Below are 122,502 nucleotides of genomic sequence, written 5' to 3'. Positions count from 1 at the left end.
TTTTATTTTCTGCCGCATATCCAACTTCCATTTGTTCCAATTATGCAGAGACAGCTGCTATTTTCGGGTTTCTCATTCAAATTCCAATTCTTGGCTGTCTGGATTAGATTTCTTGTGTCTGACAAGCCCAAAGATGCCTCCTAGGTGCCTTTTCACTCAACTGCGGCTGCAAGGATGGGTCCCTCCCTCTCTGGTAGCATCTGAAATGAAAAGACGGCAGTACAGCCACACAACAGCACTGACAGTTTGCTGTCACTCAGCAGTGAGACACTCAAAGCATCTGTCATTCTGTTAGTCAGCACAGCAATCTATTCCTCTGGTAGTGCCCTGTTAAAATATGACTTCATTTACTGACATGTTCTACTATACAGGTATATGGTGGGGAGAGAAAACAGACACAGGCTTGGTGTAATCTGCAGGCTAAGAAGATTCCTGCCTACATGTCGACAGACTGCTGTCAGCCAGTAATGACCACTAGTCTGGATGATAAAAAAAAAGTGTGGAAGTAATAGAGCAGCCACCATTAATCCTTTAGAGGATTGTTCCTCACGACATGCTGCTGCACACAACCAAGGTCTATTTCTATAATGGGGTTGGTTTTGTATTTATAGGGTTTAACTCAGAATGTATAGTTATATCTACGATAACGATAACAATGTTCAGCCTATTTATTGCATGTCTGGGTTTTACATAATGAGAGGTTCACTTTGAAATAATGGTTAATCACTTTAGCTCAAGTTTATTTGAAGAGCACTGTCTCGTACAAAAGTAATTATTTTATCGCTGAACAGAATGATAAAAGATAACACACACACACACACACACACACACACACACACACACACACACACACACACACACAGACATAAAGACTAAATAAAAGCTAAACTAAACAGAATTGTCTGGTTTATTCAGCGTTTGTGCAAACCTGATTGTTGAAGATGATGTAGGTCGCGGTTCTTGAAAACCATGTATCACAAAATTTTGTGATTTTTACTTTTTTAGATAAACTGAAGGATTACATTTAGACTTTATAATAAGGGTATAAATCATATGCTTAACTAATGCTTAACTAATGCTTGGTTTAATGCAGAATTCCTGTTGCTCACCACTAACAAGTGATCAAGTCACTATGACTTTTTGTGATTAGTACACACTTTATAGATTATCAATTAAGGAATGTTAGTTCACAATTACTTCATAAATTAAAGCTGCAGTATGTAACTTATATAAAAAGTGTCTGTATCCGGACTGTAGTATAAATCAGGTTCTTCTGGCTCCTCCTAGTGCTCCTAAAGTAATTTGCAAGAATCCACTGTGCTTGAACCAAAACAACCAATCAGAGCAGAGAAAGATAGAGACTCATTCTCAGGTCATTATAACAATCAAACTATCATTCTTGGCTCTGATTGGTTGTTTTCGTTGATGCCCGATGGATTCTTGTATATGCCATCAGGAGCACTAGGAGGAGCCAAAGGAACCAGATTTTTTCAGTTTATCTGTCTCATGTTCTACTGTCAGGATATAGTGAACGTTTTAGCAGCTTTAACTGACTTTAAGTGTTACTTTATGGATTCTTAAGCTAAATATACCCATTAAAAATTCCCAGTGGACTAGCTAAAGAAATGCCTTGTCACAAAGCTAAAAACAAGGTTGTTTTTCTCAGCTCACAACAGGTTGAAAGGGAAGAGATACCTGGTTTTCACAGTGACAAATGTTCCTCGTTCATTATCTGTACCATTTGGATGCTAAGGAGCTAGACAAAAACAAAACTTAAAGATGACCTATTTAAATAACGTCCCAATAAGGTGGCAATTTCTAGGTGGCAACTGGTTGAAATAAGGTTGATTACATTTACATTTAAAGAAAAAAACTTCCCTGAATGTGTTTCTATTTTTGCTGCATATTTACGTTACAGACCTTGAATTCATGTCTCTTAAAAGTCTTTTTCTCAATCAGCCACCCACTTTGTGAGGTCCATAAATAACATGGCAGTGAAACACACAATCATTGCCGATTTACAGTCAATGTGGAATAATAAGTAGCTGTCACAGTTGGTGTCCATTTGCTGTCAGGCTGCGCAGCCTCTCGAGTCCGGCTGCCTTCACTCCATCCATTATATTAATGTGTTGAATACGTGTGTGAGTGATTGAATGACTAAAATACACAGAAACTGGTCTATAGCAGGGGATAATTCTCCTTTTCAGTTTGCTGCAGTGTCCTCTTTTTCTCAAACAGGAGGCCTTTTTGTCACTATCATGTAGTTTTCAATATCTGTGGAACAGTTGGGAGTAGAGGGAAGACAGACAGAGCATATGGCCTCCTTATAACCTTGTCCACTCATTCCTGTAGTGCTCCCTCGCTTGTTTTGAGTCCTGTAACAGGCTGACTGCCCATCGAGAAGCAGCAGAGCGTGTGTGCTGGGACACTGAACTTTGCCACTGCAGATACAGTTTCCTGGTTGAATTTCTTCGAGCAGAGACAGACACAGAAACAGAGAGCACGCCGCTGAACACCTTACATAACTAGGTGGAAAAGATAGATGTTAAAGCAGTGCTTTGAAAGGCAAAGACCTCATGTCTGTCAAAATGTCCTGCGAAAATGGCTTTAGTTACAGTGTGAATGCACCTGGGCACTTTCTATAGCCACCTGGACAGTAGAAATATGCAGTTTGGAGAGGATTATATTTGCTCACATCACTGTATTTGGCTGTGTCTACTGAAAGTGAAAATGAGAAGTTTCCTGAGAACACAATGTTCTTTTTTGTGGTATTAAATATGGAAGTGAGCAGATGCTGTCTTCCCTGAAGTGTCCAGTGTCGCGCTGGTGATAATCCTCGGGGCTTCTCTGTGTATGTATGTGTGTGTGTGTGTGTGTGTGTGTGTGTGTGTGTGTGTGTGTGTGTGTGTGTGTGTAGCAATGTCTTTCCCATCCTCTCATGTATATTTTTTGTGTTGTTTGCTTTTGGATTCCCCTCCGCCGTGCTTTTCATCCTTGAACAACACGTCAGTCAGGTGCTCTCTGAGGATTACAGCGAGAAAGGAAGAGAGAGAGACGTGGGGACACCAAGAAAGAGTAAAAGAGAGACAGAGAAAAGGGGAGGAAGACAGGGGGGAAAAAAAGGAGTTTTGAAAGACTCCTAACTTCCAAGCTGACTGTCATAGCTGTGCTCGCCAGAGGGGAGAGCACCTTTAAGCATACTGGATGAGTAACGATGTGGAGGGACTACAAAAGCAAAGTAATACATAATAATAAGCAGCGCTCACTCTGCTCTGCCAGCTAACCTACATGAGATTGGTGTTGAGTAAAAATTTGGACGTGCTTGAAAGGTCAGCAAAGGCCTTTTGTAAAATGGGGATTCTCCTTTAATGCTCCCCACACACTGTAATAAGATTTAGAAAGTATGGACGTAACTGTTAGATTGGGATGTCAGCCTCAACACATAGATTTCCATTGAAATGAGGAACAAAACCAGACAATGTGGTGACTAAATCAAAATGTGACAAAATGTTTTACATACTGCACGTACTGTTTTACATACCTCAGTTATATTCACACAATAATTCACTTATGTGCTGCTGAGGATATAAACCTGCTTCTCATTCACGCTGCAGCATAAATCAACAAACACAGGATGTATGTCTGCTGGTTTGGTTTGAAAAGTACAATAAAGCTATCATCATTGAACCCACTGAATCATTTTCTTCTTTAGTGCCACTCATCTTTTGACTGCAGTCCTTTTTCACTCATTAGGCCTAAAAGGCATTTTCACTGGCATCGGGGACAAAAGAAAATCTAGAAATATGACTGTGTGATGTTGTATGAGTGCAGAGCATTGCCTGCTGTTTGAACACAATGCCCTGTGGTTTGTTTTGTTGCACCGCCCAGAACTCAAACATTAGGGTGTTTGCGCCCGTATTGACAGACAGCCAGACTTTGCAATGTTATGCCAAAACCAACTGCCTGTATCCTTGCAGGGATGGACCATAATAATCCGGCTCGGTTTGTCCTTACTAACAGGGTTTCACGTGTGCACAGCAGAGCAAGAGAATCGTTCCTTTGTCATGTTTGATCCTAGAGAAGAGCATGATGGTACAATAGCTCAACTCAACTTTTGTTTAGTTCGGGTCAGAAGTCTGCGGCACAAATTATAACACATCTGTGAACACAAGTGGAAAGAGTAATGGGTCCGCTGCAAGCTTAATTTTTTTTCAGCTCCCTCCTTCTTAGGATGCAGGACAGCTCCTTTGTAGTCACTTCATTATGTAGAAATGATAATTATGCCCCAGTGGAAGCTAGCTTCACCAAAATGTATTAAGAGCCCCTCAGTCACATCCACTGATAATCATGTCGTGACTGTCATTTCAAATTTTAATTTTCTGAAAGTGTTTGAGCGAGACAGACACTGAAAAAAGAAGAAAAAAAAAAATAAGCAAACTATAATTCTCCTCAACTTTTATTTCCCCCTCAAACACTTATTTTATTCCACTTTTACTTCTTACACAACTGCCCTACAATTGAAAACGGGCTGAAATGAGTCATTTAAGTTGATGTCAGGATGTTTCTGCTTTATTTGACATCACAGTTGCATCAAATGAGAAGAGGAAGAAGCACATGGAGAACGACAATGAGATAAGACTGACCTGTGCTCATGTCTTAGTTTAGTCATAAAATAACTGTCCGAACTCGAGGGTGCATTTTACAAGAAGAAAAAAAATTTATGTTGAGGTAATGACCATTAGATTATAATTGGTCACTTGGTACTGCAGCAGCCTTTCAAGTTGGCTGCAGGCAGGATGTGCAGACGTGCTACAAGCCAAATTATCAATCCAAAGTTATTAAACTGAATTCACAGTGTTATTTATCCTACACTTGAAATTAAACTGCAGCTATGTCGAATGATTCAGTTTCCCAAAACAAAAGCAAGAAGTCTTTCCATCTTACTCATTTCCTGTTCTACTGTTGACTGTGGCGTGGGCCTGCAAGAAGTGGAAAAAAATGACCCAAAACTTAAATATTTTGTCAGTAAGATGGGTTTGTGTTTTCTTTCATGGCTCCCTAACAATGCTGGGAGCAGGAGGAAGGGATTTGGCCGAATAAATCCAGGTCAGACATAGTCCGATTACCCCCTGATCTGCCCGGAAAATTCCAACATCCAACACACTAATGGGAAGACACTCTCCTCAATTGAGGACAAAAAAAATAAAAATAAAAATACAAGAAATTTATTCTTTTAAAAAAGTAAATTGTATTATATTTGTTGTGTCTGGATACAATACAGAGACACAAAAACAATCATATGTACATGAGTGAAAATAAAAACTGTTCACAATTCACAAAAGTAAAAATGCAATGTGATAAGTACACTTAATTTAAAAAGGCCTTTAGTTAAACAAGTGGGGCTGTTGAAGAGGTTCCTGGTGATTTCTACTTAGTATGTCATGGATTTTTAAACCGAGGGAGATTTAAACTAACCCTGAGATGTGGAGGGATTGGAGAAAATGGCATCCAAAGACAATTAAAGTCAACTGTATTTGGGGACTTAGGAAGAAGGATTTACTTCAAAGCTTCCCAAAATGATGCAGTAAGAGTCAAATGGGTCTAGCAAATGAGAATATATCGAGGGAAGTCATCCAAGAAATAAAAAGGTGAATAAAAAAGGAACCACAACAGCCACCACCTCTGTCTTCATTATCACCATTAGCAGGGTTATAATTATCAAGTGCATACTGTTTTCTGAAATGTTCCTCTGGAAAAAGACTGCATTATGAGCAACATCAGTCTTCCTTTCTTTGGCAGAGCTGCTGTGGATGAAGTTAAAGTTTCAGCAATCCTATCTGGAAAAGCACAGCGCTTATTACACGGCTCAATTTCCAATTCTCTCACAGGTACGCACACAAACACAGGCACACACACACACATGCTCACACGCAGAATACAGAATGAGGCCGCGGCACAAAACAATCTCCCAGACAGGCTCAGTGATAGAAAAAACACATAGACAAAAAAGAACAGGACAGTTATTATGTGAGGTTCAAGAGGGATAGTAGTAACTATTCATATGCTCCTTTATAAGGAAGAAACACAACAACATCTTTCACTCCATTAAAGGACTTGCATCACACAAACAGAGATGGTTATCTCCATCACATTACATGAGGCTGCTGTGTGGTGAAATGGAGTGGCTGCTCGACAGAGGCAGGCTATAGGCCATTACACCACCCCAGAGCGGGGAGCTATAATTGCAGAGGGAGAGTACAATCAGGTACTGCGTTTGTCTCTGCTCTAATCTCTATACCCTGCCTGGTCCCTTTCATAGAACGAAGCTGCAGTTTTAGTCCTGCCTTTCATCTGACTGCTCATGGGGAGTCGTTTTAGTTCAGATCTGTCAGAATTCAAACCAGAGTTTAGTGTTTTTTTTTTCTTTTTTTAGATAAACCTGAGGCAACACTGATAAATCTGAAACACAGCTGACCCTGGGCTCCAACATCTATTACGACGAGTAGTTCAACTCGTGCCTGTGCTTTATTCCCCTCTGACAAAACGGCAGAGCAACCTTTTGCACCAGGTGCCACATTGTTAGTCTAGTCAAACATAGTTTGTCTGAGCAGATGAGCGTACAGCCAGTGAAACATTTGAGTCAGTGCAGAGACAATCAACAATACACAGCGCAATCAAATTATTTCATGTTTATGGTCCCCTATGACCCAAATACTTCATCTTTGTTGTGGTGGCTATAAACCAGACTGTTAAAAGCATAACTAGGTTTATAGATGCCTTACAAACAAAAGCCTGGCCTCTCTACAAAGTGGACTTCAGTGCATGATGGTGAGAGCTGTAAGATGCAGGCTAAGCAGGATTACTCAACTGCCGCGCTTCACATGGTTTCATTATTGCGGGAAAGTACAGTACAGCGCTTGTTTAGGATTGAGTGCAATACTACATAAAAAAAAAAAATTAACAAACAAAAAAGAAATATCACTTCTTTATGTCCTTGGGTATTTGGAAAAGACAGAAATTCTAATTCTTTCCTCTCCCGGTGCTCTCAAAAACCATTTTCGTCCATTAAAAGCTCCTTACAGAGATATAACTTAAGGCCTGTGCCTGGATTCATGTCTTTTTGATTAAGTAACAGAGCAAGCATAGTGCCCTTGGAAAGAAGATAAATATGTTTTTTTTTTTTTTTTTCAAGGCACAGTTGTCAAGGCTCCTACCTCTGAATATACTGATAAGAGCATGAAGTTTTACATTCATTTAAAAAATATCTGCTGGGTTTTGTTTACTCTGAAATAATAAAAAAGTCAGGCTGGGAAAGAAACAGACTTTGGACCAATTAGCCAAGATAATTTCAGTGTTACAGTAATGGCTGAAAGACACACAAACACGAAGCCACAAAATGAAAAATAAAAATGTTCATGATCGTCACCTCGAAAAAAAAAAAAAACATCCTGCAAGTTGGTACACGAGGGGTGACTGGAGGTAAAAACGCCTGATGACGAGGCCAGCAGAGGTCAGAGGTTCCCCTCGTCGAGCATCTTGTTGACCCCGTTGCAGATCCTCTGCAGGTGAGCGCGGTAAACCTCCGAGGGCCCGTAGAGAGCCGCGAGGAAGTCACAGTCGGCGAAGTGATTGAACACGTGGTTGACTCGCGAGTGGCTCTTGGCTGTCAGGTGGCGTTTGATGGCCTGGTGCAGCAGCTCACGGCAATCATTCAAAATGGCGCTCATGACGCGGCGGTCAAAGGTGAACTCAATCTGGTGGAAACTGACCGCCGTCATGGCCAGAGTGTGGACTTTCTTCCTGTGAGACGAGGAGGGAGAGAAGAGGCTGTCAGTTTCTAATTCTGACTGGAGCAACAGAGGGAAGTAAAAATAGAAACTGCTGTCTTGTGATTTTCCTCGAGAAAAGTTTCCCCCCTCCCTATATCAGTTATAGTATTGTCCTTCGCAGCGATGCATCTCCATGCTAATATAATCACCATTCTCCATACTGTGCACTTATGTCAGCTTCAAATGCCTCCAAGCTGAGTTTTACTATTTTAGTGGAAAATATATAAACTGATGTAAAAGTCAATTTACTTAATTTGCTTCCATCAGCACACAAAATGTACTTAAACTGCAGTTCTCCCCACTTGAAGCTCTCGACCAGAACCAGCTCCTTGTTGTTTGTTTCTCAAGGGTTGTCACCTTCTCATACACAATGTAACAAGATGTAAATATATGGTGGGATGTGGAAAAGCTTTTCAGTTTGACATTTTATGGAAAATACGCTCGTTTGCTCTCCTTCGGAGAATTAGATGAGATCTCTGCAGCGTTATGTATTTGTGAGTAAGTGTTGAAGTAGAAAGTGTTTGTTGTGTGTATATCACTGTGCATGTATTTAACAACCAAAACAACCAAATTGATCATTAACAGGCTGTATGCACGTACATATTTACAGCATTTGTCATGGGCTTAGAGACTGAAAAGATCGCTGCAAGTCTTTTGTGCTTTGTGTCTGGTTGACTGACTCAACCAGACTGATCAACATGGGAGCCCAAATGAAAAGAGAGCGTTTTTCTATTCTGCATCTGGTAAACCCGCTTTGTATTGTTATACCACAGAGCTTATCCTATCAATGTGTGAGTTTGAAACAAAAGGTTTACGTAGGCGATGTGATTGAGGAGCTAAAATACAATAAATTATTTCCAGGATCCTTTGTTGGTTTAATCAAATTCCAGGTGTCTCTAAAAGTAGTCTCTAAATTTCCAGGTTTTCCAGGATGCATGAGAACACTGCTATTTCCCAAAATGTTGAACTATTTATTGACTCTTGCTGCCTACCTGAAGTTCTCCACCAGGATCAGCTCCTCTGTGTTGAACTGGTTGTTTCTGTAGAGCACTCCAAGCTTCACCACCATCTTGATCAAGTTCTTGATGATCTTCTGGGACTCTTTGCGGTTACGGGTGTACTCCTTGGTGACGCGGTACAGCTCGTCAAGCACTTCGCTGCTGGTGTCGTCGATGAAGAGGTTGGCCACGCTCTTGGTGGCCATCTTGCTCATCAGCTTCTTCTGCGCCTGCAGGGCTAAGCTCTTGGTGCTGAAGGAGTCCATGGTCAAGTCTGAGTTCAAATAAGTCAGACAAAAGAGAGAAAAAAAAGGGTAAAACTGGTTATACTAAATTGCTATGCATGTGCACATACTTCCTTTCCTTTTTCAAATGATGACTGAAAGCATGATTATTTCCGAGTCTTTTACGGCAGATATGAAACTAGAAATTATCAGAGAGAAACCATAAATGGGCCAAACATAACATGCTGACAGCCTGCAATGTGTTAGGTTATTGCAAATAACATCTACACTAATACTGTTTAAACTGCAGGGCCAAGGAACTGTCCCCTTTATCAGATAATGAGCCGTGGCAGCTGTCAAATTAGTCCCAGCAACCCTCTGGCTCAGAGCCTACAAGGTAGTTAGAGAAGAATGTGTCATTATGCTTACAAGAACAAAGTCAGTTACAGCACGACCACGCAAAGCAGACAATGTAATCTGGGGGTCTCATCTGCAGAAGGCATTCGGAGATCAAGGTGTGCGTGTATGTGTGAAAGTGAGGCAGGAGGCAGACTGCGCTATCTCATTCAATGCACGCGTGTTGCTTGATTTATGTATGATGCTGTTTCTGAGTGTGTGTTTGTGTGCCAAAACAGGGTGACTCAGTGAAAGGCTGCACCCATGATGGAGGCGCATAAATAGAGGGGGTCACGGGGGGCCACCAGCTTTCACCCCCCCCACATCTCTCCTATCAAATGAGGCAGGCCCACAGCACGCCACATCATTTCAGTAGCTGTGTCTCAATGCGTTCTGCGGGTCACTTCTTCAGGTTTGTACATTCTGTCTTTGAAAAATGAAATGAATTTTCCTGTACACTCCCACTCTGACCTTCATAGGTGTGCAAGGATGAATACACGAGGGTAAACGGCAAAAAAAAAAAAGGATTTCCACAACTGCCCTCCAATAACAACACGGATGAAATGAATGAAGAGTGAAGGGGAGGGTGAAACTGTACTTAAAATTAAATTTTGATATGACATTGATTTTCAAAAATCTGTTCTTACACAATTATACAAAAATAACTTAAAAAGTAATTAATTTTCTGTTAACTCCCTAAACTTTATTTGGTGGATCTTGAAGTAGGGCTGCAACTAACTTATTTTCATTAATATTAATTATAAAGTGTTGTCTGTTATAATTTACCAGAGCCCAAAAATCTAAATTGTTTCAGATTTTCTGTAACTGTCTCAGTTGAACTTGAACCAATACTGTCTGCAGAATCCAACAGATGAAAACTATACATTAAGTCACTTTTACAACAGAGTTTAGATGCAATTTCTTCCCATTTGTTTATGTAAAATGATACTGTAAGGTCTGTGAACGCAGCATGAACCTACACACAGTATATATATACACACACACACTTAACAAAGCAAACAAACAGGAATCAGGAGAGCGAACTAAATCAATGCAGGACAAAACACCAGATTTACATGAATATGTATTATGATTTATCAGATGAGGAGAGGTACTACTGAACCTCACATTTGTATTGGTACAAACATGCGTTTTATCGCAACAGGTATCAAAATCTGTCATTGAATGCTTGATCCAATTCATGCTTCTTTTTTCGTTTTCTTTTTTAATTAAAAAAACAACTGACATCGGCTCAAACACAAGGACATTCAGTTTACTATGATGTAAAACAGAGAAAAGCAACAAATATTCACATTAGAGACTCAAATTTTTGCCTCTAAAATGTCTCAAATGGATAAATGACAAAATGGTTGCGGATTGATTTTCTGTCGATTGACTAATCGGTTAATGAACTAATCTTTTCAGCTCTACAGACAAATCTGTATTCCTCAAACACGTTTTAGTATAAAACCAGTATAGTTTAGCCACATTGTATTGCATCTTAGGAAGTTAGGAGAAACAAATAAGTAAAACACTTCATCACCTAGGGGGGAAAACTAAACATAAAACTGTCTCAACAGTCAGATCTCATTTCCTTGATACGTTCCACCGTCACTGACATGGTAAATGTACCTTAAAATGTGACTGTCACAGTGAAAACAAAATAATTATATTTGAGCAAAGTGTCCCATTCACATCACAATAGGGGTATAATCTTCATGCAATATCCCTCCACATGAAAGTAACCCAAAAGCTTAACTGAAAATCTGCATGATTGGCAAATTGCCTTTCCATGTGCTAGACGATAATAAAAATCCAAAGTGGGAGAGAGATTCTATTAGTGCAGCAGACAAAATGAGCGATGACATATTCCTGCTGGGTGACTTGTGATTTTTACTGTTGTTGGTACTAGAAGGCAGTGCGTCTTCTGCTACAGTGTATGACTTTCATTCCTCCCTCCCTCTCTCTCTCCCTCTCTCTCTCTCTCTCTCTCTCTCCCTCCCTCTGCAATGCCTCTCCAAGAATATCAATAAGACTCCTTGGAGAGAGTGTCAGCAGGATGCTTCCCAGGGAGGAGACACATGAGGAGAGCGAGAGCAAAGACAAGAGTCAGAGAGATGGAGACAGAAAGGGCGGACAGGCGGGGGGCAGTTGTGTTATACATCAATCCTGAAACATCGGGGAAATGTAGGTGTTGAATGAGAGGTCATTTATATACTGTCTCATGCTGAATCTAGTTATACTCCCTCTCTCTTTGCAGGTGCAGGAATGTTTAATCGGGCCTCGTGCTGTGCTGATCAAGGATCACTGGCAGATCCCCATCGACCACGATTGTAACTCTAAACTTGCCATGCTGCACTTGTTACAGAAAATCGTGCTCTGATGCAATGTGTGTGAAACGGATAACGGGGAGAAAGACATTAATGATCTGACTGAAAATCAACACACATAAAAAAAACAGAATGGGAGATCTTTATTTCCATTTGAGCGGCGACTGGAAACAATCACTTAGTCCTGCTGTCACCCTCTAATCACATCGGTTAGCCTCAAGAGGACAATCGCTTATCGCAAACACTTAGAGTAAGTCTTGATTTACCACCCCTCTATTCCTCCCTCCACCCTCGCTGATGGACGTTTAAGAGTTTAGAGAAGTGCGAATGGATAATGGCCACATTACGAAAAGCGACCTCTTTCTCAGATTGGAGGGTTATTTCATAGCGCTCATTAAATTCCACTCTCGTCAGGGACCAGAGCCATCATAGCTGTCAGTTGGTGTAGCCTGTCGATGAACAACAGAAAAAGAGGAGGAGGAGGAGGAGGGAGAAGAATGAGTATGGGAGGAGTGTTTGTCTTTCATACCCATGAATACAAATACTTTAACTTGGGATTGTCTGTCTGAGATTTCATTCAAAGCTGCGGAGTGACAGAACAGACCCCGGGGACTCTTACCCCGAGATGAGAAAACCAAAGGGAATATAAAAAAAAAAAAAAACAGGTGCTTGAGTGATCAAAAGGTTTTCGATCATCAAGAAATCTTTTTTTTTTTGGTGACTTTGCAGCATGAGAGCAGTTAGTGCCAAATCTAAATGGCCTGTGACGTCTGGTGCCCAGGGACAGCCTGGCCAACCCTGACACAGCGTCTAGCTGCATTTATAGAGGCAACATTTTAACCGATTTAAGGCAGAACAAGACATGATGGCAGCAAAAACTGCAGAGTGTTGTTGCAAAATGTATAAGCCACAGCATCACTGCATTCAGAAATCACACATCTGCATCTGTTCACACGTATGCATACACATTACTCATAGGTCTGGTTTGTCGAGCAGCTGAAAATGAAAAACAAAGACAGATTGCGGCAGCCAACAGCTCCTCGGCATAATTACGGCAGTTAGACAAGCTACAAAATCATCAACTCGCTTAGAACAAGCCAGCATGCTCTCACTCACAAAGACATGAAGGCAAAAGCTGAGCAAACACGACTCATGAAATGAAACCCGACCCCACACAGTGTTGGATGGATGTCTTGTGACAGTGAGGGAGCCTGGGTAATGTACCGAGGGACTCTCACACCCTCCTGCAGGTGTAAACAGCCCTGTCAGCCCGACTGAGGGGTCCAAGTAAAAAGAAGCTGTGATGACGAAGAAGCAACCCAACTGTCCCCTCTTGTCCCTGGAGGATTATTGAAGCTGGGTCAGATGAAGCTCTATAGGCCCTTTATTATCTGGGTTTAATTTGCTTTGCCTCTTTGAGTTTCAGGGCAGGTAAAGCTGTCTGCATTGGGGACACTTCAGCCAAAAGCTTTTCCCAATTCATTTGGGGAAAGGGGAATAAGTGGGATGACAACTCCTACTGGCTGTCGTTTTCATTTAGCGTTTTCACAGTTTGGCCGTGTGGAGACCTTTGAGACTGATGCAGTGAATAAGGGCTGTTAAAAATTACTTCTGCATCTTGTTGCTAAATCTCTGAGGTATTCTGTAACTTATTTGAGGGTCTAGAAGTTGACTGTATTATAATGAAAATGATCACTGATTACCAATTTTGTAGGGTTGCAACTAATGATTACTGCTGTTATCAGTTGAGACTGAAATATCTCAACAACTAATGGATGGATTGCCATGAACTTTACAGACATTAAAGCTATTAGCACGGTCAAAATTCAGCTCATCCTCAGCTGTACTTTGTGTTTAGTGCTAATTAGAAAATGCATGCTAACACACTAAACTAGGATGGTGAACATGGTAAACATTACACACATTACCTGCTAAAAATCAGCTCATTAAACATTGTCATTGTGAGCATGTTAGCATGCTGACTTTAGCATTTAGCTCAAAGGACCACATTGCTGCAGTCTCGTTATTGTGAAACACTGGAAATCCTTTAATCCTGAATCTTTTAAACAACCCAAGAAGAAAAGGGGACTTTGCTCAACTCATGTCATCATACTAAAACTACAAACTGTAGTTGAGTAGTCTTGAGTAAGACATTGCTTCATTGTAAGTAGTTATAAGAAAAAACTAAATCAGATTGCTTGTTTTGTCCAACCAACAGTCCCAAACCCAAAGGTATGCAAATTACAATGACATTTGAGAAACTGAAAACAATGAATGTTTGGCTCTTTAACTTAAGATTTATGTTGAACTTAATTCATTTTATCAGCACTATTTACTTTTATTTGTGACATCTGAAACTGGTGAATTCACTGCAGTATTTGTCACCGGTGCTGACTCACTTACCAATTCATAAAACCAAAAAAGGAGATAACTGCTGCATACTACATATTCCACATATGTTACTTGACATGAACGTTACTATGGCTTTTGGCTGCTCATATTCAGAGTGAATCCAACATGATGTGAGCATGGCATTAGTTTTCCAAAGGGGGGCATTGAGCATGATCCAGGATGCAGCCTCTGCATTGACTGTACTCACTTGTCAGTCAAACTAAAAGCTGAGGTGTGACAGGTGAGAAAGAGCCAGAAATTGGATACACCTGTAGCTTCCGCCCACTCTAACCAATGAAGAGGCCACAGCACCCAAAATATCAGCACTCTAATACCTGCTGCCAATCTAGACAGCTTGGCGGATACTGATAACAGCCGGCATAAAGAGAAAACCAACAAAGAATGTCTTTCAACAGTGCTTGGCCACCACAAGTTGCTAAAAAGGCTTTGGCAGAGATTGTAGAACTTTCCATGGCACTTCATCTAACAAGTGATTGGTTGATGGCAGCAGAAAATGTCACTACTTTCATATTCTTCAGGGATCAGTAGTCACATGGATTGGGGCACTGTGACCCTGAAGGAGACGACTCCATCAGCAGAGGAAAATCTTCACTGCTATAGGATGGAGCCGATTACTGAGGACAGCTCTGTGTTTGTGGAGATTTACTGCTCTCCAAGTTTACGTCTGAACAGACGTAAATCTTACCAGAGCCATGCACCGCACAACACAAACAGCCCTATAATCTGCCCTCGGCATAATGTGTGTCCGTAATTACCTCTGATATTTCACAGTAACCTTTTTTTCCAACCGCGTACTCAACATATTAGATTACATTCAGAAGCCCCACAGTTGAGTCCGGCCGATGACCTTTACCATATGTCCTCCCCGTGTACCCCCTCTCTCCTGCTGTCTCCTGCTGCTGTCGACTGTTCAATAAATGCAAAATACCAGGTATTACAAAAGGTTGAAACCAAACAAATACTATAAGTAGTGTGAACAGAATCCATTTAGGGCTGCAGCGAACAATTATTTTATTATTGCTTAATCTGCTGATTTCTGCTTTAATTAATGGCTTAATTATTTGGTCTACAAGATGTCAGAAAATAGTTAAAAATGTCCATCACAATCCCCCGAAGCCAAGCGGACATATTTAAATAGCTAGTTTTGTCTGACTAACAGTCCAAAACCCAAAGATATTGAGTTCAGTTCCATAGAAAACTAAGAAAACAAATATTCAATTAAGCTTTTCTTAATCAATTCAACATTTTATCCCTAAAATGTCAAAAATGTCTGCTTCCATTTCCCATTGTCAAAGGTGAAATCTACAAATGTCTTGTTTTATACGACAAGGTCAGAAACAGGCACTTTTGCTTCAAAAAACGTAAGAAACGTCCAGTACTAGTGGTGCTGTTGTATCGGGTTGCATTAAAATTCACCACTTGTGGGGGTGGACAAAAAAATATAAACACTTTCTAATACAATACAACTACCAATAACATAATAAAAACAAACACCTCTCTGACACAGTGCCAACAAAAACTCAACATGATAAGCTTCATAAAAGGTAGTATTTATGGCTGTTGGATGATGCTGCACTGTATACACACACTCTGAACATACTGTATTTGCTTTGCTGCCTTTTGGTACAACTCCCACGAGTAAAAGGTAAATAAAAAACAGCCAACGTGTGTGAAAAGGGGGGAGTCTACAAGACCACAACCCTACCTTTTCCAAAGCCAGTCTGGATAAAAAGCCTCACAACACTGCAAAGCTGCCAGAAAAACAAAATCACAAGAAAACCGCGGAGCCCCCGAGAGAAAGTTTGATAAAAAAAATCTTCTTGATCATGACCGAAAGCATTACGGATGTCATTAGAATGAATTCTTATCGGAAAATCTTGAATCAGAAAACTTCTTCCTCCACAGATTCTCTCCCAGCTGTATGATATAATCCGTCTCCACTTTGAGAAACAATAGACAAGCCTGGTTGTTATATAAGGTACATCCGTGCTTTGTGTTCAGAGAGGACAAGTAACCACTCAAATGAGCTGTACTACTGGAACCACTCCACTGTTAGGGAATCAACAGCAGGATATCAGGACAAGTGAACGCTGCAATTTCATCTTTCATCAAGTTTTGTAGTGTTTGTCTCACTCTTCTCTTGAGATATTGCATAACAGAGGAGGTGCTGACTGCTAATAGGAGAGCCGCTGCTGGGAAATGAATTGTATAGGTCAGGCGTATGTGTCTGCGTAATGGTCTCGTTGTACACACGCTCATTTAAGTTCAGCGGCACTGACACGAGAGCCATAATTGCATCCAAAACAGATGCAACAGATATATGTGAACGTATATGCGTTGGATGAAGTAGATCTTTGTTTGAGGGTTTTGTGCTGTCGCTTTTCTCATCTTCCCACACAGTCATCACTTGTGCAGATCTGCTGAGAAAGGAGGCAATCAGTGCCTTTCCCCTCAGACACCATGCCCCATCCTACCCTTTTTTTAACGGTTTTCTCAGATCTGCCAGTGCCCGCTGAAGAATTAATAATTAACACATCGGCATATAATGGTTCGGGGATTAATAATTCAGCCTGCCGATTTGGACTAAAATAGACCCGAGGCTAAGAGGAGAGCGCTACGGTGCAACAGGTTGGGGCAGAGATGTGGGACCGGGATAAAGGGTGGACTACCAGCGCATACAGTAAGAGACAGTGGCTGTGAGCTGATAGCGTCAATTTAGGAATATCAGTCAGTGTTACGAATCTATAATGAGGCTGGGAGTACAGTAGCTGCTGCGCTGCCCAAGGCCAGGCCAACACAACACTCACCGACAACATTTGTTCTGGCATTAAAATTCATAAGTGCGTAATTGTCTTATGGTTACAACTGAGCTGATCTGTGAAAAAAATAGAGATGAATAGAGCATAAAAAAGACCAGCCCACTCTCACCTAACTTCACTTTGCCACTCTGCCATGTCCAAGTTTTAATTACACATTATTTATAATATAATCAGAACCTTAACAGCGCTGCAAGTAATGCAAGACATACTCAAGGTGCTAACTGGTGCTTGAGCTATGACTGATGTCTGGGCCTATGACATTTTAATTAAGGCCACCATAAGAGCAGGACACATTATGACTAATTTTCTTCCCTCCAAGCCCAGAGAGCGTAATTTGTTAACTCAGTATGTCAATGAAGTGGCAAATACCAGTGTGCTTGGCTGTATGAACAGCAGGGATGGAGATCAGTAAAAACAGAGGGGGACCAATATGAGAGGACATGACTGTGTCTAACAGATGACTCAAGTGGGATCTCAAATGAGTCCTGTCTATTGGCATATAACACCATTCCTCACTCTCTCTGTTTCAAACAATGCCATGATATTTGCAGGTCATACAGCTCTGCTCTTTCAGACAAGGCCACTTGCTCCGAGTGTTTCGGGTTTCCAGGGAAACTGGAGGCCACCTGCGTGCTCAGCTGAACTTTGCAGCCTAGTAAAAGCAGGTCAAACACCTCTCTTGTCTTGTCTGCGAGTTACCATGGATCCTCCTCAGCAGGACTCAACAGTGTCTCTAGCATTACTGCTGCAATTTCAAGCTCTGCCCTTAATAACACTGCATGGGGAATGTCTGGCAACGTGACTGTATTGTCCTATTCTAAAACACACTCAGAGGAGGGGATGTGCACAGATACAGTTACACTGAAATATACATAGATGAGGCTCACCAGCATCTGCTTAATCCTGCTGGGCAATTATTGCACATTATCATTTCTTGTCTTGCAGAATCCCATTGTGCTGAAACAATAATAAAGTTGTTGTGCCGCACAAAGCTATGATTAATGATGAAAAGCAAATACTCATTAAAACCAGTCATGGATGAAATCTAAAATAAACAGACTTTAATTGTATTTCTATTGTACGGTATTTCAATTTTACGATATTTTTATACTGTCCAAGGCAATGGACACCAATTTTATTATCTTAAAGATTATTTTCATTATTGATTATCATCTTGTTTAACCAATTCATCTGTATATATAAAAACCAACCAGCAGTCCACAAACCCAAAGATATTCAGTTTACAATGAAGACTTTGCTCCTTTTGAAGGGGTCACGTGCCAAAAATGTTGGGAAGGACTAGTTCAGCCAGAAAATCTCCATCACAATTTCCAAGAGCCCAAAGAAACACCTTCAAATTGCCTATAGTCGAATCAATAATCCAAAACAAAGATACACAAAGTAAAATTATATTTAAACAGAGAAAAGCAGCAAATCATCACACCCAAGAGACTGAATCAGGCTTTTGCTTGAATAATTACATCAACAATTAATCAACAATCAAAATCCTTGCTGATTAATATTCTATCTCAAGCTACTACTAATAGATTAATCATCTAATCATTATCTGGGTATTTAGCCTGAATCCTCACATACATTGGCTGATGTGCTTATATATGGTATATGCTTAAATCAAGTCCAACAGTTATTGTGTGATAGTGTTTTTTGGCCCTGCCTCGGCTCAACGGTTGTCAGCTCTTGCTACCAACAACAAAGACGCAGCGGAAGCCTAGGCAACTAAAACACACTAGGTCCAAAAATGGCAACTCATTTCACCAGTGATACAGCTAATGCAAGCAGAGAGGCAACTCCAAGTCCTGATCCAAGGCCATAATTCATTTGACATGTCTGTTGAGGCTGTGCATGATAATGTGTGCTTCTACCTGCCAGAGCCCTGGCTGCACAGTGAAGCCATTCATCCACACTCAAGCCTTGTTTTGGAGAGATCTTTACAATGTAAACACAGCAATGTGTTACAAAACATATCAGTGTTTGCAAAACACATGTCTTAACCACTTTTAGTCTTGCTTTGGATACGCTGGGGATTATGCTGGAACTACAGGGAGCCTTATTAGGCGTTTAAACCAGCAGGAATGAATGCATCTTTTTCTTTCTCCCCCCTATTCTTCCACATTTCCTCAATTTCTTGTGAGATAATAAATCATGTAGGCTCTGTAAGGTTAGTCTAAATGTAAAACATGAGGTTCTTGTACAATAATGTCTCAGTTGGCCACATGATGGTCTCTGTATGGTGCTCTACAGTTTTATCTTTCACCCAGTTCCCACTAAACATGGACAATACCTATTTATAATAGAGCAATGTGTATTCTGGTAGTTTATTGTGAAATTCAGCTAACAAAGTCCTACAAAAGTCTAAAATGTTGTTAACTTTGGATGATATTGGTGCAAATTATCAAATTTTCCAGCCACACTTTTTCATTACTCGTCAAGAGCTAATAAACCTGATAAGCACTCATCTTCATCATCAACATGATGGCTTCTTTGAAAACACACATTAACTGTGGGCTATGAATGTGCCTCTGTTCCTCATTTTGTGCTCTAATAACATGCATGATAGTTTCTAAATAGCACTCTGTTCCTATTTATAGCTGAACCAACAAAACTGTCGGCTAATGAATCGGCAATCATTCAGCCAATAACTCAATAATCAGTCCCACCACTGAGATAATCACCCATTATAGTCTACAACAGCCCTGTTTAACATAATGAGCTGAAGCCATTTTCTTGCTGCTGCTAGCTTTAATAGAAAAAGTTGCCATATTTGAATCACGTCCCTAAACTGATGTGCTGGAAATGACTGACCGTTACTTCCGCTAACTCACTTTGTGTTAAAACCGCAGCCTGACAAAGAAAGACAAGTGACCGAGCTCAAACACAGTCCGTCTGTGTCCTTTGACCGTGAAAAAGAGTGAACATTTAACGGCCTGATAATAAAAACCCCCGGGAGTGACTTTACTTTTGACCACAGGCCTCTGATATCAGACCTGTGACGGTTCATTAGCAACGGCTCGACCGTTGAGGACCAACGGCTCCCAGCGACATGGACTCACCTCTCGTTCACCTCGGTGGGGACGGACGGCAGCGGTCAAGGCTCAAAACAAGGTGACAACTTAATATGAACAAAAAAACAAAAATCTCTCAAGTCTTCATCCTGGCAGCGCAGGAAAGAGGAGGGGGAGAAAAAAAAAAGTCTGTTCACAGCATGTTTTTTGTTTGTTCGCTTGTTTTGTTGGATCTCCTCCCGCTGTAAAGAAAACAACAATAAAACCTCCTCTCGCTGCTCCTTCTTGTTCTGTAGCCGTGTATCAGGCACAGATGTGTAAATTATTGAAAGAGTGTTTTCTTCTCTCGGCTGCTTGTGAGATCGGTTACAAGAGTTGGTTGTAACTCGATTCCTCCTCCTCCTCCTCCTCCTCCTCCTCTTCCTCGTAAAAAAAAAAAGTTTCAAACTTGGAGGGGGACCTGGAAATCAACAGATTGATGTTGGCTTGAGCCAATGGAGGAGCCAACAAGGGGGAGTGGACCAACCCAATCAGCCCGAAAATAAAAGACCATTCACCAGCCAGCACATTCCCTGCCCCCATTTAGGGTTTCCAGTAATTATCCATATCCAGTCCCAGTCCCAAGGCTGGAAATTTCCCAGAGGAAATGGTGTTAAGGGAACAATGAACAGGAACTGTGGGGAGCAGTTTTTCTGTCATGGACTAAATGATATACTGGCGTGTTAAAGTCACATTAAAACACTTGTTTCATCACAATTGTCAGCATTTATTTCATTTTATTAAAAAACAAAATGTCATAATTCACTTTTCATAGCTGCAAAGTATTTTAATTAGGTGTGAGAACAAAAGGGGAGAGAGGGGGGGGGATTTTGTCAGCGGATGTTTTTAGGAGGGCAGGAAGTTTTTCCACATCTGTGTAATGAGGAGACAGGAATTCCCGAGGTCAAAATATCCTTCGTGCATTGTTATCTCAACTCTGAGGTAATGTTGTATAGTATTGATATTAAAAACTATACACTGACATAAGCTTCAGGTCACACAGTGTTATTGTTACACTACCCCATAAACTATAAACTAATATCATATAAGTCAGTATTTATATGTTAACGTTACTCTTTGTCATAATAAAACGACAGGACACCTGCAGTGGTGAGACTGACCTGGAGCGTCCTCTAGTGGTTTAATGTGATTTATATGGGAAATACTCTGCATGTGCACTGAGGACTCAAATTGGTGGGGGTATGAAAGGTGCAACAAAAAGTGTGTCAAAACCAGTCTGCCTAATAGGGTGGTTTTATGTTCTTATGTAGTACTGACAGTGATAGTGTCCTTTACTCAGTTATCAGTGATGACAGCCACCCCTGCTTTCTTCACAGCCATTGGATGAAACCCAGATATAAGAAAATATTTAAAACTAGAGCCGATCAAAATGTGGGACAATGGATAAAATTGCTGTGCAAAGTGGGACACCTGCTCATCCTTGCCTGACCTTATCAAAATAGACCAAATACAGATATATGGTTTCTAGTATTTTTAAATGCATATAAGAAGTGAAGAAAAATCTTATGTATAATTACATGATTGTGTTTTTTAAATGTGTATGTACATAATTTCTATCTTCTTTCTAGAATTGGTTTCAATCCATAATGGTAATTTCTACCATATACTTGTAATATACCATGATCAGTGGATGATAGTATTACGTTTAGGGCTGCAACAAACAATTGTTGTCATTATCGATTAATCCGACGATTATTTTCTCAATTGATCGACATTGTTTACAAAATGACACAACAATTTGAAAAAAAACTCGTTACAATTTCCCAGATCGCTTGTTTTATCTGACCAACAGTTGAAATCACAAACATAATCAGTTTATTATAAGATAAGATAAAAGAAAGAAAGCAGAATTACTTTTCTTTAAAGTGATCAATATCAAGTGTTGCAGATACATTTTCTGTCGGTCAATAAAGTGATTCATTAAATAATAGTACTGGCACTCATGCCGACTGACAGGTCAGATCACATTACTGTATTTTTGTATGGGGTCTGTGTTATTAGAGGGGTTTGTGACCCAATTACATTTTGCTGTAGACCTACATTTATTAAAACAAATCGATTCATACAGTTTAAGTGAGGATTTAGCCATTTTTAGGGCAAAATAATACAGATTAATACCTTTTCAGAGAATATTTGATAACACTATAATTAACTTACCCCATAATGATCTCTAAATGCATTTCTGTAACGTCCGCCAGTGTTTTTTGGTGGTTGAACTCAATCTCCCACAATCCTCGGCAAAAGACTAACAGGAAAGTGACGTCCTTTTGCTACGTGTCAGGAAGTCCTATGGTCAACATGGCGGCGCAGCAGGGCGATGTTGATGAGCTCTTCGATGTGAAAAATGCCTATTACATCGGCAGCTATCAGCAGTGTATTAACGAGGCTCAGAAGGTGAAGGTAAGTATCTAATAGTTATCAGTTGAATGTATTAAAACCAACGGTTTCTTCTTTATCGCTGTCTAACTGCAGCCAACGGCCGTTGTGAGCAACAATGCTAAACATGTTAGCCAATATATTCTTTATAAAACACTCCTGTCTGTGTTTCTTCTTTAAAGCCGTCCTCACCAGAGAAGGAGACTGAAAGGGACATGTTTTTGTACAGAGCATACATTGCCCAGGTAAACCACCTTTTTGTCAAGTAGAAATGTTCCTGTCATGAGCTGAACTAACTAACTAACACAGTTAATTAGGCAGATTGAGATTAATAAGCTGCTCTCCCTGACCTGTTGTATGTTGTGTTACTGCAGAGGAAGTATGCTGTTGTCCTGGATGACATCAAGGGCAGCTCTCCACCCGAGCTTCAGGCTGTCAGGATGTTTGCTGAGTATCTGTCCAGCGAAAACAAAAGGTAAGATCTGATGTTTAAGTCAACATGAAGGGGACATAGGGTTGAACGATGTGGCTGAAACATACCGCTTTAACAACCATTAATATTTTTGGCTGAAGGATATTTCAGCCAGTATTAAGTTTGGACTTTATCACCTGAAAAATGATACTGGGTGTGAGGATGTCATACTGCAGATTGAATATCACAGCTGGGTTCCTATATGGGAGTTTTAATGCTTGTGTAAGAGGACACTTATTACCTTCACAGTTTTTATACTTAAGATGCTATTTGATGTGATTCAAAATATTTGAGCTGAGCTTTTTGTTGGATGGTCTTTTAACATCAAACTATTTCCATGTCACAGATTTAAAAAATATATATATTTGGTGAAGGGGAGGCAACTGGTTACATCAAAAGTGCATCTGGATTACCCTAATATTCTTCAGTATGCTCAACAAAATGCTATAGATTATATGATGTATCTTTTAAATACTGAATGTATCACCCAGCCTTTAAATACACTTGTGTGTGTGGAGATTACTAAATAGCCTTTCTATTGTCATATCTTCTACTTCAGTATGTGATTTTGATTCCTGGACTCTCGTAAGTTTAAAATCCTTAATGTATGAATCATTTATTTACTGTTCCTTTTTTTTTTTTTTTTTTTTGGCAGGGATGCTATTGTTGCCGATCTAGACAAGAAGATGGTGAAGAGTGTGGATGCTGCCAACACCACCTTCCTCCTCATGGCTGCCTCCATCTACTACCATGAGATGAACACTGATGCTGCTCTCAGGACTCTACACCAAGGAGAAAGCCTAGAGTGGTAAGATGGGATCAACTTTTACTAAAAAAGATTTTCAAGAATTTCTCATTTTATATTTCAAGGATTTAAAGTAAATACATAATTCAACCCATGTCAGTATATGGATGGAAATAATGATCAGAATAATGTATTAATAGACATTACACACTTTGGTTTTGATTCATAAATGCGTTTAGTAGATGCTCCTGTTGCACAGGTTTATAGTGGCACTATGTCATTCAAAAACCTTGCATGATTATTGAGAGAAGTATAGATTTTTCTCAAGAAACTTCTCGACTCACCACGCTATCAAATTCACCCAAGGCTAATATGTTGGCTTGTGTACGAGAGAGAGAGAGAGAGAGAGAGAGAGAGAGAGAGAGAGAGAGATTAACTAAATTTGTATTCTGTAGTCATTATATTAAAATGTTTGTTTAGCAACTACGGCTTCCACAACTTGGTTTGTAAATTGATGTTTCGGCTGTCACATCTGCTCCACAAAACACAAGACTCTGATGCGTCACTGGGTTTATAAGGTTGCTTTCCTCTTTGAATACAACAGGCCAGAAAAGGACCGTATTGACGTGAACCTTTGTTTATTTTCCAGCATGGCCATGTCCATCCAGGTGTTGCTGAGTCTGGATCGGGTTGACCTGGCAAGGTATGGAAAACAACACATAAACAGAAGATGATTTGCATTGAATTGGTAGTTCAGCTTTGTTATTTGAAGGGCTTGTGGAAAACATCCCGGTGCTTTTTGAATATGTAAATGTCATGACAGTGGACAAACCCTACTATGTTTAGGTCTGGACCTGTAAAATAAAAATAGACACAAAAGTGTATACATACTCTCTCTTTGAAATGGGACTGTGTTCTTATAATAACAGTGTGATTATATTCTTTTTTTGACAGGAAAGAGCTGAAGAAGATGCAGGAGCAGGATGAGGATGCTACTCTAACCCAACTGGCCACAGCCTGGGTTAATATTGCTGTGGTAAGGAGACCAGCATTCAATTACATCTGTGTAATATTGCTAATACACACATTGATTTGTAAATAAAAGCTCTTTAATGAATAATTTGTAAACCCTCTGTACATAATGCAGTGGGTCTGCACGTACAGTAATTAAACTAAATTCCTGTTCATTACATTATCAGCATCCGAGCTGTATTGTGATTGACTGAAGCTGCAATCAGGTTGGAAATAATTAGTGGGCAGGGTAGTATGAAGCAATTCTTGGTGCAGTATGCAGCTAACCTAACAGGTCTAAGAGGGGCCGTGTTTTATTCAAATTGCTCATATTACCCACTATAGTTCTTCCGACTCTAGCTGAGCAGTGGGTGCCGCTGAAACCATTGAAAAAAACAAAACAAAAACAATCAAACAGCTGGAGTTGTGCACTTATTATTGGATTTTCAGCATGACCACTGCTGAACACATTTAATTGCATTCTGCTTGTTGTTTCAGGGTGGAGAGAAGCTGCAGGATGCCTACTACATTTTCCAGGAGATGTCAGACAAGTACTCATCTACACTGCTGCTCCTCAACGGGCAGGCGGCCTGTTACATGGCTCAAAACAAGTGGGAGGAGGCTGAGGGAGTGCTACAGGAGGCGCTTGACAAGGTTAGATGACAATAGTGTTCTTTGTTTGTTTTTTTTCTGTCTTGTTTTTTCTCTTCATCACACCATTGAGTGACACACTCAGCACAGTTTGATGTACAGACATGCACAGTTTGTTCAGTTAAAGCTCTCAGTGCCTTGTTTCTGAGGCTGTATTAGATTCATATCCTTCATAATTAAGTCCTTAATGAATGCTTGCTGGGAAGGGGAGTTCTGCTGGAGGTTCTGTGTAATATGGATACAAGATTAAACCTCTTTATGAGATGCATTCAAAGTTATTTTTGAGTAAGCAGGAAGGGGAAAAATGGAAAACAAGAACTGGGGAGATTTTGCTGTGAGAAATGTTATTAAGACAGTATTCCTTGCTGTTTCATCAACTGATGACAAAGCCCAGTTTGAACAAGCTAATCTTAACTTTCCCTCAGTTTGATGTCACAACTTGAAAATAATGATATTCATTATGAAACTTTAGATATGGTTTACCATGGAGCCTTAAGGCCCAGCAATGTGTTCAAGTTCAAGATCTTTATTTGTGCCTGAGGGGCAATTGGTTCTACCGCAATAGCAATAAAAAAACAACACAACAACAACAACAGCAACACCGGGTGAGACACACAGATACATTATTTTAAAAAGCCACACATACATAATTACACATAGAACAAAACACAGGAGTACAAACTTACAGTATTAGTAAAAAGAAAAAAAAGGAGATGCTACTCAGCTCAGCCAATCAATAGTAATAGTTTATTTACTGTTCTATTATTGTGTTAATGTTCTTTAAAAGGCCTGTTTCATTCGACGGTATGTATAAAGTACCGACAATCAACTAATATGTGTTATAGACACACAGTAACATCCCAATTTGTCACAAAACATTTTTAACTTAGTAATGAGGCTTTTATTTCTAATAACATAAAGATATAAACTCAGAACAAATCTCCATAAAAGGTCAGATGTTTCCTGTTCAGTGGATTCTTTACTCAACAACATAATGTGCAATTTGAAAATCTTCAACTGCCCCCATTGTAACAGCAGATGGCACCACATACTCTTTTGTAGTCCACAGTTATTGTACTTTATCCACAGCAAGATAGACAGTGTGCACTGTTCATCCACAAGATTCAACAAAACATTCATTTTGCAGTCATTTTGTCTTAAGTTTTATCTATTTCAATTTTTTATACTATATAAATAATAAATATGCACTACTGTGTTTCACCTATGTGAATATTGCAGCTCTCTGAATGGATGTGATCTGTACTTAATGTTTCAAGTCTGTTTTTGTGTTTAGGTTGTAGAAGCATTGTTATGTTGACTGAAAACTGAAGTTTAACCGTTTAGGTTAACTGAAGTGAAGCTTTTCTGAGCTTCCTTTTGGTAATCCTCCCCAAACCCAGCTTAGTATTCCTGCTTCACAAGGCAGGCCATTCATTGATTACTTGACCCTTGATTTGACTTCACCCTACACAAAGTTTACTGGTTGAATTATTACAAAGTGATAGTTATCCATTGATGTTATCTTTTACTAAACAGACATACGATAATAAAGAGCATAATTTGACTTTTCTGAATGCCTGCTCATGTTTTGCCAAGACAAAAGAGGTTATTTGTTATGGTAATAAGTGGAATAAATAAAAGGAAAAGTTAAACAAAAGTTATAGTGTTATATACATGTAGAAATATACACATTTGGAGCAACACTCCTCCCTACCTGCTGTACTTTTATGTAGGAAGTTAAAGTCATACCACTGAGTAATTAATCTCAATAAATGACATAAAACATGCTAAATAGAAGATACTTTTCTCTTTCACTTTTGTGTTTCTATATCAGTTCTGATCGCTTTGTGAGAATGACCCTCTCACTCTCTTTCCATCTCTGTCTTTCGCTCATCCCCCTTCAGGACAGCAGTCACCCTGAGACGTTGATCAACCTCATAGTGCTGACGCAGCACCTTGGCAAAGCTCCTGAGGTGAGACTTTGAACCCAAAGCCGTTAACAGGGGCAACATTTTAACAACCACCAGTTTAGCAGATTCCTATAGACAAACTCATCCTCGGTTGAAGAGCGCTTGACTAGTCTTTTTTTTCTCCCAATAACATTCTGCGTTAGAGTGCAAGATGCTCCTCTCAGCAATTTTATGCGTGTTTGCTTTGATTAAACCAGGCAAAAGCATTCAGCCAAGCAATTTCTTGATTGTGTTTGACTTCTATCGTGGAAAGTGTCATCTAAGCATTTCTACTGGTTTAGTGCTGTGTGTGAGTTATACACCCTGGAACTCAGAGTTCATTAGATAAAGACTCAATTATCTGTCTTAAGTTTGATAACCTTGATAATAATGCCATAGAACTCTGACCATTAACTCAAAACAGTCACTCAAAGGTTTTCCAGCTATGATAACCACTGATTAGCACCTCTCGCTCAAGGTTGACAATTATGTAGACAATGCTTGCAAACGAGCCTAATCCTCAGGTGAGGTAGTCGAGAGTAACTTCTGAATGAACTTTGTTGTCTAAGTCCAAGTTGATGTTAAAGTTTGTGAGTCCTTGTTCTGCATGGCCTCCCTTCTATGATAAATGTTAGATTAGATATAAAAGATGAGATATGATTGTCTTTATCAGCTTTGAAGCCCCTGAGAACTTTTGTTTTCTCTGTAACATTAAATATTCATGATTAAAGTACCAACAATTGACACAGGACAGTTTGGTTATGGTTTGATTATATTTGACTGACAGTGGCCCGAGAGCATGCACAAACAACCTTATTACCATTTCCCCCACTTCAAACTAGTGACAAGAGCACAGACACAACAAAATGCAGGAATACCTTCTCTAAACAAGTAAATAACAAACAAAATACTAATTTTGGTGGGGAAATTGATTTCAGTCTGTGAGAAACAGGTTTTGTTTTTGACAAACCTGGAAATGCTTTACAGGTTTAAAGTCCCTAAAATACAGGTTTTCAGCCTTTTAAATGTTTGTTTATGGCTCTTTTTTTGGCTCTTATTTACTCTCACTTTCATGTGATCTGTTTTTCCTCAGGTGACCAATCGCTACCTCTCTCAGCTGAAAGATGCACACAGGGCCCATCCATTCCTCAAAGACTACTTAGCCAAGGTACCTTGCTTGTGTTTGCATTTGTTGTTTCAGTGCTTTTCATTTTCAGTCATACCTCTGGGCTGTGGCCAGTGCTACTTTGGTTCACAAGATGAACCTTCATAACCTTTACTCTGCTATAATTCAATTACCTGACCTGATTGTTTTGATAGTTACTGGGCAGCAGGTGTCCTTGGAGCAAAGTTATTAAACTCTGAATCTTTAGCCTTTATCACACATTTCGTTGTAATTACACAGAAGTGCCGATGTAAACAAACATGTTAAAACTGGGTTATCCTTGCGAAACAAACCATGCGACGCACAGCTGTTGCCGAGGTCAGATGTTTTTCTTCCCTGGTGTTTAACTGTTTGCTCTGCTCTTTGTTTTCCTGCAGGAGAATGAGTTCGACAGACTATCGATGCAGTACGCTCCTACTGCTACAGCATAAGACACCTCAACAATGGACTTCAGTATAACACAATGAAGTGTCAACAGACTATTTCTCCCTCTAACCTGCATACCTGTATTTGTTTTGACATTTTTACCTGTATTATTTAAAACCAGAGCAGAATTCATAATTTCCCTCTGGTGCAGATGAAACACGCCTTGCTTAGTATCCATTCAATGTAGATTATGCATTTCTCCTATTCTGGAAATCAACACATCTGTTTTAATATAAGCATTCCTTTTGAAATGATAATAAATGTTTAATACCTGTGTTGTGTTTTGAAGTGTGTTTTTTTGTGTTTTTGTGTGTGTGTGTGTGTGTGTGTGTACATGCATGAATTTAAACTATTTAAATTTAACATGTATAAAAAAAACCCAAGTTGTGTGCAGCACTGTCTCTTTAAGTCATCCTTTTAGCAGTTCAAGCAGAGAGGGTTCAAAAAACAGAAGATAGCGGCCCTAATTACGTCACGCCCCCTCCGGTTTTTTTTCCTATGGTTTTCTCATAAACGTCCGCTGCTGTCCTCTTTTCAAGTACCAGTTGATTCCCATTGAAACCAAGGCGCGACTTGTCAAAACGCAGCTTTGAACACGTTGACCAAGCAGCAGCGGCGGCGGCGGCAGCGGCGGATAAGAAGACCGGAGAGAGACTACCGCCTCTTTTATAGGATAAATAATCTTCTTATTTCATCGTTTTGTCGTCGCTGGACTATCTTGGTTTCGTGTGCCGGTTTCGTCGGTGAATCTTCTGCTCCAACGGCTCGGAGACGTCAGTTCCAACGGCTCGGAGACGTTATATAAGGCGAGTAACGGACAGAGATGAGACCGCACGGACGTTACAGCTCAGCGGCACAATAATTGCATGTTGCTGGGTTTGGGAGGGCGACGGAAAACGGCAAACCTAGAGTTGAATTCGGTTATGTATCATATGTGCTACATCACGTTTTAGGTTAATTTATTCGTTGCTAGCTAAGCTCGGAAGCTGCTGCCAATGCTGGTCCATTCACTATTGTGTGCGTATGCTTTAACTTAGCTAGACGGCTAACGAGGACGCGCTGCTGCTGCCGCTGATGAGCCCGTGTGCGTATAGCGGAATGATGATCAGAAGAAACCCCCACCAGACAGGCGCTAATGGCTCAGATTAATCGTCTAAACCCGATATAATAATTGGTTCGTGTGGGTTACCAAATACAACCACATAGCCGATGTGTCTGGTCAGACCCGGTGGGCCCTGCTATCATTCATAAAACTGTCCTGGACGCGAAGAATGGGCCCATGTCTTAATTTGGAAAACAAAGAATTAGGCTACTGAATAGGTTAAGCTGGTTAGATAAGCTTGTTTTAGCGTTTTTAGGTTAGCTAGCAAGCTGGTTGACGGATTAGTCACACAGTCTGGACTGTACATCTCCCTGCGCTCCCTCTGTCCCGCAATTGGAGTATTTTTATTTTTTTTCCGGTTTCCACGTTGTTTTTTTTTGTTCTCTCTGCGCCGCACCACAATGAGCAGTCACACCGGGGACGCCGGGCCGGTGGAAGTGGAGCCCATGCCGGGATACTTGGATCTCATCACCAGAGCCTCCACCGTAATGCTGGGCGCATGGAGAGACTGTAGTACGTGCGGCCTGGAGCTCTCCAAACAGACTCTCCTGGATAACGCATACATTACCTTCACCGAAATCGCCCTGTTCTTCTTTTGCGCCTTTTTGTGGACCCAGGTCAGGCGGGGACTGACAGAAAGTCTGTTTAAGGTGAGTGACACACATTCACATTCTCACCACCACACACACACACACACACACACACACACACACACACACACACACACACACAGTGATCCCTCAGCTACCCAAGGTTATTTTATTTACATCCTTAATTAATGGGTTTAGTGGCTCATACCTCTAATTAGAGCCCCAGCACTGCACAAGTGTGGCCTCTGAGCCTCCCATCCCTCAGGAGTTGCTCCTGAAAGCACATGCTCTGGGCAGACTGAATGTGAGGCAGTAGGTGTAAGCAGGTGGGAGTGAGTATAACCAATGCTAACAAATACTAGATACAGTTGTAGGTTTAAGATACAGACAGTAAACAGCCTTATCTGTACATGTGTTAGGCAAACGTTTGAGCTGAACAAGTATAACACTAGAAATATGAAATTCTGTTATATGATTCAAATTTTAATGAGCAGTGTTTGATCTATATTTTCTTTTTGGCACTCACACACAGGCATTTCATTGCTTTACATTCTAATGAAGTATGTATTTCGCAGTTATAAATGCTTATGAGCCCAACCAGTAATGTCCTATTAAGACTAAAACCAGAGAACTGCTGGTAATCTGGTAATCAGATTACAAATGTTGTGATGACAAAGTCAATTTTTACACTAAGTCTGAAACAAATCATTTAAAAAAGCATCTATTTTTTATCTGTGATTTTGTGTGCTAGCTGAATACAGTTCGAAGATTACTTTCTTGTTTGTTCCATTTGTAACGGTAAATATAATCCTGAGGTTTTTAGGTTTCTTCCTACAGCCCCTTCCCTCCCTTTTTCTCTCTGTATCTCACACACACTTAAACTTTGCTGGAATTAGGGCAGGGAGATGTGCATAAAATGTAGTATATATAATTTTATGTTGCAATAGCAGTATATATTGTAAAATTATACATTTTCTGGTAAGTCAGTTAAACTCTGCATGGCTACAATAACCAGAAAGGAAATTGCAAATCCAGTAAATCAAATACCTGTCAATTCAAAGCGGTTTAAATGGTATGGCAAAATCTCTGCTGTGGGAAACATGTATTGTGTCCCACTGTATATAGGATCATATTGTCTTAATACATTATATAAACGGCTTCATTTTGAGAAATGAGACCAACAGATACATGTTGCCACCATTAAGTTGGAAATCATGTCAGTTACCTCAGGATGTGCCCTCACAAAACCACAATGTCTATAAAAGGAACATCACAACATTGTTTCTTACCACAATATGTTCATCAGACCTGATGCTCAGGCTCTGCTGTAATGGACTGGCCCTGTTCCCAGGTCTCCTATAGTCCCTTCACCCATCCCAGGGTACCTCCACCCTGTTGGTGTTGCCAGGGAAAGGCCCTCTTTCTCCACAGATACCCTGGATGTGGCCCACGGCTCATTATTCTGCCTTGGTCGTGAGGTGGGGGTGGAGTGTCTACACGTGGTAGATGCTATGATGAGCAGTATGTAGTTCAGGGCCCCATATGTAAAGCCAGATGTGGCCTGAGAATGCAAAGAATGAGGCCTGTTTTCCCCTTTCCATTATGCATATGTGTCTCAGCATGTGACTCACAAATTCCTACAGAACAGAACAGCTCTGGATGCATTTAAGGTCTGGATACTATAGGGGCTGTGAAGGATGAGGTGAGATTCTAAGATTGTGTGTCAATGGGCCCATGGTTTTTTAGTGCATGTGTAATACCACCTTTACAGTGCTTACATTAGGGATGAAGTGTTAGGTCAGCTGTGTGGAGCTAAGGCATTATGAATATTGCTGTTATACATCACAAAAGCTGTCAGAAGAGTACAACTACATTGTTTGAAGTCTTATTTGAGCACTGCGAATTGCACAGACTTGAACAAAACAGGATGTTTTGTCACTTGTTAAATTGAACTACAATGCATTTAATAACTTCTCTGTAATGATTAAATATGTGGTTTTCTCAGTGTTGAAGTACACAATTGCTTTGCGCGCTGATGTGGATTAAAGAGGCTAAGCTGTCATACAGTATGCAGTATGAGCACAATAAATGACAGCAAGGACAATTGTGAGTACACATACTTAATTAGGTCCAGAGTTAATGAAACCTCATGGACATTAAATGTTAGCTTAGACATCAGTGGACAAAGCACTGTGTAATACTATCCTGTGGTGATCTTGTGGAGACTATGATGATGCGATCTGACGCGAGGAATCAATGTTGCTTCCTCTGACAAACTATGAAAACGCCATTTATGGACCTCAAAGAAGTTGCATGAATATACCTATCTTCATGAATTTGTTCACAGGACCTATCAGCTGATTAAAAAGGAAAATGAATCTGCAACTATCTGATTAATCATTTAAGTATACTATTTGATGAGTCCAGGTTCTCAAATGTGTGAATTCTCAGCTTTTTTTGTGTCATAGTAAACTTATTACTTATACATATTTTGAGGTATATACTGTTGCTCATACAAAACAACACGTTTTATGACATCGCTTTGTGCTCTACTATCAGAAACAGCTGGTTGCCGAAGTTTATGATACATCTGCAGAAGAGCTGATGGATAAAAATAATTAGTTTCCTGTTTTGTTACTTACAGTACTCCCAGTCATGTTTGAAGAATGAAAGATGACCCACTTAAAATCTCCATTTACTCTGGTCTGTATTTTCCACTGAACAGTCAGATTCCAAAGCAGTCTGAGTGATACTTTTTTTTGTGTTGTATACTTAGCTTGCTGTACTCAGTCAGTAGTACCACAATAACAGCAGCCAACCCTTGTTACAATGTGTTATCTACACAAGCGTGAGACTCATGCCTTCTGGTAGAGCCCACTTACTGTCAAAAGAGTTCACTGTGGACTGTAAGAGATATTCAATCTTCTGCGTAGGGAAGACTGTGGATAGACACTTGCTTTTTTAGTGACAATGCAGTCTACAAGCTAGGAAAGGTCAAGGTTACAAACCTAGAGGTTGAGTGGACTATCTTCTGTGCTGTACTGGACGCATTTGTATGTATAAGCCTTTCTGTGCTCATGTTAACCAAATGATGGAAGCCAGGTTCCATCATTTCACATGTCAGTGAGCATGCTATTGGGTGAGGTAAGGCGAGAGTGTTGGGGGTGGGGATGGCTCCTGTGCACAGTAGTGCGTGGTGGAGTAGTATTCTTCATGTTTCAGTTTTGGTTTGATGTTTGAGTGTATGAGTTCGAGCAGCACCTATTCAGGTTAAATTAAATACAACTTGTTGATAAGCCACTTGAGCTCTACTGTTACATAAAGACACATCATAATCTCCTGACTCATCCACTGGAACTGCTGACATTGGACATTTGAAAATAAAATAACAAAAGTAAACGTGTTCTTTAAGTGTTGAAACGCTGAACATCTATCTCTGGGAATTTGATGTTGAAACTCCTCACTCTGCTGTTATGAACTGGCTTCTGTAAAAAATAACAATCTTCTAAATGTCATGCAACACATAGACAGCTGTGAAAGTAGCTGTACTCCTTCCTCATTGTCTTTTAACTTTATTCTGCACACACATATTTGTGAGAGTGTGTGCAGGTTAATGTCTCTATTTGCTTGTATGATGTTAATGGGTGTGTGGTTTCTGAGTTGTGCATTGCATTTATATGCTCGTTGTGTTAATGAGCGTGTGAGGTTTCAGACTTATGTTTGTGTTTGCATACAGTCAAAAGCTTGCATGCGCCACTTCCTCGCAGGGGATGAATAAACAGAAGGAAGAGAGAGCTAGAGGAAGGAAGGAGTGGCGAAGAGAAGTGGACTGAGGGGTTATGCATCTGAGGCCAAGCCTGCTGACTCAGCCTGGAGTAGCCAATCATTAACACAACTGTGCACACTCCCTCACGCATGCATATGTTCGTAAAATGACATACACACATGCAAATTCTGTCCACTACCATTTGTTTTTATACCCAGCAACACCAGAACATGTATTTTGAAGGAGGCAACACAGTAGCTGCTCAGTATAGACAAAACAGGCAGTGGTCAAATCCTCCTTGCAGCACCAGTTTATAACGGCTCTAATAAATGCCTCCCGTAGCCCCTCACACACACACACACACACCACACACACACGCGCGCACACACACACACTAAAGCAGTCACTCAAAGAGGAGAGCAGCGGTATGCTTGCCAGCTCCAGCCTTATTGCAGGGCTTATCTTCTGCATAGAGCTGAGTAGCACCTCATTCCCTACTGTTGTTCTAAATGTGAAAGCAGCCTGACGTTTGACAAGGTCCCCAACCACAGATCCCAGATCACGTTCCACTAAGCCCCTGCTCATTGTTGTACATTAGAGCCGCAGAGGGAAACCTGATATTGGATATGTGGTGAAGGGGAAGTGCTATCCATTCAGACAAAAGTGCCCACTCAGGTGCAACTTGCTTGTAATTTTGACACTGATTGCGAGCAATTGTTATGAAGTTTGGTTATTACTCCTCCCCTCTCCTCTCCTTTTCTCTCCTCTCGTGACTCAGCTCTCTAATTTATTATCACATAGTGTTTAAGTGAGCAACACTTTCACCAACACCTGACACGTGATCTATTGCTCTGTGCTTCAGTGTGTCATACATCATAGAGCACTTAAAGGTTCACAAAACTGCCTGCCCCACTGTTTCCCACACAGAGGTTGAGCTTCAATTAATCATAATTTGTAACTCTGATAGATGCAGTTATATAAAAGGTTAATGAAATCCATCATATATTTACATCAGTACCATACAGTGTGTACATACAGTATTTTTCTGTATGTTTAGAATATAGTATGCCTAATTTCAAAGGCACAATATGTCCCTAACCTTGTGTGTTTTTTAAAAAGCTGAATATCTGGTGGCTTTCTGCACTAATGCTTGGCTTTGTGCACAGGAGTGGTGGCCTGCAGGGTTGTTCCAACCTATAATGCACTCAGCAACAAGCTTTCAGAATTCCTACTAATATATTTGCTGGCTTGCTTGTTTAGCTTAGCAGCTGATTTCCATATACCTGCCCTTTATGAAACATTTAGTTGCAGCCCTACCCTTACGTACTCCATTAGGTGAACGGAAGAGTAGTTTGTATTAGTAGTAGTGCTGTCAAATGATTAAAATATTTAATCGTGATTAATGTCATAGTTAACTCGCAATTAATCGCACATTTTTATGTATTCTAAATGTCCCTTGATTTCTTTTTGTCCCATTATTTTTTCTCATTTCAATGCTCTTATCAACATGGAAACACGGCTTGCTTTGTGCAAATGTTGTTTTTATTGAAAAATCATCCATCGTCGCCTTGCTTTGACGAGGGGATCAGCTGTGTGATTGGCCATCAAGTGGTATTTCAGACTGGACGTGCTGCGATGATGGCTCAGTTCACAACGACAAAACACACAGATCACGTTGGTCTTGTCAATGGAACCATTTGGCAACTTTTTAAAAGTAAACTTTCCATTCAGAATATTATTGGCATCCATTTCGGTGTCTTGCGCTCGCCATCCACTCAAAACGTAACGTCTACTACTCTTAAACGAGTAAGTGAGTAAAGTGTTTGTGGCGTGCCTGTTGTTTTGTTTCCAGTCTAGCTAGATCTAGTGTGGTGTTGTAGTTTTTCTAACGTTGCTAGTTGTTGCATCAGCATGTGAAAAAAACTACAAAGTTAAACAAACATTAATCTTGTGATAAAAAATTGACGCCGTTAAAATGGGTTTGCGTTAACGCCGTTACTAACGCGTTTAACTGACAGCACTAATTAGTAGTAACATTTTGTAAAAGGTGTCTGCAGTTGTTGAGGTTCCCAAACAGAGGGAGAGGTTGTGCACTCTTTAACATGGTGAATCATAGCCAAAGCAGCCATATGAACCATTCGCTACAAAGCAGGATCATGAATCAGCCCTGTTTGCTGACTGTGACACTCAGACTCTCTTCTGGTCAACTGGAATGTGCTGTGAGGCCTTGACCGCTGTAGAGCCGCTGTGCCCAGCCTCTCAATCTTTTTTCCTCTTCCCCTTTCTCTCTGTCTCACTTACTTGCCTCCAGATAGAAACAGTGGACAGGCTGTCATTAGACTAGAACACACTGTCACTATAAACTTCACACTTGGCAGCTGTCTCTCTTCTAACAAGGCCTCTCTATAACTGTGTGTGAGAGTGCAGTGGTCAGAGGAAACCGAGCTTCATTTTGTCTGCTCTGCATCATCATACTTCAGACACTTAAGGGACATGTTTACGTCTGTGCATCACTTGTCCATGTTGTCCTGGAGACAATAAGAATAGCACACAAGCTCTATGTTACATTTCATGCACGCTTACACACAGAAAATCAATCATAGAGGGTGACCAGTGTTGCCAACTTGGGAACTTTGTTGCTAGATCTAGCTGCGATTATTCAGACCCTTTTAGTGACTTTATTTCAAAAAAATTACAAATTGAACGACTTATTCAGATCATCAGGGAAAAGGTGAAGAATATATTCATACATATTATACTGTAAGATTATTCTGATGCATGCTGCTCAGAGTAATCACAGTCCACGGCTTTTCTGCCAACAGCCCTGGGATCTCTTCCTCTCCTCTTGACGGTAGAAGTGGCATCTGGGGCATGTTTAACCTTCTCCCTCACTCTTTAGCTACAGATCTCTGGATTAGGGCGTTCCAATAGCTTGTAAATATGTAAATAGTTTGTTTGGTGTTCTTTTACACTCTCTGTCTCACGATCTCTGGCATAGTGCGTGCCTTTGTCTCATACTTCCCACAATGTCCCTGTAGTCAGTTTGTTATTATTCGGTTAAATAATAATAGTGTTTGTATCAGAAACAGAAAATAATGAAAACTGATTGTGGCCAACACCTAATATCAATGTTTTATTCAGATATAAGTGCAGGGAACTAGCAGAGCGTCTGTGGCAGACCAGAGAGAGTCAATGAAGTGATGCGAGTTAACTGAATCAAAGTTATTAACTTAACTGTATTCACTATATAGAATGAAAAATGTGTGTGTGTGTGTGTGTGTGTGTGTGTGTGTGTGTGTGTGTCTTTGCATGCTTGCACGTGTGGTTCATTAAAGCTGATAATGAATTGGATGCTTCTCTTTACTTTGGTCATGGGTAGGATCTCAGAAGCATTCTTGGGACGCAATTAGACTAGTTTCTCTCTCTCTCTCTCTCTCTCTCTCTTTCTGTGGAAAAGGCCGGTAAATCTGCACACAGACTCACAGAAAGGGTGCACTTTCCTTTACTCAATGTGATCAGAACATTTCCTGTGGTTTTGTTCTTTGCTCTCCCCTCAATTTCACCTCATCTCAACTATCTTTCTTTTTTCTGTATCTTCTTGATCTAACCTTTTGTCTGTTGAACTCTGCCCTCTCATTTCTTCTTCTCTGGCGTCCCCACCCACCATTTGGTTTTCATAGCCACGTAGTTAGTTAGCCCAGACCCAATGGTTTGGAGTGGGACCTTTCAGGGAAACTCACTCATATATGGCATTACAGAGGTTGTTCTAACAAAATGACTGTAGCCATACCACGCTTCCATGTCGCCAGTCAAAGTCTCTTGAAAGACATAACATTTTGGCAAGAATGTCAAATGTCTTCCACTAAAACCTCCATTCTGTAACACTGTCAAAATTCAGATTCTTTGTTTTGTTTGTACATCTTTTGTAAGAGGAAGATATCAGCAATGCTGTAAGTATTTCGGTATTCAAAGTGATGTTTCTCAAATGTTCTATTGCCCAAGTAAAAAAACAAATGAGTTACAGCAGTTGTTTCAGCTACGCACTGCTATGGCAGTACATGAAAAATTAATTTCCTATGGGAAATTAAAACCGTTATACTGGTTCATCCGGTATATCGTCCAGCACATTACACTATGTCAGTGATTTATGAATCAAAACATGTTTTATTGATGTTTTAAATTACCTATTTACAAGTTATTCTAGAGGTGAAGGTGAAAGCTAAAATAGATACAGGGTTACATTGTCTATAAAGTTCCACTGTGTCTAACTGATTTCATCCTTGCTGTAACCAATAACCAATAACCTAACCTTAATCCAGGCATCCAATCAGTATTTAACTCCATTAGATGGTTGTGTAATGAGACCTATCTGCAATATTGGAGCTATAATCATCAGCCTGAGCTGAGCTGCTCTGTCTTGTAGAAGATTCTGATCTTGTTCGAGGTATAAACACAAACACACACACATACACGTTATATCACTTGTGTCATATGGTATTGTAAGCAGTGTTAATAGTATTAACTGTTACTAGGGATGGGAATCAACAGCGATCTCTCAGTACAATACTATATTAAATCTTAATATCATCATGAATAAGCTTTCATTATTTTTATTTATACATTTATATGTAACTTGACTATGTATTTATATATTCCTTAAGACATCAGTCATTTATTTGTGTATTATATTTTTGAATGAATAAGATCTTACAGGCAGGATTCAAGAGTCTATTTGCCAATTCACCTCCAATCTCCTTTCACAGTTTATTTGTAAGTAGGACTCCACTGTTATTGTTTGATTGAACAGAGGTCCAGTCTTAGGGAACAACTTTTGTGCTTCACTTTGCAGTCATTCCTCAATTCTGATTTTTTAAAAAGAACTGAAACAACTCTTGAAGGACTACAGTATTATGTAAATGAGATATGAAACTGTATATGAAAGCAGTACCAATATATTATTGTAAACCTTGTTTTTTTATATATTTAAAGATTATTTATGTCTGTTTTGTGGCAAGCCTATACAGCTTTCTTTATTTTGACATGACAATCCTATGGGTGCACTCTCATCATTTTAGGCAGTTTGAACTTTATAAAAAAAAACAATTGTGTGACTAAAATACATCAGAAAATATAACATGAACTATAAGTAATTAATGAACTCTAAAAGTCTCTAAATAGAATATAATTGTATGTTTGTCATTAAATTGATTTTCCCATCTGTAGAAGTCAACATCATTGTTTGTGTGTGTGTGTGTGTGTGTGTGTGTGTGTGTGTGTGTGTGTGTGTGTGTGTGTGTGTGTGTGTGTGTGTGTGTGTTTAGCTTTAGATTATCTGTGGGTGGATAATTATGGTGAGCTCATGAACTACTGCCTGTTGATGCACACATAAATTTGCTTGTGGAAGAGACACACACACACACACACACACACACACACAGAGTCAGTCACTCCTCATTCTCCTTGTGTCGCCAAATAGCATGGGTAGTGCATTATGAATGACAGCCATATGTCTCCTAGCTATCAGCTTGGACAGGGAGCAGCTTGAGTGAATATCTTAACACTTCACTGAGCCCGTACCTTTATGTCTGTTATTTCTCCACTCTCTTTCTGGTGCTTTAACCATCCCAGAATTACGAGAATATGAAATTGCTTTGATCCTTCTGCAGTGTGGGAACATATATAACGGCAGAGATAGAGACAGAGACAGCACTATGATAATTATATACTCTTCAGTATGGTAGTCATCTGACACGAATAAAAAACATATGACCATACGCATCACAAGGTTGATGTTGTCTGAGTAAATGTAACAAGGTAGAAAAATAATGTCCCATTTGTCCAAATGTACCATCTTCAGCCAAAATGTAACAGCATGGTTGGGGAATGAATGTTTAAAGAAGAATTAACCAATGCCAAGAACGTGATACATTTTCTAATTATCTCAAGACACTCTTGTTGATTTTTACAGTACAGTTGCCTATCATGTATTCAATATGAGAAGGAACATGCATTTTAATTTTTGATTAAATCTGAATGAGGTGCCCAGCTAGCATTTCTCACAGCTGTATCTCCTGCTCTATGTCAGGTAGTGTTAGTCTTTGTGAACGTTGGTGTAGCCACAGATAAATAAGCCGAAGGAAAACTAAAACAAGATATATCTCATACCAGATCAAATACATCACAAGAGCTGAAGAAACTCTTCAGAGATTTTGTACTACTAATTACAATAATGTGTTAGATGAGGGTCAGTATGGTACAGCAGGTGATCACCTCACAGCCATCGCTGTGTTAAGGTGTAACAATGTGGTGTAACTAAATTTTTAGTACTAGCAAAAATATTTTGACAAGCCGAGACACACTCTATACACATAAATAACCCTCCTCAAAAACAAGGACAACGTTGCTAATGTGTGATATTATGTAGAAAACATAATGCTGCTCCACAACCATGTAATAGTAATGGTGTACATGATTATATGTTTTAGTTTAATCCCTTTGTTGTGAAGGCCATGTTCATTTACTTTGATGCTCCAGGCGGTAATTTGACAAGACCAAGTATAGGGTTAATAATGCCTCCACTGGGATCAACTAATAGGCTAGACCTGCTCTGAACACATGCACCTGCTCTCTCTCACTCACACCCAAACTGTGACACATATGTGCTGGGTGGGTGCTCACACATACAAGACAGAAAGGCTTTATACACATTCTTTATTTGAATATATTTAATGTATTTATACAAGAGGAACTGAAACCATTGAACGTTTAATTTAGACTTAAGATAAGTCTTTGGCAGTTCCCCTGTTGTGAGAGCTCATGCGTTTAATAGTTGCCATACAAATCATCTTAAAACAGATTCAAAGACTTCAGTGCTGTGTTTCATAATATTCAAGATTTTGTCTTTGTGTGATATTTGTTGCATTTTTCATGATCTGCTTTCGAGAAACACCTTGAACTTCTAGGCTAGATTTTACACAAGACTGACAGAAGAGGAGGTAGAGAGAAGGGTGGCTCAGCCCACATTTTTTAAAAGTGTGTGGGGTGCACGGTAGTTCACCTAGTAGAGTCATTTTTGAAAGCGAAACTCAGAATGGGGCCTGAAAATGTGATTAATGTGCAGTTCTTAGAGAGTCCCATTGCACTAAAAAGAGTGAGGTCAAATGTTTCAGAAGACATGTTTTTTCACATGCCACTACAGACGGCTGCTGCAGACTGTCGGTCATATATTGGGGTTATTTACTTACTCCTGGATGCAAGGTGGGTTTTCATCCAATCACGTGCTATTGTGCAAATTAGCTTGCTCAGCGGTGGCCTTGTCTAATCGTGTATTTTTAATCAAATCAAATTTAAATGTTCAGGCTGTCTCTTGCTTCAGTGCTATCAGTATCCTAGCAGAGTCTTGTGAGTTTCCTTGCTGGGCCGGCGATGCAGCCACATCCACACGGAAAGACAAAAAACATAACATGCTGTTTGATCCATGAGCCCTGGCCTGTTTAAGTGGGGGGTGATGATGTTGTGAATGCATTATATGCCTCAGTGTTGCCCCACACTTCTTGATGTGACTTTAATCCCACACTACTGTTATTTTATCGTACAGATAGCAGCGTCACTGTTTGCTGATTTGCTCTCCTTTGCCGTGTCTGTGGAACTATGATAAAGCCTGCTGCTGTGTCAGGCCGTTAAAGCTGTTTGTTGACTTCCATGTTGCTATTTTACATAAAAGTCTAACACCGGTAAACTAACTACTTGAAGGCTTCTGAGGGGAACCTTTGTTCTAAACCTCAGATACACGTTCAGCAATTCATTAGGTGTTAAGCCAATTCATTCGACCAATCAGAGGTAAATAGGTGGGGTGGGGATGTGATCAGTCTAAATCAACATAATTAGATGATCAATGTGAAAAATGTAAACTTCTCCCACCGAACACGACCAAAGCCTCCCTGCCAACGGAAAAATGACATTGGCAGTTCTCACTCGCTATGGATTGGTTAGAGTAAAATCAAACAAAATAACTCCCCTCCTAGCAAGGTATCGGTTAATGAACACAATGTCAGATTGAATAAGGTGAAGCAATATGGCAGTTTTGTCTGACTGTCAGGCTACTGAAACTGAAAACAATGTACAGTTTGATTTGAAAGATTTTAGCACCATTTGTTGGTAAATCAGTATTTAACATTGTAAGCACATGTTGCCTGCAAAGAGGTGCAAGCAACCTCCCACACATAATTGAGACAAGGAACACCATAACATCATGTCATTCCTGTCATATGGAAAACCAACCAACCAGCACAGGTCAGAGTTCTCAACAATATAGAAATTCAGCAAAGGAAGTACTCTCTGGATCCTTCTGCCTCCATCTGAGCCAAGAGCTTTATCCCCACTGACAGCTGTCCACTCACCTTGTTAAGAACAAGGGGGGAGATGTGAGGGTAGGGTGGGTGAGATCATTTTCTCTTCATAGAGGCACATATTCTATTTGGAGTGAAGCAGAATAGATTTGTAAGGAAGGGGATATTTGATGTAGCAGGAAAATGGCATCCTAACCTACTTAGAGCACCAGAAAAGTCTAGAAAACACCTCAAATAGTGTTGTATAAATTCTTAATCACAGGCTATATTTATTGCATATATAAATATAGTCTAAAAACTCCAGCCATCCATTGGATTAGCCTTTGTAAATCCTATTTGGGCCCCAGTCTGGAAAAAGATGTAAAGTGAACAGAGGGAATCCATGATAGAATTGGGTTTAAAAGTGACACTGAGATGGACAGAGTGACGTCAGATTAACCAGAGAGATCGAAGCCAGGCAGAGCTAAAGGAATGAAAGAGGGTGAATGAGAGCGCGAGGCTTATTGAACAGATCCACACATGAGCCGGCATCCTGACTCACTGGCCCAGTTTACCTCCTTATGCAACAGGCCAGTGGAGTCCATTCACCCTCTCTCCTCTCTCATCACTTGCTTCCAGGAAGGGCAGAGAAGGGTGGGGGCTGTTGTCTTGTAGAGAGTGGAGGGTGAAAGGGAGAGCAATGGGGTGCAGCTGCAGATGAGGGGGACGGATGAGGAAGGACTGGAGTGGAACAGAGATGGAGGGAGTTTTTAGCCACACAGTATGGCTTTGCCAGCATCCCTGCATGGTTGCTAAGGGAACCACTTATTTTTCGTGAAGTCTCTTTCACACTGACTCTTTCCCTTCAACATACACTCTGCCTCTATCATTTCCCTTTCTCCTTCTGTTTTAGGACTGCTTTTCTAAGCAGACAGTCAAAAGAAATTCAGCGATGCCCTGAGCTAGAGAAAGAGTTCAGCCAGAGTCTGTCTGTCAGAGAGAGAGAGGAAGAGATGGGGGAGCTGTTGAATGGTCGTAGGTCCCAGCTGAGTGTAATTCAAGGCCCTGTCATTTATCCGCCAGAGGACGAGTGGATTATCTCAGTGTCCTTGACCCACTATACCCCCACTCTTTAGGCTGGCATAGAAAACTAAAGGGTAGATAGATAGAGTGGGCGGATAGGACCCAGTGTGATGGTGGGCTGGCTGGCACAGAGAAACAGAATGGAGACATTGGCAGGCTGTTATATAATCTCTCAGAATCTGCATTTGAAACAAAGATTTTTGTCCCTGCGTTGTGGTTTTGGTTGCTTAAAGGTCAGGACCAGAATATAAAAAGACCATCTCTGTCCAAAATTAGTCAGGAAGCAAAAACATCCCACTTCCTCAACAGATACCTGTAACTGAACCTATCCTTGGTGCCAGGTCAGGCCACTGCCAGTAGCAGAGGACTGACTTTGGGGTTTATTAACAGCAATGGTTTAGACATTGAAACTGGATATAATCACGGAAAATCTTATTAGACTATAGTGATTCTGTGTGATAATCCAGACTGCCTTAAGAAATGCATGGGTCTGCTTTAGTGGGAGTGTGTGCTACCGGTACTGATAGGAAATATGATCCAGGAAGTCAAGTTTGAGTAATAGTACTATGATTATGAAAGCTTATCAGATGTCGTCAGACAGTTTATGTTACTATCAGAAAGAATTTGACAACTCTCCAAGTTATTATCAGTTATTATAAAATTTTAATTTATTTAATTAAAAAATAAATTTTCTTTTTTTTTTTAAAAAAAAAAAAAAAAAAATTTTTGTTTCTTTTCAGTTTAATTGTTTCAAGTGTTTGGCATTCCTTTTTGACTTCCTCTGTAAATAGTTTTCCAGTGTAAATCCTCAACTTTCAAAAAAAATTGCTAAACTTGCAGCCAGTATGGTAAATGCCATACAAAAAATTATGTTGCAGTAGCGCAGAAACTCACATTAACTGTCACTACCTACTTGAAAATTGCGTATTACCACCGTGGTTGTAAAATGCGGCTGACACTCTGTGTCACTACTCGTATGAGTTTAGTTGCAGTGTGAACATAGCCACATACTGCCTAGATGACACAGAGGAAATGGCACAGTAGGTGTTATAGATTCATAGAGGTCAGAGTGAAACAGTGAGAAGAAGAGTATAGAGGTATATAGAACAGATATGTAAGTATTAAGAGATGTACCAGCAGTGAGACAACAGTAATAGTGATCAACAAGTAAGATATGCTGCAGAGGCATGGCTGGTGTTTGCAGTAATCTGTGTCAGCCACTAGTGTGTTTCACCCTTTGTGACTGTGCGTAGGCTTATGTTTTTGTGTATCGGAAGAGTTGATGTGGTGGAAGACTGAGGGGGTATGCTGTGTACTGACAGCTGGCTTCTATAAATAAATGTTGCAGGCAGGGGGGAGACGCAGGGGTGGAGAGAGAAAGAACGAGGGAGCTGGGAAGAGTGACAAATAATGGGGAAGGCGGGGGAGAGAAGGGGCAACGGAGGATGGGAGAGCTGATAGAGAAGGACTGATACAGATGTACTGAGAGACTTAAAAGAATGTGGTGACTGTCCTGCGCTTGCTGAGTGTCATGACTTACTGAACACACACAACATGTCACCACAGCCTCGACCAATCAGCAGCCCTGGCTGGGAACATGTGCATCCTGGATGCCTCCATCTTTTTCTAGATGTGTACCACAAAGTCTGTTGCCGGCGCATGTTATCTCACATCGGTGTTGCCCCGTCAACTTCCTTCCTTGTCTTATTTTGACTCTCTGTGTGTGTGATGCAGTGACTCAATCAAATTCATTAAAACAGCAGGAAAAGAGACAGAAACAAAGAAAAAGGCAGAGAGAAATAAAGAGAAAAAGAATGGAAAAAGAGAGGAGACAAACAGCAAACTTATCAGGCAGAAAAAGGACTTTCTTAGACATTTAGCTGTGGCAACTCTCCCTCCATTAATTTGTCATGTAATCGGTCACCGAGCCTTCTCAGATTATGTCCTGTAGACTAGCTGCTTGGTAACAACTGACTGAGATGTACTGTATCACTGACACCGGCTACTTTCACTTTCCCGCCTCCTGTTACACCATTTCATTGCCTTCCAAAGTGGCTTGTGTGTGTGTTGCATTTTGCTTATGAGGCTGTGAGCTGGGTTTGGTTTCCTGTCTTGGCACAGCTATGAAACACTGTACACCTGCCTGTCTTGCTGCTTAACTGACGTACCTGTCTTACGTATTTTACCTCTCTCCTCGTCTTTCTGCCTCTGTGTGTGCGTATGTGTGTTTCTCTTTATATGTTTGCCCGTGATGGGAATGTATTGTCAATGTTACATCCTCAACAACAGACAGTAAGATTAGGGAGGGGGACGGAGGAAGATAACATGGCCCCACCAGCGAGTAGGTGGGGTCACGTTATCAGGCTACATCAGCACATCAGAAGCCTTCTCTTCGACTTCCTCTATTTCTGCTTACATAGAAAACCATAAGCAGACTTGCGAAAGACTCCTGTGGGCAGACAGTCACGTGATTATAATGTAGCTTAGTGACGATGGTGGGTGTACACGTCTGTCAGGAAGAGCATGACACACAGAGTGGAAGGGAGCACATATGTCAGTGTTATTTGAGTTAAATACTTGTATTACTATGTATATGCAACAGTCTCTGTATCTTTAATCTAGCATCTAGTCGACATCCTGACACTGTCAGTAGCGCTGGCAACAGGCCAAAAGTGGGTCATCTTACACTTTATATCGACGTCTCAATATATAAATGATTTAACAATCATCTGATGTTTGTAATACCTCTTAAGTGTAGAGGATGTTGTCATTGTCCAAACTGTAGACTTGAGTTTGCTTCTCTCCGGCTAAAATATACCAACCTCCAACTTCCATTAAGGCCCATTTGTTTTCTGCAGCCAGTGTTTATTAGTTTAGAAAAATGTGCCTAGAGTTGTTGCAACAGTTACATTCCCTATAAAAAAACATCTGTGGTCCAACTGGTCAAAAAAAATCCTACCCAGGATTTCTCTCTGAATGTCCCAGCTCATTCTTTCTGTTGTAAGATGTGGTTTTTATAATATTTATTATATATATATATATTTTTTTTCCCCTAACCATTATATCATGGAACAATATAAACTAAACTTATTTACAAGCATCCAAAATGATTTCATCTCGGCACAGAAGCCACAACAGTGCATTAACAGAATTGTTTGCTTTACCGCACATCTTGAATTGAGAGCCTTCTGTAAAAGAACACCATCTAAATTAATCAGTCATTGCGTCCAGAGGCCTCCTAGCAGTTCACCAAACTGCATGTTTGAAAAAACCAAGCTGAAGTGTGTGTGACTTCCTCGCACTTCCTCTGCTCTGACAGTGGTTCCTCTCTCTCTGCTCTGTCCCTGCAGCCTCTAGCACAGTGGTGGAGGCTGATGCCCAAAGATGCTGCCAAGATGCCGGAGAGCGCGTGGAAGCTGGTCTTCTACACCATGTCGTGGTCATACAGCACCTACCTGCTCTTCTTTACCTCCTACTCCTTTTTCCATGACCCGCCCTCTGTCTTCTACAGTAAGATACACAACAGTGTGAACAGATATTGTAATGCATTAGTCCTCTTTGGGATCTGTTAATTGAATGACTTGACTCTGCCTCACATTTAAAGAAAAGACCTTTTCATGGTTTAAATACTGAGATTGGATTAACTACTTATATTTTCTTTTCAGTGTTTGAATCTGGTCTATATTAGACTGCTATATTAGATAAATTCTGATCTCAGAAGAAGTGTGTTTAATAGTACTGTAACAGAGTCAGTTTCTTTCTTACCTAACCTCTGAGGGTAGATAAGGAGCTAAAGTCATTTTAATCTCATGAAACAGCAGGCAGCGCAGTCTGATCCGCTAGAGACTCCGTGGGGGTAAAATGCTACTTTGAGTATTCAAATAGAGAGATTTTTCCAGCAGTGTCTACAGGATATGCAGCCTGGTGGTTCATGCATATCTTACGCCTTGATTTGATCACTCCTCCCAGTTAACCTCAGTGATGCTGATATTGATACAAAACCCCAAACAGGTTTATTATTACCAACATTAAGAGTTCAAGTAATATTCTTTTCATAGTCATCAAAAGGACAATCCAAACAATTCAAATGAAAGCAAAGTTTTGACCCAACAATTAAAAGAAATGATCTGCATAATTGTACCTAATGGAGAATAGAGTCGTGACTTGAGAACTTGTATTGCTAATGAAGGATAAATGTGTAATGGGGATTCCACTTATAATACAGAAACGTCTTTAATAGTTTCTCTACCCCGTCCATCAGACTCGGAGGTGTCAGCGGCTCCGGTCCAACTCCATCGCTCTGAGTGGAGCAAGCAAAGGCTGGTTGACAGCGCAAGGTTCATCTTTAATAGCTGCATCACTTCTAATAGCTGTCAGCCTGAGATGTGTACAGAGGCAATGTAATGTGGCTGGGTTGTTAGGGAGAGAGAGAGAGAGAGAGAGGGAGAGAGAGAGAGGGTGATGTGAAGCTACAAAGAAAAGTAAAGAATTTGGAGTATTAGGAGAAATCAAAGTAACACAGTGGCAGAACCAAGGAGGGGAAGAATGTCTGTATTCTGAAGAAAAAAGGGAAGAGAAAAAAAATAAAAGCTTTAGTCTCCAGGAGAAAAAACAAGTCTCCAGTTCCCATGCCTCCCCTTGGCAGCTCTTCTGTTGTGATCCATCTAGCAGCCTTCTTCTCAATGTTTAATGACGGAAGGACCAATCAATAAACATTACACAAGGCCCAAACGTAACCCCATCCCAGGAGAGACAAACCTCACTCAAACATCGGAGGAGAAAGTTTCCGTCCAACATCTGATAGGTTTCAGAGACATGAGCTCGCCTAGTAGCCTTAACATACATTTGGCCTGCTTTGCTTATGGTACTTTAGAAACCCTCTCTAATTCTCCAGAGGTTAAACCTGATCCCTCCAGCCTCCTCCCCATATTAACTACCCCAGCTGACCTTTCACATCTGGTATCCCGCCATCCCCGGAAGTCACTGTATATAGCTCAGTATCTGGAGATATTGGTTGTAATGTATATGTGTCCAAATGTGTGTGTATATAACGATAATGATCCAGCTGTGTATACAACATGTTCATCTTTTACACAAGATAAATCCTCTGTTACTCTCTGTAGCTTGGACGTAAGGCACATTAGTAGTATGTTAAGTGTCTTTAAATTAAAGATGACCATTTTTAAATGAATGTGTAAATGTGAATGTAAATGAATGTGTAGGTTTTTATTTTTTACATTTATTCACCTTAAAAAATTTGCCTATTTGAAATGGGCCATTCAGCTGCCTAACCATGCTTAACTTTGTATCTAAATCTCTTGGTTTTAATTTTCACTACGCTAGAGTTTTTTGTGAGTTGTGTCGTCTTAACTGTTGCCAACAGACAACTGCCTCCTCCACTTGAGCTTGCACTGATAAGCAGTGAGTCAGGAATAAATATGCCTTTTGTCTTGCCTGTTTCCAACTCTGTGATACTTAGGATACAATCTAGTGTTGGGCAGTATGATCAAACATTTGTGTCACAGTATTTTTTTAGATTCTGTAGGTTTTACAGTATATCACGTTTTTTCTTTTGTCTTTTTTTGCATGACGAGGTCTATATAGGTCTACATAGAATATAGAAACATTTTAATGCTATCATGTACGTACTGAAGGATTTGAGGTTTTTCTTCTCCCACAAAAGGATCCCATATGTGAAGGACTGAGAATACAAAATATGTTTTTATACTGTAAAGTAGTAAAAACAGAAGCGATATGCCAACAACTTTAACATTGCTTCTTCTTCCAAGCTAAATATTTTAAACAATTTCATACTGTATATCATCCAGCTACAACTACAACTAACGAAAACAGAATACACAGTACAATACGAACAAGAGTGCATGCATACATCTGCCAAAGGCTGCATAACTCTCTATATTTAAAAGATTTTTAATTTTTAATCTGCATCTGGATTCCGACCTGTATCAAAATGCATTAATAACACATGATGGTGACTAGCTGATGGTGGCAATAATTTATTACAAAAACTGTGCACATGGATGATTTACAGTTTTAAGAGAGTGAAGGTCACTGAGTTATGGTTTTTTAAAATGTATCATGTTGCTATAGTGCCACCTATTGACAGATTGTAATCAAATTTATTCATGGTTGTTTATGTGAAATAACATCAAGTAAAATGGTACAGTATGGCAGGCTCATCCACATGTTTTATGTACCAACTTTGGCGAACATTTCTACTCTAAACTTTAAACTCCTATAAAGTTTTGTTGGAAAAAGGATGAAAACATATATGCACATTATACACATGTACATTATTAAGTGTTTTATTAAAGACCAAATTGAAGCAATATTGTATCCATTTTTCAACACATTTTAAGTTTTGATGTATCCTGCTAACAGACACAGGAACATGAATGAAAACATCTCTTTGGTGATGGTTATTAAACAAAAAGTAAGACTGTATCTACGGTCTACTGTTTGACAGTTTTCACTTCAGCTGAATAGATTGATTGTTAAAGTAAAAGCTGACGTCCTCAGTGTGCTCTCAGTGTGTATCAGACCCTAACCTCTTCTAACATTTTCTACCTGTTTGTCCAGACTGGAAAAGTGGTATGTTAGTGCCTGCAGACATCGCCATAGCCTACCTGATCCAGGGAAGCTTCTACGGCCACTCCATCTATGCTACAGTCTACATGGACGCATGGAGAAAGGACTCCGCTGTCATGGTGGTGCACCACATCATCACACTGGCACTTATTAGCTTCTCCTACGCCTTCAGGTAATTAAGTCTAATTTTATGTTGATGATGAAGTCTAAAAGATCTGATTGACCCTTTAAGTTTCGGATGGACATAAAACCGCTCATCAGCAAATTGAAATCAGCAGGTCTTATTGAGTAGATGGTATTTCCTACCATTCAGTTTATTCATATTACCCACAGACTGTATAATTAAAAATGGACATCACCCATAGGTTTCTAAAGAGCCGTTGAGAAGCTCACTGTGGTCGGATTTGGTTGTCTCCTTCTTGGCAGTCATGACTCTTGAAAAAAAATCAAAAATGGGCAAAGATGTGGAGTGTGGGTAGGGCTGAGGTGGGCTGAATGAAGCCTGGTTACTTAAAACAGCCCCTTGTCCCCAGTCACACAAAGCGGCCACGCCCCTAATTATGCAGAACTTTAAACCTTAATATTATTTAAATGTTAAGTTGTATACAAATGAACCTTTGTACAGTTTTCATGAACAGGGGAAATTAGCTATAGAGACTGAAACCTTTTTTGTACCAGGCTGTAAACATGTTTATTTCTGCTGTAAATTTGTAAAGGGCATTTTAATATATTGAGTCACTTCCAGCCTCGAGTGGTCGTTCAAGGAACTGCAGTTTTTCTTATTTCCATGTTGGCTTCATTTGCCAGGTTTCAGCTTGATATGACCACATCAGGATATACAGCAGACACACAGCCATGAGTCATATGTGTGTTGAACTACACTTTGGTAATAGTAGTCTGAAGTAGCACGCAAAATAAAGCAAAATTTACTTGGTTGGCTTGGTTGTTTTTTTAACTACTCAAACATTAACATTGACACACCAGTATAATACATAGTGGTGTATGGCTGTAAGGCTTTCAGCTTTCTGCCTGAAAATAAATAGATCTTGCAGAAAAGGGGAGATAGGAGCATTGCTTAGATTTTTTGTGCCTGGGAATTGAAACAGAAACATTCCTTTTAAATAAACTGCTTCATGTTTCAACTTCCTTTTGCTGACTGTATTCACTGACAATATCTTATTTACATACTCTGTCCCTCAGATACCACAACGTAGGGATTCTGGTGTTGTTCCTCCACGACATCAATGACATTCAGCTGGAGTTCACCAAGCTCAACATCTACCTGAAGTCCAGAGGAGGAGGCTATCACCTGCTCAACGACGTGCTGTCCAACATGGGCTCTGTCAGCTTCAGCATCACTTGGTGAGGCTCAACAAACACACAGACTCATTTTCTCTGTCTTCTCGTCTGATTTGTTCTCTGTCATGGTTTTTTGTTGTCTTGACAGCGTCAACTGTCTGTCTGGTTCGTATTCACTCACGGTGATACGATGAATCAGATGAACCGACAAACATTTCTGTTTCCGTCTCAATCTCTCTCAGGTTCTGGTTCCGTCTCTACTGGTTCCCTCTCAAAGTGCTGTATGCCACATGTGTGTCTAGCCTCCAGTCTGTCCCCAGCATCCCCTTCTACTTCTTCTTCAACGCTCTTCTTCTGGCATTGCTGCTCATGAACATCTACTGGTTCCTGGTGAGGACACACAGGTTTTTTTTATTTATACCCCGAAAGCATTGTTTTCGATTTGTATGTCAACGTTCAACAAGACCTGCCACAGAAATAACACAATGTGATCTCTTTGTGTTTCCTGTTCTCCCGTGTAGTTCATTGTGGTTTTCGTGGTGAAGGTGCTCAAGATGAAGGAGCTGAACGATGTCAGGGAGTACGAGGAAGAGGACGGCAGCAAGGCGGCAGCGGGTCTGCTCAATGTCCCTCAGGCAGAAAACAACGATGATGGTGCTGGACATCACATCTCTGCCCAGGGGTGAGCTGCATCTCATTTGTTTAATCTGACAGAGCGACCTCATCTCGGGGTGGAAAACCACCACCAGCCAACTGCTGGCAGACTTTCACAGTAAATGCTGAGTTTGTTTTTACCAGCAGCAGGTTTGGCAGGCAACCGAACCAGCAGTTTAAGGTGCTATATGTACAATTTCCACATTAGTAAATCAATAGTTTTAAGACCAGAGTAGGCCTGTTGCAGTTTTTTTTTACACCAGCGTTAAGTTCTAATACTGATGACTGACTTAATGCTATGAGACCAAAATGAATATATCATAAATAAACACATTAAAGTTTAAGTCAGTAAAAAAAAAAAGCCATGCTAGCAGCTCTGTACTTTGGCAAAGGGGCTTTTAAAGCTAAATGCTAACATCGGCATGCTAATATGCTAACAGTGATCATGCTAACATGCTGATGTAGTCTACCACATTTGTTTAGCATGCTAACATTTACTACAAAGAGAGGTTGGTCTCTATAAAATACGATCATGTCTCTTTTAAACCGAATGCTGTGCTGTATAAAAGTCATAATTGAAATGTGCTTAAATGTACAAATATAAATTAATGTTGAAAAATAGCACACACAGCACCTTTCTTTAATTTGATTATTATTTAAATTATTTCTTATTTTACTCTTAAAGTCAGCTTTGGCTGGTCAAATGGTGCCTTTAATCAATTTTGTGTTAATAGAACAATTAATTTGTATTTTGTAGTGTGTTATTGTAGTTGGTATCCTTCCTAACGCATCCTAGCAGTTATTGTAATAATTATTATGCCTCTATAAGAGGAGATTGGTATGAATAATACTGACATTTACAAATATTTAGTTTTAATCTGTGGAGCTTTTATATAGTTCCGAGAAGCCATTGTATTGTGTAATATTGGTCACTTCTAATGTGTAAATGAGTAGCTCAATAGTGAGCTTTAAACCAGAAAATGCTAAACTGACTAAAACCAAAGGATATCTGTACCTTTATCTGAAGTTATGGATCCCTCTGTGTTTATCTGGGAGCTGCCTTTAGCCTCCTGTCATGTGTCCTCTATCTTCTACTGCGGATTATCACGTTAGCCTTTGAATATTATGATTAGAGTATTCACAGAATAAAAAGCTGACGCTGTCTAGGATTTGATAACTCAAGCAGAACACAAGAATTTATCCCCACTGGCACCGTCTCCTCTCTTGAAGGCAGGTGTAGATGCAGAAAGAGCAGAACTCCCACTGAGCTTGTGTAACCAGCGGCCCTCACAAGTAGATAAGATCAAAGAGCCTGGGACCATATTGAGATGTGATTATGTGGCACTCCTTATCTGCCCGGCCTTGAACCCTGCTGATATCCTCTCTGCCTGCTAATGCCTCACGTCTGCTGATCACCTCACCTGACATGCTCATTCTCTTCTCCTCGTTCCCGTCCTGACTGAGGCTCCTTCCACTCTCACTTCCCTGACTCTCTCTTTCTCTCTCTCCTCTCTCTCCGCAGGAAGCACGTGCAGAACGGCATCACCAAGGACAAGCATCTATAACACGCTCTCCGTCGCCACCACCTGGCACTAGGCTACAAGTACAAGCAAGACGAGATGCCCTCCTCGGACGGCTCACGCTTAAAACGTGGCTGAAGGGAAGAGTGTCACAAAAAGAAGAAGGAAAATAGCGAGTTAGGCCACAATGAGTTTTTACTCTTTTTATTTGTTTTAGAACATTTCATTTAATCACTGTCATTTTGTTTTTATTAGAGCACTGTGAATGTTATTTCAGGTGACTTTTTTTTTTTTTTTGTCTTACTGTTGCTAACTTTACATTTGATAGATTCAGTAGAAACAAACCAGTTTGAGTGAGAGTTGGACTGGAATTGTCACATACAGTAGTACAGGGTGTCATAATCAAAACATCACCCTGAACAGCGCCGCAGACAGGAAAAAGGTTTAGGCCTGTAGTGGTTCTGTATACATTTAGACCTACAGTTAACCTTTAGAAAACAATAAGGGTGAGCTGTGTTTGCCGTCAGTGAAATATGTTTCCTAATGAATTCCTTTCCCTCTTCACTCTCTTCAACCTCCGTCCATCCTCTCTGACTCCACACATGAAGAGAAAAGGCTAAAAAAAAAAAAGGAAAAAAGATTTAAAAAAAAAAAGATTAAAATCGGAACCTCTGCGTTGTTGTCAGTATCGTTCTCATGGCTGCAGAGATGCAGGAGAGCCTTCCTGGCATTTTGTCTGGTGCTGTTTCACCACATGTATTGATTTTCATATCATTGCACAAGTTAGTGGTGGCGACCACACAGCTCTGGCTGCTCTCCCTGCGTCCATTAGGTTGAACTGAAAAGCCACTTTGGCGTGTGTCGGTATGTGCGCGTGTTAAGTGTTTCAGGATGTGGAGAGTATGGATGTAGCCGAACTTTAAGCTCAAAATCCTTCTTTTCACAACATTTCACCTCTCAGTCTGATTTCTTTTATCTCTTGTACTGATGATCAACACGCATTGGAAACATTCACTTGGCATTCTTATATAGAAATTCGTTTTATTTATTTTTTTTTTTTTTTTTTTTTTTTGTCTTTGTGTGTTGCAAAGCATCTGTTGCTGCACTGAAATGAAGGCATACAAGCTGATTGCTGGTTTAATGACAGCAAATAGCTAGAATTGATTGATTGGGTTTCAGTATCATCCTCATAATTTAATTTGTTTAAACAATATGAATTTGAATAACACTTATAACCAGTTCGTGGGTGGTGGCGGCTATCAGGTTCACAGATAACTGGAACAATAGCCCAGAACTTGTGTAAAGATAAAAATCAGTATGATTAAAAAAAAAAACATTATGTATGCACACATTATGGTATTCAGGAATGCATGACATTGAATGATTTTGGAAATATGCTATGAAATTGTCTTACAAACAAACAATGACGAAAAAAATCCTCTAACTATGTAATCATAATGTCTTTATTAATGTCCTAAAAGTGATCTTTTTTGAAGCAGCTGTGAGCACTGAACACACATAATGTTGGCTGACAAACAAACAAACAAACAAACCAGTGTGACCCCCCCCCCCAATCTGGCACAAAAACGTGGGTATTTTACATACATCTCAAGTCATTCATGAAGGGAAAGAATGAGATTTAAGTCTATTTTATCCCAGAAATCCCACATATGGGAAGATTTTTTGGTGCCATCTGTACTTCCAACACATTGAATTATACTACAAAGGGATTTATTTCACTTCCCTGGATCCCACTGGTTTACTGTGTGTGTGTGTGTTAGTGGAAACAGTTGCTGCACCTGTGGAAAATAAGGGATGTTTCTATTCTTCCTACCGTCTCGATCAAATTCAAGCTTTTGTTTCGATGAACAGCATGCTTGTGCTGCTGGAGCAGGCCGCAGATGTCGTCTGTCCGTAGGAGAAGCGTCTGTCTGTTTTAGTTGATCTTGTTAGTTGGTCTTCCATGATCGGAAGTTCAAACTAACTTTTAATTTTACATTAAACTATCACTATTATTGCTGTAGTTCAGGATATTATTGTTGATTTGTTTTTGGAATTGCTGCTGTTTTTTTGTTGTTGTTTTTTTTTCCTCTGAGAGCACTGTTGGTATTCCAGTTGTGTTGGGTTTTTTTCTGCTGTGTATGAGTCGGTGATAGTCTGCTCAAATCAGATGTTTCCAGGGACCAGGGAGAGTCGTTTTTGTACATCTGGATTTAGTCTCAGATTCTCTTCCTTTTTAATCTGAATGCTGGCTCGCACTAATTTTTACTGTAGTCATTATACATCTGTACTGTAAGTAACATGGTTTATAAAACATGTTACTGTGTGTAATATATCAGACGTTCAGAGTCCCGTGGCTGACTGGTTTTACTAGCATGCTGATATGGAGGAAAGTGAGCTCAGAGATCCTTCCTGCTCAACTGTGAGACTAGATTATCCATAGTTTGCTGATATTTTTGTTATAAGATGACAGGAGTGAAGTTCGCAGTAGAACCACAAAGACCTGTGGTCTGGATTAGGTGTGACGCTTCCCTAAAGTCTGGTATGGTACTGTGTCCTCCACCTCTCTGTTGGACCCCCCTCTCTCAGTCCTGTGACGTGTAAGTGAGTAACTACTTCCAGGGGCTGGGCGATATGAAGAAATAGAACCATCAGACAATCTAAATTCACTGTACTGTTTATAACGTGGTGTGTATCCTTTTAACATCTCTGGGTGTGTTCAGCCATTGTGGGGGAGAGTTGTAAATCAATGAGCTGTTTTAATGGCAATATTGGATTTTATATATTTTTTTGCATCTGAAGTACTTTGTCTTTTCAGGTATTTACTACCCAAAAACAGCTGCAGCAACTTCCAGATGTGCACTAGATTAGGCTCAACAGATCTTGATCTGTATCATAATAAATAATGTATATTGGGAGAGAGGATTTTATCCATGTCGCCCACCCCTAACTCAAACCCACAAGGGACGAAACTATCTGAAATTGAAGGGAAAACTTTTTGAGGCTGTCAGTTTATTTTTCTTTCTGTATGGATTTGGCTGATTCTTATTTAAATGCTTGATACAACCGTGGCCTACATTTCAGGTCATCTTTGTTTTTTTTTGAAGTTTTTCGGAAGGACGTGAAGCTCGGTTCAGTCAGACAACTCACCTGGAACGGAATTATGTGAATGTACAGATTTGATGTTTGATGTCTAGGCTCTGACCTCGTCACTCCCCAACGTGCGTACACCGAGATCAGCACGCAGGAGATCCCGGGAGTGACGATGAAATGATGAAGCAGCGTTGGCAAACCGATGAGTATAGCAGCGGCATTGACGAGGCTGTCTTATCGGGGAAAAGGCTGTTGTGGGTTTTTGTGTTGCAGTGAGTAGAGAAGAAGTAGGAATATTTGGCGTCTATGCTCTGACCTCGTCGCTCCCCGTTTCCGTACATCACGATCAAAAGAAATCCAAGAAGTGCAGATAAAAGAAGCAGTGTTCATAAACTGAGAGGAATATTTCAAAGGCTACAGTGTGTCAATTTGTGTCGAGTACAGCATAGGACGTATTTTGGTGTGTAGGCTCTGACCTCGTCACTCCTCGTTTGCAGACATTAAGATTAGCACAAAGAAGATCAGGGAGAGACGATGAGATGAGCAGCGTTGACGGGGCTGCTGTACTTCAAAGGCTTGTAGCGAATACGACTTGTCTGCCTGAACTGGCCCGTAGGCTTCGCTCCACCATGACACTAAGTATCCTCACGAATGGTTTGATTGTGCCAAAATGTCCACCCAAATTATGAGGCAAGTATTTGTGGGAACTGGTGACGAGCGAAGAGGAGAGCTAGTAGAGACCGACGGGCAGGAGAGCCCTGCAGGTATTTCTTATAAATTGCACTGTAATTTATTAGTATTATTTTTATTGTTCATTAGTAGATCAAAATTAGAAAAAGGGAAGGGAGAATTTGGGAATTTTTATGACTTTCTTGGAAGAATCAGTAACTAAAACTTATTAATTGAAAGTGTATTTTAATGATACATGTTTTTTTGGACCATTGATACTTGCTGTGAGAGATACAAATTGCCCCGTTTTTTTCAAACTGAATTTGACCACTTGATAAAGACGCGTACTTGCTCTTTTGTAATGCAATTTTAATACCATTCAGCCAATGTTAACGTTTCATTTTTTCCCATAAAATAAAACATGTCAGTAAAAAAAAAAGATGTGTTCCTTGTGATTTCTTTTAATTTATTTTATTTTTTAATCACAACTGATATTTTCATTGCAAAGATCAAGTGTTGTGGATGAGGCGAAACAGAGTTCAGACCAGAGGAGAGTTTGTTTCAGTGCACAAATTAAAAAATAACCGCTTCAATAAATACAAAAAAAAAAATTCATATGTACCACACACCATTTCCCTCTTGTTGGTAAATAAAAATTCATGTAACCATGGTGATGGTGGGTCAGAGGTCATGCAGTAACATGGAAAACATACAAAACAGCAAATAAACACCATTCACCCACAACAAGGCAAGACCAGGGCAGAGAAAAGGTCAAGGAAACACTGCAGCATTAGTTTTACACACACCAACATGTCATAAAGTTAATATTCTAGGTGTGTTTGAAGATATTTTTGCCCCTTTGATCCAACACTCTTTGTGTTGTTGCCCAATTTTAAGACATCCAGTGTATAAATACTGCAGTGCCGGCTTGACCGAAATCTTAACAAGGCTTTAAAAAATGTCTGATCAAGTCAAATCACATTATTGCTGCAGTCAGCAAACAGTCAGATTCAGCACAATGTTTTCTGCTGATAAAAACGGGAGTACGGGGGGAGTTTTATCATGATTTGTTGTACGTTGTCCTCTTACACACTCAACACACACACGCTCTGATTAGACAGAAGGAAAAAAAAAACAAAAAAAAAAACATGTTTGTTGCTTATGACCTTTCTTAACACGAGCTTTAAGGTGAGTTTACTTCACCAGCACGACTTTTTAATCCATTCAGGATTTAAGAAAGAAAAAGACTTGAGCAGTAAAAATAAGACACACCAGTTCCCACGGTAACAGAAAACAAACCTCGACTACAGAAAAAGGCGAGAAGGAAAACTTCAAAGAATCTCTTTACCGAAATATATTAAATGGAAGAAAGGGGGAGATTAAAAACACAATAATTATTTGGCAAGGATTGTTTTTCCTATTCAAATGAATGTTTCTTTAATAAATTCACAAGGCAATGGAATCAGGATTATCTAAACACTACTTCACATTTTATTTAGACAATTCGTCTCATTCGTAAACATTATTTGTGTTAGGGGAGTCAGTTTCACTGAGCGTTTAAAGGATAAGGTCTGATTTTATTTCACATCCGTCTCATCACAATACTCGTCTAAGTTATTGTTCACTGTGATCATTCCAGAAATTAAATCAACAAATATATTCATAGTCAATTAATCAGTGAAGTCATTTATCATTTAGTTTTATATTGTTGTAAACTTTAGATTTTTGTCTTTTGGACTGTTGGTCTGACAGAAAACGCTGTTTAAACGCCTGCGATGTGCATTTTGGACCATTTTCTGACATTTAATAGTCGAAGCAATCAATCGATTAATTGAAAAAACTAATAAACAGATCAATCAATAATAAAAATACTTGGTTTTGACCCCAGGGGGATGGAAGGCAAAATTCATTCTTAAATTCACCTGAAGCTAAAACGTTGAGTTACCAAGTGGCTACGTTCTGATGCTAGTTATTTTTAGCAAACAGGGAACTTCATACCAAAATGTGGAGGCTGCTGGAGCCTCACCGTCTTCAGCTGAACGTTAGGGGGGATTTCTGCACAGAACAAGGTCTCTGGATTTAGAGGTCAGCGTGGAGAGAAAGAATTCAAGAGTATTATATGAACGCAGATTGAACAAATAAGAGCCTATCCTTTAACAACAAGGTGTGTGAACACATCTCTCAACAAAAGAAAAGGTCTGGGCTAAACTCTGTGTGGTCAGTTTCTCCCTGTAGCTGCCTGAGACCACACACGACGTCGGTTTGGCAGAATGATCACTCGTACAGTATACGGGAGCAGAGGAATGAGGAGCGATCGGTGGTACAGCAACATCACAAACTCTCACTTAATCTCAACTAGAGCTCGAGAGGTGTGGACAAATGCTTTACCTACCTCACAAGAATCAAATTATAATGAAATATTTCCAACAAAAGGGATTATCATTAATGAATGACAAAGACATCTGTGTTCCTGAAGACAGGGAGAGTGGAAAAAATGATTCCTGATTATTCTGGTCCATGAGACCAAATGGATTAAAGTTGGCAGCAGGACAGGATCTGACATCATAGTTTGTGGATCAGGATGAAGGAGATGAAAGTGATTCTGCTGGTTTGAAAACCATCATGAGAACAGCAGCTTGGCCCAGCTTCTGTGTTCTTACTGGCTAAAGTTTCTTGATTTGAGGAAAACGGTGGGATCTGGAAAAAAAATAATAAAAATGGTGTTGTGCGCCTTTAATGGGTCTTTGTCTTGGGTTGGGTGATTCTGCGGACAACACTGTACAGGACTCCGAAGTTCTGTAAAAACAAAAAAAAGGACCACAAGACATAAGACGGTGTTCATTTCATGTTTCCAGACAAGAAGACCTACAAAACATCTGCACACAAACAGGCCTTTTCCAGACATGGAACAACACTGGTATCATCGATCAATGACAGTAACGGTTCTCAGGCTTTCAAACACAAGTCTCAGTTAAGAAAAGGTTACTAAGGCGTGTTACAATGCTCACACAATGCTCACGCAATGCTCACTGGTGAGTGAGAAGGAGCATTCAGTTAGAAAGGTTGCATCAGTGATTTATTAATCATCGTCTTTGAGGCCTTAATTAACAAACAACCTGAGCATGAACAATGCTTCTCTGTAGGTTCCTCACTTTTACACCATCACATTGTTATTGTAAAACAACTGTTAAAGCTGCTTTAAACATTAATGTTGTGAAAAGGGAGCGTGTTACACTTCACATCTGGTGAACCCACTTTGAAGTGTCATACTGCGCAGCTACAAACTGTTAAGTTTCAAACTAAATATGCACCTAGGCTTATGTAGGACATCTTAGTGAGGGGCTAAAATACAGTGCAACATGTTTCAGCACAACATAGATTATTTCCAGGATATTTGGTCATTTTAATCAATTTCCAGGTGTTTCCATAACTGGGAATCTAGTCTTTAAATGTCCAGATTTTCCAGGAACTCTTTGTGCTGCATGCCATTACTGCATGAACAGTGACTTACCTGGATAGCCAGATACATCAACCCTAAGTAGGCTGCAATGCAGACGGCCAGCAACAAGTCAAAAATAGCTGGCTTCACTCTGAGTGGTAGAGAGAGTCACCAGAGAGAGACACAGTTAGAGAGAGAGAAGAGGAGTGAAGGAGAAACAGTCAAAAAATGATCTCTGACATTATGCAATGGCTGTTTTTAATGTTTGGATTGTATCTTTTACTGAAGTCTGTATGAAGTGCTCTAAAGCACCGCTAGAGAGGAGCTCATGAACACGTACCTGTAAGCATTCATAGTCTGTTTGAGCTGGTCGTAGAATACAAACTCTGGATCCCTGAGGACGGGAGTTCAAAACATAAGGTTGACATCAGGCAAAAAAAAAAACAACAACTGGTTTATTCACAATGATATCCAGAGAACTACTGTCACTCATATTTGGTGTCATAATACAACTGTACTTAGATCTTTTCTTTACCTTTTGTCAGCTTTGACATAGTGTCTCTTGACATCCTTGAGGTAGTGTCCGAGGTGATACTCCAGAGTGGACACCACGCTGCTGTCTTTGTCTACCAGCTGAGCAGCTCGTGGCTGCGCCGTGAGCCAGTCCACCACCGCTGAAAGCTGCTCCTCCTGAACCTGGTGACGTCACGAGAGACGAAAACATTACAACAACAGGCGTACAGCACTACAACGTAAGAGTCTGTGGTGGACAGTAAGGTAGGAAAACTGAATATTGGGAACAATTATTACGTAAAGCAATACCTGTTTGTTTACAGTAACGTGAGGAGGTTTCAGCTTTTAGATTTAACAACTTAAAATTGGAGTATTATTAATAAAATACTAAATATTCAAAATGTCAAAACAAATTCTGTCTGGATAAAAACAACAAAAAAATAAATCTTTTAGAAATCTGTTACCACTTTGTCTGTATAAGAACTTCATTAGTTGATTTTAGACTTATTTTGTCATAAATATAACAATATATTTCAGTTAAATGTAACCAGACCTGAGATGATTTCGGTTGTATCACAGAATCAAACAACAGATGAAGGACGACTAAGTACTGCAGCACCAAACCAAATAGTCTTAATATTTCAGTGATAAGTAAGATGAGACATGAGCTGTTGGTAGCGATCCCTAGGGATGGATGACCACCGCTTTATTCCAGTTCCTACAATGCATTTAAATGTTTAATCTTAAACTTCAGCTCAACTGCAGTACCTTCAAATGTTGGTTTTAAAAGGCGCATCAGACTCAAGAAGACTAAGAACAGCTGAATTTAGTGACTCACCATTTGTTCGGTGAAGATCTGCAGGTCTCCAGGGGCCCCCTGGGTAGTACAGGAACAACAAAAAGGTCACAACACAGTCAGAAAGCAGGTGGAAAGCCTAGTGTCGATACATTTTCTCTATCTGTGCGTTTACCTTTTCAGTGAGGTTATAAATGACCCTGGCCAGTGCCTCTGCTACCAATTTGGTGTTCCTGCCGAGTTTCTTCACATCTACATGAGGCCTGTAAGACACAAACACGTGGGCAGAAAGTTAGAGAAAGTGAAAAAGTCAAGAGAGAAAGCAGAAGCCCTGAGGATCAAGGGAGAGAGGAGAAACCGATTACACAGCCTCCGTTTCCACGCAGGTGGGCTGAAACGCAGAAAGTTTGAGGAAAGAAGACTGAGCAAATATCAACTGACAGGTCAAGCGTGAAACTGCACCACAGAGCAGATAAATGGTTTACTAACAGACAGAGAGACAGCGAGTGGGATGTCTACAGCAGCAGAATAAGATTAAGGAATGGAGAGTGGGGGAAAAAAAAGGATGAAGGTGTTACTTCCACACTCTGAAACCGAAACCGAAACCCAAAACCTCACGCTGATTCCACATCTGACAAAAAGTGCATAAATACAGTCATGAACGATGTAAACTATGCACTGGTCACAACACTCCAGTCTCTCCATGGAATGTGCACAAAGAGTTTAACGTGATGTGACACAGTGGGTCGGAAGAGGTGGAGGAGGGGGGGATGGGTCTGTAACAACACCAATGACATGAATGAAAATGACCGCCAGCTACAATGGAATAAAACTCTTTTTCTTTCGATGATTCAGAGACTTGCAGTAATGAACCCACCCAGCAGGGGGCTCTCCCGCTCCGTGGCGAGAGGAGGGGGACACTGACCGCACGTCCATGATGCTGGAGCGCTGTGCCAGGCGGTGGGAGGGCAGATGCGACAACGTGAAGGCCGGCAGCCGGCGGATCCCGAAGCGCTCGTGCTCCCAGGCCAGCATGTCGTCCGCCAGGTTGATTTTCTTGTGGACCATCGAGAACTTGACCTCTGGGTACTGACTCGCAACCACCTGAGAGGAAATGAGAGCAACAGAAATAGAAATATATATTAAAATATATATATAATTATAGCCTATAATCTAATATGTGCTCTCGATTTAACAATATGGGGAGAGCAAAAATGATTCAAACTACTTGTAAAGCTTAAAGAGAATTGTAAAACAAAAAATAGATTTAGGCTCCAGGACAACTTTAAAACCCGGCTAGATACATGTGTATTTTTTATTTTAATTAACTAATAATTACAACTCTGTACACATCAGTTCATATTTAAGTTAAATTAGTGTGAAGAAGTACACATGCTCTGGTTCACAACCCACAGGATGTGACTTCAGCAGTAAAACTCTTGTGTTACAGAAATATGTGCAGCTTATTATATAACAGAACACTGAGTTTGAGCAGCCATTTCTATACCGGCTATGAGATCATTAGTATTGACCTATACATCTGCTACCAAAACAGACTGTTTTGGCGTGTTTTTGTCCAAGGTTGTGATTAGAGATTCAGTAATTGAATTACCATCTCTAGCTCCTTGAGCAAAGAATACTGAGGAGTTCCCTCTTTAGGAGGTTTGGACACATGGAGGTGCAGAGAGTCTCCGTTCCCCAGAGTGTCCAGACACAACACAAAGGCTACGTTGTCCTGCAGCAGACTGGAGTCTATCGAGAGAAAGAACAACAAGCAGAAGTTAATAATCAAGTTAAAAAAATACTGAAGGACAGAAGGTTAAAAGTAAAAAAGTAAAGTAAAACTAGCTCCAGACCGGTTCAATCAAACTGAAACATACTACAATACATAGACTACAGATACTACATATACTACACTAATAGTCTGCAGACATTTGGTTCTGATTTGTATTTTGTTTACTATTCAGATAAACTGGTCTGGGATTGTACTTAAGTTTGCATATACAATTTACATAATTGTCCCAACTATGGCCCCAAAATAGTCAATCAAACCAAACCCAGTTGCCTGAATACGTAAGTGTAAGTACTGTTTAAGAGAGTACTGAACAGTACCTGTATGATCCAGATTGTCCTCCAGCCAACGTTTGGTGCCCTGGTAGTTAAACTTCCCTCCACCAGATACAAAGAACAGCAGGTTGTACCTGAACACACAACATGATTTACAAATGAGTCAAATCTACAAGGGAAATCACCCGAGGAAGGAACCTGATGAAGAAGGATGTGTAATACTAGCATGTACAGACAGAGACTAGAGCTGTAATAAGTGAATGTTTGTGGGGGAAAAAAATCACAAAGCATATCTTAGCATGATTTACAAATCAAATGAGTAGAGGTGATTTTAAACCTACACAACTTGGTCTTACACAGAGAATTTACAGTAAAGTCCATTACTCCTTTACTAACCACTCTCTGTAAGAAGTGAGTCCTTCCACTCAGTGACTGTTAAGTACATTTAGACATAAGAATGAGTCTGTACCATATTATTGACCGCATTAAGTGTCAGTCAGCTGTGAACCTCACTGCCAGCAGAGTGCACAGATCATGTTCAATATAGTTCTCAAAAAGCATTTGGAGCAGGACACTAACCTTAACAAATGTGATAGACATGACAAAAAGACTTTATCTTCTATTCAGATGAACCACTCATGTCAGCAATCAATACTGCTTCTACAGTTCATCATATATACAACGCATGGACTGACTGCAGCACTGAGGCGTATGTGTTGACATCAGGGGTGCATCGGTTCACAAAATTCCCAATCCGGTATGTACAGCAGGGAAAATAAAAACAAATAGGGATGCACCAATTGGGAAGTTCTGGGCCGATATCAATATGGTGTTTAAAATAACAATTTGATACAGGGCAGAGCACAACAGACTGATTAAAAGACACGAGTGAAGGCAAATTGTAGCAGAGCTCAAGAACCATATGGTTCAATCCTGTATTTTCAACAAGTGCGGTTGCATACCCGCATTGATAACCGCTCTATAGCGTTAGTCATTACTTTGGCACAGTCCCCATCTGCAGTGAGAGGCTGCCAGTCTGTTCTGCTGATCAATATATTTGGGGGATGAGGTCATAAATTACATGTTTGATGTTTCTACAGACTTCAGTTGAACAATGTCTGCATACAGTCTGACACTAATTGTTGCCCACTGAGCTTGACTAACTTGACTAAACAGTCATTCTGACAGTTTGTTGGGGTCACAGGGAAGTCCGTATTGAACCAAACTTTGGCTTCAGGACAAATATAAGTACCATTACACCCCTAGTTGACGTGAATGTGTAAAACAATAGGGAATTTGTACTTTTTATGCAGCTAAAAATTTATATAGTCTATTATTATATATTTATTTATTTGCAACTCAAGAGACAAAAAATGACCCAAAAGGCAGTCTAAATGTGAGTGCTACCATCTACCATCATTACTCACCCAGCGTGTGTCCTCTTGTAGGTGTATAGTTTCGAGAAGAGACGAGCAAGCTCCAGTAACATGGACACTCCACTACCGTTTGAGTCTGCTCCGTACGACAGCCACTGGACACAACACACACAGAGTCAGATACATTTCCTGGCCTCCTCTCTTTTTACAGACTGTTGTGCTGCATTACTTATTTCCTGAACTCCTACGGTATAAAGTTTTTGGGCTCCAACTTAGAGAGACTGTGTCTGAGTAATGAACTTGGAGACTAAATAAATGGTTTGCTGACTAAATATTCAATCAGCTGAATTTCCTGTATGTTTTGAAAGTGTCAGTTTTTATTTGTAGGAGAAAAGAAGCAGTGAACATACTGGAGCAACACCAAAGGAGTCGTAATGAGCAACCACGACGATAGTGGGCAGGTCCTCTCCTCCAACTCCAACCAGACGACCCTAGTAAATAAAAACAGATCCATTAGACAAGTTAAATAAACAGGAGGCAGAAACAGAATATATATATAAAGCATTAGATTCAGCTAAGCCAATGACACAGTCACAATCAACCTCCTGACCGCAGACCTCAGAGAAAAACCTCAGCCTGTCTCCTTATCCCCCTGCAGTGTGACTAAACCACTTTTTCTTCTGGTTCTGACACAAAGCTCAGATTAGAAAGCCCAGAACTAACACCTCACTCCTGCTTTGTTTTGCACACTTTCTGACTGTTCTCTGGTGTATCCCTCCATAAACTGTGACAAATATACTGTAGCAGAACTCTGAATGAAAACGTACTCATATGATCGCACATTAAGCATTAATAATCTCCTTGTTAGAGGTGGAAGACCTTGAAGAAAAAGCACCAGGGAATTTTAAGTCCTCTCAGCCCACTAGCGTGTGTAAATCCATCTAGATTAAAAAAATTCCAGACTTTCAGTCCACACAGCCATTTTTGTTCCAGGATTTATGCCCACACACATGCAGGGTCCAAGAGTAATACCTGCCAAGCTCCAAATGCCGGTAAATTTGGGGTTTGGTTGGTAAATAATTTGGAATCACAGCGTAGGGCCAGGTTTATATCGCTGTGTTTTTTTTATGCCTAAAGGTTGAGACTAATGTGACCCTCGCTGTCCACCATACCTAAAATATTTTTGGCTGGTAAATCTTTGGACTCGCATGTCAGGCAGTTTGCAGCAGCTTTCAAATAATAAACAGGAAGTCACAGAAATGTTTGCATCCTGTTAGATCATCTGTGAGCTGCCTTTAGTTATAAACATTTATGTTATCATCAACAACACATGATGGTGAAGAACGTTTGCTAACAGATTAAATGTTCATTGCACAAGATGAGACAGAAACAGCTACAATCCACTGTTAAATATTAAAATCACACAGAAATTTAGGACATTTTGGAAATTTTGTTGTCAAAACTAAGAGCCCATTTGTTTTTCATCAGGCGACAGCCAGGCGTTTCCAATCATGCCCTGTGTCTTGCAGTAGGCGGTGAGCAATGCAGCACCTAAAAACTGCGGCCGCCTCAATCTCATGAGGTTATCGTTGCCCACGTGTGCACGATGTCAGAGCAAGTCAGAGACAAATCTAACCGGTATTCACTGTGCGGTGATCGCCTGCGATCGATTCTGTGCAGGCCTTGCTCATCTCATCTCACTACTAATAAAACGCATAATGAAACAAGACTGACGGTCTTAGCTTCAGGTACTGGAGGACTCTCTTCGTCCACCTCACAGGTGGATCCTCGGTACTCTGGAGAGAGGGATCATTTGCAGAAGCCTTTTCAAAGTGCGAACTTTTTGGTAAATGATTAGCATATTACCTGGGCTAAAAGTTACAAAAACTCACCTAGACATTACGTCAATGTCTTAATTATTATTTGCTCTGGCAACAGGTAGAGACCAAGCCCTAGTTTGTGTCTTATTGCAGTACCATAACATTTGAGCCAAAAAGCCTTTTAACTTCTAACTCCTTCAGAACTGTGATATCTCTTGTTAAACTGCCTTCTGAGGTTTTTCAAAGATATATATTTTTAAAATCAGAAGCCTGAGTGGGGCTAGTAGAGACTGGTACAGTCTACACAGTTTAGGCTACAGGCAAAAAATGACAACTGCATCTTTATCTTAATATTTCTCACTAAAAACCTACCTTTTATTTCATAAACTACAGAAATGCATGCCGACATTGTCTTGAATTTTAGATATATTGGGTAAATGATTATGATATCACCATACAAGACACATTAAATCATGTACAGTCTCATTCAGTTTAGTTTCTAATTTATCTGAGCTTCATGTCTGTTGACTGTGGGAGAAACTGGATCAAGCACCCAGGGCAAAACTACGCCAACTAAAACTAACACACAGAAAGAACCAAGACAGAGGTAAATCTGGAGCATTCCTGCTGAGAGACAACAGTCTTAACCACCAAGCAATTGTTCTGCCGAATGTTACTGTAACATTATCCTGCAACCCTCTGTCTGGTGCTACTGAGGTTATTTCTGTGTACGGAAAACTGCTGCTACACTTCCTTTTTTGTCCCTCATTTCAAGTTGGTTGTTCTAGAAACACCCTTAAAAGCCCACATACGTAGGATAAATAATGAAAATATAAGAACACTGATTTTACCATACTGTAATCTGCACACCGCGGAAAGCCTCTCTGATACTTACTAGTGACTGAATGTTGTTGCGTGAGTCAAATGGCTAACATTATCACTTCAACGTGGTCTGTTGTTTCAAACAGCTCATTCAGTTACAGTCGTCTTTAGATTTTGGTTCGGTCTCTCACCTCTAAACTGGTGATGGCCCAGTCATTGATAGCTTTACTCTGAGCTCCACTGGTGACCATCTGGAAGCCGTTGGCTGTAGCTGTATGCAGCAGCACTACAGGAAACAACAGAAAACATAAAATTAGAACTGAATGACTTGCAGAATGGCCACCCCACATTTGCCATCTCCTCTACCTGTATAAGACCAGACTTTAAGACTCTACCTTCAGCTGCTGATAAGGAGCCCTGTGAAGAGGAGGAGGTCAGGGTTTGGGTGTAGATGGACAGCAGTTCATCGTCCTCCATGGCGAAGTAGACCGGGACGATGGTCTCAGTTGCCAACATCTCAGGCTCCAGCTCCATGAACTGCTGCACAGGATAAACCGAGGGGAACAGCGTGTTTAACAAGCTAAGACACACAGCTCCATTTGTTAGCATGAGATGCTGATGGTTTAAAACTGTATGGGGGAAATCTGTTTAATTCCTTCAACCCTGAAAGTTCAGCACTGCTCACGTTTTGAGGGGAATGCGAGTGATATGAGATGGCTACAGCAAAGAAGAGAGAAACTGCGATATTTACTCACAGAGCTTTTCTGGAATCTGTCTTTACAATAATTTACCGAACATGGAAATGAGTTGTGTAACCAAATGAGTAACTCATCAAATGCCAACTACTTCTGCTTTCTAGAAACACTAACGATCCCACTCATAGGGCAGCAAGTCTAATTAGTCATAACTGGCGCAGTGTGCTTTAGTGAGATAAAATCCAATCTCTGTAAAAGGGTTAGGAAGACATTGTACGCTGTAGAGTCAGGAGTTGTCACAGTCCTCCCTCTAACTCTTTGTTTTTGAGTCACGCAAAGCTTTAATAATATTGTTCAGAGTGATTTCGCTGTCAATAAACTATGGGTTGGAACACCACCTTTCCCTCTGTTCTCACCACTGTTGAGGTGCCCTTGAGCACGACTCATAACACAAACTAATTCAACCCAAAACAGATAAGCTTGTGGTAAGCCTGATTGTGGCGAAGGGCACTGCTTAGTAACGCTGAGCAGAACTAAGGGATGCTACTCGTGACTTGTACCATGCAAAGACTGAAAACATAAAAGGTGAATGGCTTAATTATTATTATTGTTCTTGTACATCTGTTGATCACATTGACTAATATGTTCCATTACCAGCCCGGACACTGATTTGCTATTACCTGTACTATGTCCTGAGGCACAGCAGACATGTTCTTGGGCAGGATGATGACCACTGCCCCAGCTGACTGGCGCAGGGCTTTCTGGTACTCTTCATAGGAAAAGTCCGCCAGCCGCATGATGACGCAGCGACGACTTAGTACCTCTGCCTCCACAGTACGAGCCTCCGTGTTCAGGATGGCATTCCTGGTACCTGAAGGGAAGGAGATACACGGATCATCAGTTCTGATACAATAACTCCTGTCTAGTTGTCAACAGAAAAGGGCAAGAGTGACTTATCCTGCTGTTGGAGCACTAGAGCTGTAAAATAGAGTGAATCACACAAGGGGCTGCGTTGAGGTGAGCTCATCTAAAACCTGCTACAGAAATAACCATTACATATAGATGAAATAGGAAGTAACAGATAGCATATGGTAAAAGACTCTTATTGCGATTGTTTTGATGGATATTGCGATTGCGATATAATTCACTATTAGTGGAAATTATTATTTTGAACTTTGAACAAATAAGATAAGTTAGACTTTATTGATCCCACACTGTTGAAATTCACTGAAAGGAGGAGGGGACAGCTGGTTTTTACCTTTATCAAGATAAAAATCAGATTCTGAGATTTGATAAATGCACTTGGACATATTGTGATTCTAACAATGTTTTGATTAATTGTGTAATTACATATCATACTTATGAAAGCAACCCGTGTTGTATCCACATTTGAATTTCTCTCCCCTGTTTCACTGAGTGGATTGTGGGGAAAGGGAGATGTTATTGGCCTCCTTTATTCTCCTTAACAAAATGTTTCCTGGGCTAAGAGGCTCAATCCTAACTAAACTTTATCACACAGTTATACACAACTGAAACACACACAAATAAATCCCTTATTATTGTAAAAACAGTTGAAGAAGATTGGTTTTATGTATGTCCGGTTCCTTTTAGATGTATTTTTTTTGCTGTAATTAAGTATTATTACTGTAACAATGAAATAACTTCAGAATAATGCTCAGACTTCATTTTTAAAGGAGACATTATTCCTATTTGATTGCAGGAAAACGAGCTCGCTCGACGCTGCCTCCTAGCACAGCCATGCTACATTAGCAGCTAGCTCATTGAAACGTTGCTCCAGGTAAACTTCACGTTAGCTGGAGGCGACAACAAAAGGTCCAGTTAACGCGGCAGTGCTTACACTTGAATCCCGTCAGATGAAACCGAGCACCGGCGGACTTACCGTACGGTTGTCCCTGCAGGTCGTACTGCTGCATGCGGTACACCGTGAACTCATGCGCCGCCTCGGCCGGCAGCGGTGACACCAGGATGAGCACCGCGGGGATGAACACGATGAAGGTGAGGGGGAAGGACGATTTAAACATGTTGTCAAACACTTCACTAGCCTCCTCAAACATCGTGGCGGTTGTGTTCAGCGCACAGCTCCGGATAAAATACTGTTTTCAGCTGTCACCGCTCTCAGCAACTCACAGCCGGGGACTCGGTTCAGCTAGCCAGCTATTAGCAACCAGGGATTGATAGTTGTGATCAGGCAACAGCTGGGCTACCAGTTACTCTGGACTGGCGCTACAAGAATGCTAAATTATTACGTGTTTATGACAATAGAGGAGGCTAATACAGTGTAATGTGTTTATACCGAATATTACGTTTATATTTAATATGTAAAACTGATTTGAATCGTATTGTCAACGGTTGAATCAACGGTCCTTCAGGCAGCTTGTAGGACAGCTATATCATTAAAGGACCGTACGTTATTTAACGACACTAGGCGACGCTGTTCACCATGGAAACCGACAGAGGCCGTTCGGGGAAACAAAAACATTTATTTAATTTATTATTTAAAACAACACAACTTTAATTAACTAATATATTCTCAGTCATTAAACAATGAGCAACAAAACACAGCTATCTATCAACACACACACACACATATATATAACGTTATGTGTGTGTGTGTGTGTGTGTGTGTGTGTGTGTGTGTGTGTGTGTGTGCTGACACTTTACATAGTGATAGTATGTGCTAAAAAAAAAGGAAAGCCATCATCCAAACATGGTTTTACTAGAGGTAATAAATCCTGCTGCACTCTTTTACACTTCTTTGAGATGCCCTGTGGAAATACTGCAGGAGACATTTCTTAAAAAATGTCCATTCATTTTATTCTTGTGTGCAGGTGTTTCTGTGTGCAGCATTAATGTAAGACCTACAGTAACCACATACATTCAGACTCATTATGATACAGCTTTTGTACGGTTTTAAAGAATTTCACTCAAACTCAGAAATAGTGAAAACATTGTTTTTATTGTACTGTATTGGCCTCTTTGATCTCTGCTGGCAAACAGAAACCCAGAGGTGGTATCTTTTTCAGATGGACAAGGACCGATTGCTGATCGTGTTTCACACAGCTGCATTACAGATTTTTATCAGCTGTGTTTAACACACTTATTCCAATAGAGAATATGTTGGTGTTTTTTTTTTTATGAGATCTGTTTTGAAAAAGGGTGTGAAAATGTGTGAAACCAATGAAAAAGTGGTGACGCATTTACAATTGAAGACTTCCTCTGTGCTGAGGATGTGATGCTGAAGATCAAGTTGTTGTTCAGACTTAAGTTAAAAGTTATATATTATATGTTAAAATGTTTTAATTATAATTCCTGTAATTTAACTTAATTGCATCAGAGGTGCACCCATCTGTTAAGTTCAGTATCCTTTCCACAACATTAAAGCACTTCTTGAAGCACAGACAAGTCTGTAAGTGGGATAGACCTCTTTCACAGCAGCCATTTTGACATAAAATGTAGAGTAAACAGAGACGTTACCACTGATACTATTTAAGTTTCCAATTCATTCAGGTCAAACAGAGTCCGGGTGCTGTTATTGTGCGTGCTGGCTCAGTGGAAAGGCTCTGCTACGCTGAACGGGACTTAACGTTGTATCACTGGACCTGTGTTTACCCTACTATTTCACCTCAAAATGGCTGCTGTGAAAAAGGTCTATTATTGTTGTCACTGGTCCTGCATGCAGCGACATGTCCGGTCTGGTTAGAGAAATGACCAGTAAACCTACACTGTTAATTGTTAAGGTCTTATTCTTATAATGTTAGTTATTTTAATTTTATTAATCATATTTGGGATTTGTGATCAATTTCTTTCAACGACTTCAAACCAAAAGGTTCTGTTGTCCTGTTCTGTGAACTATTGTTGTCCTCCACAGGATCTTACAGCAGAGTCGAGGCCTACATTTGAAAATGTAAGTTGATCATTTTCATAAGAGAAAAGATGCTTTGTACCAGTCTAGATTAATTACTTTAGATTACTGTCAATCTATTTCTGTGTTAATTGTTCTTCTATATGTTGGCACGTCTTAATTAAGAGTAAAAAACCCAACATTATTGAGTATTTGCATACAACAATTTCTTTCTCTTCCTGTCATAATCAGATATTTTTGATGAGTCATCCTGCACTTTGAGGCATTTACTGAAGATCATCCAATCAAATTAAATCATTTCAGGGTGACTTTAAGGTTTATACAAAGATTATAAGAAAAAAGCTCTCTCATGTTGGGGGCATGAACATGTACAGAAAACAACTGCGTGTTTATGAGGTGAAGACATTTTAAAATGGAAAACTTGTTCTGATCGTGTTGCTAGAGGAAAGTCACATGATCACCAAAATCAATTTGTTTCCATCAGACCTTTTGACCAAAGTTTTATATCATTAAAAAACAATAATAGAAATTAAAAGCCTGAGTCCAGTTGGGAAGAGTCTCTCTCTCCTCTTCCCTTCCCCGTCTCGCTCCCGGGGCTGCTCTGCTAAGTGGCAGATTAATGCTGATATGATGTCCTGCCATCCCACTTAATGGACCTTGGCGTCATTATTTCCTGTTGTATGAGTAATCCATGCCCGGGCTGGTGAGAGGGCAAGAAGAAAACAAACCGCAACACCAGTATGGACGTTGATTTCACATTATTGAGAAATGATGATCATTTGGAGATCTGCTAACAAGAAAAACATGCTGCTAAAGACAAATGTAGAAAAGAACAATTGTCTCAACAGGAAAATAATGATCTTGTATGCATGGTGCGTGAGTGGCACGGGAGCACTCGTGTCACATGAATTTAATCCTTCCAAATTCATAACATCCTGTTATCAATGCATCAGCCGACACAGTGGCACGAGGTCACATTTTTCACTTGATGTCGCCTCGTCCAATAAACATAACATTTTTTTCCGGTGTGCACACTCAAAGGCACACACACACACACTCACACACTCACATTCACACAATGCATGAGCTGTTCAGTGTCCTCATTTCTTTCCAGTGCTCCTGGGAATGTCTTGAATCAGACCAGCCTTTGCTCCCGACCCACCGGCCACAGAAAAACACTTTCTCTGTGCAACCACACAAAAGGTGCAGTCAGTGTGTGTGTGGGTAAGTACCGTGGATTAACAAGAGATTAGCTACCTAGCAGTAAGTAAGCAATTTCTGTGTAGCATGCCTATGTAAGTAGCCTCCCCCTTGGTTTATTGCCCCTTCCCATTCTCAGAGGATGCTGTCATTTTCTCACCACACTCGAAGGTTGCTCAAACACTTGCCACAATGAAGTGTCTAAACCGCTCAACGACAAGGTCAGAATCACAGAATACCAAAGATATACTGTAAGAGGGAGTGATTTCTGGCGAGAGAGCTGTGCTGGAGTCTCCACACAGACACCACTATCAGCACACAATGGTGGTCTTTCTAATCAAGACCTATGGAGCAAGTCTTCTGAGTCATTCCTTCCTTAAAACACCACCCGCTATAATCCTCTTGTTAATGAGCAGAAGCTTGAAAAACAACAAGGTTCTACTTGATGAGAGAGATGTGGAAAAGAGGGAGGGGGTCCATTATATGAGTGAGTGGTCAGAAGAGGAAAGCTTTTTTGCTTTGGAGGACCAAAACTGAAACTGAAACTGAAGCCACAGGCCGAAAGCAAGCACTTATTGTTTTGTATTGTTAAGATGCAAAATGGTTCTAGGAAGTCTTCTGAATTGACTGACCTCCTGCGCAAAGTGTCACTCAATGTACTCAGGTTGTTAAAAATGATTAATAAGTAGGGATGATACATATTTTTAAAGGCAGGCTCCACTTTCGGCACACCTGATATAATGTGATGTATAAAACATATAAAATAGTGTTTGAGTATTATCAGCTGAGTAAAAGTACTTCTCTAATAAAAGCCTCTGTCATTATTACATTTTTATATATTATATCACTGGATTATTGTTACTGACGTATTAATATGTAAGCAGTATAGTTGGGTAGTTTTCTATAAAGCAGTATATCATATTTATAAGCTACTTTTTTGTACATAAAATCTTAATCTGTAAAGTAATTAGTTACTACAGCTGCCACATAAAACATACAAACATAGTAGCGTAGTAAGAGCAATATCTCCCTTTGAAAAGTAGTTTAAGTATAAAGTAACAGAAAATGAAAATACTCAAGTAAAATACAAAGACCTCAAAATTGAATAATAATGAATAATATGCTGAAATAGTTATTTTAGAGTAAATCAGACTGAAACTGGAAGATTCAGTCTGTTGTTCTCTCACCATGACCTGGTAATGATGGATCTGGTGTGTGTACTGAGATGATGGCTGCCTCTCAAAACAAAATATGACCATCTTTCCCTCTCCTGCTGATTTTACAGTGATTTGTGGCCACAGGCCTGGCGGAGGCAACGTTGCCCTGGCTTCTTTACGTACCAGGCAATTGATTTACCAATCATTTTCATTAAGGCCAGTGGAAATAAGACAAAGAAAAGGGAGATTGTAGTGTATATGACAGCTGAGCTGCAGCCACTGAGACCGTGAGCCTATTTGGTTGCGCAGGGAAACAGTCAGATAATGGATGACGAGGCCTCTTGGAGCCAGCCGTTCCATTAGGTTTTGTTAATGCGGTCAGAGGAGGTTGGCGTGGCTCATCCGCCTTCATATCCACTTTCAGAGACGCTCACTCATGCTGGCCAGTGGATTCAGCCTATCTCACTCTCTCTCTTTTGCTCTCTCTTCTACTCTTGACTTCCTCTTGCGTCTTACAGTATATATCCTTGTGTTTCTTCATTTTCTCTCTCTTTCTCTCTTTATTCACTTTCTCCGAGGTTCTTGAGAGGGTTCGAGTGGATCCGTTTTGAGCTGCTGCTTTAGATTAGTTGGTGGTTTTCTTACAGTATCATTACAGCCATTGCACAAGAGTAAAGGGTACATATTGTCTCTGATTTACTACGCTGAGGGATTTGCGGTTGATTCACACTTTTGCAATACAGAATTCTTAGAAGCCTATTTTCAAATGTGTGTGCTTCTCTAATGCTTTACAAGCACACCGCAGCAGCATGTGTGGCAAACTGGGAAGTCCAGGCTTGTGAAAGTGTCATGACCGACTGTCAGTACTGTGTGAACTGTACATTTAGTGGGGGACAGCAGAGAGAAATTCATGAATGGAGACATGGGTGTGTGTGTGTGTGTGTGTGTGTGTGTGTGTGTGTGTGTGTGGCAATCACTTGCCGCATCATGCTGGGAATGTAAGCATCATGCTGGGAGAGGATCTTGTCTAATGCTTTCCTGTCTGCCCATTAGGGCTGGATTACCAGCGTTGCAAAGTGGGCACATACTTCCAGGGGAACTTAAAGCTCCAGGTTCTCTGCATTTCAGTAGGTCTTTGGTATTTTGATTAAATGCTATTTTGTTTGCACCACTGCAGTACAATGTGAATTGAAGAGAGTCCTGCAATGTCAGCTAATTGTGTGACCTTTGTCTTGCAGAGACACCTGGGTCAAAATTTAGTTTATAGAGCTTTATTATTTCAGTTCATATTGTGCATATTACTAAACAAAATGTGTTTGTTAAATAACTAACTAACTTCTCTTTCTATTATGTTTAGTAGCATGTATTTGTAATTAGAGTCATCTTAAGGAAGTGTACTGTCTTTACTGCTGGTTGTATAACATGGAGACAAAATAAACCTTATATAGGAGGCAGATCACATGTTAATTTCTAACCTTTATATCCAGTAAATTAAAGCAGAATTGGTTTTTTTGGCCACTTGGGGGCAGGGCAGACATATTATGACCTTATAAATCTGTTATGACAAATGTGATAGCAAGCAGCTGCCTATATTTACACATCCAGCAGATACAAAGCAACAATATTATTCATTTGGATTATGTTTTCAGCCACTAAATGTAAGTCCAATATTTACTCTTTTTTTAGCTTTTTTAAACAACAAATAGTGAAGTTGTTTTGCGGCTGATAACATATTAAGGCGTCCCATATTGTCCGCTTATGATTAACGTTTTCTCTCCCGTGGCTACCAATTTATATTGGTGACAATTTATTCTGAAAGTTTCCTCCATCCTTTCAAAGTGATGTTTACACTTTGAGTCAACACTGCCTCCGACCTTCCTCCTCCTCCTGCCTCATGTCTTAGCATTCCCACCAGAGCGACCCTGATTTCTCCCAGACTGAGTAGGCCTTGCGTTCCTCGCCTGTACCTCCCTGTCATGTTTTCATCCGCCCTGCTGGTGCATCACAATGGATGCCTGTGCCTGCTGAGCTCCCTCTGACCTTCTCCCTCACCCAGCCACTCTCTCTCTCTCTCTCCCCCCCAGCTGAGCGGGAAGCTGCCTCCCTGCCAGCCTAATAAATACAAAAACAAATTGCAGCAGGTTAGAAGTATGCAGCGTGGGCCGGAGCTGTTAATGTAATGAACTTGGCTTCATGGAAATACGAGGCAATTAAACTCCCACGGTGCCTCCCTCTGGCCCAGATAGACAGACTGAAGGGGGGTGTTAGAGACCGTAGTGGGAGAGAGAGAAAGAGAGAGAACAGGGAGTTAAAAGAGAGAGAGGGAGAGAAAAAAATGGGGGGTTGACAGAGAGAATAGAGCCATTTAGCAGGCCCACAGGAGTAGGAAGTGTGCTGACTGTGATTGAGCTTAAACACCAATTAGTCATGAGGCCGCCCTGTCCGGGGTCAGGTCGGGCCTACAGGAGCCCTGTCTGACCATCGCTCACCCTCCTGCTGTTTGTTTTGGTTGTTTGCCGGCCTGATTGCTGACTGATTGCCAGCCAGGTTTTCAGTAAGGTGTTCAGATGGCAAGAGAAACAGGAATCAAGACGGGGATCAATGTATTTAAAGCCCAATGTCTCATGAGCTGTATTAAATGTCGAGTTATATGTATTATCTTACAGGCTGTTGCTTCACCGAGCAAGCAGACTAAATCTCAGGTGAACCGTGTTTTTCCAGCAATACTTAAAATTAAAGGTTAGCAATTTATACCATAAACTGGTGACATCTGCACAGTGCGTTTCATCTTAATATTACCAAATTAGAATATGCTCATTGGCTTTCTTGCTTGATTAAGATGGAGCAAGCAGGTTAGTCTAGCTCAGCATAAAGCCTGGAAATGGGGGGGGGGCTTGGTTCTATCAAAAGGTAACAAAATCTGCGTAGCAACGTAAGCACCATTTTATGGGGGGTTATACAGACTATTTCTTGTCCGGGCACAGTGACTTCCTGGAGTCTGTGCATGACCAGGAAATAGACATAAAACCACAAGTTTCTGCAATTACACATCACTGCCGTTTGTATTTCATGAACTAGGAATGGCGATTGGCATGGCGCCATGTTGACATCCAGTCGCATCTTTAGATAAAAATATCTCATTCTAAGGTAAAAAAACCACAAGATTATACACCAATGAAAACATACATATGAATATTATATTCCTTTCTGCCAGTAGATCCTCCTAAATGTTACACACTGAACCTTTAAAGAACTTTAGAGTTGCAATTATCAGACAGAGCCAGGGGAGCTGGGAACCGTGTGCTAGCTCCAGCTTCATGTTGATCAATGCCATCAATCAATATGAATTTCCCAAAATGTCAAACTGTTGTAACATGTTTCTGACTAACAGAGCACAACCTTAGGACCGGATGAGTTACCCCTCTTCCACAGGCCTCAGATCCACTCAGCAGAACTCAAATCAAGAGCCAGAATCAAACGTGAGATGTTGATCTGCTCCAATCAGGGAGGCCTGATCCCCAGGATTTTGCCACATCTGGTTTGTAATTGTCCGTGCTGCTGTAAGAATGATGCAGGGGGTTGAGCGGACTCTTGAAGGCTTTCTTCCATCCAGCCTCTGCGTTAAGGTTTATGAGGGAAGTCCAATATCTACCAGCAGCCCATCACAGCGTGGTTGTTACAGCGTATCTGCCTCTGAGCCACACTGCCTGAGTTATTCTATATCATTCTCTCGTTTCCTCGTGGATCCATTGTTTGTTATGAATATAAATATCGGCTGGCCAGATGCACCAGAGTGAGGGAGGAAGGAGGAGGGGGAGCGTGATTGAAATTCTAGTGAACCTTCAGGAAGTAATCTGGACCGGGGCACGCAGGAGAGAGGGAATGGTTTCCGTCTGCTTCTGTTTGCACTCGCGCTGAGATTTGTGGGAAATGAGACTATTTCACCACATGGCTCACACTCGTTCTCTATCTCTCTCTGTGGATATCTCAGTACTGACCCACAGCTTATCGATCTAGCTGCATACACGATAGCAGCATGGGGCGTTAACCTGATCTCTCCACACAAACACAAAACATCTGTGCTGCTGATTCTCTTAAAGCCGACTGCCCACCTCACTGAGAAACTGTATTCACGATAGCAGGGAGGCTCTTTGCTTTAAAGGCGCTCAAAATCTTCTGGCTTTGAAGCTACTGGGAAGCTGTTCTCTCACTCAGTGCAGATAACGCTCAGGCCTTAACCCAAACTCAGATCCATCTGCTTGCTGCACACAGGAAATGAAGAAAACGTGATGAAATGAGTGTGGAAAGCAACGAGTGTGAAGTTGAAACAGCGAAACCAGAGCTGATGTTGTTAGCTTTTGTTCACTATCTATCTATCTATCTATCTATCTATCTATCTATCTATCTATCTATCTATCTATCTATCTATCTATCTATCTATCTATCTATCTATCTATCTATCTATCTATCTATCTATCTATCTATCTATCTATCTATCTATCATTATAATGCACTCAAGTACATCATCTCCATCTGATCTAATTTGATTTAATCCCACAGGAGAGAGTTTAGAAAGCTTACAAAGCTTTTCCAGTAACATCTTCTTTCTGTCTGCTATTTAAAAGAGACATTATTGTGTTGTTTTGTTATTCAATGATCACATGAACTACACTGTCAAAAATTCACCCAAATGTGTAGAAATGACCGTGGTGAGGCTCTCGTTGCTGTGAACTCTGTTCTGAATTCACTACTTACTTACATTACTTATTGATATCATTATGTTACAGAAGTGAATGAGCTCACCTACAATCCCTGTTCAATACAAATACAGATCTCCTGGATCAATCGGAGCCAGAGGTGGGAAAAGAGCCACACATTCTTTACTCAGGTAGAAGATACTGTAAAAAAGAGACTCCTGAAGTACAAACTCTGAACTGTACTCAAGGTATAAAAGTTAAACATACTCTCCTGGTTTCTCTGAATAACATTTCTACCAGCTGTTTCTGTGCAGAGTTAACTATAACTTGTTTTTTGTTATGTTAAGTGTGTCATGTGTAGCAAGTCATTACTAGTAATAATATTACTTTCCCAAGTAACTAGTAGCGTAACTAATTGCTGATAAACGTCAGTAATAATATTATAGTTAGCCTGCAGAAAAAAACATTACTTACCACATTACTTTTGTTGTCACCCCCTACTGATTTAAAATCCAACGATCTAAACACATCCATGGCTTCATTTTTGTAATCGTGGAAGTAAATATTATAGTAAAATATTCACATAACTTTGATTTTAAAACACAAAACTGGATTTTAATTTTGTAGGAAGTAGAAGAAAAGTAATATAACTAGTAGTGTAACTAATTACTGATGACAGGGAGTAATAAATAAAGTAATAATATGACTTTTAAAAGATTTATAATTAATTAAATTTTTTGAGCAACCAGCCAAACAATAGTCAAGTGTGATGTGCAGCAGTGTTGATGTTGGGAAGGTGTGCAATTATGCATAAAATAATAATAATCAATAATAATAGCCTGTTTTGAACCTGTAAAGAGTAGAAAGTACAGATATTTGTGTAGAAATGTGGAGGGTTAGTTCAAATAAAGCACAGATACCTGAAAAAAATACATATTTATACTATATATTTATACTGCTTGGAGCAGTGAAGTGTTCAGAGACTTTTCTTGTAGACATTTGTTCTGAGTTTTGGTTTTCCAAAAGAAGAAACATTAGACAACAGTGGATTCAGTTTATTTTTTTCTGGGCCAGCCACATCAGTACAACAGCAATTTTGATGCCATATTTTCGACAGTTCAGGAACATCTACGTAACGATACGTCGCTGAAATGTGATTTTTTATTGTTATATTTGCAAATATTTTTAGCTTAATTGTGCTGCTTTTTAATGCATGTGAGTGTTTTCTATTGGCTTTAAAATGACTCAATATGACATCGATAGAAGCCACTTTGTAATCTTGTCCAAATCCCACCGTGTGTTAATAATCACCTTGCCTCTGGGAATATGAGCTGTATTTTAAAGTACAGTGCAGGGTTATGGTGATGCTTCTCTCTCCTTATGGCTGAATCCCAGATCAGGATGTGTTGAGGACTTGACAAGAGCACATTCATCATCCCTCACAGGTCATCCATCACCAGCGGCAGGCAGAGGAGCAGCACTGGGCTGGGTGACAGCCCAGGAGCGTGTGGGGAGCACTCTGCTCCAACTGCCCCACTGGGTGCTCAGCCCAACATGTGCTTCAGAGAGCTTCCTGGAGTGCAGTGCAGTGATAAGTTCAGCCTGTACAATGTGTTGAATGTGCTGAAGTGATAGATTAAGAAAAACAGAAAATAGGCAGGGGGTTACAGGATATCTATTAATGTCGTCACACCAACAGAAAGACACCGATGCAATCTGAAGACTGTGTGAGAAATGTTAGATTTCATGGTGGAAAGTTATTTTACTTGTTTACATAGCTTTAAATGACCTTACTCCTCTATATATCGTAGATCTTCTTTCTTTTTATGTTTCAGTCAGATCACTGAAGTCCTCCACCACTTTTATTTTAAATGTTTGAACCGGTGAGAGTGACTTGGAACATTTTTATCTGGCTTTTAATTTGGACTAATGTTATAACCTTAGTTTTTCAGTTTTAATGATTTTTTTGAACTTTATTTTTTATTTTTTTTAAGTCTTGCAAAATTTTATTTATTGTTGTTCATTTTTGATTCAGTTTTGCTCTGTGAAGAACTTCAGGCTGCATGTTTGTATGACAGGTGCTATACACATAAAGTTCGGTTAACCAGATGAGAAGAAAAGATCTTTAAAGAGTTAGTATTGTTTGGTCATGTAGTATCTTTGTATCTACTTAATTTTTTCTATATATATATAGAAGCTATGTCCATTATTTTAAATAGATAGCTCTCCTCACCCATTCAGTTGGTCACACACTAAACCTCCTGGTCAGAAATATTTTTTAATTGTCTAAATATTGTTTATATGAGCTATTTCACCCTGTCAACAGTTAAACTTACTCTAAATTAAATTAAATGAAAACTGCCTCTTTAACCCTTTAAGATTACATCCTCAGTCATATTGTACCTTTATTTAACAATGTATACCAAAAATCAATTTCTTTGTATTTTTAACAAAATCTAATAATTTGTTCTTCCTATAAAATAAAACATGATCCATGCTTAAGTAAGTGTGAACCAACCAATTTCAACCAATAATATTGTGACATCCAGCCATCAATCAATCATCAGTTTGTAACGATACAGAGTGACGATTCATCAGTAACCATAAAACAGCTACTTTTAGAATAAAGTTTGGTTTCACAGTCGGTCTACTTGAAAGACCGCCGGGAGCAGAGGTTATCTTAATTTAACTTAATTTGTATTAACTGAGCTGACATATTTTCTATGAATTAACCTTGTAAACAGCATAAAATAACGTGGGGCTCAAACCGACTTGTTTCCTATTTCTCTCAAAAGGTCGCTTAACGAGCACAAACTAGGTTGGTGGTTCTGCTTTGCCACTGTGATGTAATTACTTTACAGTAAAATTACATTACGAAACAGCAAAGTTAAGTGTCTTAACAACAGGAAAAGAAATATGAAAGACTGTAGTTATGTCAGGTTTGTTCAATTGGATGGAGGCAGACTGAAGAACACTCATCAACCCCTCTTACTTTCATTATTTTCTATATCATGACGCTGATCCTTGATTTGCAATTACATAACTTAATTGTATGATTTGGGCTCCTAATAGCTAAAAAGAAATATGATATTATTATTTTATGCTACTGAATTGTTTAAGACATTTACTGCCAAATCGAACTGGAGGGACTTCTTTTACCCAAAAGGGGGCGGGGACATGACACGAGGGCAAAGTACCCGGATTGGCCGCTCTCATCTACGTGAACTTTAAGGATAGTTATTGTAGGTTTTTTTTTGGAGAAACAACGCAGAGGGACCACAGCCAATCTAGCAGCTCTGTGAGGCTGTATTTAGGCCGAGTGTTATATTGAGCTAAATGCTAACGTCAACATGCTACCATGTTCACAGTGACAATGCTAACATTCTGATGTTTAGCAGGTTCGACGTTTGTTCACTATAGTTTTGCCTTTTAGCATGCAAACATTTGCTAATTAGCCCTAAACACAGTTACAGCTGAGGCTGGTGGCAAACTGTCCAACAGTCCAACTTCTTGGTAGTGCGAGGAGAAGTCATTAATGTCTGTGGGTTTCACAAACGTCTTTACAGAATTTCATGTCGATCCATCAAATAGTTGCTGAGTTATTTAAGTTTCGACTAAAGTGGTAGACCGACTGACTGACAGACCTTCATGGATAAAGAGTTGGATAGTTAATATGAGCACAAAAACCTTTAAAAATAGCTTTTTGTACAGATTTGCAGAATCTGTGTGTGCCTTTTAAAAAAAATCTTGTGTGTGTAGCCTACATGTCTGTATACATCTGTGCATGTGTTTTACATCTTGTTTGTGTAGGTATATGCTGTGTGTGTGTGCCGGTTGTACTGCCCTGCCACCTGTCTGGCCGTCCGCTGCATCCCTTCCTTTGATGCTGGGCGGTGGTGTGTCATCCAGATGTGGCGGCAGAGGAGCGAAGAGTTCAGTTAGTCCCTGGAGATTTTCCCCCTGAACCCCTTGCACAAGCAGGGCCGCTGGGAAGAGCCATACAGCCGACATATGTGTGACTTTTCTTGCCCGTCTCTCCTCATCCTTCCCTCCATTGTCGTGTGACCCTCTCTTCTGTAACTCTATTTTGCACTTTCTGCTACTCCTCCATATTACCTACTGCTTCTGTTTCATCTCTCTTCCTCTCCCTTTGGCCTTCGTCTTCTTGAATTCTCGACTGCGGGTGATTTTCAACATTCTCATCTGGATATAGTTATCACATTAAGATCTACTGTGTAGTAAAACCTTTGGGATTCTCTCCTGTGGTTCAATTTGCTTCACTTCACTTTCTCTGCGCGTTTCTTTCTTTGTGTCCTGATTTAAAGTTAGATCTTATATCTTTACGTCACCATTCTGCCCCTTTTTCAATGGCTCTTTTATTTTTGTGGCGTAGCAGGAAAAGCACAGGTGTAATTAATAACATCCATAATGCCCTGGGCCCTGGAATTAAGCCTGCTGTCTCACTGCCATGACTCACCGGGACACTAAAATGTAACTGAACCATTTTCAGTGTTATTAGTTACACCTGTGCTTTCTTGTGCTGTGACAAATCAGAACGTCTGTTGTGGAAAAATGTCAATTGAATGAATCAGAAAATGGTCAAATATAAAAAAGGTGTGTGATCCGCTGCATTACACAGAGCGGAGAAGTGAGCGTGTTGAAACTGAACACACGTGGCTGTACAGTTCGTTATAAGCCGAGCTACAGATGATCTTATGCATGAGAAGTATGGGAAACCAAAGAGTGAGAACTCTAACGGAGAGCCCTCCAGGCAGCATGCATCACACACACAATCCCTCTCTTTAACAGCTTACAGCAAAAAGTCCCTGAGCTTTAGGGAACATATGTGTCTATTTACACTCAAAAGAGTCATTTAGTAGGCCTGTGCGAGTGTCTGTGTCGTGTGTGTGTGTGTGTGTGTGTGTGTGTGTGTGTGTGTGTGTGTTGACTTATATTTTGTCTCACTATATCTGGCGAACAATTGAGGGCAGCTGCAGAGAGGGTGTTTGAACGGTCACTGATGCTACAAAAAGGTGCAGTACTTTAAAACAAAAAAAGGACGAGCAGGGAGAGAGACTGCCTCCAGCTATAATCTGAGTTCCAGCTCTGTCTCAGCAAGCCTCCACTATGCTTGAAGTGCCTTTGAGCAACAAACTGAATCAAGTATGCTCACCTCTGCTGGATAAGGAGGAGCAGTGAGAGGAAAAAAACATTCAGAAAAATACCTTTAAGCTTGAATAACCTCATTCACAGACAGGCTGGCACGCACATGTAAAGAATTACAAGGAATTGGGAGTCATCTAAATTTTGTATTGAAAGAAAAAAAAACTGAAATACAATCAAAAACTCTTTCATCAGCTTAATTTGTCATCTGCGGCCGTGCTGCTGCCCTGTGTGAAGAGGCGAGCTCTGGTTCGGTCTGGAAACAGGATGTGGGCAGGAGAACTGGGCATCTGCCACATGCCATGGAGCCTCTGGAGCTCATTTGCATAGGTTATGTATGTGTGTGTGTTTGTACAAGTGTTTGGTTTGTATCTGGGTGTCCAATTAAATCCTTGTGTGTGCGTGTGTGTCTGAGTAGTTGTCTATTGTCAGTTTGTGCGTGCGTATACTTGCAAATGTTGGGTTCATGCCCCGTGTTTAGTGAAATCCTTGTATATAACAAGTGTGTGCGTGCATAAATGTGTGTGTGTGTGTGTGTGTGTGTGTGTGTGTGTGTGTGTGTGTGTGTGTGTGTGTGTGCTTGTTCCCTCTCCCATTTTTTGCGTGGGCTTCTTTTCCCGGCACAGCACCATGCATGGCATCCCCGTTGGCACTGTCTTCAGCCCACCCTGGAAAAGTCAAAGACATGCAGCCAGGCTGTCTGTCTCCCTCAAGTCTGTCATCAGCCTTACCTCTCGATCTTTCCGCTCTGACAGTATGTGGTCCAATATCAAAACATGAAGACGGTCGAGACAGGAGCAAGACGCTGCAAAAGTATTTACCCTAACTGAATGAATGAAGCTCGTTCTGAGTCTTTCAAGCATCATATTTCCTTAGACAAAAACACTCGTTTAGCAATGACTGGTCGTCTCTCTACTGTCAAATATGTTTATCAAATGACCTCAGAATCACTTGTTCTTGGTCTTGGAAACAAGTGGACAGGACATTTGAATCGAGACTTGGTCTGACAAAACCCCAAAAGACATACAAACAGCTCTGCTTTATTGTCATTTCAAGAATTTTTCTGAAACCATGTGACATAAAAAGGGCGATTCCTCCTCCAGTATGAAGAAGATGCCACTTAATTCAAGTCACATTGGAAACAAGAAAATTAAATTGCTTGGCACAATGTCTCTAGTGTCCTGATATACAGTACTGCTGGTTTATGGTGTAAATGGAAAATGTTAATACAGAAGCATTTTCTTTCTGAAACAAGGCCACATCATACAAACAGTGTGTGACATTGTTTATATACTGTAACATAGTAATGTGTAACAAAACAGAATTCATTGCACGCAGTGAAACCACTCTGCTCGGTATTTTGGTGAATGTTTGGTTTTAGTCACTGGAAATGGAGGTATGATCAGCCGGTCACCCTGCCTCTCCGCTTTATCCTGGCTCAGTGTGCTGGAAAGTCTGAATGCTTCAGACTAGCTTAAACAAACAAATAAGCCCAGAGGGAAAATATGAGAAATACAGGCAAACATCAGCACCTTGGCTTTGAGAAATGAGCACCGATCGCTGCCTTGAAAGATGCTTGTTTTGTGCTGAGACGGCAGCAGCTACATGATGTATGATTAATGTTGTCGTGCCACGTCTGTTTTCATCTTGTGAAGCTTTTCGATCATAAGTGCTGATTAATTTTCTGTAGTTCTCAGAGTGGGCAGTAATTTCTTGCAGTCACGTTTTATTTGCCCTGGCGTTTGAGATATTTATCTCTGAAATTGTTCACCAATTTAAATATGTCTGTATTTGTGCACACTGAAGGCTGTTGCCCTGGTTGGAAAAACAACTGTGCCAGTAAGAGATTTGTAGGCGGGATTAAACTGCAACAAGACGGCCCATGTAAGAGATCGACATAGCTGTGTGGTGTACAGTGTTGTAAGATTAAAACGTTAGTCAAGTGAAATAATATAGAAATTCAGTCTGATTACCAAACAAGTTTTTTTTGGTAGAAAATAATTTCAGTGAAAACTTTAACATCAATTTGGAGATGTGATTGTGTCCACCTGATGAATATAAGTTTAATATTCACTTCTCTTTTAGCTCTGTTTTTGGTCTCTCTCTCCTGTACGTTAAGACTCATCTATGTTGAAAAGTCAATGAAGAAGAAGATGGTTAAAAATAGCAAAACGTTAATTAGCTAGTGTTTTAAGATTAACCTTTCAAATACTAGCTAGATACTAACTTTCACGAGAGTGGAGACGCTGTTCACGGCAAACGATTCATAAATTTAGAATCGAAGCATTGATTGGTTACATGCGATGTCACATTAATAACTGTTTTTCGACTTTTGTGTATTAGTACATCTTTACACAGATAGACCATATATATGTTGTTTTTATCTTTAAACCATCTTCAAAATCTGGTTTACTCAACTGCTATTGGAGCACAGAATAAAAAGGGGCGGGACTTAGTAAGGCTCAATTCTCCGTGAACCCTTTCACATTACACATTCATCATTTGATCCGTTCTTACTGTAATATGAAAATGTGAATTAATACAGCTTTAAGCATCATTCACCTCCATTACACTGGGTGGAGGTAGATATCTCAGAGACTGATATGTTAGGTAAGCGAGAAAATGTTTGTCTTCATTTTATAATTTGGGTTGTCTATCACAGGTAATTTCCTCAGGAAAGACAAGGCATCAGTAGCGTCCTTTGCTATTAGCTCAGAAAGGTGCCTGGAAAAAGACACTGAAGTCTAATTTTGTGTAGTGCAATGATAGATCGCACTGATAAAGTAGTTGTGAGTTATGAGACGGACAGACGGCTCCAAGAACATTGCAGGGGCTGCAGTTCTCATCCCCCAAACTGCGTTTGTAAGATATTATCTAACTTCAAAGAGAACACAAGAGTTTAATTAATGAATGTTATGTCTGGACATGTAATATTCTTTGAAATACAGTCTAATCTTAGCTGCTGCCCTCTAATCATTTTAGATTTACAGCAGAGAGCAGCAGTTGGAGCCACCAGCGGCCATGTCTCTTCCTCAGAGCAACATCATTAGGATGTCCCTGCTACTGTGCTGTAAACTGTGTTGTTCACATATTCTGTGATGCATTAATTAACTTTAAAATCTTTTTTTTTTTTAAAACAGTGGAGTCATTTCACACAGACGTTTTTTTTTATACAGTATGGGGCTTCAGCTTTAGCTTTTAAAGACGCTTCAGCAGGACAGGACAGGAAAGCTGTTTTGGACACACTTTTGGGGATAAAATTCGTGACTTCTCCTTATAAGACGCTCTCTCCGCTGGGCCTCCTGTCACTCTCCGGTGTCAGACTTAAAGGCCAAGTCCAAAACTGCTGCATCGTGCCTGCAGATGAAACACTGTCAGCCCTCTCCTGGCTTTGTTGACAGAGTGGTTTACTGGGTTGAATATATTGATGCCTGGGCTTTTGAGACTTGAGTGATGTGACTGTGTAACCTCTTAAAATTTACTTTTTCATACATTTCCCTGTTGAAAATGCTTTTTTTGTGTGTGTAAGAAAATGTCATATGACAGATTATTTTTGGTTTTATAAAATATACAAAACCGCTGGTATATACTTGACCATTTGCCTCCCGTGAAAACAGCAGTCCAATCGTAGCTTAGCAACCATAACTAGGCAACTAGGATTTCTCCACACGATGAAGTATACATGGGCAATAATCGTCTTTTAAAGAATTTGGAGGGTGATGTCTTTTCTCAGACTTTCCACAACCAAAATCTCAAGAGCAGAAGTGTAAAGAAATAATTAAATTGTAAACAGTTTATCTGCTCTGATAAAAGCTATAATCGTTAGTGTGTCTGGTTAACTAGCTTACTGCCTACAGTAGTACCTAATCGAGCGTTAGGCCAAGGAGCCCATTCATGAACTACATTTGTTTATTGGGTCACAGGATATGTAAATAAAACATGTGGAAGTGTGCTGGGCTTTGAAGCCAATTTGTATAGTGGCCACACCATGTAACTACAACTCATATGATGCATAGCGACCCACAAAGACTTTGAAATAGACTCACACTTACATTTTTGGAGAGTTACCACCCCTGTGAAATAACTTGTTTCAGAATTTGTTCCATTCAGTCCAATGACTAATAACGCTTTCTAATAAACAATAAATTTAGCAACTTTTGCTCAAAAAACATAGTAATTATTTATCTTACTATCATAAACATTGCTCTGAAGCTCTGAAGCACTGAGGCTGTAAATAGTTGCTTTAGTCTTTCAGCATGATATCATGTAGCACATAAAGTTCAAATGTATGACCCCCAGAGTTCTTATTTTAAAACAAGTAGAAAAAGTAAAAAGTCAGAGACAACATTTTTCTACCAAGTCATGTAGCTAACATTAGCTTTATTAGCTAGCCACAGCTGTAATTTCACCTGGCATAAATTGATGCTCGCTGCCCATGAGAAGCCTGTTTGTGTCTACCTCCATCTTAAATCACTGACTCATTGTTTCAAAAATAACAAAGAAATCAAAGTGGTAAATCTGCCACTGTTACTGCTACAACACTAACCAAGAGTTTATCATGATAAAGCGTGATCATATTCTTCTGACTATGTATTAAGTGGTTAAACGTGTTTTCTGCCCGTTGTTGTTTCACTGACGCTACATACATATCTCCTGCAGTGGCACAGACCATTAGTTCTGTAACAGCGGGTAAACATTTGAGACAATCACAAGGCAAACAGAGAAACACAATCGATGCCTCTCAGCCTCCAGAAATATGATCCTGCACCTGAACTCCCTCAAAGTACCTCGGCACCTCCATGAATGAGGCAAAAGACAGACAGTGTCCCTTTAAGGGGACAACTCACAGAGGAAGAAGAAAAGCTGCAAAGAAGGAAGGAGAGGAGGTGTGTATGTGTACGTGTACATGTCAAACTGATAGACACTTGGGAGAGAGAGAGAGAGAGAGAGAGAGAGAGAGAGAGGGAGATAAGGAGAAAGAGAGACAAAGACAGAGAGACACTACATTGCATTAGGCACTAAGAGCCATTCCTCGCTCGCTAAAGGCTAATGCAATTGCCACAATAAGAGTGTCTCAGCGGAGGCTGTAAAAAAAACTAGAGAGGGGAATGAAAGAGGAGAGGCAGGGTGGGAGGGAGGGAAGAATAGAGGGAGGGATAGAAAGGAGGGAGGAGGGAGGGTAGAAGGAGAACTGGCAGCTCTGCCTCCAGACTCTCATATGGACAGTGGATCTCTGGGGACAACTGGTTGAAAGTCTCTCTCTGTCTCTACTGTTACTCATGGCTGTGTGTGAGTGGCTGAGTGGGTTGGTCCTCTGCTGTGTCTCCAGAGTGATTTATCAGGTTTGCAGGGAGGAGACAGAGGGAGAGAGGGGGAGACAACTCCGGTAGCAGGGCAGGCGGCAGTTACCAGCCTGCTGTCTGGGTGTGTTAACTCCACATCTGACCTCTATGGGAACAGAGCAGCCTCCACTCCTCTCCTCCCCTCCTGGCAGACTGTGGGAACAAGGGGGACCGATCTTCATTTTACCCCCTCTCTCTCTGCCTCTCACTGGGCTGTCGAGCTCTGGGAAGCGGCCCTGGACAGAGCAGGACATGACGAGACAGGACAGCTATGGCAGCAAGACCTCAGCGGGAGACCTGGGCTCTGAGGATTGCACTGCCGACTGATTCTTGGATCTAGAATGGCACAGTTGGCACAGTCAGGCTGTCAGTCAGGCAGCCATGCAGTTGTCTAGTCAGTCATTAGCCAGTCAGATGTTTAGTTAGTCAGCCAGTAAATTGGTCAGCGGGGTCTTCCCCATAGGGTCAACTCTTCCACTTTGTGCATATCCTCATCTGAACTCTGAGGTGACTCAGACTTACCGAGTAGCAAAAAAACGGACCTGTGGGCATGGTGAGTGGCAAACACCCCTCTCTCTTTCTCACATGCTTTTCCAAACACATTTTTTTTCCCTTTTACTGTTTTCCTTATGTGGGTTTAGCGTTCTATGTCCAATTTCTCATTTCTTTTAGTTTTGCTCAGTTGTGTGCCTCTCCCTTTTTTTCCTTTGGCAGCTCAAAGTCTCAAAGACAACGTTAGACTACAGATACGATCAAAGCTTGGGTCTGATGTTATAGAGTTTATGCAGTTGTCATTGGCTAGCTTTGATCTTTTGGTGATGGTACTTGGGAAGACAGCACATCTGTTTGTACGACAAACAAGTAGTTGGTCTTACAGCCATCACTGGCTCACCGAAAGATATTTCAACATGGGCGGTTTAATCTTGTTTATGAGGGTCGAATGAAAAATAAAATCTTTATCTACTCAAGGCTACTTTACAGCGTAACATAGTGGATTTAGTTATGCCAAAATCGATAAAAACCTTATGAAAGTTGAATGAACCTGTATTTGATTTTGATCTCTGTGAAAAGGAAAACAGATAATATTTCACACACACACACACACACACACACACACACACACACACACACACACACACACACACACACCTGCATGACTTTAGGCTGCTGTACCAGCACTTTTTCCCAGCAAACTCATGACTGTGGGGGGTTTTTGTAGAACTCCATAATCTCAACACTGTTTGGAAAAGGAGTTTGATGTGATAAACTAACCCTAAAGTCAAGTGCACAGAACATTTTTAGACAAATAGTTCAAATATTTGAGTATGCTCCAAGGCTTTATCTGGGTCTGCTAAATCACTGGACTTGTTCCCATGTGCTAGAGACATGTGACACAAGGGCAAAGCCAATGCTTTCACGCCAGTTCTATACTTCTGGATGTACAGTGTTTGTATCAAATGCAGCAGTATAAGTGAGAAGATGATGTTACTGTAATAGTAAAGGATTATATACGGCATTTAGTGATATTTTGATATTAATATGAACAAACTATATGCATCTTTAAGCTTTTTTTTTTTTTTTTTTTTGCTGGTTTATGCTCATTTTTCTGTTTCCCCTGTCTGCACATAAACTATATGAATGAGTCTCAATAAAACCCTCTGATAAAAAACTTAGCAGTAATTTACACCGAGCCAGCTCAGACTAGTGTATACCACAATGCGAATGGAAAATGGCATGAGCTGAAGTAAAAGACTGGCTGATTTATCTCGATAACGAGCCAGATAATTCTTTTGCAGGAGTTGGTCAACCAAACCAAAGCTAACATGCACACAATGAACGCAGCAAATGAATCAGTCCCTCCAGGACTTCTCAGACTGATTTCACGGCAGTTTAAAAAAAAAAAAAAAAAATTGCAATGCGTGTTGCAATGGTTTTAGTCTTTTTGTAAAATGAAACTGCAAAAATTGTTAACAAATTCTTCCAGTGAAAATAAAATCAGTAGTTTGGTGATGTATGGATCAACGTTATCTGCGAGTAACTGTTATGATTGGTCAAAAAAAAAGAAAGTCAGATGTTGCAGTGATTGGACTAAATTGCAAAGTCATGCAGAAGTCACAGGGATTGGGTGAATGTAGATTGTTGCGATGCGATCACAATATCGCAACTTCCTGGTGGAACTGATGAGTAATGGACTCACAATTGTCAGGTGAGCAGAAATAAGACTCGAATGGGATGGCCATGTTGCTCTGTATCTGCCAAATGTTTAAGAAGTTAATTATTTGCTATAGCAAATAATTGACATTATATAAATGCTGCATTAAGCTTTTTCGGAAGTCATTCTGCCCCCTAGGGGTCAAATATCATATAATTCAGTTTTAAATCTAAACTCTACTTTGGAATAGGCCAAACACTGCGTACTCAGTTTCTGCGGCAGATGTTGACATGGGCGTTGTCTTGAGAACAATGAACAGATGTTTGTTATTTGGGTTCGGCAGCTAATTTCACTGTCATCGATAAGAATGTATGTGTGTGTGAGCACATGTGGTCTGTGTTCTCCAGCAAGAGGTGCACCTGTGTGAGTCTACAGTAGTTTGTTGTGTGTCTCTGTGTGTGTGTGTGTGTGTGTGTGTGTGTGTGTTGGTGTCCTGTGTGCAGCCACATGGCCTTCTCCTCTCTCATGGTTTCCCTGCACTTTGTGTGTTCACTGGTTCCTCTCAGATCAACTGCAGAGTGTTAAAGTGCGCAGGACAGCATGGTTTCCCTCAGCTCTTTCAGCCCGGCCATGCGTCTACCACAGAGAATTTCTGTCTGAGCCGAGGCAATTACAGCACACATCCAAAGCTATCTTAGCCAGGAACCAAATGAAGGAGCCTTTGATAGGCCCCGACTGATGCATATTTACTTTTTACGACCAACCAAGTAGTAAACAGCTTGCCTTGTTGGCGCTGGAGCAAGTCTTTAAATACAGGCCTGTTCACACACAAACATACATATAAACACACACACACACGCACACACACACACACACAGAGAAAGAGACAAAGACTTTTCAAGAAATCAAGAGAAAGGTATATAGCCATCTCTTCTTCTGCAAATATGCTACAGAAATATTCACGACTAAAGGACACTGCCAGCTCGATTTGTTTGCCAGTCACTGATTTCATAATTGGGTTTGTCGAGCTATGCCTGACTGTTTTTTTTGGTTTTTTTGCGGAGCTGCAGACACAGCAGCAGCAGCAGCAGCAGCAGTAGCCTCCAATTGAAGCCATGTGTGGTGGAAAAACAGGCCTCAGTTTGTGGAGAGATTGCATGCTTGGAGTGGGAGGGAGCCTGCTGGTTACAGAGGTCACAATCCGAACACGCCAACTCCTCTTGGCCTTCTCACACGCCATGCAGACGGATGCGTCTCAATAGTCAGGCAGGAATCCCTCCCAAACCCTCCTTCACTCCCCCTCCTTACCTTGGTCGGAATTAAATAAGACGTATCACCAGATTCTGCTGCACCTTTCACCTGCTGTTTGTGCATTTTTATTTTAAAAAAAAACTTTTATCTGACAAGTTTTGGAATAATGCAGATCAAATAAGGACAAGAAGAAAAGGACTCCTAGTGAGCTTTTGTTCTTATAGGTGGTGTCTGAAACTGCGAGAACGCTGTGTTCAGGGTGTGCCACAAATTTAAAAAAAGCGGTTGGTTTAGTTGAGTCTGGTATGAGACTTTATTAGAGTTCGTTCTGCTAATAGCAGTGCTGGTACGTCCTCAGATGAACCCAGCAGTCTGATGTTGTTGTGTCTGAGTTTATTTCATCCACTGCTACGTCACTTGAGCATACTTTCACTCACATATACTGCCTGTGTATAATCTCTTCCATCTTTTCATACTTTTGCCATCTTTTGTGCGTCACTCTCTCTTTTCTTTTCTCTCTCCGTACTACACCTCCCTCTATTCTCAGGTTCCCTCTGAGAGTCTTTCCCTTCTAGTCAAAATGTTATCAGCCCAGCCATAGCTATTAGCTAATAGCTGCGATAGCTACTACTATCAGATTCAGAGATAGCCTATGCCAGGCTTTAATGCAGCTGTGCCATTTCCCCTCTTGCATTATAATGGATCATGTTCCTGTCAGTGCAGAGGGCCGGATCATTTTTTCACTTCGCCATTGTTCCTATAAGGGGGGAGTCAGTGCCTCTATAAGGATAACATTCAAATGATTAAGCATGAAGTACTTTTTGAATAAAATCTGTTTAGTCTCATATGTCTAAGAAAAGGTTGGTAATGATTGATTCGGCATGAAATTACATCCCCACCAAATTGCATTAACGCTATGCAAAGTGGATTATTGTTAATGGGACATGAGAAAAAGCTGCTGCTTGATGCCTGCTCCCTTCATCAGTCACGTGACGGCTGGTTTATCAGGACTGAGTGAGCTAAATAATGAAGCTCGGCCCCAACAAGCACTGGTAATGACTTTTTAATGCTCATGGGCTCTTTTGTTACTACAGAGGTGTGATTGGTTGAGACAGGGGTCTCGTGTTTTATCTCTCTGATCAATTCCCTGTGTCTGAAACACGAATATAGAATACATCCGCTATTTCTTTTTGATCAGAGGATTTTCTTGAAGCAAACGGGTTCATATGATGTGTCTGTGTTCACATCTGATAGCAAATGTGTTTATAGTTGTCATAATTGTTTAAGCGCAAACTTTCAGTCTTGTCTCGTCACGCATGGTGTCATTTGTACAAATGTGACAGAAGTTGTGTGTAGAATAGAATAGCTAGCTAGCAACGAATGCACCAGCTGTAACGCCACTTCTTTCTGTTATTTCCATCCAGTCACTCACATTTTTCCTCCATCATTCTGAAGCAGATTCATTCAGCCCCCTGGGCTCAAGTTGAAACATTTTCAACTCACACGGTTGTGTCTTTGCGTCCAGAGGCAAAAATCGCACCCACTCATGTCTTTCCACTAACTTTAGATGCAATCGCGCCACTTCTAAAATTCACACAATTAGAGACTCCTGCCTGCTTTCTCACCTCTGCACCTCAACACTCACTGTATGGGAGTGGAGTGGCTGTTGTCTGAGGGGCAGCATGCAGAAGCCTGTCATGCATTTATAGTGAAACAGCTTAGTCAGGGTTATGATCAGAACCCTAGAGAGCACTTTGTCATGTTTTATCTACCACAGGAGCATCCAAGAGGGCATTTTTTTCTCACAGTATGGGGGCATGGGGCGGCAGTCCACCAGTGTGGGAGCGCTTGTTGGATTGTCGTGGCGGATAGTTGCAGAAATTATCGACTGCAGCCCCAGAGACATCAGACAATTATGGCAGGAGTGGGTTTTTAGATGCTGTTTGACAATCTGACAAGTACTTACGATAGTTTGAACCATACCAACCCCTGGAAAGGTGAGGTGGGGCATTCGACATACTGGTTTGGTCTCGTATTTGACAACCTGGGAATGAGACTCAACAATCAACTCTCTTTCACCAGAATCACTGACCCCTTTAAGGCGAGGATATACTTCCAAACAAAAAGTGATTGTCTAAGAATGACATACCTGTCAAGCGACTGAAGTGAATGTTGGATGGTCAGTTTTGGGAAAAGACAGGCGAGGGGAGGGTATTTCAGGCACTGTTGATGATCCTATGAGCACTTTATTACACACTAACGCCTTTAGAGTCTGCTTGAAAGGTTTGACAGTTCGAAGCCGCTCCCTCTGTCTCTAAAACAGCTTCATATTTCTTATTTTAAGAGCTTTGCACACTTTACAGACTAGACAATATGGCAGCCATAAACCAAGGCTTTTCTAATGCAATTATTGCTCTCTTTCTCATACACACACATTTTCACATACTTACATTTCTCCCCGTGTCTTGTTTCTCCCTCTCCCTCTCAACACTTAGTCTGTGTTTTGTGAGAGCAGTGTGACAAATCACAGTGGCACCGATGTGTGAGATGCAGGGTGACGTCAGCGCTGCACGGCTGTGTTCAGATGTGACTCTGAGCCCGCGGTCACCACCACATATATCACAACATCTCCTGTGTAAACACGCTGCCAAATGCCAAGAGCAGAATTATATGAGAAAATTCTTTACAGCAAATGGTGTGGCTTTGGCACCTTTGAAAGAAAACGTATGAAGAGACGGCCATTGCAACACAAAAAGTTTGATATTTTGGGATATTAATGTGTTCATGTTCATGTTACTGTTAATTCTGAGATGTTGAACAGGCGGCCTCTCGGTTTTTAGGTTACCGAATGCCACTTGAGCTCGGTATTATTTCCACTCTCCTTCGGCCTTTTGCCCAACAAGCAGTTCCTCCAGGCTGTGTGAATGAGGTCATTTTGTTCGGCTGAGAGTGCAAACGTTGCACTTTCTAAATGTGGTGACTTGTTCACACCTTCAGCCTCGTGTACAATAATAAGTTCCATCAGGCTGTAAATTATGTTTATTTGGACTCACACACAAACTGTAGGAATGACATTACACTTTCACAAACCACAAACAAATCACCGTGAGGGTCATGTTTTGTTGCCATGGACATATGGAAATCATGCCAAACTAAACACTGAGGAATATCAGTCTTGTCCTGATACATTTTTTTATTTCTCATTCTGCAGTGGATTATTTTAGAGCTGAAACAATTTGTTTATTGACATTAATTCAATTAATCTGCAACTATTTTCATAACCGATTAAAGCAAAAATGCCAAACATTTGCTTCTTCCAGCATCTCAAATAGGAGGATTTGCTGGTTCTTTGTCGTATTTGATAATAAAATAAATAACTCAATACATTTGAATACTCAATGTTTGGCTCTGTGGAATTATAATTGGCATGTATTTCTTTTTTAATTAAAGTTTTATAAGCCAAACAATAAATCAATTCATTGAAAATATAATCTAAAGATTACTTGATGGTCAAAATAATTACTTGTTGCAGTCTGAATTTACTGTAGGTGTGTTTCATTACCTCTGTATACCACCTTGCAATTCACCCTGCTCGCCAAAAACATGTCACATCATCACGCCATTGATTCAAACCTGACAATAATCTCACCAATCAATTATTTCCCATATCGAGCTCACACACCCAGCAAACAAACACTGACTCACAGGGCATGACCACTCCCTTTGATTCCCTCACACTGTCACCATTTTGTTCTTTTCTTTTACACTCCAACTCAAGCATGCAACCGAACAACACACACACACACCAATGTGGACACACATTCAGGCAGTCCCTCATTCCACTTTCCTACAACTGTTCAGTGAAGCACAACTTCACATCTCACAACCTAGACAAACATATTTATTCATGATTCCTGTGCAGGGAGGGGTGGACTGTTAACGCTGGTTGACAGGACAGACATATTTCTCTGTCTGGAAGGATTCTTCACGCCTTTGTTAGGTTGTACAACATGTACTGTGGCTCTGCACATAAACACCAGGCACCCAGTTCCTTTATAAAAATGATGCACAGATGCCATTGAGAGGCTGTCAGTGAACATCGTAATGTTGCAAGTGTAGACAAGAGTAGAGCTTTGACTTCTAAAGACAGGTCTTGTGAATTTTCTTTGTAATTATTATAATTATTTGTAAGATTTCAAAATGCACTGATGATAGTGCTTTCAGATGGGATCTGTACTGCAGCATTGATTACAGACAAATCTCTTAAATCCAGTGGTGTAGTAGTGCCTGGAGAAGTAGGTATAATAATCTTAATCTATGCCTCCCAGTTTTTTTTTAAGCGGCATGCTGACATGTAAGACTACTCTTGCATATTCTCACCCAAAAATGGAGCACTAGAAGTTGCACATTGTCCCTTAAATTCTTCTGCTTGACTTCAGGGAATAGGGATCATTATGAAATTCACATCAGACACAGAAGAGGTGCAGATTTTGCAATTAATTCTGGCCCGCAGACGGGTGAGACAACTACATAATTATGTGTTTTGAGTCAAGTATTCCTTACTCCATCCTCTCATGAAAATTGGACTGAACTATGTCATGCATTTGCTATCCAAAAAAAAAATTGCCTTTCAAAACACTATTGAATGATGCTTTAGAGGGGAATTAGATCTCACTGTCATCTGTTAATCATCGGCGCTATAATAAAATTAGACCAAAAAAAGCACAATTAGTTCATTTTATTGAAATACACATACATTTGCTTCGCGGCAGAGTGATGAGAAGACCAATACCAATTTCATGTTTGTCTCTTAGCTTAGCACAAAGACTGGAAACATGTGAAAAAGCTTGCCTGGCTTTGTCCAAAGGCAACAAAATCCGACTATCATCATTTGCATAAAAAAAGTGTAAAAATTACAATTCACTGTTTTATAGGGGGTTATGTGCTAGCCTGCTGTATTTCTTGGCTTTGAGTAGTTAACCAGAGAGTTCAAACAGAAAAGAAAACAGTTATAAGTAGCATGAGAACATATTTTAATACTTAGCTATTTTAATAGGTTTGAATACATCCTGTTATTCCAAAAAAGAACCCCAACCTGATCTGGATTTCCCTCTTGTAATAGAAAAACTCCAGATGTGGTTCTTCAGTCACTTTGACTCCTAATGCAAGTGTGAGGAGATGCTGTACAATGTATGAAAAGATCAAGTGATGAAGTGATCAAAGAGAGACTGTTGAGACTCAGCCCTAACCTCCTCCTCACCGCTCAACAATCCTGTCATTATTCTTTCCCCACCAGGGTGGGCCGGGAATTTTCCCCTGCAAAACAGCATAAACAACAACAACAAAAGATAATAATACACGGTGACGTTCCAATTTTTCAAGACGGAAGTTGTAAAAAGAGCTTGAGTTTGTTTTTCTATGTCTCCCCTTGTGGACCCACCCAGCAACGTCATGCCATCTACAATGGGAAAACAAATCACACTGAATGCTCTGACCTGAATCCCCCTTGTTTAATGGGAACCAAAACCACAACAGAACCATGTACATTTGTCATAGTTTGCTTATTATTTGCTAAATCAAGACACAGATCCGCTAATGGTGCCTTTTCTCCTCGGGTGACATTTTATAATGGGAGTATTGATAGCCAGGCAGTTTGCGTTGCCCTCGCCATTTCAAACAAGCCCTGTTTTCTTTTTGCTCCTGAGCTGCTTTAAACAAACTGACTAGGTAGCTGGCTCTGCATGTTCCAACTAGACTCCACATCTGCTGCATCCTGCTGATCTGTGCAACAGAGAAAGTCTGCAGAATCATTCTTCACGTCCCACAAATTTAATATTTCTTTTGTACAGATAAGCTGTATCATCTTTCATCCCAGGGTTACAGGAGTGGTGCAAAGTGCGTCGTAGATTATCATCACATCAAGTTCAAGGTCTAAAGTAAAGGTTTTGCTTAGACTCTGATGAGTAATGTACCCTACATCTCTCTTTTCCTCTTTGTTTCAGGTCACAGGTGCTCCACAGCTGCTGTGGACGAAGACATCTGGAGCGCAGGAGGATGTTGGAGAAGATACAGAGGGCAGGAAAGGGCACAGAGGTTTCAGGGTGGATCCAGCCTCTGCCCTCGGCTGTGGTGGGGAGGGTTCCTGGCACCGTGATTTGATGCACAAAGAGAAACAAAAATCACATTGCCAGGGATTTCCACTCTTTCACAGCTCAGCAGGTGACCGCGTTATATTTCCACACTGGGATTCTTTTGTTCTTGGCCGTTCTGTTTGTTCAGTTATGATCTGACACTGGATGTTGCTATGGAGTCAAAGGAATAAATATTGGAGAGGTTAGACAGATATTGTGATCAACTCTCTCAATGGACTTGAAGAAGTCAACTTGTGGTTTCTCACACAGTAAAAAAGTACACGTCTCTTTTAAATACTGTCTAAATGCATTTAAGGCTGCAGTTCAGCTGTCTTCACTGCTCTCCCCTTTCAAATCAGCCAGGAAGTCGATGTAAAGATAGAAGATAGAATGCATTTTTTTGAGGCAGATCACGTTTCGGCTCTTGGATCTTAGATTTATAAACAAGTAGCGATTTTGATCCTCTATTGGCAGAATACTCTGAAACACAATACGAATGAGCCCGGTTGAAGGCGAAGCAAACCTCTACATCATAAGCATTGCTTGGCTTTGAAAGCCGGCACACTTTACCACTGAGCAGTCACGTAAAGGTCTGCGTGAGTCTCTGTTCCCTCGAAAGCCAGCCACCCACTTGCTAAAGGCACAGAGCTTAGCTAATTGGTGAGCATTGATCCCTGCTATGTGTTGTTCACAGTGGCTAAGTTCAGTGCCTGAGGTGAAATAGTTGATTCGACGGAGGGGATTTGTTCCGGTGAATGGAAAGAACTTGATGATCTCGGATATGAAGAAGGGAGGAGGGAGGAGGAGAGTGACGAGAGATTAGGTGGAGAGGGAGAGAGGTGGGAAGACAGAAAAGGCTAAAGGTCCCACGTAGGAACTACGTCGGGTTAAGTGTGTTGCCATGGACTAAATGCAGGTCTTGGTTGTGCAATGGCCAGTCCAGGCATGAGACAATCTGCACCGTTTTTTAAATTGTGCTTGCCTGAAGCAATAACTGCCTTATCTTACCTTGTCTATCTGGCAAGAACCATCATGCATACCAAATATATTTAAAAGCGCTTCAGTGAGACAGTTTGACCCAGGTTTAATGTGGACTTAAAAATGCCACAGGTTGTATTGCGATTTTAGGAATGTGGTTCTAAATGTCAGACCCGTCTGGGCATGCCCAGTTCATGTCCAACTGAGTTTGCTCAGGACTAGTGTGCCAGCGTTTTGGTGCCACACAGCAGCCTGGACTGTGTTGGAGTCTGATAAACCGCTCCTCATAGCTAAGCAACTAGTAAAACAAAGTGTATGAAATAGATTATACTGTGTGTATAATGCACACTACATGCTCATAGCTACAGCATTAGGCGAAGGAGTGTATTATTAACAGCATTAGTCTTTGGAGTCACAAGTTATTTAAAAAAAACCCTCCTGTTCAGAACTAGCTGTGTATTATTTCTTCACTGTGTGTAAGCTAACATTAGCCGCTCTGTCCCGCTCTTTATTAGATTAGTTACACTCCAGCAACCCAAATTAATGTTAGCATTACATTACAGACGCATTGGTTCGTCCTCTTAGTCCTCACCATAAAACCCTTTTCTCTTGTGATATTATAAATAAAATTATGGTGGTTGAAACTACTAACACATTTGTATGCTAAACCGCCAATGTTAAAGCAGAATAATTAAATATTTTATTAAAATATTAGGACTAACTAAGCTAGCATTATGAGATCAATCCCACTTCTCTTTGTCTGTTTTTCTGCCTATTTTATTGATCACCAACTGCTGAGGATGCTGACTGTCTGCCTGACCTCAGTTTTTTAGCACAATATATCTTACTGTGTTAATTTCTGTACTATTGTCTGACAAATTATTAAGACTTTTGAGCTGTAATTCTGCCACTGTTATCGCTGTAAACAGTATGCGTGCCATACAAGCACAGAAAGCTTGACAGGCGTAGCAGCTGCTGGGCTTAGCTAACAGTAAATACACTGCATGTTGCATGTCATATTACACTTTTTGTTGGGATTTTAAAAAAAAATCCTTCTGCATTTGTGTTGTCAAACAGAACGAGGGCTGTGCCCTCCCGTGCCTACTGAACTGGTATCAGTGTTTTACCTGAAAACTGGCTCAGTTCAGCAGGAACAGGAGTGGAGCCCACTAACTAGCAGCATCTATGTCCCGCGTTACCTCATCATCTTCCACTGAACATGCAGCAAGGCGGCCCAGCTTCAACATTTTGCAGCGCTCTCTTGTTTAGTTGACCACACCCACCACAGAGTGGTGTAGGGCATTAGCGTCGAGTCATTGGCCCTGATGAAAATCAAACCCGAGCCCTCCAACCTGTCAGACGATGGCACTGAACCCTGAACTGTATGCAAGGCAGTGCAGCTCCAGTAAGATGACTGTCCCTTTCTTTGCTAAAATATGAATGTTTCATAAGCAGATTTACCATTTTTTGCTTGATAGGTAGGCCCTGGCATCCTGAGCTGTTGTGTGAATATTGTTACATACTGATGCAGTCGATCTTGTTGTTCTGCTCAGCCTTCATGTTTATTTCAGCATTGTTCCTGCAAACACGTCTCTCACTCTTTGCCTATGTCTCTCTCTCTCTTTCTCTTTTTTCGGTCTTTCTGTGCTGTCAAAGGCCAGACTGAGACTGGAGTTCATTGTCAGGTAATCACAGTGAAATGTCTGCTATGCATATATAATTGATGTCACCCAGCAATCCCCATTATCAGTGATTGGGAATGTGTGCAATGCTGCTTCTTCCCCGCTCGCCATTTAACTCGCAGCCAACAAAAAAAAGTGCTTCATCTTGAAGATTTCATACCCACAGGAAAATGGAAGCTCATTAGCAAGCATGATGAATATGCTCTTACCCAGAAACTCTACTGATCCTGGTTGGCAACGTACAATTATATTTCTGTTTCTCTGATTTTTGCGAATTTAAATGTTCCACTCGGACCTTGAGAAGATTACCCGAAGAAAGGTTATTAGGAAATCTGTGTTTTTATCGTGTCAGTGATGTGATATTGACTTCAGGGCATTGTTTCAGCCAAGTGCTACCACAGATAGGTTAGCTATGATTTGCGTAAGCGTTTATTCTAACTGAATGTGGAAGACACCAGTGCATGAAGTGCATTATTATAAATGTCAGTGATTTCCTAACTACTTTTAACCATTTGAAGTATGATTTGTTTTTATGTTACAGGTGCAAACTGTGTTTCATTTCATTACAAATTCAGCCACATTGTAATGTAATAAAGTTCAAATGAACCTGAGAAAGTATTCTAGCATTGTTTTTCATTCACGATAATATCATTCATCCCTAGAAGGGAAACGTGTTGCAGCAGGAAAGAACAAAGGAGACAAAATAAAGAGGTAGTCAAAGAGGTGGGACATTCCGGAAGGTGTAAATGAAAATAAATAAAAAATAATGTGATTAATGATGGGGTTTTGTTAGCTTTGACCCTGATGCTTCAGGAAACAAGCGGTGGAGTAAACTTCCTTTCTGCGTGAATCCACACCTACAGGTTTGTTTCATTTTGAAACTGACGTAGTCTTCAGCCACAACTGATGCTGACTCAAGTGATACCACTTAAGGCGATGTTTTAGACTTTGCCACAAAAGGCTTTATAGAACTTTTTTCACTTTCAGTTCCTTCAGACCTGAAAACAGACTTTGTAAAATTGATGCAGTGCCTTTTAAATGATTAAAATTTTTTTTATGGGTTGAGAAGAAATTCAAATTCTTGTGAATTTGGTGAAATAAACCAATGAAATCCGTTGGATTGTCTGAAAAATGCTAAAAATACTTTTTAGTTCATGAAATGCTGACATTTTGGTGATTCACGGTTCATAGACCTTTATATTCAGGAAATAAGATTTACAGACATTCCTGACAGCTAGTTATTTAAATCCAAATAATAAAAGAGACACTATTCACAGTATTCTGTCTGGTCAAACCTTTCTGTGGGAGATAACTTTGACTCATTGATCTCAGTGTTTCTAAAATCCAGTGCATTGCTTATTGTCAGTGTTTCCAGCAAAAGGTCAGGTTCAACTTTCTATTTGAGTCACACTTGTTACACCCAGTTTCAGACTGCTTGTTTCATACATCAAAATCAAAAGAATGACACTACATATTCTTGAGCACTCATGAAAACAGACACACACATCCACACAGCCAGAGACGGGTACCCAGACCAAAGCCTCCAGCTCTCCTTTTAGTCTCCATAGCAATGTCAATATCCCTTTTATCTTCTGGCCTCAAAGGCTGACCAGATTTCATGATGTGGCTGCTTTATTGAGCCTGATCTGCTTCAGTCGCCCCCTCCGCCATTCAATCAGCATCCGTGCGGTTCTGGCCCATGGCCGTGAGCTTGGCTGCGTAATTTGGTTTAGAGCTGAGCGGGAACATCTGTTCTACAAAGCTTCAGCTCCTTCCATTCCTCAGGCCTCATGGAAAAAACCAAGGCCAGCGGTGGGGCCGCTGCTGCAGTACGGGACCTCCAAACCTGCAAGTCCCAAGATCGAGTCCAAACCCTCTCAAGAATAATCTCGGCGATGAGAGAAGAAGAATGACAGGTCTTTGAAATGCGAGGTCCAAATGTGTGAGGTCATGTAGGATTTATAGTCCGACTGACAGTGAATAAGAATATACTTTATTGATTTCATATGTACAGTAGGAGGTTTAAAACTTTGAGACAAAGTGTTTCATTCAGTTGGATGATTTATTATGTAGTTACAGAGTGTGTACAGTTGTGACATTAATATCTCCAGTGTTTCAGTGTTATTAGCATTATTTAGTCACAGTTGAGGCCACAGTTGAACATATTTTGTGCTTGAGCCAGAATCTATATAAAGCTGGTTTTATGAAACTCTGTATGGAGCTGGTTTCTAAAATCTTATTTGAATATTTTCAAAAATGGTGACATTTAAACACCTGCAAGCCCTGTCAACATTTTGAGAAACATCCTTATTTGCGCTTAAGTTAGATGACAGGACTGATATCACTCTCATATCTATGATGCATGGAAACAAGGTGCCTAAAGCTCATGAAGTAACCTGTTCCTACATCTCGCTTGTTAAATCTGTACAAAAAAAACTAAATGTAAAAATCAGCCTCAGCTGTACTCTGTATGTACCGATAATTAGCAAAGGTTAGCGTGCTAACACACTGAACTAAGAGGGCAAACATCAGCATGTTAACATTGTCATTGTGCGCGTGTTGTCGTGTTAGCATTTAGCTGTTCCTAAATTCAGTCTCAGAGAGCCTCCAACACCTCTGCAGAACCCCTCTTTAAGAAAACACTCATCGTCCCTTAAGAAACCTTTGGAAACTGAAGCCGAATCATCACCCTTGGAACATCTTTCACAACACAATTAGTTAAGTGGTCACAGTGCTCAGCCAAAGCACAGCAAGAATGAGAGAGGGGATTAAGAAAAGAGAGAAAACATGCTCACATAGTATATTCCCAAGGTTGAGAGCAAAGTCACCGCAGATGGCTGACATCCAGCCCTCAAGAGAAAACTTGTGTTGTCTTTGGTAATTGTCTTCCACACTCACAATGGAAGAGGAATGAAAACGCACTTTAGCGTGCTTGTGGCAGTTTTTCATCTAGTTGGACCACGCTATTTATTTATTTTATAATTAACAGTTGATAAGAGAACTTGTGTTGACACACGTCTGCCTCCATCATTTTACTCCTCATAACTTCTGGCCTGCTCTCCTGTGTATCCGCTGTCCCACTATCTAGAATCTGATAAAGAGGAAACAGCTGCGTCCAGAGATGGTGCAGATTTTAAGTGCCCTTCCTCGTCTACACTGGCATCTCCAGAAGAGACTCCTCTGAGCTATTCTTCTGTTAAGATGCAGAGGGAAAAAATGCAGAACGAAGACAACGTGGCAGTGCATTCCCCTTTAATTAAGAAACAACTGAACAGAATTTTTCTTGCCCTCTCATCCTTCCTCATTCCTCTTGAGCTGATCTCTTCCTACTGTGTTTCTTCCATTTAGAGACCAACTATGTGTACAGGGAATAACAGACATATTTAGTATGTGTTTATGCACAACTGTAGAGACATGCATCACCATGAATAAAAAACTAAATAAATCCAGACCCACTAACGCAAGAGAAGAAGAGGACATTGTTCTTCGGCTTCCTCAGACCTGATTCCTCACTCAGGTGCAGTCGATAGAAACAGACACGTGAAGGAGAAAAAGGTTCTTGTATGCTGAATGTTTGTTCGTGTGGACATGCAGTGAGTACGCCCTTCTTGGTCTTTTGTTCTCCCTGTTGCAAGAGCGTGATGTCAGCTGCCCAAAGGAATGGCAAACACATTGATTGATTGGGTATAATTGTAACCACAAAACTGGATATTTGCACAGCCATTATTGATGTCTGACTGTGAAAATGGGACGCTGTAAAGTTGCCAAATAAGCTGGATGTTTTCTCTGGGAGTTTTTCTCAGGGAGCGAGTCCGCCGGGTTAAATAAAGAGAGAGTTTCCTGATGCTGCCAGTTTATGAAATCATGTGTGTGAATGAGAAAGGCCAGATAACGAGTGCCTCACCAAACGGACACCTGGCTATCACTGTCTGCTTCATATCACTGTGGGAACACGTTTACTGTAGATCCATGAGCACACTCATGCACACTTACAATGACACATGGTTAGGTATGCACACATAAAACATAAACACATGCACTTTGCACACATGTTCGCTTAAACACACTCAAACAAAGCTCTCTAGAAAACACTGGACATCTAGAGTCTAGATGTCCAGTATTTTTGTTACATTAAAGTCATTGTTGTGCAGTCATTTTGCAAAAACTTATGTTCCCATTATAGTATCCATTAAACAGTTGGAATTATTTCATAATTAGCTGTTTAAATGAACTGCAAATATTATATTATATGTAAGAAAAACAACCATGTAGTTAAAACCTTCTCCGACTGGACCAGATTCTGACTGATTTTTCCTCCACTTTTACGTGAGCTGTAGAAGAAAACAGAACAAGATATCACAGGCTCTCTCTTTTACAGCTTTCCATTCCCATGTGATCTCCATGTATGCGTGACAACATGTCAGCAAGAGAGGAATGATAATCTATCTGAGTCAATACATTACTGTCATTTTCTTTTTTCTCTACCTCAGCCCATACGTTTTCTGTCAGTGCAGTGAGCTGTGTGTCTAAGCTCTCTGCTTATACACACTATGCTCATACCTTCTCTTTGGCTACTGTGTGGATTGAAGAGTCAAAGAGTGTCCTTCCATTACTGGCCTGTGCACACTAGTAAAGTCATATCTCTGCAGCTGCAAGGTTTTCTCATAATAGACTCAGGTGGTTCGTGATCACTCTTTCCACAATGACTAAACAGCCATCGACACAACGCTGGAAACATTTGTGTCCAAACAAAATACCTTATTGTTTTTTTCAGTGAGTGACCAAGATGCTTAGCCAACAGACTTTTAGTAAAACCGTGTTTAGTCTATTTTTTGATGCATCCTGCAGTCTGAGTTGGGGCTTGGAAGTAGGCTAACACTGGATCTAGTTCTCATGTGATCACTTCTTTCATTTTTCTGAATGCATCATCATGTTGTAAATCCCCAAACAAACTCAGTAGAATCTTTCAAGAGCTGATGCGAGGGGCATTTATGATGAGAGGCTGGGAGAAATGGGTGATTTAATGTCCTGTGTAGCTACTTTGGATCCATCTTACTTTCCATGAATATGGAGACAAAGGAGCTGCATGAGCATTGAAACCAGAATTTGTACATTTAGCCATATTTGGGGCAAGCTTTTGGGAAAAATATAAGCAAGTGGTTGAATCACAGAGAAGTAGATTATGCTGCAGCGGTTTAAGAGAAGTTACTATTGACATTTTGATGTGTATTTTTCCTGCGAGAAACTGGGTCGCTTTATAACTGCCGTAAAAACACATTGACATCCGCCCTGAAAGAGGCTACAAAAAACCCCTTCAAGACTTCATAGGTTGTGTTTGATACTCTGAGGAGGTTTTGGGTGGAGTATACCTTTAAATTGATTGCGTGTCTGTGAGAGATGCCACCTAGACTCTAAGCTGTCAGTTCGGTATTTCAGCAATTAAGAGAGTAAAATCTTATTTTTACTGATGAGAACGATGGCCAAAAATACAAAAAATGTGACCCAGAATATGAAAAACTGGAATTTCCCTTCAATATATGAAACACACTAAGAACTGATTGCAGTTTTTAACAAGTGGAGAACAAAAACATGACTTATCCATGATGATTGATTAGAGAGTTTCTCTTTTTCCAGGCTGTTATGTTACATTTATTTTTTGTGCAGCACATGTCATCAAGGTGTTGCACTGCTGATGGCAACGTATCACACTCTCCCCCGTGGCTTCTCCTTGCCTCACCCGCTGCCTTCCCCTCTCCTCAGACAGTACATCATTAGCTGTCTGCTGAACACCTGGAGGCAAAGCCAGCAAGGTAATTATTGAGGGCATAGCCACGTCTGCACGCTACCATCATTAACCCATCGTACCTCATTTAGAGCGGAGAAAAGGCCTTGTTGTTGTAAGGGGAGAAGGAGAGAGAGACTAGCGTGGATTGGTGATCAGCCCCTGACATGTCAAATATGATATAAGAAATGTCTCTGAGCTAGAGCTAATAAAGCCAGGAATTTGCCTTTGCTTTTTCATCAGGCACTGGACCTGGAGCTGTGCCAGCACCAAGGATGAGAGAGGCTTATCCCCTACTCTTAACCGTAAAGGTGCAGGAATTCATGAGCGGGGGAACTCACACAAACATACACACACAACCAGCAATGACTTGTTTGCTTCCCTAGCCACTAAAAACAGGAAAAGATTTTGAGGAGAGCCGGCCTCAGAAATCCTTACTTCTGAGAAACCTCATAAACAACTGCAGAGACCGGATTTAGAGTGTGCGTATTTATGGGTGTGTTTGTCTATGAGTGTGTGCAAATGCATCTACAGAATGTATGTGTGGGCCTTAAGGTTATGCATTTACATTAACAATAAAGTCTATATGTGCTAGGTTTCAAGCCGCTTCACTGTCATATGCACAGAATGAATAATAAATAAGTGTGTGTGTGTGTGTTTGTCTGTAGAGTTGAATGTGCTCTCCTGTTGTTATGACACTTCACAATCACCTCAGACGCTGCGTGGGCGGCCGTTTCAGGTGAAAGGATGAAAGCAAAGTTCTTCCTTTCTCACCTCAACGCCTCATTTCCTTCTTCTAGTCGTCACTGACGAGCCCGTGCAGCTCACACACGTCATGAACAGGAATGCCTGCATGACAGGCTGCCAGGAAAGTGGAACATCTCCAAAAAGTTATTGATAAGCAAGTGAATTGTATTTAAACTGAGGATCACTTGCCAATTTTTTGTGTTTTATTATTTTAGTTGTTGATATGTTTGCACCAATGGGATCAATCTGAATGTCTGATAAATATATTCTATTGTCCCTGGCTTGCATGAAGTACACCACAGTGTGTGCCACCTATGTTCCAGATTAGCTTATGTTCCACTCTTTTATCGCTGCAGAGTAATTTCTTTGTTGATTGTTTTTAAGAAAGAGATTTTGTCAGAACTGAACACAATTCTAAAACTCACGGGATATTGAGCTGCTTTATCTTTGTTAAAATGACAAAAGCGCTGAAAATGATAGTATACTAGCTAGAGCAGTGTAAATAAGTACTCATTAGACAATGGACAGAAAATCCCAGTATCATGTTTGAGCTTTTAACCCAAAAAAAAGCACTTCCCGGTGAGACTAATGGAACAGAGTCTAGCTTGGAGAGAAAATGGGGCTTCAGCACTCGTCGTCTCCTGGGACACTTTAGAACAATATTCAGCAATTTCTGGCTAAGAAAAGAAGGATTAAGGACATTTTCACCATCTTGCTTAATCTCTTATATTGTCAGCACGGGTCATACACATGAACACACACACACACACACACACACACAGACTCTTATCCGTACATTGCTCTGTCTTGTAATAATGTAATAATAATAAAATCTGTTAACACATTATTTCAATGGTTTTTAAATGGATGTAAGTTTTACGCAATAAAACATGTAGGATTTTAATAGTCACTTAAGTAAAAACAGACTGATGGGACAAAATAGACTCTTCACATGCTATATACCTGGTTTCATTCTTAAAGAGCCTAAAAACACATTTTCTCTATCAGCCTCTTTGGTTTTATATGACTATTTTCAGCCCAGTCCAGAGGTTATTTCAAAAAAAATATTTTACAGTAGAGGTTTCTTTTGAAGTGGGTGGTGGCTTAGTTCGTGATGTCACGCACACCTAAGCACCAATCAGCATTTAGCAACATTTGAATCAGACTGATGACAGTTGGTGGGTTGTTTGATGTTGTTTGATGTTTCCAGGCCACTGTCAAATCGAAACTCCACCACCCTCCAACAAATTAGCTGAGATTTTTTACATTAAAGGCTTAATACGGAGGTGTTTTCTCAATATCATTGCTGATTCACTATTCAATTTTTATTTGTATAGCGCCAATTCATAACAGAAGTTATCTCAGGACACTTTTCAAATAGAGCAGGTCTAGACCAAACTCCTTATAACATTAATTACAGAGACCCAACAGTACCACCATGAGCAAGCACTTGGCGACAAGGGCAAGGAAAAACTGCCTGTTAAAAGGCAGAAACCTAGGACAGATCCTTCGGCTCTAGGTGGGTGGTCGTCTGTCTCGACCAGTTGGGGTGAGAGAGAGAGAGAGAGAGAGAGAGAGAGAGAGAGAAAGAGAGACAGACAGACAGACAGACAGAGAGAGAGAGAGAGAGAGAGAGAGACAGACAGACACAGACAGACAGGTGCACAGCAACAACAGTATTGGTAATGGCAATCTAGCAGGACCATGGCAGGAGGCTCCACCAGGATCGAACAATGTCATGAGTATTTATGGCTATAGAGAAATAGCCCTTTTTAAGATGTAAACGGTAGTTCCTTTAAAATGAGATGTGCGAAATGGGCTACTGCCCAAGTGTGAGAATAGATACTTCATAAAGTAACACATTATACTGAAAGTGAAAACTTTCAAATCTTCAACCTTTAAATGGCACACAGTATTGACTTTTCACAGTTTGTGAGACTGCACCTTCTTCCACCGATCTATTGCAGTGACTGTTTCATGAAATAAAGGAGTGAAACTGCCAAAGAGCAACACTTTGACTGCTGGATTTTATTTAGAGAATATGCTTTTTATACAATATCACGTCAGCTCCAGTATGCAGTAGCAGAAGTACAGTAGCTTCTATAACTACAGGTGCATACTATCTGCTAAACCATATCTATCTACCCTGCCAGACTGTCATAATGAATTTATCAATTAGCCCTGGCTGTGTTTGCCCTTGAGGCTGCAGGCCCAGCTCTCACCTTCTCTGCAGTGAACTTAAATCACTCATCCTGTCAGAAAAGCCAGAAGGGGAGAGCAGCCTAGAAAAGGCCTTTTAAAGGAGTCTGTTAGGTATAAAGAAGAAGATCAGCCTTTAAAAGTGAAAAATATTTCCCCTCATGTACAATCACAAGAGTTTTGCAAAGCCTGCATTAAACTGATGAGTGAACAAAGATCTTGTTTTGGCAGAGATTAATTTTAATGTGGTGCCACATGTAAAATGTAGATGTGGTAAATTTAGAAATATATTGCACACTGAGGTTACTGTAATGAATGTTTTCAGGCTGGGAAAATCTAAAACACTTTGAATCATCTGATCCATCCTCAGTAGGCCAGTCAAAGATTGGATAATGTGTCTCCCTCCAGAGGAAAGAAGAGGCAGTATACTCACTGAAAACAGCATGCACTCGCATTTAAAGCAAAATAAAAACTTTATTTATATTTTTCTCAGTTGTCTGTGTCAACAATAAAACATCAGGCTTACACAAAATGTTACAGTGCAATGCATTACACATATATACATATTTTTTTCCATTCTGCATTTTTATATTTCTTATGTAGATACTTGTTCTTGTATATAATCTGCAATATACATAATTCAAACAAAGTACAGTACAACTACAGATCAATATAGAAATAATGTAAAAGGCATTGAAATGAATATCTGAATGAATGCTTAAAAACGTCCTGCTTTTTGTGATATGATTGCAAACTTAAGGATAAATTCATATTTTCAGCTGGTTTTCTGACAGTATGTAATCATCAGTGCAAGTGCCTTCTGGCGGAGCACTGAACATTCAAACCAAAACTCAGAGGAAACGGTTAGATGTGTATCAGTGCACACAGGTCATGTTTGCCTGGGAGGGGATCACATTGTGGTTTAACCACTTGAAACTGACAGGCAGCTGGTGGTGGAGCTCAGCCTATATTTTTTGGGTGCCCTGCGAGGCTTGTTAGGAGTTGATGGTGGGGAGGCCACACTCAGATTCCTGACCTTATTAAAACTGTTCCTCAGACTGTCTCTCCTGCTCTCGGAGGTGCTGCTGGTGTCCTTGGATGTGAATGTGTCTGGGTGACAGAGGCCAGATCTCACGCAGCAGCAGCACAGCAGCTCAGCGATAGCCTTCCTCATGTCACTGCTGCCCAGGGCGTAGATGATGGGGTTCACGCCAGAGTTGAGGACAGCCAGGGAGATGCAAAAGTCAGCGCTGAAAAGCAGTGCGCATTGGCGGGAGACACAGAAGAAATCCACCAGTAACAGCAGAAACAGGGGCCCCCAGCAGACCATAAAAACCCCAACAATGGTGATCACAGTTTTAAGCAGTTGTAAGGAGCGCTTGCGGCTGCGGTGGGGGCCCAGCTTTGCACTCTTGTGCACGTGGCAGTAGATGGCACTATACAGCACGCCAATAGCCAGGAGGATGAGGAAGAAGATGATGAGAGAGAAAAAGATGTAGGTCTTGGAGTAGAGAGGGAGGAGGGTGGAGCATCCGTCCAGGCTGCACATACAGTTCCAGCCCAGCAAGGGGAGGAAGCCTATCACAAGTGCCAAAACCCAGCAGAGTGCCACCAAGGCGTAGATCCTGTAGTAGCTCTTCCTGGCTGATTTATCTGGCAGTGGCTTCATCATAGCGGTGTAACGCTCCACAGCAATCAGCAACAAACTGAATATGGATGCTGCCAGTGCCACAAACAGCATCCCTTCCCTGAAGAGCCACAGAGCAGGGGTGAGGCGAAACGTCTGGCTGCCAGACAAACAGATGTTGACCACGTAGGCAGCGCCGGTGAGAAGGTCACTGAGTGTGATGTTGGCAATGCAGACGTAGACCCAGCGCTGGCTGTGGCGGATGCGGGAGATAACGGCCACCAGCACCATGAGATTCTCCAGGATGATGAAAATACTGAAGACCAGGAAGACAGCCGTGGCGGCACTGATGTGGCTCTGGGCGTTTGAGATGGTCCTGTTCTGCAGGCGGCCGGTGTGGTTGTAATGCCGCAAGATCACATGGCTGATCCCAGTGTCTGTAGTGGTGTTGTCTGATATGGTGGTGTTGTTGGGGTAACTGGGTAAGTGGTACAAGTGGGGGCACGAGGAGGGGGAAGTGAGGGAGGTGAAGACATTCATAGTGACGGCTGGGCGAGGCGAGATCAAGGTTGTTGGTGGGAACAGGCTGAACTGAGCTGGTATGAGCTGCACGGAAATTAGTGTGGAACTCCTGTGACCAAACAGGCTATCTTCACACTCTAACCACTGGAGCTCTGCCTGCACACAACACACACCTGAGAAGAAAAAAGAAGAAGAAATAAGAACAATTTCAATACGGCATCCGTGTGAAAATGAAATAAAAGTCAACTTGGTCTCAAAATATGTGCTTCCTCATTATGGTGCTTCAGTCAATTTAAAAGGCATAATTTAAATGTCTCCCTTGTGTGACAACACTCCACCTAGCTGTGGTTAACACAGGATGAGAGAGCAGCTGCAGAGGGCATTTAAATCACCACATGGAGGAAATACACACATTGTTTCTTACAAACATTCTGGAAAATAATTTCTTAAAATTGGCAAAAAACTTTAGTTACATTTTTTTCTCCTTTTCCCACTAAACTCTTCAGTGATGTCAATCAAAATCAACTAATCCAAAAAAAAAAAAAAAGAAAACACTTTTTCCCAAGGTTCATATTGTTTTAAATCAAATCTGAGCCAAATACATAATTTTTTCCACATGAAGTACTGCATGCTGCACCCTGAGAGTTAAGTGCAAATTCTAAAAATCTATTTAAAACTCAAAATATTTAACTTTACATTCAAATTGTATCTTATTATAGATTAATAAAAATCCATTGCATTGCATGAAATTAATTAAACAATTAATCATCGCTTTGGAGTGAAGTGAATGCTGTGCAGTGGAGAGTACTTACTCCGGCTGCTGGTGGTGATGCTGAGTGTGTGAGAAGATAGCGTAGTTGCCTCTGACTTTGCAGTACATTTCATGGGGAAGTAGGCTAAATAAGGTTAGGTAGTGACACACACCACACCCAAAAAGCTACACACACACACACACACACACACACACTCTCTCTCACACACACACACACACACACACACACACACACAAACACATTTGATATGCAACAAAGAGATTGCAGTCACTTTTGTTCCATCACCTTGTAAGCAGTCAAAGCAACAGTAATAATTTCACAGTTGCCTACGATTATAAAATTTCCCCATCAAATAAATCAAAATTGTTCACAAAGTCTCTTCTAGCTATTTCGCTAAATCCTTTTTATTCTAACTGATATTTAACAATTCTTTTAACATCACTTTCTGCTGCATAAAGATCATCATGTTTTCCCAGGATATCACACAGATTTTACTACAATAACACATCAAATCCTATTGCTCAAGCTGTCCTATAATGACTTATACGGGAAAGGCTCTTTCAAAACATGTGCCACACTATAAGCCAGTTGTAAAAGTAACATGACTCAATGTTTTTAAGGATATGTGGCAACAATCACTTGCACTTACAAGACGGTACCTTGCGGTATTACAAAAGCTTCAAATTAGCATTTATTTTTCTCAATATTTCTCAGAAAGTACAAGAGAAAAACAGGAACTCCAATCAGATGGAAATGTGCCCCTCCCTGCAAGATAGAGGGTTTCATACATCTCATCGCACAGCTGTGGTTGTTGGTTTGTGTAGACAGGCCACTGACACACTATTCACTTCATACTGTTATTGCCAGCATGCATGGCACACTTGACAAACCTCCAACCATGCACCAGCAGACCGAAGCCACATGCTGTAAGACACTCAGTGGCATTGAGATCACTTTCAAGTCAACCATAAACACATAATATACTGAAAACCAGCATGAGGCATCTTGCAAGTACCAAGAAAGTGATGCCAGACCCCAAAATCATGAAACCACTTTTCAAATATGAACAAAACCAAAACTTGTGGCTGAACACATTTGCCCTTCAGTGTGGAGTTTTCAGAGAGCTATGATTATATATTTCAAGCTTTCAACAAAGTAGGCTCTAATTGTATCAGTGCACTGTAATTATCATTTATCAAATGCTTCAAAAGCATGCTATAAAAGGTCAAATGAAACCTTTGAGAAAATATAAGTATTGCCATGCCAATGCCTCAAACGTTTCTCTAAGAAAATATTGTTTTTCATGCTCATAAAAAAACTTATTTTTAAAAATTGCAAGTGTGTGTCATCTGTCATCTTCCATCTATGGCCATCACAAATATGTTTCTGTAGTTTTACTCCAGTTTGCATGTTTTCTCCATTCAAGAGCAAGAAAGAAGAGCCCATGTAAAGATTTAAACAATACAAAGGTAACATAAACCCATCATTGTGTGTAGCACGTGTAGTAGTAATGAGACATCACATTCATTGGCCTCCCCCATGAAATCAAAGTACATCATTTCTAACACAACTTCTCTGTTTCACTCCTGAGATGTAAAAATAAACAAACCCTGACATGCATCAATAAACCATAGTAAAAATGTCGATATAAGATAGATGCTCCTCTATCTAAATCTAATTATAGTGTGCAGACGCTGCAATTGTAAATAAGATGAGGAAAACGAAAAATACACAACAAGCTATTGCAACCTCGGGTGTTAACAACACCTACGACAACTGTTGAAAACGCCCTTACTCTGAAAATATAGCTTCAAACAGCACTGTAACCACAAACTGCGTATTCTAAACCACAAGTGTGTGTGTGTGTGTGTGTGTGTGTGTGTGTGTGTGTGTGTGTGTGTGTGTGTGTGTGTCTGTGTTTTTTGTTTTTTTTTAACTGATAAGCAGAGCCAACCCTGTAGACTTTTCCTGTAGTGGCTCTAAAAATATTTTGCTTGTTCCCTCAAGTCAGTCCAGTGTCTTTGTTTATTTAATGATAAACACCAAGTATTCCAACCACTATATTCTGTTCAAAGTTGCAATGGGTGGAAGAGCATGCAGACAGGTTACCGGTCTATCACAACTACAGGTATTTACAGTTTCAAATTCAACTGTATTGCATGTCTTTGGACTGTGGGAGGAAACCTATAACAACATGCAAACTCTAAATTTTGTATAGTAACATCTCAAACACTGTCAGTGCTGCAGACAGTGTTTTTACGATGTTACTATGACAGAAATGTGAGAGAAATGTGTGAGAAAACCCTCAAGGCCTTGCTGATTTCACAGTGGATCAGTCCTAAGCACACGTAGAAGTCACAGAGTCTGTAGGAGTGGACATCATGTCACTCTGTTTTCTCAGTTTCAGCATTTAGTGAGTATTACAGAGACATCTTTAGGTACTTCCATTTTTGCCTTGTGTTCAGCTTTTGCTAGTTGCTGCTAAGGTGTAAGCACATGGAGAACCTGACCTGAAATTGAGCTACAGTAAAATAAGCTTGATTCATCGAGTTTACCATTTGAAAAGTTGTCAATTTGATATTGAACATGGCCAAATGCAATGTGATATAATGCACTTTGGAGTCTTACACACTTATAAACTGTTTATCTTGCTGTCAGAGAAACAGAGAGTACCTGTGACATTTGGCCTAGGCAGATTGTCATATTGTCAGCTCTGGCTGTCGCCATCTTGAAGCCTTGTTACTGAAACCCCCACCTGTGATGGCACCCACCTGTCACTCAAAGCGGCAATTATGCATAACTTTAAGTCTTGATATAATTTAAACGGATGAGTTACATAAAAATTCAGCCCCGGTTCAGCTGTCATGAACAGGGAATTGAGCTAAAGAGACTGAACAGTTTTTTGTACCAGGCTGTAAACATGTTTATTTCTGCTGTAAAGTCTGGCCTTTTAATAAGGGGCCTTATGGAGGTTGACTCACTGCAGCCTCAAGAGCAGTTTACGTTACTTTGTGTTGGCTTCATTTGCATTCATCTTCCCTGTCAAAATCTAATGCCCACATTTCCCACAATGCAGCTTGAGTGCTGACAGTTGACAGAGATTTGGGTGTGCCATGCTAGCAGCAGCTAATTTAGCCTCAAGCAGAGATGAAGAGCGGGCTATAGTCTTGAAATCTCACTTCTGCCTAACTCCACACCCCACTCGTTTTTTCCCCAGTCCTCAGTACCAACTGATGCTGACTCAAGTGACATCACTTGAGCTAATTTATTACATTTCGCAGAATGCAGCGCAGCGTGTCCCTTTTCTATGTAATAAGGTTCCTCAGTCATTATACTGTACTCATTTTTTTGACCACCTGGGTGCAGAACAACTCTACAACAAGCTGACAGACACAAAGTCCTGACATGTGAATACAAGGGTGGACAAACATGTTGCACAGAGAGCCAACAGACTGCAGGGAGCTTCCTCTAACTCATTATCATTGCTTTAAGTATCGGGAAAAGCTAGTGGTGGGGGTACCAGTAGGAATGAAAACCTGCAGACTGCTGGCTGTCCCTGGTTCTACTGCCTTGTAAAGTTGTAATGGTTTACATACAAACAAAAAATTGCCTCCTTACACATCCACGTCACCAGCAGGCCCTTTCACATAACACACAGCCTCTTGCGTTATTGTTGATATAAAAATGCTGATTTGTGGAGCTTTAAACATTTAAGGAAACCACCTCCCTTCCTGTTTTGGGTCTTTGACATCAACTTCCATTGTGTGTTGTGGTGAAACAACAATAAATATCAGAACTCTGTGATACAGGGAGGATGGAAACAGTTAAAACTGCTTGTGTAAAAATCTGATGGCAATTATGGGCAATTTGTTGTGAGAAATGGCTTGGTGGTGATACCAGACCCAAAGAGCCAACCTCATGGTTGATAGGTTAGCGGTCACAATGTAGAGCGTTTTATTATGGTGACACCATCTGGCCAATTGTATGAAACCACCTATTTCTAACAATCTAGACTTCCAGTCTTTGAGGTAAAGATACTGACACTGCATGGTGTTGAGCAGTCAACATCTAGTGGCCCTAGAGTGGTATTACAGTCATTTTCCTGTCAAGAGGAGAACATGCAGCATCGTTGTGAGACCCCTGGAAGACGCTGAAAAGCTCATTTAAATTAAAATATTTGTCACAAAATTGTAATTAAGTTAAATATCGATGGCAGGCAGAACTAAAATCAAAGTTTATAGTTCTTTGTAAAATAAATTGTGAATCCCAATTTCACCTTTGTGTATTTTGAACTGTTGGTTCACATTTAACACGGTAGGTTTGTGTATGTAAAATGAATTTATTACATTTAATACATTATAATTCACTCCTTGTTTGCATATTGAGGTAGATCTTCTACACTTTAATAAACACATGCAATGAGCTAAATGTTTTTTTTTACTGGAGGTGATGGTCAAACTGTGAACATAGTATTGAATGAAACAGAAAATGTAATGATAGTGACGAAAAATAAGAGAAATAAGAAGGAAATACTACTTACCATACCAAGTTAGTTAGTAACAAAGAAACTGGATTTATAAATGTGTAAACTTGCTGACAAATCAGTTACATTGTTCCTTGTGCCAGGAAGAAACAAAGTATCACAGGTAAAACAAAATCCACATTAAGTCTAGTAAAAACATACAGGAGTAAAGAATAAAGAGCAAAATACAAAGCAGCCTCACAGTAGCCTAATCTAGGTTACTAGTCTCAGACAGCTATAATTAGCCCAGATAGCAGTTAGCAGTAAAAACATTATTCAACAAACTGAACATGTCACAAACAGCTATGATACAATACTTATATATAATACTGGAATATCAGCAGTCAGCAGGGGCGGACTGGGACAATAATTCAGGCCGGGAATTTGATACCATCCCAGCCCACCACCACCACCCGATTAACCACAAAACACCAAGAGTGAGTTAGTGTTTTAGTGTAAAATAATAAAGCAAAGGATCCACATGCTTTTTCTGTTTCTTTCCCCTACAAAATAAATCCTGCTCTGACTCTTCACCAGCACTAGTGCTACTGACCGTGCTGACACTGCTCCCTTCTCCACCATTGTAAAGAAAAATCCAAAAGCCACCCATAATTTCCCAGCTATTCAAATTCACTAATCGACCATTTTTCTATGCATTGGCTATGTTCATATAACAACAAATATCTTCTTAATGTCAATGGGATTTTACCTGGTTAAATAAAGGTTAAATGAAATAATATAATATATAATATAAAAGGATTTCAATATTCATATAATGTATTGTTATTGTGTCTGTTAGTTAATCATATTCTAAAATTTGCAATATCCTTTGTTACAACTTAAAACATTTGTTTTATTAAGTCAGTTTTAGCCCCATCAGCTTCCACAAAGTAGAACTAACCTCCTCATTAAGCTGGTGGTGCTGGATAGGCTGGTTGTGCGTCTGTTGTCTCCACTAGTGTTTAATGTCTGACCTGCTCCCTTACTGACAAACATGTCAGTTATTTTACAGCACTTCGCTGATCTGTGGCCAGTGCTTTTAGCTTTTTAAGCCTCTCCTTTTAAGATCTCGCTCCATTTTTCAAGGATGTAGAACTACAGGTGAGGGAGGAGGGAGGGAGGGGCGGGGGCGCAATTTAGTGTGTGTGTGTGTGTGTGTGTGTGTGTGTGTGTGTGTGTGTGTGTGTGTCTGCAGTGCTGTGACAGAGAGCCTCAGACAAAGAGAGGAGGGGGTGTGTTTGTGCCCAACGTTGCTGCTCAGTCTGTGTGAGCTTCAGTGAGGCAGATACCCTAATGAGCTGCACGACGCATTGTTTATTTAAAAATCAAGCGCGACCCGAACCGAGCCTTTGGTCCCGACCATCGGTAATCGCTGAGCGGGCCAGTTCGGCGGCCAGGCCCCCGCTAAATGTCCCGATGGTACCGATGGCCAGTCCGCCACTGCCTGTCAGTATTTTCTTTGTCACAGATCTGATAAAACAGTGGATGTCAGTCAAACTGGTATATGGAGCTGTTGCTAGTAGCAACCACTACTGGTAACACAATGTGGACAGAATACAGCTCACACAGTCAGAGCTACACTTCCTGTGTGTGTGTGTGTGTGTGTGTGTGTGTGTGTGTGTGTGTATAAGTGTAGGTGGGTGTCGTGTGTGTGTGTGTAGTGGGGAATATATTTGTAAGTATATGTGTGTGTGATATACGTGTGATATATATATATATATATATATAATGTGTGTGTGTGTGTGTGTGTGTGTGAAATATATTGGTGGTTGGGTGATATATATATATATATATGTGTGTGTGATATACGTGTGTGATATATATATATTTATATATATATATATATATATATGTGTGTGTATGTGTGTGTGTGTGTGTGTGTGTGTCAACATGAATGTGGTACACATCCTTTGATCAGTTATTCTGCTATTCAATTATTCATTTTCATTTTACGGAAACTTCTTCATTTTCATCTTCTTCAGACTCACCAGCATGGTGAACAAGAGAGACAGGGAAAGCAAACTCTAAAGCGATCATAAAGTCATACACCTCAAGAGAAGCAGCACAATAAAAGAGTATTTCGCTCTGTGCTGAGCAACAGTTTTAAGCTAAAGTAATTATATTAAGTAAATAACCTCCCGGAGCTATTATTAGAAGTTTATCAGAATTTTTGTTTTGCCCATATGCAACTGATACCATTCCACCATAAATCACAACTTTGTAGAGGCTCGCCATTTCATTCAAAAAGTACTGCCCAGGGAATCATTTATTGTGCTTACCTTTCACCTTAGCTAGTGCTGCTAAACTAGCTTCTAGTGAAGTTACTTCACTTCAGGTGGCAAACAGAGTCTGATTACATTTTTAAATCATTTATGGGCACACTACTGTTCTAGTATTAGTATTCTACTTTCGATCAAAATTACTAACAGAAAGGCCTCTGCTTCTGCAGCAAATTACCAGAGCCCCAGGCTGCAGCCACTTTCAAGAGCTGAGAGAAAGATTGAGGGGGGGGGGGGTTATTTTAAAGCCTGCTGCTGTCACCAGCGTCTGTGTAAGAAACTACCCATTGATCTGCATTGTAGTGGAGGAGACCAGAGATGGTATGTGGAGTCAGAAATATATTTGTCAAACATTGTTTGTTCCACCATTTCAATCATTTCTTTTTAGATGTGAATCTAAAATATGAAGAATGTGAAGTCTGAAAATACATTTGTTCAATTTTGAATAATTTAGGGTATTTCATTTCATGTTTTTAAGAAATTGGGGGGGGAAATGTCCCCCCGTCCCCCCTGGGATCTGCACCTATGGGTATATATATATAAACCCCAGTCTGTGGACACTTTTAAAAAAGGGCTTAAAACTTTTTTGTTCAGGCAGGCGTTGTTAAGTTGTCCTTAGATTTTTCTAATTTCACTCTGCACTTCAACTCCTCTTTTAGCTGTTTTTCTTAATGTATTTTATCACTTGTATTATTATTGGTTGCTGATTTTAATGTGTTATTGCCCTTAGTGTTTTTTGTTATTTTTTTTCTTGGTTTCTGTAGCACTTTGAGATCCTTTAATGAAAATTGCTTTACAAATAAAATGTATTATTATATATTAATATATATAACAGCCTCCTTCCTGCCACCGCGCAGTACCACCGCTGTATCCCTGCAGAGGGCGCTGTTCTGTAACAAATACCCCGGAGCAACAGGGTGTCTGCTGTAGAATCTGTGTGAGCCTTTTTCCCTCAACTTTTTTTTCTCTCTCTCTCTCTCTCTCTCTCTCTCTCTCTCTCTCTCTCTCTCTCTCTCAGACTGCTTCTGTTATCTGGGCAAAGAGAAAGGAAGTAGCGACAGGCTAGCTGGTTAGCCGGTCTGAAACCAACACAGGCTGTCAGGAAAAGAGCGGATTTTAATATCAGAGAGACCGCTCTTCTTTATTAAATACAACCGTGTGACGTTAAATACGATACGTCTCTGTTTTTTATTTTTTTGTCGGTTGGTTTTTTTATTTTTATTTTTTCCTCTCCCTCCACCCCGGTTTCAAACTGACTCAACCGGGAGCTTTGTCTGTCTGGGACTCCA

General features: G+C 40.4%; 6 protein-coding genes and 1 long non-coding RNA gene across 16 annotated transcripts in view; 4 read left to right on the top strand and 3 right to left on the bottom strand.

Annotated features, from left to right (window-relative positions):
- Positions 1–5,209: 5,209 nt before the first annotated feature.
- Positions 5,210–20,466, bottom strand: tnfaip8l1 (tumor necrosis factor, alpha-induced protein 8-like 1). Of its 2 annotated transcripts, none has more exons than XM_051376648.1 (3): positions 20,080–20,466; positions 8,822–9,101; positions 5,210–7,800 (listed from the first exon to the last, which is right to left on the bottom strand). In XM_051376648.1, the coding sequence occupies exons 2-3, from the start codon at positions 9,091–9,093 to the stop codon at positions 7,512–7,514; spliced, it is 561 nt and encodes a 186-aa protein (XP_051232608.1). In that variant the 5' UTR covers positions 9,094–9,101; positions 20,080–20,466; the 3' UTR covers positions 5,210–7,511. The 2 variants fall into 2 exon arrangements, with proteins under 2 accessions (XP_051232608.1, XP_051232609.1); XM_051376649.1 differs by lacking the exon at positions 20,080–20,466 and adding an exon at positions 15,895–16,107.
- Positions 20,467–22,336: 1,870 nt separating this feature from the next.
- Positions 22,337–29,160, top strand: cope (COPI coat complex subunit epsilon). The gene is made up of 10 exons (XM_051376646.1): positions 22,337–22,491; positions 22,650–22,712; positions 22,842–22,942; positions 23,595–23,747; positions 24,334–24,387; positions 24,639–24,720; positions 25,194–25,349; positions 27,251–27,319; positions 28,389–28,463; positions 28,838–29,160. Exons 1-10 carry the CDS (start codon positions 22,381–22,383, stop codon positions 28,889–28,891), a joined length of 918 nt encoding a protein of 305 aa, XP_051232606.1. The 5' UTR covers positions 22,337–22,380; the 3' UTR covers positions 28,892–29,160.
- A 207-nt stretch (positions 29,161–29,367) lies between these two features.
- cers1 (ceramide synthase 1) lies at positions 29,368–58,037 on the top strand. Its single transcript, XM_051376645.1, has 7 exons — positions 29,368–30,638; positions 47,105–47,264; positions 50,355–50,535; positions 51,564–51,725; positions 51,905–52,052; positions 52,184–52,344; positions 53,839–58,037. The coding sequence occupies exons 1-7, from the start codon at positions 30,390–30,392 to the stop codon at positions 53,879–53,881; spliced, it is 1,104 nt and encodes a 367-aa protein (XP_051232605.1). The 5' UTR covers positions 29,368–30,389; the 3' UTR covers positions 53,882–58,037.
- Positions 58,038–58,053: 16 nt separating this feature from the next.
- On the bottom strand, positions 58,054–71,324 carry ncln (nicalin). Of its 2 annotated transcripts, none has more exons than XM_051376642.1 (15): positions 71,027–71,324; positions 69,807–69,997; positions 68,827–68,971; positions 68,623–68,717; positions 66,200–66,280; positions 65,841–65,944; positions 64,459–64,547; positions 63,959–64,098; positions 63,224–63,450; positions 62,522–62,609; positions 62,389–62,427; positions 61,573–61,733; positions 61,378–61,431; positions 61,110–61,188; positions 58,054–60,394 (listed from the first exon to the last, which is right to left on the bottom strand). In XM_051376642.1, the coding sequence occupies exons 1-15, from the start codon at positions 71,199–71,201 to the stop codon at positions 60,332–60,334; spliced, it is 1,731 nt and encodes a 576-aa protein (XP_051232602.1). In that variant the 5' UTR covers positions 71,202–71,324; the 3' UTR covers positions 58,054–60,331. The 2 variants fall into 2 exon arrangements, with proteins under 2 accessions (XP_051232602.1, XP_051232603.1); XM_051376643.1 differs by having other exon boundaries at positions 63,272–63,450.
- Positions 71,325–90,392: 19,068 nt separating this feature from the next.
- LOC127350236 (uncharacterized) lies at positions 90,393–103,377 on the top strand. Its single transcript, XR_007880538.1, has 2 exons — positions 90,393–91,121; positions 99,974–103,377. It is a non-coding gene; the product is annotated as an uncharacterized LOC127350236 (long non-coding RNA).
- Positions 103,378–111,944: 8,567 nt separating this feature from the next.
- On the bottom strand, positions 111,945–114,607 carry s1pr4 (sphingosine-1-phosphate receptor 4). Its single transcript, XM_051376644.1, has 2 exons — positions 114,452–114,607; positions 111,945–113,812 (listed from the first exon to the last, which is right to left on the bottom strand). Exons 1-2 carry the CDS (start codon positions 114,522–114,524, stop codon positions 112,413–112,415), a joined length of 1,473 nt encoding a protein of 490 aa, XP_051232604.1. The 5' UTR covers positions 114,525–114,607; the 3' UTR covers positions 111,945–112,412.
- A 7,639-nt stretch (positions 114,608–122,246) lies between these two features.
- Positions 122,247–122,502, top strand: part of LOC127350225 (unconventional myosin-IXb) — a 56,129-nt gene continuing 55,873 nt past the window's right edge. For all 8 annotated transcript variants that reach the window (XM_051376635.1, XM_051376633.1, XM_051376638.1 and 5 more), the window contains exon 1: positions 122,247–122,502. This exon is cut by the window's right edge and continues 180 nt beyond it. The gene's annotated coding sequence lies outside the window, so the exon portion shown is untranslated.

Source organism: Dicentrarchus labrax, unplaced genomic scaffold (assembly GCF_905237075.1).
Source record: "Dicentrarchus labrax unplaced genomic scaffold, dlabrax2021, whole genome shotgun sequence".
Taxonomy (NCBI): Eukaryota; Metazoa; Chordata; class Actinopteri; family Moronidae; genus Dicentrarchus; species Dicentrarchus labrax.
This window is presented reverse-complemented; position numbering and strand designations above follow the sequence as displayed.

What these genes read in the sequence shown, in the direction of transcription:
- tnfaip8l1 (XM_051376648.1), bottom strand. Translation starts at nt 9,093, where the DNA reads ATGGACTCCTTCAGCACCAAGAGCTTAGCCCTGCAGGCGCAGAAGAAG. An exon ending in ATCCTGGTGGAGAACTTCAG is followed by an intron (nt 7,801 to 8,821) that starts GTAGGCAGCAAG and finishes CTCGTCTCACAG; the next exon opens with GAAGAAAGTCCACACTCTGG.
- cope (XM_051376646.1), top strand. Translation starts at nt 22,381, where the DNA reads ATGGTCAACATGGCGGCGCAGCAGGGCGATGTTGATGAGCTCTTCGAT. An exon ending in TACAGGAGGCGCTTGACAAG is followed by an intron (nt 25,350 to 27,250) that starts GTTAGATGACAA and finishes ATCCCCCTTCAG; the next exon opens with GACAGCAGTCACCCTGAGAC. An exon ending in TCAAAGACTACTTAGCCAAG is followed by an intron (nt 28,464 to 28,837) that starts GTACCTTGCTTG and finishes GTTTTCCTGCAG; the next exon opens with GAGAATGAGTTCGACAGACT.
- cers1 (XM_051376645.1), top strand. Translation starts at nt 30,390, where the DNA reads ATGAGCAGTCACACCGGGGACGCCGGGCCGGTGGAAGTGGAGCCCATG. An exon ending in TGACAGAAAGTCTGTTTAAG is followed by an intron (nt 30,639 to 47,104) that starts GTGAGTGACACA and finishes CTGTCCCTGCAG; the next exon opens with CCTCTAGCACAGTGGTGGAG. An exon ending in GTCAGCTTCAGCATCACTTG is followed by an intron (nt 51,726 to 51,904) that starts GTGAGGCTCAAC and finishes AATCTCTCTCAG; the next exon opens with GTTCTGGTTCCGTCTCTACT.
- ncln (XM_051376642.1), bottom strand. Translation starts at nt 71,201, where the DNA reads ATGTTTGAGGAGGCTAGTGAAGTGTTTGACAACATGTTTAAATCGTCC. An exon ending in CCTGCAGGGACAACCGTACG is followed by an intron (nt 69,998 to 71,026) that starts GTAAGTCCGCCG and finishes CCTTCCCTTCAG; the next exon opens with GTACCAGGAATGCCATCCTG. An exon ending in CAGACTATGAATGCTTACAG is followed by an intron (nt 61,189 to 61,377) that starts GTACGTGTTCAT and finishes TCTACCACTCAG; the next exon opens with AGTGAAGCCAGCTATTTTTG.
- s1pr4 (XM_051376644.1), bottom strand. Translation starts at nt 114,524, where the DNA reads ATGAAATGTACTGCAAAGTCAGAGGCAACTACGCTATCTTCTCACACA. An exon ending in CATCACCACCAGCAGCCGGA is followed by an intron (nt 113,813 to 114,451) that starts GTAAGTACTCTC and finishes TTTTCTTCTCAG; the next exon opens with GTGTGTGTTGTGTGCAGGCA.